Genomic DNA, 143,632 nt, shown 5'->3' on the forward strand with positions numbered 1-143,632 from the left:
ACACATACCTGTAGCCCCAAGGCCCTCAGCCCAGATCTCTAGAAACTGCCCCTCCTCTTTTCTGGGTTCTCATGCCCATCTCAAAGACCCAGACACATTGCCCCAGGTGTGCCATTAACTTCCAAATCCTGCACCCACCCTATTCCTCTCAGCCAGAGCTCAAGTAGAAGGCGGATCTCAGGAAATGGGGAGGGACGTCTGGTCTAAAATAGCCGGGGGGTTTCCTCCAAGCCTCTTTTTATCTTCAATAGCTTGTGCACAGCTTCTGCTTGAACTCATTCATTCGTTCTTTCTTTCGTTCAACAAATGTTTGAGAGCCTGCTCTGTGCCCCATTCTTAGTTCAGACCTTGAGGAGCTCACAGTCTAGTGAAAAAGAGAGGAAGGAGAACAGAGAGGTAACAAATGTTTGCAATACTTTGAGGAATGTCCACAATTAAACTAACTCCATGTTGGATTTCATAAAGGGAAGAGGTAAAGATGCTGAACATGAAAATGTATTTATTTAATCCGGAGGCCCTGGGACCTTTCCATCACCATTTTCATTGCCCAGGTCAGCTGATTTCACCAATATTGTCCTCTCTTCTGTGCCAGGCCTTGTGCCAACACTGAGGGCAGAGATGTGAAAGACTTGATCATTTTCTATGAACTTGCTTGCCATCTGGTGGGGATCACACACACACACACACACACATGCTAAGACACAAGAATCAAATCCATAGGCCCAGTATAAACATCACTTCCTCCAGAGAGCCCTCCAGAGTTACTCACTCCCTCCACTGCTGGATGTTGCCTCTGTTCCAGCACTGACCACACTCGGTTTCTCCATCTGCCTCCCCTACCAGACTGGGAGCTCCAGTAGGGCCTCTTCCCACTAATGGTGTGAGTATATCTCAGAGCAGGTGCTAAGAGGGGTTATGAAAGGAAACAGGCTGGTCCTAGAGGCTATCTAGTATGCAACAGGAGGCCCTGGTTCTCCAAGAGTAGTCTTTAGGCCTCTGGTTTCAGAATCACCTAGGAACTTGTTAACTTGAGGCCTACCCTCCAGCTCTTGCCCATTTAGAATCTCTAAATGCCTGGGAATTGACATATTCACAAGCAATCCCTTACCCCTATTCCAGGTGATTTTTATGCACGTTCACTCTTGAGAACAAACTGATATACCTATATAACCAAAATGTGTGGTGCAGCCTCAAATTATAGCAACTTGAGGATACTTCTCGGCTTCAGGTCCTCATATGCAAGATGGGCACATTGCCCTGGCCTCTTCCAGAGTTGCCATGAGGATGAAAAGCATAAGGGATCTGAAAGTGTTTTATAAACTATAAGATGGTTTAGGAAAGCAGTAGAAGTTTGTGAAATTACTCATTGCAAATCCTGCACTATGTCAGCACTAGAAAGGACCATAGAAAGTATATAGCCTCTTGCTGTACAGATGGGAAAATTGAGGCCCATAAGGAAGCTGTGAAGCCAGCCAGTGTCAGAATCTGGCCTACACTGGATTCTCAGCCCTGGGGTCAGCTTGTCTCCTTCTTCCTCAGATAGAGAAGCTACCATTAGAATGGTAGGTCTCATTCAAAAAACCAAGCCAGATCCTGACAGAGGGTGAGAGAAGCCAGCAACACACCCATTCCAGATGGAGTTTCTTTTCTTTACATCTCCCCGAAGGGTCTCCATAACAGTAATATTTGCTTGGTAAAGCCCTCCCATTCCAATTGTCATTCAATGAACACTTATTAAGCACCTGGCATGTGCCAAGCACTGAATCGGTTGCTAGAGAAGGAAAACATAGTTATTATTGACCTATTTTATGATGAGAAAACTGAGGCCCAAAGGGTATGAGCTTACCAACCAAGTGGAAAGGCTATTATTCAGGCTCGGTGAGGCCAAAGCCAAGGATTTTCCAAAGCCCTGCCCTCCCTAAAGTATTCAAGTATACAGCTTCACAGGTAGAAGCAGGTGCCCTCGGTCCCACAAACCCTGCTTGGCCTGCTCAGCAGAAAGGAGTGAAAACCAGAACTCCCAATATGAAATCAAGGAAGAGATAAAGGCTTTCTGTGTCTATTAATACCCACTTGAAAGCAGCAAAGGCCCAACAGATGGGGCCTCTTGGCCCCAAGCCTGTCCAATCCCAATAAGGCTGTTCTCAATGTCAACAGTTCTCCTCAGTCTGGTAGACTTCCAAAATCCACACTTACTGGGCAGCCACTTCAATTGATGATCTCCTTTCAACCCAGTAATCCCATAAGTGAAACTTGCTTATGGACATGGTTAGAGGAAGGAGGCTCAGAGAGGGACACTCAAAGTTCAAGATCACACAGCAGAAATGAAATGGGAACTTAGCCTGCCCCACTGCCAAATCCAGGGCCTGCTCTTCACACCCTCTGAAAAGATCCCAAGAGCTAGGCTCAGAGCTGTCAAAAGTATAATGTACAGTTCCCAAAAGGTATTATGGTAGATAGTGGCTTAATTAATAGGTGCTTACCCCCAGCACCACCTCCACCAACTTCTTACTTGAGTCCAAAGAAGTAGACGCTCCTGAGCCCATGATCTTTGGGTTGGAGATATCTTTCCCTTGATTTTCCAAGAGGCAGGACGGTGTAAAAGTGATAGCATGTGCTTCTAAATCAGGTGGATGTAAGCAGGAACCTTCGTCTGTGTAACCTGGACAAGTCAATTCACTTCCTCTGAACCTCACTTATTCCAGATATTTGTTGAACACCTACTATGTGTGAGATATTGTGCTGGGTGCCTGGGAAACAGCTGGAAGCAAAACAAACCTATCTGCAATATCTGGAGCTCATAGTCCAGTGGGAGAGTCAGAATTATTTCTACAGACCTGCACAATATGTTCATTAAGTATGACAACACAAATAATTCAAAGTTATTTATTCCACATATACCACCTCCCCAAAACATACATTCTTAGCTTAAAAAAAAAAAAATCTGAATCTGAACATCCCATCATTATGAATGCATAATTGACAGAAATTCTGCAGAGACTTAATTTTATTAAGGGGCACAGAGACATCCATTGTTGAGTTCTGGCAGAGGGAGGTGGGGAGTTTTATGTCTGCGACATCACATTTGTCTCAAATGATCCCTCCTTGCTACACTGAATTGTTTGACTGACGGTTTACTGTCCTTGGAGATGTTCTGCCACTGTGCCAGTTCTGGCTGTCTGAACAGACCTCTTACCCATCCAAGGGGCCACCTATCGTAGGAGCAAGGCCTGGCAGTCAGGCAGACCCCAACTGTGTGGCTTGGCTAGACGACCTTGAGTAAGTGATTGACTCCCTTGAAGAGCTTTGCTTGCCCCACCCATTGAACAAGGGAGCAAAGGCTCCTTTATAGGATAGGTGTCAGGGTTAAAAGAGAAAACAAGAGAAGCAGAGTTTGCAAACTGACCAACGGGTGTGATTTAATTTGCCCACAGTATTTTTTTCTGAATTATGAATTAATGAAAATTTTTAAAATTTGGAAATGCTATATAAAAATTCAAGTATCTGACTGTCTTTTAAAATGGTAATATCCAGGAATACTAGCCAGGCCACCATGGTGCTGAGCAATTGCTGTCTCCCATTTTGCCAGAGCCTTGACCCTCTAGGCCACTATATATAGTTCCTCCCTGGCTTGCCTCATTCAGTGGCCTTGCCATTCCAGGTATGAGTTTACAATCCCTGATGACTGTGCCTGGCACACAGTAAGCACTCAATAAATGTTAACTACTATTAGTGATATTATTACTGCCAGGGAACCAACCAGCACTAGCACAGCTCCTCTGCTTCGCAAGTAACTGAAAATGTAGATATGGAAGACATGGGGCTGAGTGCCAGACAATGGCTGCCTAGCTGTGCGGCATTGGCCAAGTGGATGGATGTGTTCAGTGGAGTATGAGCTAGAGGGTCCAAGGTCCAATGCAAGCAGATAGGTTTGGTTGATAAGTGAGCCTCTCTTTCCCCAACCCGTTATGCCTTGAGTTCATGCTCTGGGGACCTCCTCTCCTTATTATCATCCCAACCTCTGAAGAGGGATTCTACTTTTCCAAGGAGAGGAGGTAAACCAGACATAGCAGATATGCCTGCCCTGACCAGGGCCACAGAGTTGGTAGGGGGCCCTTAGAGCAGACAGGCTCTGCTTTTTCATATATAAAATGGAGATGATAATAATGATAATAAAGGTTTACTTAGGAGTGTTGTTGAGACATTAAATGAGATATTAAAGTGCTTAGGACAGTACTTGGCACATAGAGAGAGATCAATAAATGTCAACTGTTATCAAGAATGAAAGGCATATCACCGAAGTAGCTTGCCTACATCTCTCGATTTTTCCAAAGGAGACAAGAAAACTGTTCTTGTTAGGCTGAATAGGAGAGTTTTCCTGAAACAGTCCCTGCTCTGCCTCTCAAACTCTATTAGGCACAAGGTAAAAATTACATTTGTAGGGCAATCAATGTATAGATGAGACAATTTCATATTCCATTCATTATAAGGCTTTTTTTTTCATATTTTAACATCTCTGAAATTGAGATGCATCATACAATCAATGACATGTCCATTTTATTTATTATTATTATTATTATTATTATTATTATTATTATTGTCAATAGTTCTTTTCTTTCTTAGGGGCTCAAAATAATATAAAATAAATAATCTTTGATGGCATTTTACAAGTAATGAGACATGATGTACAGAAAGTGCCAGGTATGGTGCCGGCTATGTCATAAGCTTTCAGATTATTCTCATGATCTTCAGCATCACCAGTACATTCGAGGTTGGCCTTGGAACGAGCAGCTTTTCTTTTTTTCATTTTCTTGCTGACACCTGCTGACCTGCATTTGGTCCCTGGGTTGATAGGCACATAGCTAATGCAGTCACGGAGGGGAGAAGGGAGGGCTCCTGAAGGGAAGAGAAAGGTTTTTTATACTATATTAAGATATTCAGAGAGGAGGAGGCAGAGATCTTTTTTTTCAAACAACAAAAAAATCCCTGCTGGAGCCAGAGTCATATATATGCCAAACAGGCCAGGAAACCCAGCAGGCCTCCTGGAGCTGGCAATGAACCAAAACAGGGGCATTGTGTCCAGGCCACTGGCTGGCTGAGGGGGCATTGTTAGGGCCTGGCCCTGTCTGGGAAGAGGGGGGTGGAGGGGCCAGGGGGAGTGTGTTCCCATGACTCCCTGGGGAGTGACAACAATTGGGGGCCAGCTGGGAAGCCCGCATGCCAGGGGCCTGGTGGCGGTGGCAGGCCCTGGAGGGGCTATGGAGGGCTAGGGGGCTGAGGAAGGGGTGTGGGGGTAAGGTCAGGGCTTGTTTCTCAGCTGGGGGGTAAGGCCTAAGGAGGGGGAACATTGGGGTCATTTGCTATGCTACACCCCTCTCACTCATGCCCACAGCCCTGGGCTGCTGAGTCTTTCCAAATTACACCCTAGCTCTGCCCACTTCTCTCGACCTCATGACCCCACCCTGGTCCAGGCTTCCATGGTCTCTAACCTGGACCACCGAGTGCCTCTGTCATTGGATCCTTGCTGCCAGCCTGGCCCCCTACACTCTTCTCCACACACAGCTGGAAGGATCTTTCCTAACTGTAGATCACATCACATAACTCCCCTGCTTACGCCTGCCACGGGCTGCCCAGCAGACTCAGAAGAAAATCCAAACCCCTTACTCTAGCTCACAAAGCCTGCCTGATGGGCCCAGCAGGACTCTCAGACTCATCTCCAACACTCCAAAGAGCTCCAACCTGCATTCCATCCCAACCACTCAGAACTCCTGCCAGGCCCTGGAGTGCTTTCAGCTCCTTCCCTCCTGTGAGCCTGTGCACTTTGCAGATCTTATACTGTGAACAGTTCTAGGTACTTTCGCTATAGCATCTTTGCTGTGGATATCTTTGCTGCAAGCATTGCTACTGCAAACATTTTCACTGCATAATTAATTGGCCATAGGTAATTTTGCCATAAAAAAAAATAAAATAAAATCGTGACAAATAAGAGGAACATTTAAAAAGACAATGAAACATGAAAAAACCATTAAAAAGACTATTTAAAATATGTGTAGATTCATGGCAATGTTACCAGACTCAAGGGGTTCACTGCTTGGGGTATTCCATTCAAGAACTAGACGTGGCAATCGTTAGGCAGTTTTATTTACTTGCAGCAAGTAAAGGAAACAGGGGATTCACCTCCAAAGCTCTGTCTCTCCTAGCCATTGCTTATAAACACTGTTTGGCTGATTCCTTCTTTGCAGTTGAGTTCCTGGCTAGTTCATCCTGTTTACAGCTGCATCTACAAAATACTGTGCTACATTTTAACTTTATCCAGAACAGCATTTAGTAAGAACTGCCCGGACCTTGAGACAATTCCCATGAGAGTGTTTACTCCTCATTCTTGAGGGAATGGGGACGAGGGTCATACCTCTGTAACTGCTCCCTGATGAACACAGACAGAATACATCTTTTGAGGTGGAAGAATGAAATTCTCTGGCTGCCTGAGTAATGAAAGTCTTGGGGGTTTCCTAGGTTCTGGAATTCCTGAGAACAGGGGTGCATTAAGACGTCACTGCTCTAACAGAGACATGCACCATAAGAGGTGAGGCAGAAGCAGGGGGAAAATCAAGGAGATTGAGACCCTGCCACTCCTAAACTCACTGGCGAGGATCAAATGAGCAAGATAGACTAGGGTGACAGCCTCCTTCAGGACAAAGAGTTCTAAGCCTCTTAGAATTAATGCCAGAAAGGGATAGAAAGGCAGAAGGTGCTATTTTTTTCCTATATGATCAAGGAAAGCAAGCCATGATTTTTATTCAGGTATCATTTATTGAGCTGCTAGGTCTATCCAGGACTTTGAAGGACAGGTAGGATCTGGTCAGGAAGTGACTATGCAGAAAGGGCGAGCTTAGTGGATGAAGCACAGCAATCCCAGAGGGGAAAGGGATACTAGATATGACAGTTCTACACAATATTCAGTCAGTGTCCCATGGTTTCTCAAGCACAGTGATGCCTACCAGGTGGCCAAGTGAAAAGCTGTACCTCAGCCTGGGGAGGGAGAACAGTTAGGGAAGAAGTCCTGGCACTGCCCTCTGCATCTACTTTCTCGGGACAGTGCATCATAGAAAAGGTCCCCCATGATGATAGAAGGCACTCCTGGGAAATGCAAACTCGTGTGTGTGTGTGCGTGCGCGTGCATGTGTGTGCATGTGTGTGTGTGTGTGTGTGTGTGTGCAGACACACACAGGAGGAGGGTAAGGCCAAGCATGTGAGGCCATGCCGTTAAGGCCCACACAGCCCAAGGCCCTCTATGATCAGACATCCTATTCAACATCATCCGCTAGCCAGTCAGCTGCACAGCTGCACAGCTGCAGCTCTCACACTAAAGCCCTTCTGAAAATCAGGATACAGGGAGAAACCATCACGCACTTGCTACCTCTTTGTCCCCCAACCCCACTGCCCGGTAGGGGCTGAGACGAGGCTAGAGATGAGCAGGTCACCTGAGGTCTATATAACCCAGTTTCTGTCTTTCACAGACTGTGGCCCCTCGACCGTGTCCCCAGTTTGGAAACATTAGGAGGTCGAACTGAAAGTGAAGCTCCCATTCTGTGCTCAAGAAGGTGCAGGAAACAGCTGCAGGCGCAGGTTGTTCAAATCAGAATGAAACGGAAGGGGAAAGTAGGAGAGTCAGCGATGTCACAAGAGGCTGCACCATACCGCCTCCCCTCCTTGGCTGCAGAAGTCCACACTTGTGGAGTCACCTTCTACTGTAGTTTACAGGTCCTGGCTCCTCTCCTCCTTTCATTGCTCTGGCTTCTAGACTCCTAGAGAAGACGGGCCGAGAAGGCCTCCCCATGTCCCAAACAGATGGGACTGTAAGAGGCAGAGGACAAGCCCAGAATGCAGGGTTTAACAGCTTGGCTCACATGCCACAATTCAGACCCAATCTGCTTAAGATTCTGGGTGCCGTGGCTTCCCCTCATCTGTTTCATTCCCAGCTTATACCTTAGCAGTGCCGTATTGTTCCTAAACGTCCACTGGCTGCCTCTGGCTAGACAAAACACTGGCTGCTTCACTTTGCTGCCTCCACAGCAGGGCAAGTGCCCAAGTTAGCCCATTCCACTGCCAGTCAGCAGACTCCCAAAGCCATAGAGGCCTGTGCCCAGGCTGAATGAGGGCCACTCCGCAAGGACGGAACACAGCTTGGAAGCACCTCATCCTGCCTGTGGATGTAGAGCAAGTTCTCTCACTTCAACACACCTCACACCCAGCCACCCTATAGCTTTAGAGAAGAGACAGGGAGCTAATAGGCTGTTGCTCAAAAAAAAGCTGAGGTCTCATGTGTTTCCGTGACCTGACTGGGCTCTGACATGAAGGAATGCATGACTGTGCACCTGCCCAGAGTCAGTGATCTCAAAACCATACTTGAATACATATACTTTCGTATGAATGGACAGGAAACCAGTAAATTACTTTTTAAGACCACTCCAAAATCTTAATAAAATTTTGCATCCGACTAAAAGCAATTCATTTCCGTGTCATTTCCACCTTTCTCCCACACCATGTGGTTAGGAAGCCCAACCTTTCAACTCGTTACTCAAAATATATACGTGTGGTTGATTCTACCTGCTTCATTTTGCAAGTCCAAAAAAGCTGACTCAAACTACATTTTAAATCAGAGCAGACTTTTTTTCCCCCTCTCTCTCTGGCACCAATCCAATCAGGTAATATTAGTTTATTTAGTTTTCAATACTCCTAGAATGTTTGGCTTCTGTTATCACACCTTTGGTAAAATTTCTGAAATCATACCTGCTAATAGAACATGTCTTCCTATCAATGAGATTCTTTGATGAGATATAGCACGTAATTCCTCCCCCTTATCCTTCAGAGGAAGGGAAGCAATGGAAGTCTTATTCAAATAGCCTACAAAACACGCTTCATTTTTTTGGCTCATAGGTAAAACCGGTAATTCTACCCATATAACTCCAAGCATATATCTTTACACCATTAGCCATAGACTGGCCCCTGATTGCCATGCCAAACCTTTGCTGCTCAGTCTTGCCTGCTTTCTAGGTTAAGAGATAGATACTCTCCTACCCCAGATCACTTCCACTGGAAACCGTGAGCTCACTTGCTTGTCCTCCTTAGTGAAGGTGGTGCAGCCTGTCTGATGGGAACCTCGATGTTGCTCAGGGAACTGCAAGGCCTGGGTGCCATCGCCATTTCCCATCATGAGGTCCACCCTGGATGCAGGTGCTCCAGAAGCTGCCCTCCTTGGATAGAAGCAGGGCAGGAGAGTTGTGGGGGAGAGCTTGTGTGTGTAAAGCAACAAATGTGAATTTAAATGATCTCATGGGAAATGCCGAAACCTGAGGAAGCAAAGAAGCTGCACTTAAAAAACAATGCCTCCTGAATCTATGATAGACTCCCAGCCTTTAGCAAGGCTGCCCTGGACTGGACGGTTTCCTACCATTGACTCATTTGTTATGTTTCTTAATTTATATAAGCGCTTAATTTATTTAAGTCAAATAAACAGAACCCTTTTTATCCAATTCTGGAGAATGCACACCAAGGGGCTACAACTGGGGATCAAATCTGATTTTTCCTATAACCAACACACTTACATATAAGACGAGTAATGACACACAAAGAACAAATCAAATTCCTGTAGGACAGAAACTAAAGGGTGGTGGACACTATGATCCCATAACTTTTAGCCCACTGAAAACACTACCAGTGACCCAGGGTTCCCTGACAATCAGGCAACCAGACCAGAGATTGTCATCTGAGGATGCCTTGGATTGCCCCACAGGCGATCCTCAATCATCCAGAGTTAGACCTAAGTCAGGCCCTAAATCTGGAGTCCCAGAGGCAGCTCCTGTCCAACCAACCTGAAATCAAGCACACACCAGAAATGAAACTATCCTTCTGACAACTCTATACCCTAAACAAGAATGGAAACACTAATTAAAGTGACCACTGGGCTACTCTACACACCTCCCTCCAGAGGCACTGCAAAAAACAGGTTCAGGTGTCCACCCCACTCCACTGTTGAGGCAGACCAGGAAACCATTCTGGTGGTCAGCACCACGGGAGAGTTTTCTATAGAACAGATCCTCTGTCCAGTGCAGATGCAGGCAACTAAGCCCCAGGGGAGCTGCCACTGCTGACTGCTTCGCCGAGCATCCACACAAAGCTAAGAGGAAGTCCTTTTAGGAGAGTCCCATCTGAGTCGCCAGATTTGTTACTGAACTCAAGGGGTTCCCTCCTTCAGAAAATGGTTGGTTGTCATTAGGTAGTTTTATTTACTTGTAGCAAGTAGACACTTCGCAAAGCTGTCTCCCTGAAGGGAGGCTTAGCCATTGCTTATACACTCTGTTTGGCTAATTACATGTTGATTTCTTCTTTGCAGTTGGCGGGTTGGGTTCCTGTCAAGCTCATCCTGTTTACAGCCCATCTGCAAAATACCGTGCCACATTTTAACGTTCAGCAAGAATAGCATTTAGTAAGAATCACCCAGACCTTAACACCCTTGCCCTATCTAACAGCAATACTGCACAAATAACTGATTTTAATTTATGGATTGTACCTAAGTACTTGTCTTTATTCTACGGTAAATGTGAGTTCAACTCCGTACCCTTAAAGAGGGCCCTTGGCCTCTCTTTCTTCCTCCAATATAGTATGTTTCAAAATAAGAAACCATCTCTCGGGGCAAATCATCATCATCTGGAAGAAATGCTCACTATATTAAGTCCACCACCACCACATCTACTTGTCACTGAATTATGAGAGCTAGCTAAGATTTATATATACAGTATTCCCCTCGAATCTGCGGTTTCACTTCCCGTGGTTTCAGGTACTCATGGTCAACTGTGATCCAAAATCATTAAACGGAAAAGTTTAGAAATAAACAATTCGTAAGTTAAATTTCATGCCATTCTGAGTAGTGGATGAAATCTCATGTTGCCCTACTCTGTCCTGAGATGTAAATCATCCCTTTGTCCAGCGTCTTCATGTTGTACATGCTCCTCGCCCATTAGTCACTTAGTAGTTATCTCAGTAATCAGATCCTCTGTCATGGTATCGCAGTGTTTGTGTTCAAGTAACCTTTATTTTACTTAATAATGGCCCTAAAGTACAAGAGTATTGATGTTGGCAATTTGGAAACGCCAAAGAGAAGCCATAAAGTGCTATCTTTAAGTGAAAAGGTGAAAGTTCTAGACTTAATAAAGGAAGAAAAAAAGTTGTATGCTGAGGCTGCCAAGATCTACAGTAAGGATAAGTCTTCTATCTGTGAAATTGTGAGGAAGGAAAAATAAATTTGTGCTAGTTTAGCTGTTGCACCTCAAACTGCAAAAGTTATGGCCACAATGTGTGATAAGTGCTTGGTAAAGATGGAAAAGGCGTTAAATTTGTGGGTGGAAGACATGAACAGAAGAAAACATGTTTTAACTGATGACAATGTGTTGTGCCAGAAAGTACTGAGTTTATACAAGGAGTTCAGCAAGGGATCCCCTAAAACAAGTGACGCCAAGCCATTTACTGCAAGTAAGGGATGGTTACGCAGATTCAGGAACAGACTTAGACTGAAAAATATAAAAATTGCCAGAGACAGAAAACCACATTCAGATAACTTTTATCGCAGCGTATTGTTATAATTGTTCTATTTTATTATTAGTTATTATTAATTTCTATGTCTAATTTATAAATTAAACTTTATCATAGGTATGTATGTATAGGAAAAAATAGTAAATACAGGGTTCGGTACTACCCATGGTTTCAGGCATGCGCTGGGGGTCTTAGCACATCTCCCACAATAAGAGGGGACTACTGTAATATAAAAATGGGAATAACTGTGAGAAATTTGTCAATAGAGAAATAAAACCAAACTGACAACTAGCTTAAATACATTAAGTCTGAAACCAATGAAGAAATGAAACCGACCAAACAAAAAACCAAATTGTCAACCAATTCTTTTCTTTTACAAGGCAAAAATTCGCTGTATGGCCAATTAGTTGTGCAGTGAAAATGTTTGCGGCACAGATGCTTACGGCAAAGATGCTTACGGGGATAATACTCGACACACCGGGAACACACTTCACACGGCTCTCTCACCATTCGGATCTCAGAGCAAACATCACCTCCTCAGAGAAGCCTTCTCTGGAAAACAGACCCTCTTGTTTTCTCTTCCAAATCTATTACACTGTTCTGTACTATTGCTTTCATAGCGCCTACCACTCTATGAAACTAACTAATTTATGTATTCATTTGTCAGTCTTCCCTCTCTAGACTGTAAGCCCCAATTAGGCAGGTACTACTTCTTTCACTGCTGAATACCTAGCCTTGAATATTACCTGTTATTTAGTATTTAGTAAGGACTCTGCCAACATTAGCCATTATTTTCATTATTCCTATGCTCAGGGCTTGGTAAACAATGACAGCTGTCATGAAATCAGGCTGAGAAGGTCACTCTCAAGCAGGAGTTCTGAATCTGCGATCTATGAACCCAAGTGCCATGAACTTAGACAGAAAATTAAATTTATATTTTCACTAGCTTCTGACTAAAATGTAACATTTCCCTCAATTCTAAATGTAAGCAACAAACCAGAAGCCTGTTAGCAGAAGCTAAGACTTTATCACCAGTAGAAATCACAGCTTTTTTCATTTCCTGTCATAGTTGCTGTAGGTATTTTGAGATAGTATTCATAAATCGTGGTAGTTCTGGACCTACCACTAGAGCTTGTTAATGTGTTAAAAAAGAACAAATATTACTAAATTACAAATTTTAAAAATATTTTAATAATTATTTCAATGTTCAATATAATTATCTTTTTAAATCCTATGTATTTTATTTTATGGATTTTAAAAACAGCATTCTGAGAAGGGTCAATAGCAAGTCATGAACCCCTTGGCATCTTGGGGATGGCTATGGACTTTTTTTGGAATGTTGTTTTTAAAATCCATAAAATAAAATACATGTTAGAAAAGAGTGTCTTAAAAGAGCTGATATGATCTGACCTTGACCATTTTCTCAGCTGATGTCTAGCCCACGTGGAAAGGCTGACGGGAGAAGCCTGGAAGAGCAGTGAAAACAAGGTTTCTAACAGAGACGCCACAACCTGCATATCCTGTCTTAAATATGAAATCATGACATCTACAGCAGCTTTGAGCACAGAGGCCTGGTACAGAAGACGGGGAGCCCACTGTTAGGAAGCTCTCTCTAAAAACAATACTCACAAGAGCACCCAGCTTTCCCTCTGTCCTCTACCTGGGCCCACGTGGCCTCCAGCTCACAAGAGTGAGTCCTGCAGGAGATCCTCTAGTTAAAAAGACTTCCTACCCAAAATGCTCTTCAAGGCTGAAATAAGACACATTCTCTCCCTATGTATCTGGTACTAGACAAAGGAAGGAAAACAATGATGTTTCTTTTTATAAATACTCTCTAATTCGTCAAAGAAAGCAACCTATCTGAAGTGACAGAATGTGGATACATGGGTTCACCCCAGGAGGTGGAGCATAGTACAATGTTCTGGTTTAGGACAGCGTCAGGTTTAAAGCCTGATTCTTATAAACCCAAAATGCACTCATGAGAGTAGGAGAAGTGAACAATACAGAAAGAAACACCACCTCCAGCATCCTTTCTGGAGCCTTTGAAAGGCGGGAACAGCGAACTTCATAGGAGGCAGTTTCTTGGCATCCTCAGCCTGTGAATCATCACACTCACATGGTTCACTGAACAATCTCTGGAGCGAAGCTGCAGAAGGGCCCCAAATTAACTTTGGTTTTGTCCTTCCCCTTTCGCTTGGGAGTTCCATGGGCCTGAATGTTGGGCATCATATATGGTAAGGCTCAGGATATCTAGGGGGTTCATTTTCATGCTGATCACAGTAAGAATCTGCCAAAGATATCTAGGGGGAACCAGCTCAAAGAAAGGACTCATTTGCATGTCAGATGATGGATCAAAGAGAAACCAAACATGTAGAGGACAGGGAGGAAATGCCAAAGAGTTGTTGAGTTGACAGTGCAATGTAAAAGCTCCTTCTAAAACAAAGATAGAATCTGAGCATAAAATCCCTCAGGAAGGCTGTACTGGAAAAATGCTAATAGTGAGTGTTCCCGGCAAGGGAGGAAGGTTAGGGGTGGAGCCTGGATGTAGGAGGGAACCTGACTTTTTCGTTACACACTTTTTATACTATTTAAGTTTTGTACGATGTATATGTATTATTGATTTTAAAAATATTATTTACAGTCTTGCATGTCAGAAGACTTCATAAGAATGTAGCAGGTGCTTAATAAACAAACACATGTTAAACCACTGTGCTGTTTCAGGAACTAGCATTTATGGATGCCTACTGTGTGCCAAGGACCCTTTGGCAATGCCTGTTTTACTGCTCTTAGGAAATGGAGGCTCAGCTAGTAGGGAGCCAAGTGGGCACTCCTCCCAGGTCTGCTGGAAGCCAGCACTCTGCTCCTCGACAAGGACCACACCGCCTTCCTCCCTGGAGTGAGCAGTTGGAGGCACCAGATGCTCTGGCAGGATCCAGAAAGATGCCATCTGTGAGGGAAACCTATTCTTAGAGAGCAGAGACAGTCAGTGGTAGAGCTGGCCACCCCCCAGCGGCTGCGGGGGGACATGGGGAGGGCAGGCAGCCAAGGCTTTACCTTCAGTTGGGGAGTAGGACAGGCTAAAAGCAGGGTGTATTCAGTTCTCAGGACCACATTTCCTTCTATACTTGGAAGCTATTAGAGATAACAGCAAACATTTATTGTTTACTTTATGTGTGTCATATCGTTTAATCCTCCAGGCCACCTGAAGAGGTGTATGCTATTAGAATGCCTACTTTACAGATGACGAAACATAGGCACAGAATGGTTAAGTCACTTGCCCAAGAAAACAAAGGGGCCAAGGCTGAGCCCATACACTTGCTCCAAAGCCTACATTCCCAACCACCATGTTACACTGTCTCTCCACCGGCAACGCCAGGGGCCAATTTTAGTTTGGGTTCCCTCAGTAGCAGAGCCCAAGACAAGAATTTGAGTGAAAGTGGTTATTACAGGAAGTGGGCACAAGAAGCACTGGTAAGGGCATGAAGGGAGACAGGAAAGGGGATGTCATCGAGCATGTGACCACTGTGGGCAACCGGAGCTCAGTCCTACTGGGCACCCTGGGAGCCAGAGTGGAGCACACGCTTAGAATTATTCCACCTAGTCATAAAGGCAGGTTCGGGAACCAAAAAGATTCATGATAATGGATAACTAGATTGAAAACATATATAAGTAATTATGTATCTTTGAAATTATTTAATGTGGGGGATATTTTTATGTGATAAAACTTTCATATGATAAGTACACTTAAATAAAAAAAAATCTTAAGAAAAAAAAAAGGCTATTCATCAGTCATTGGCTGAGAGCTGTTCCTGGGATATGTTAATCTTCCAGCACTGCAGGTGTGCTGCAGGGTGGCAAAGCAGGTGCCAGTGGCAAGTGAGAGCCCCTCAGGCAGAAATACACACAGAGGTGGCTGTTGGAAAAGTTGGCTGGTGTATACTGAGGTGGTAAGCTAGATGGGATATGGGCAGGGCACCCCCAGCATCTGCTATAGAACAGATGTTGTACAGCATCTTGCTGATGGCCACCCTCTCCCCTCCCTATAATTCTGGGGTCTCATACAGCCTCCACAGAGTGAACCAAGGGACCTTCAAGATCACCTTCTCTAAGCTTGCAGTACAAAAGTGTGGCTGAGAACACAGCTGTTAGAATCAGACCTAATGCCATCTTCATTACCTAACAGCTCTGTTTAACTCATTTGTCACATAGTTATGGGTGGCCCCATATCATCCCCAACTACTTCATTACTCAAGGTATGGCTCAGACCGGCAGCAACATCACTTGGGAGCCTGTGAGAAATGCGGAATGTTTAAGCCACGGCCCAAACTCACTGAATCAGAATCTGCATTTTAATAAGATCTCCAGTGACTCGTGCACATTTCTACTAGTAACTTCTAAAATATAAAAAGAGACTGAAGTATTTCTATTAGATCAAGAGTCTTCAACTGGTGGGCCACGGACCAAATCTTCCTGGAGGTCTGTTTGATTTGTCCAGCTTGGTGGTTTTAAAAAATCAGACCGGCACACAAGTCTCCAGTTCACCATGTACCCATCACTCCCTACTCCATAGAACCCAGAATGTTATGCCACTTGCCAGGCCACTATAGGCATTTGAGTTTGTACTCCTCTCTGGAACAGACCCTATAACTAGTTAACATTTGCATAGCTTAGCTTAGGTTTCTAAATTTAAAGTAAGGCACTGAAAAACAGATAGATCTGGTTTCAAACCCTGATAGGGCTATCATACTAGCTGTATTACCTTGAGCAAGTTACTTCCTGTCTCTGATTCTCAGTTTCCACATCTGTAAAATGAGGATCAAAATAGGTCAATGAGGTCACTGTATGGATTATGAGCAAAGTACCAAGGAGGAAGTCGGAGCTCACTAAATGGAAGTGATTAGTAGCAGCAGCAGTAGTTGTAGTTACGCAAGTCCAATATGGACACCAGGTATTAGTACGATTATCCTCATTTTATAAGAAACTGAGGCTCTGAGAGGTCAAGAATCTTCCTCAAGTAACTTCCTCAAAGTTACACAGTGGAGCAATGGGTACTCAAATCCAGGTACTCTAGGTCTATATTTGCACTGTCCACTAGAATTTTCTGTGATGACAGAAGTGTTCTACATCTGCATAGTCCAATACAGTAGCCACTAGGCATTACTTGAGCACCTGAAATGTGGCTGGTTCATACTGAGATGTGCTATAAGTGTAAAATGCACACCTGGTTTTGACAATTTAGTACAAGAAAAAAGAATGTAAAATATCTAATTTTGATATTAATTACATGTTGAAATGATAATATTTTAGAAATTTGGGCTAAAATAATTAAGGTTAATCTCATCTGGTTCTTTCCACTTTTTTTTTTACAATGTGGCTACTAGAAAAATTTCAATTATGTATATGATTCTCATTGTGTTTCTACTGGACAGTGGAACTCTAGAGCATCTCCAATAGAACACCTGAGACAAGGAACTTAATATTTTATAAAAATGTATTTGCAAACTCACTGCCCACCAGCAAGAAACCCCGTTACATAAGAAAGGTTGAAGAACATACCTATCAGAAAGAGATTTCAATGACCCTTGAGGCCCAGAGAGTGGGGTGACTTTCCCTGGTTTCACGGAAGTTAGCAGCACAGCTGGAACCATGCCCAAGGCTCCTTAGTCTGATTTAGATACTTGTTCCATCATTTAAGAGTACCTAATGAAATTTGAAAAATCCCCCATAAGCACCTCAGGGCCACGTTACTTCGAGGGGCGGCTCTTGTTGTAGATGAGGAAATCTGAGATGTCATGCCACACATTGCTGTCCTCGTACAGGTAGGTCATAGAGGACTGCAGCGAGGGCTGCAGCGTGGGCCGGTGGTACTCGAAGAGCCACAGCACCAGCCCCCACACCATCGCAGAGATCAATGGGTATGGGTCCCACTTGGGTTCAGGAATGTAGCCCTTCTCCACACCAAGGCGGCACAAGGCAAACAGGATACGTGACAACAGGTACATGCAGATCTGCAGAGAGGAAGTAACAGGAGATTATGGGTGGGCACAGCCACTGAGAACCTTCTTCCCACTCCATGCACGGGAGCACCTGCTTGCATGGATAGGTGTTTTTCAAAATTGGTGTGCAAGATAATTCGAAGTGGTATATAGCAGGCATTTTAATATCACTATTTTACTATCTTGAATTTATTGTTTTTCATTTAAAAATATTTTTAAGTGAGTACATTTTAAATTAGTACCATTTAAAAATATTTTTAAATGGTTCAAAACGAAAAGGTAACTTGACACCAGAAAATACATCCATAAAAGAAAAACACTGATAAATTGGATCTCATCAAAATTAAAAATTTTTTCAGTTATGAAAGTCCATGTGAAGAGGGTGGCAAAGAAAGCTACAGACTGGGAGAAAATATTTACAAATATATATCTGACAAAGACAAGTATCCGAAATATATTGTTAAAAATCTCAAAACTCAACGGTCAAAAAAAAAAATCCAATTAGAAAATAGGTAAAAGACATGAGCAGATATTTGACTGAAGCGGTTCTACAAATGAAAAGTAAGCACATGAAAAGATGTTCATCGTTAGCCATCAAGGAAATGCAAATTAAAACCACAATGAGATGTTACTACATACCTATCAAAATGGGTAAAACTAAAAAAAGTTAAAAATCAAATACTGGCTAGGATGTGGATAAACTGGATCATTTGTATATTCCTGGTGGGAATGTATAAAAATGTAGTTATGTTCTCACTGGTGGGAAACTCCTAATACGTCCACTACATAAACACAAATTTTGAAGGTCTATACAAGACACAGTTAAAGTGACTGACCGTCCCTGGATATTGGCTTGACAACTGTCAGGGGACAGGAACTTTCTTTTCAATTTATTTTCTACTTTTATCATGATGTATCCTAAGCACCTGGAAGTGTGCCAGACAAACAGAGGTGCTTAGCCTGCATTTTTTTAAATGTGAAAATAAAACTATTTTTATAATTTAAAAATATTTCATAAATTTGAAGGAGGCAAACTGTGGGGCTAACTTTTCATGTTGAATAAGGACTTTAAAACATCAACAACTAGCATTTAATTTCATGTAAAAAACCAAAAAACAGAATTTTAACCCAGGAAAAGGACAAGTTATGGAATAAGAGACAATTCTTTGAGTATAATAAATTTTGTTTTATAAGAATCATACTCCTGGGTCATTTTTATTTTTTCTCATTTCATTGTAGAGTGGTTTTAAAAAAAAGAAATCTTTGCCCCAGAGAGTGGCATATGCATTGATTTTGGGAACCATGAAAGTCCAACAAGCTGCTTAGTTTACGGATGAAGAAACTGAGGGGGAATTGATCTTCCCAAGGTCACAAAGGAACTGGTGAAACACAGACTCTCAGACTTAGAAGGGAAACAAGAGCTCATCTTCTTCAACTTCCACCCCCAACTAATACCTGAACCACATTCCACCCCTCCTCAGCCAGTCTCCAACCCCCATCCCTGAAGAGGATCTTTACCTGGTTGTTGATGTTATTGTTCTTTGTAAATACCAACAAGGATCCGATGAAGGCAGCCAAGAATGAATGCACCTGGTAGGTCTTGCCCTGCACATGGGACTGCAGGGTGCAAAGCCCCTTGTAGATGAACACGAAGCAGGCCAGGTTGGAAGAGTGGGTGTACGTAGCCTGCAGGATGGCCCGAAGCTTATCCTGGAGGCTGCACAAACACAGGAGTCACCATAAGTGCAGGCTCAGCCATTCCAAGAGCATTCGCCCATTAGGCATGCAAATCTGACCCAAGCAAAAAGCTCACATTCTCATTTAACTCCAGGGCTCTAGCCTCCATGTCCTGGGATTCAGGTTTTAACTCCCTCTCCAGGCCACTTCCTCAGAGAAGTCTTCCTTGACTACCCTACATAAAAGAATGTCCATCACATCTGTCCCCTTACCCCACTTTTCTTTTCCTTCATAGCTCTTACCACCATCTAACATTTATAAACTTGTTTCTTATCTCCCCCCTACCCCTGTCCTATACCAGTGGAAGCTAACAGAGAATAGTGTCTACACTTGGCTTTTCATCCTCAGGGCCCAGAATAGGACCTGACACATAGTAGGTGCTCAGTAAAAATTTTGGGGGGTGAACATGTAAAGAAATGAGTGAGGGAGTGAGTGCCTACTATATGTTGAACCTGGGAATACACTCCTGGGAAAAACAGATCTGTTTCCTGTCCTCATGAGGCTTATGATCTAATGGGAAAGGGAAATATAAATAATCATAAAACAAGGGTCCAACTTTGACCCTGACAAGAGATATTCTTGGGATCTGAAGGATAAGAAGTCAATGAGGTCAAGAGGGCAGAAGAATCAGCACATGCAAAGGTCTTGAGAAAGGACCGAGAGTGGGAATAAAGGAACAGAGAGAAACCATCAAGGCCTGAACGGAGAATGTGTGGGCGAAGGATGTAGGGGATATAGGCGGGGAGGTGGGACCGTGCTAAGTTTTGTCTTTATCCTGAGAGAAGTGAACATTTAAGTTGGGGAGGGAGTTAATTTATCCTTTAAAATTAAATCACTTGGAGGCAGTAACGAGAACACAGGGAGAAGGGCAGAGTGTACTCTGGGAGATCAATTCAGGAATAGTAAACCCAAGTGCCCTCAACGCTAGATGAGGACCTTGAAGTGAGTCCACTGGGATCTGTGGTGGAAATCTGCCAGGTGAAAGGGCATAGCCAGGAGTCAGCTGGTTCTTGCACCATAGGAACATGGGCCCAGCATTGCCAGTTCTAAGAAAATTAGATTTCCCAGTTTTTAAGTGTTGGCACTAATCTCGCCTTCGAATTATTTCTAGACTCTGACCACTTCTCACCTCCACTGCCACCACCAAGATCTGAGCCACCAGTGTTGCTCATCTGGATTATTGCCACAACCTCCTATTTTATATCTACTTTAGCCCTTGGCCCTCCACCTACATCTGTTCTTAATCCGGCAGAAAACTCTTCAGACTCACGCTATTAAAAGATAAGTCAAGGACATGGTTCCATAGTGTAGCGGTTCACATGTCTGCTCTACATGCAGAAGGTCCTAGATTCGTGCCCCAGTGGAGCCATGGTCCATGGTCTACGGCCATGCTACCCTGAACAAGCCCAATCTTGTCTGAGCTCGGAAGCTAAGCAGCATTGGGCCTGGTTAGTACTTGGATAGGAGATCACCTAGGAAGACCAGGTGCTATAGGGACAAATAATTTTTAAAAAATATGTGTGTGTATATACACGCACACACACACACACGTATATAAAAGATATATAAACATATATGTATGTTTATATATGTTTATACATATATATAAAAGATAAGTTATATAGTGGCATATCCCTGCACAAAACCTTATAATTTCCTGTTTCACTTAAAGGAAAAGCCAAACTCTTCTCTATGACCTGAAGTTGGACAGGATGGGCCAAGGTTACCCCTGTGACCTTCCTCTTTGTTCTCTTCCCTCCAATCCCTCCGCTCCACACTCCACTCTCCTGAGACTTACCAGGCATGATCCCACCTCAGGGCCTTTGCACTGGCTATTCCTTTTCCCTGACACACTCCCCTGAGCCAACTCATTCATCTCCTTAAAGTCTTTATTCAACTGTCCCTTTCTCACTGAGGCCTTCCCTAATTAATTTTGCAGGCTGCCCCTCCTCCAGTACTCCTGATCCCCTTTCCTTGCTCTAGTTTTTCTTTCCCACAGCCTGTATCACCTTCTAACATACCATATATTTATTATCTTTATTTTCTGCCACCTCCTGCTAGAATGCAAGCTCTATGAGGGCAGTGATCATTGTCTGCATCTCCACCACCTGAAACAGTATCTGGTTCATAGTAGATGCTCAATAAATATTTACTGAATGAATGAATGAGCCCAATTTAAAAAAAAAAAAAAAACTGGTTCAGAGGACAAAAACCAAATCTAACAAAAATAAGTTTAAAGAGTAAAAATGCAAAAAGAGAAAATCTTATAAACTGGATTTGGACAGAAGGCTGTCTATGTGTAATTCTTATAAGCTCCAGATGAGGCTACCTACATTAAAAACTAGACCACAAGGTGGTCTCTGAGAAGTGTTTTTAGGGAAAATTTATGAGAGATCAGAGGAAGGCCAAAAAGTCTAAGGAAGAAAGGGGTATCATGGACAATTTTCTGAGAAAGTGACCCTCCGAGAACTGGTATGGGTTGCCGGGAAGGAAATGAAGGTGGGGTAGAAGAGTAAAGGGCATTCCTGGCAGGGGGTACTGCATAGGCAAATGTATGGAGATGGAACTGCATGTGGCATGTGCATGGAATGGCAGTAAGTCCTGTGTGCCAAGGGCACCCCAGGGTGGACATGGGAGAATAGGGTGGGGATGCAGCTGAGGCCAGACTGCAAAAGGCCTTGAAAGACACACCTAGAAGTTGGGCAGTGCGAGCTAGGGGAGTTTTCCAACAGGGATAACAGAATCAAAGTTGTACTTTAGGAGATGGTGGTGGGAACAGACTAGCCCCAGCCAGGAAGCTGATGTGATAGTCCGGGCACTGAGGGCTGACCACATTCTCTCCCGGTATGAGGGGTATGCAGAAGGGATGGGTACCTGCCACTGTGGAAGAGAAAGGTCATGACCAGTGCATGCGGGGCCCGGATTTTGGCTCCATACCTGTAGAAACAAGAGAAAAAAATTACGACAGTATCACTGCATCAGTTTCTTTCCGGGCTGTCTCTTTGACTCCTTGTCCCCTTTCCCTCTCCTTAATCCTAACATCATTTTGGGAGGAGAAATAATGCTGGCTTTCAAGTTAACTGTAGATTCAAAGTGGGTCGTAGAAAGGAAACAGTATTTGGTGCTAAAGTCCTGTCACACTTTGCTGCATAAACTTGGATAAATCACTTAACCTCTCTAAGCTGCCCTTCTCCCTTTAGTAAAATGTATTTTCTATTTCAGAGTTCCTTCTGGCAGTTAATGGAGCACATGTGAGAGTTCCTAGTTCAACCAATGTTAGTGTCTCTTTCTTTCTTCTTTATTGGACTCCCCTTTCCCCGACCAAATTCTTCGGCTGCCAGGCCCTGATCTAACCAGGTTATAAGGTCTAAAAGTCCCTGAAAGCCTCCTTGAGATAATGGTCACAAGCCATATATTACTGTCATATGAGTACCTGTAGATTTGTTTGAATTAGCAAATAACTGGAAACAAAGTAGTGTCGATCCACAGTGGGTATTAGGTAAATAAATAATGATCCTACCATGCAGTGGAATACTACACAGTGGTAAAAAAATGAGGCAGCTTTATGTGCACTGCAGAATTTCTTAGAGCAAGCTGTATAAAGTAAAAAATTGTGTAAAATGAGGAAATTCTTCTATAAATCTAAAACTTTTTCCAAATAAAACTTATTTAAAAGTTATGGGAGGAACACATATGTATTTGTCTATGCAAATACACATATTTTTGGAGGGAGACATGAGACTGGACACAGGGGTTACTACCAGGAAGGGGGACTAGATGATGGAAGGATAGGGTAGGCAGGACTTTGTAGCATCTAACTTTCTATGCCTTTTGTGAATATGTTACATAATTTTAAAAAAAAATTAAAGAAATAAAAATGTTAACAAGTTAAAGCCGGTTTTATTGTTGTGGTGGCTATGCTGAATCACTTATCTTCTCCCCTGGCCTTGTAGTGGGCAGGACCCCCATCCTGACCCCAGCAACAGTTTTCTGTCTCACGTCCTCCAAAGTCATCTCTTTTTCTCTTCAAAAAAAGAAGGCCTCGGCCTCCTCTAGATAACCAGGGCTAAAAGGGACCTTCCTTATGCCCTAGACACAAGCGGAACAGTGCCCCCAACTCCCTACACCTGACAAGCCCCTTCTCAAAGTCCTCAAATTTAGGTGGGAGCCAGTTACTACGATTCACAGGATTACTCTGTGCCCTGAAAAAAGAGATGCCCTGGATTTAAAAGGACATAAAGGACATAATGACAGGTGCAATGTGGTGTCCTGGAGGATCCTGGTCTAGACAAACTAGCTGTAGAGGGCATTTGGGGGGCAACTGGGACAATTTGACTATTGACTGGACAGTAGTCAACATTATAGGATTAATATTAACTTATTAAATGTAATCGTGATGATTTAGCTATATCAGAAAATGTTATTTTTAGAGATGCACGTTGATATATTTAGGAGTGGAACAACAAAATGAGTTAAATTTTACAAAGTTTGTATGTTTCAGTCATCCAAGTCTGCCTCCCTAAATGGATGGCCTTTCTTCAAAATCAGTATAATCTTTTCCACCTCCAGGCCTTTGTTCAAACCATTCCCTCTACCTGGGATGCCTTTCTCCCCCTGGCAAAATCTAAGTCAGCTTTCGAAATATCACCACCTTCTCTGTACAGCACTCCCGATCTACTGGTACTGCCCTGGCAGTTTAATGACCAGTCTTCTTCTTGGATGCCAGATCCTCATAGATAGGCATGGTGTCTAAACACTAACCAGTAATGGAATCACTGTTCTGAGCACCCATATATGGGTGAGTTTGTTTCCACTTTACAGAGGAGGAAACTGAGGCCAGAAGAGACGAAAGGCACCCAGCTTTGATTCAAACTGAGGCAGTCCACATCTTTACCACCCAGTGCTGCCACTAGGATGTCTACTCCAGGAGGACACAGATCTTTGTTTGCTTTGTTCTCTGCTGCATCCCCAATTCTGGCACAGTGGGCTCTGAATAAATATTAGCTGTTATGCATGAGGTTTAAAGGAAGCCGAGTTCCCCTCCAGGCACCACCAGGAGAAATAACCCCAAGACCTCTTCTCCTGCAAGTCTGATGGCCAGGGTGGAATCAGTTTTCCCAGCAAATACTGTATTTGCAACTTTTAAAAACATTTCATCTTCACTCCTGAGGCCCCTGTGATGCATGGCGACTTACGGCTGGAGGGATACAGCTACGGAGTGAGAAACGGGATGCGAACCTGGGGGCCTGCTAGAGTCTTGAGCCCAGCTTCCCATTATAGGGCCACTGAAGCAAGAGAGTCCCAAGGGCACACAGTGGGATAGGGAAAGGGAGAGGGGGAAACTGGGCCCAAAGGAGAAGATACAGAGACTGGCATGGGAGATGTTCAGGGCAAGACTGCCAGGTTGCAAAGCACGAAGGACCCAGAGAAAGCATAGTGGGGGAGCCCTGGCTCAGAAGGCGCTCGCGACACAAAATCCAGCGCCCACTGCGCAGAGATGGACACCGAGACCTAGAGATACACTAAGGCTTCTCAAGGGCACACAGCGCAGCTGCGCCTGGCCGAGAACCCGCGCCACCGACCCCAGCCAGGAGCATCTCTCAGCCCCAGCCGGACCCAATGGCCCCCAACTCACACTGCCCCGTTCCGGAAGCCTTTAAGCAGTGCCAACGCAGCGTGGTAGCGGCGCTTGCGCAGCAGTGCGTTGACAGCCAGAAGTAGAGCCCGCATCTGCGGAGGGGCAGCCATAGCGCCAGTGGCGAGCGGAGCCGGAAGCACCGAACCGGACCTCAACTGACAGCTTTGGGTTCCGTCTGTACAACTCCCACGGCGACGCAGAACCGAGCTGCGGCACTATATCTTTATAACCATAGGCTGAGTCTGTTGTCACTCATACGGGGAGAGCCAATCACAGGGCACACTCTTGTCACAAATACTATGCACGCACTCCCCGGAATAGAGATCTGATTGGAAGAGAAGAGCTTGTAACCAATCACAGTGGGCTCCGCCAGACTCGATTTACGGAAAGTTACATACTCGGATTTGTCCAATTAGAAAGCATGTTTCCTTCAGGTTTGGAACAAGAGTTGTCACCTGCGAATTTCCAAGGTTTCCTGAAAGAGGAGCCACCCTCTCTACAATTGGATGGTGACACGGGGAGGAGCTAGGCCTCATCTTTAGGCGTGATAGTTCTGATTGGGTAACAGTGATCATAGCGATCTTTTCAGAGCATAAACACATGGCACCATCAGTGTTTTCTATTTATTCTTAAAATCCAAACTTCTTCCCATAGCTCACAAGACAAGACTCTGAATGATCTGGCCCTGCTTCCCTGTCTAAACTCATGTCCATCACTTTGCCCCCTCATTCATTCTTCTCCAACCAAACTGGCCTCCTTGCTGTTCCTTGAGCATGCCCAGAACACTCGTGCCTCAGTGCCTTTGCACTTGCTGTTTCCCCTGCCTGGTATGTATCGCTCCCCATTCTTTCCGCGGCTGGCTCCTTCTCAACTTTCAGGTTTCAGTTCAAATGCCACCTCCTCAGAAAGACCTTCCTAGATATTCCATCTAAAGTAGCACTTACTACTCTCTATCTCATTATCCTTTATTTATTCATTGAACTTCTCACTCTTTGAAATTATTATTTTGCTACATGTCCGTTGTCTATGGCCCCTATCAGACTGTAAATTCCATGAGGACAGAAACCTAGTCTGTCTTGTTTTCTGCTGTAATCCCAGCACGTAGCACATGGTGGGTGCCCAACATATGCTTGTTGAAGCAATATACTTTGGTTGTATCTCCCAGAGCACTGATGAGTGGCATTTATGTATGATGTCACTGTGCGGAGTTGTCATTGGTAACAGCTACATGTTGAGTGGTGGCTGTAACTTGTGAGAGTCTCCCCTAGTAATTGGACATTGATCTCTGATATTATTGCCTGGATTAGGGTCAGGGGATGATGTCAGAGGTCAGTGAAGAAGAAATTATGCTGGCCCTATTTTATTGCTAAAACTGTACTTTCTTTCTCTTTTTTCCAGTAATGGTGAACTGGTTTATTCAGGTAACCTTCCTCTGAAAATAGTGGCAATGTTAAAAGAAAAAGAAAAATGTTTGCTGAAAAACACTGAAATGCTTAAAAGCCTGGGGAATTCCCAGGCCAATTATTGGGTGAAAGCTGATAACCAGTTAACAGGAAGATTGGAATATTGGAGGACCAAAGCTACTCATGACATGAGAGCATTTGTCAATATTGAAACTGTGGGTTTCAGTTCATCAACCACATAGGGCAAAAGCAAAAAAAGTGAAAGTCCAGGGCCTGCCCAAGGTTGGCAGTCTTATAGAAGAAACTTCACATTAAGCCCAAACTTCAAAGAGTTTTACCCTCAAGTTTCCTGTGATATAAACCAACTATACACCCCACACCATCAGCCCCGAGTTCAGAAAAGATTGTCTTGGTGCTTAGCAGAACAGTTGAAGGAAAAGGAAAGGGAATTTTTTTAAGCCCTTCTTTGGGGAGTTGTAACCATTGATAGGTCCTTTTGCACCCTAGGGAGGTCCTTTTGCACCCTGGTAGCCCAAGGAATCTCAAGCCATGAACTGGGAATCTGGTTTGAGGTGATGATTGACTGGCAGTGCCCCCAAACCTTTCGCAAAAGCAAATGCAAAGCCTCTATGAAGACAAGCAGATCTATCTCTGGCTTTAGATAACCACCACGAATAATTTTTTAAGGTGATTACCAGCACATAGTCAGAAAAACAGGGACCCAAGACTTCATGAAAAAGAAACATGCAGCAGATGAGAGGAACAGATCAACACAGACTTCAGATATTGTACTTCACAGACACAGGTTTTCAAACATTGTGCACACAAGATTTAAAGCTAGAAAATAGCTACAGAAATAGAAACTATATAAAAACTATTAAAACTATTTTAAAAACATGGAAAATTTGAACAGGAACCAAACAGAATTTCTAGAAATATCACCTGACACTCCCATAAAGAATTAGTCACCACGCCCTGCATTGCTCAGCATCAGGAGGGGATGTTTGGAAACTGTTTGAATCGACAAATTCTTCCTGAGGTGCTATCATTTGCTAAGCCCTTTCTCATGGAAATGAGTAAATTTCTGCCCTCAAGGACCCCGGAACAGAGCTGCCACAAGACTGCACTTAGTGCTTGATGACCCTTTTTAATGTACATAACTCTGAGTTCCTCAGGGCAGGGCCTGTTTACTTACCTTACCCAGTAAAAACAAATTTATTTATTTAACAATACCCAGAGTACTTGCTATATTCCAGAAATTGTTTCGTTTAGTGCTTTATTGACTATTTCATTCTAATAGCAACTCTATGAGGTAGGTACTATAATCATGCCAACTTAATGATGGAAAACTTGTTCAAGATGATATAGTTAATAAGTCATTGAGGCAGGATTGGAATCTGGACCCACTGGCTCCAGAGTCTTTGATCTTAACTACTGTATTTGCTAGGGCTTCCATAACAAACTAACATGGACTGGGTGGTGTAAACAACAGAAAATTATTTTCTCACAATTCTGGCAACTAGAAATCCAAGATCAGGGTGTCTGCAGGTTTGATTTCTTTTGGGGCCTCTCTCCTTCACTTTCAGATGGCTAGCTTCTCACCATGTCCTCACATGGTCGCCCCTCAGTCTGTGTGTATCTAAATCTCTTATAAGGACATCAGTCATATTGGATTAGAGCCCACCTACATGACCTCGTTTAATCTTAATTACCTCTTTAAAGGCCCTATCTCCAAATACAGTCACATTCTGAGGTACTAGAGTATCAGTATATAGGATGCCAACAGACGAATTCTGGGTGACACAGTTCAGCCCATAACGACCATCATGCTTTGCTGCCTCCTACCAATACCAACAAATTTTACAAGATGTCAGAGGCCAGCATTTCTTTATGTGTCCTTCTTTCTTACCCTTGCAGCTGGGAGCCTTGTTTAAGCTGCTCATGATTTCTCCTTTCCCCGCAGGGAAGTTAACTTTTCTAGGATGGCTGGAGCACTCATTGTAAAGGGGGACACTGAAAGTTTCCCAAATGTTACTTCCTCCCTGCTTGGCTCCATGCCTGGAATTACTACATTACTTACTCCGGGAATCTCTTAGCTGTGATTGGATTTGGTTCAATGTCAACCAGCTGCCCCTGAGGTAACATGACATAGGACTGGTAGATTTGGGTGGAGGAAGAGAAGGAGGTAAGAAGTAAAAGTTCGGAGTGTGGGCAGCCTGACTGGGGAACCTGCTAGAGAACCTCCCTGAAACCTTATTTGATTGTTCCATCAGTCAGGTAGTCAGTCAACAAACATTTCCCAGGTTATCTTTGTGCCAGGATCTGAGTTACAACCAGAATGGATGAAGTATCTCCCATGCTCAGAGGGCTTCTTATTGAGGGAGTAGAGAAAAGGTGAACTTCCAAGGGCTGAAGATTATTACATGACAGTGTTAGTAAGTGCCAAGTACTGTGAGAAACTAGAATAGTAAGGGAAGGAGCAGGATCTCATCCAGGGGAATTACGGAAAGCATCCTGGAGGAGGCAAGAAGGCAAGCTTCTATTGTTCCAATGAGGGTGGAAGATTGGCATCATGATAAAAGAGAGCAGTATGAACCCAAGCTTGAAAAGAAGATAAAAAATCAACTTTGTGTTTATGTACCTGGATATACAGAAGTACATGGAAAGGTGCCAAGATCTATGTTGGTAGACTCTTTTACGCCCGGCGCCTTCCATCATCTTTAGAACTAAACCCGAACCTTCACTGTGGCCCCTTCCATCTCTCCATCCTCATCCCCCTGTACCTCACTTATTACCCTATTACCCCTTTTACAGTCTTCGGACTCCTTTCATTTTGGCCTTAGGGCCTTTGTACTTGCCCAAGATAATATAAGCTCTGCCTTTCTGTTTCCTTTTCTCCATCTGACTTCTCATTTCTCAGGTCTACCTCCTCAGAGAAGCCATCCCTAACCACCCTTTCTAAAGAGGCTTCCCCTCCTGCCAGAAAAAAAAAAATTAAAGTCTCTCTTTTTTTCCTGTTTATAAAGAAATCTCACCTGCTGAACTATGACTCCACGAAGGCAAAGACTTTTATCTTTTTGTTCATGGCTGTGTCTCCAGTATCTAGAATAGTGTCTAGCACACAGTAGGTACCCAATAAATATTTTTAAATTAAATGAATATGAATGTACTAATTTATTGCATGAATAATTTTTTAAAAAGAACAGTTATATTAAGAAACTCTTGCAGGGAAGTTGATGAAACTCTGAGGCCCCTGGATCAACAGGGATGTTAAAGGAAAGACAGGAAGCAGGGACCCCTGGCTTTACTCTTACCAGAGAGGCAATGGCAAGGGGGGTTTAGGGCCTGAGGTGGGGCCTGCGTCTCCAAGATTCCCAGGAAAGAGGGTGGGGCATGGAGTCCTGCAAGGGGGCACAGGAAGGGGAAAGAGTTAGCAATTTGGGGCACAGGGGTAAAGTTCAGGGCAGGATGGAGAATTTACTGGTAGAAATAAGCCTTGAGGGGTGTGTAGGCAGAAGTTCTGTGAGGCATCTTATCAGGAACAGTGGCTGGTAGTGTTCCAGAAGGATACAGGAGCTTTGAAAGAACATTTTTTACTTTTAGGAGTTATATATTTATTTTGTAAATATAATAAAAATTGTGATTTTTATGATTATTGCTTTGGATGAGGCTAAAATATAATGAGAACATTTAAAGTCAAATCCATGGTAGTACAGTTGTAGGAGGATTTGGCCATGCTCATGGGAAAACTGATTGATAGCAGGCATCTTCCTGGTTCGCTCTCTACACGCTCCCACACCCCAACTCTTCCTTGTTACCCAATTGTACTACTTTGAAACCACTATCACACCTTGTAATTAAATAATTTTTAAGATTTAATGTTTGTTTGTTCTCCCTAACCCTAACTCCATGGGAAAGGATCACTGCATTCCTGGAGCTATTATAGGACTCGATGTATAGTAAGCACTCACAAGTGGGTGAAGGAGCACAGATAAAGATGAGAGACTGGTGTGTGTGACAGAGGTCTGAATGAGGAGTGAAAGGATCCCTGGAAGATCTGAATGAGCTTTCTATGAGGCTAGACTGGGGCTTACAAGAGGCATGTATTGGGAGCTTATGTGACTGAAATGGGGTCCGCCAAGAGGCAGGGATGCAGGTCTTTGTGAAGAGAAAATGGAGGTCCCTAAAAGGTGGAAATGAGGGAGTAAGTAACAGCCACTGGTGAATCTCCAAAATGATGGGGGGCGAGATAGGGCTCATTGTGGGAGGGAGGAATAGGCCTATTAAAAGAGATGGGATCTGTTGCACAGTTGGGGCAGGGGACCTGTGTTAGAGGTCCTTGTGACAGAGTTGAGTGGTCTGGGTTAAGTATAAGTGTGGTTGCAAAGGTGGGGGATACTGCGTGCAGTAGGAATAAGATACATGGTGCAGAGTTGGGGGTCTCACGTGCAGTGGAGACGTGTGTGTGTGAGAGAGAGAGAGACAGACAGACACACAGTTGGGGTGACAGGTCCCAGTGAGAGAAGGGCAGAGACACAGACAACACACACACACACACACACACACACAATTGGGGTGACAGGTCCAGGATGGGAGTCCCAATAACGTAGTTGAGAGGTCCCCTGTGTGCGGTGGCGATGGGTTGGTGTGCAAAGTTGGGGGTTGGAGTGAGGTGGGGTTAGGGGTCCACATGCGCTGGTGACAGGATTATGGAAGCGGAACTCGGAGAGCCCCGGGCTGCTGAGGGTCCCATGGGCCATTGTTGGCCATTGCCGAGTTTCCAGGACTAGGGGCTCGGCGGCGGCTCACGGGCGCCCCCTGGTGGCCACGACCCAGCCGCCGCCGCCGCCGCCACCCCCGCCGCCGCCGCGGCTCCCACAATGCTCGCGTAGCGTCGCTTCGGCTCCCGTGGAGGCGGTGGCTCCAAGATGGCGCAGACAATCTTCGAGGCCCTGGAGGGTGAGCGGCGGCGCGGCCGAGGGAAGCGGCTGTTCCGCGTTGCTCCCCCTCCCGCCGCGCCCTCGCAGCGCCGGGCCCAGGGCGCGTGGCGGCTGCGGGGCGGAGGGCGCCGGGGCTGGAACAGCCGCAGGGCGGGAGGGGCGCGAGCGGGAACAGCTGCGGGAGCCCAGGCCGGACCGTGGGGTGGGGGCAACGAGACCGAACAGCCTCGGAGAGAAAGCTTGGTGGCGGGGCGGGCCTGTTGACCGGAACAGCCGCGGGAACTGATGCCCGGGGAGCAGGGGGGGAGGGCAACGGGACAGGAACAGCGGGGGAGAGAAGGCCCCGGGAGGAAGCACCGGGACCAGAACAGCCGGGGAAGATTGGCCCAGCGGGAAGGGGGCGTCTCGGACCCGACAACTCCAGCCTCAGGCGGGCGCGGGAGTGTTTTCTTGGAGGGAACAGCGGCGTGGGTGGGGCCGCCTAAGCTTGGAAAAACGCGGCGAAGGAGGCCACAGTGAGAAAGCGAGGCCCGGGAAGAGCTGCAAATTGAGGGCGTGGGAACGGCTGCGGGGAGGGAGCGGCTTGGAGCCTCCAAACCGGGCTTCATGATCACGAGGAACTTGTATTGAGCACGACTGTGTGCCTCGCGCTGTGACATAGTCTCAAATTCAGACCAGGAAAGATAGTCGCTACCTCCATGCAGGGCTAGGATTTGGCGCTGACATACCACGCCAGCAAACATTGGGCGCCTACTTTGTGCGGGTGCAGAGTTTTATAAAAGACTAAGAAAGGATGGGTGCCAAAGGTGTGCTTGGCTGGGACTTACTTGATGCTCCCAGACCCAGACCAGCAAACGCTGGGCACCGATGAACTGATTGTCCTTTGCTCTGCAAGATCCTAAAATGAGAGTGGGCCTCAAGCGTAGGGAATTGTAGGCTGTGGAGACAGCAAACACTGAGGGCGTGCTGGGAGTCGTGGAGGAAGCCTCAGCGACTTCAGGGCCATGACTGATGTTGGAAGGATACAGACCGACGAGTGTTCTTGGAGGGGTGCGATAAGCTGAGCGTACACGTAATTAGAATGCAGACTGAAAGTAGGCAGGACTAATGCTTGTACATGAGGTTTTGAGTGTTGCAACTCCCCAGGAGATCTCAGCCATATCCCTTCACTTCTTGGAGAATCAGAGTTATTACCGCGAAATGCCGGTAACTCTCCCATTTGGAGAGATTTAGCTTCAGGTATACTCATTGAGCTGGACACGGTGCCTGTCCCACAGTCTGGTGGGAAACAAATTATAGAACAAGCAATTATAGAATTACAGAAAAGGTAAACTACAGTCAAAGAAGATAACCTCAGCTGGCATTCAGTTCTATGGTGGTGATGAATGTGGAGGGCCAGGGTCAGTGGTGGTTCTCTCTGGGAGGCCAATGGGGTGAGGCCTACTTTCTCTTTAGGTTCCATGGACTTCCTCAGTGTTTGAATTTTTACTGCAAGAATGTGTTCATGTATTGAGCGATGAAGAAATTAAAGGCAAGATCAGTTCTTAGGACAATGCTTTGTGTTTTGGGCTGGGGGAAGGGCGGCAGAACTGGGGATCAAGGGGGGTCATCCAGGCAGTGGGAACTACATTTACAAAAATCCTGGGGCGGGTCTTTTAGGATTCACAGAAATTCATGGGAGGGAACAGCTAGAGACGAGGCTTCTGAAATTTATCTTGGATTCAGGCTGGAGCTAAGAAAGGGTTTTCAGCAAGGGAGGAACACAATTTGATGTATGTATTGTAAAGTTCACCCTGGCTGCCCTGAAAACAGACTGGAGGGGGCCAGAGTGGCAGCAGGAAGGTGAGTGAGATGGCTTCAGTTGTCCTGCTGAGACTTGATGGCCTGGGCCAGGGGGAGAGCGGTGGGGGTGGAGAAGAAACAGATCTCAGTGATATTTGTAAGGTGGAACAGACTAGACTTGCTGAAGGACTAGAAATGGCGAGAGGGAGGGAAGATAGTTTGAAGGTAGAATTAAGGCGTGCCCCAGGAGCTCTAGCTGGGTGGTGCCTTGTTCTCATGAGGATTACTGGAAGAGGAACAAACTTAAGGGTCTGGGTGACACATTTAGTTTGAATTCAGTTTAGATAAGCAGCATTTTATAAAAGGCTTTTTAAGAGTAGTTTTAGGTTCACAACTAAGTCGAGAGGAAGGTACAGAGATTTCCTATATATGTGCCCTGACTCCACAAATGCATAGCCTCCACCATTATCAACCTAAATCACCAGAATGTGCATTCGTTACCAAGGATGGACCAACACTGATACATCATAATCACCCAACGTCCATAGTTTACCTCAGAGTTCTCTCTTGATGTTGTGCATTCTGTCTGACCAATGTATGTATGTATTATAATGTCGCAGAGTATTTTCTGCCTAAAAAATCCTTTGTACTCTACCTTTTCATTCCTCCCCTGCAACTCCTGGCAACCACTGATCTTTTTATTGTCTCCATAGATTTCTTTTTTCTCTTGTTTTCTTTTTTTTCTTCCATAGTGTTAACAGGCAGTATTTTTTTAATTAAAATATTAATTTTGAAGTAATTTTTTTCTAAGGATTCCCATGCAGCTGTAAGAAATAATACAGAGATCCCATGTACCCTTTACCTAGTTTCCCCAATGTAATATCTTGCAGAACTATCCTATCATATCACAGTCAACACACAGAACAGTTCCAAAGATATTGCCTTTCTATAGCCACACCTACCACCTTCCCCCGCCCCTCATCCCTCATGCCTGACTACTACTAATCTGTCTTCCATTTCTAAAATGTCATTTTAAGAATTTCACGTAAATAGAATCATACAGTATATAACCTTCGTGATTGGCTTTTTTTACTCATAATTCCCTGGAGGTTCATATACTGTTGTGTATATCAATAGTTTCTTTAGTTACAGTCTGGGAAAACCAGACTGAGGCTGCCCAGGGATAGTATAAGAGGGCAAGGAGAGAGAGTCCAGGCAGAAGGAATCCTTCAAAAAAGAAACTTTCAGGAAATGGACAAGAGAAGAAGAACAAAGGAGGCTGGGAAGGAATGAGCAGAAAAGAGGGAGAAGACCCAGGAGGTGTGGCATCCTGGAGCCAGAGAAGGGAGTGTTTCAGGAAGGAATGTCCGATGCTGCTGAATGGTCTTCAGTGATTTTGGTGGAATGGTGGGCTTAAGCCCCAACCAAGTGGGCAAAGGAGGATTGGAAGGTGGGTAGAGGAAATGGAGGGTGTAGACAGTGCTCACTGGATGTTTAGTGTTGAAGGGAGGAGAGATGGGAACATGGATTGGAGGGAGGGCATTCTGGAGAGACCTGAGCATGTGTTGCTGTTTTGGGAAGGAAAGGTTGCAGGCACAGTGTGGAGAGAGGGACCAGTTGGTGGCAAGTGGTTTCTGAGGGAGCAGGAGGGGATGGAGGAAATGGCTGGCTTCAGGAGGGACACAGCCTGCATTGTGACAGGGGGAAGTATGAATTCACTTTGGCCGCATGAGCTGATGGTACTAATTTACATTGCAGTTAGAAGCTAGGGCAGGCATCCAGGTAAGAGCTGAGAAATTAGAAGCCAAGTGTTGGCTGAGGGGTCAGAGAGAAGGAGGTATCCTTTGGGTTATTTGGGAGGAAGGCAGTGTGCCTTGGTGTCCACTTAAATGTGAGGAGTCTTGTCCTCCAGCTAGTGACATGGCTGCACAAGTGTACTACTGTGAACCTCAACAGTGACAACTGATTGGAAAACATGGAAGTAGTTAGCTTTTCAAGAGTCTGCTGGCCACAAATCAGGTCATACTGTTCATTGAGGAATAGAAAAGACAAGCATGCGTTGGAAAACAAGGGCAGCAAACAGATTTGTGGGGTGTAGATGGGGACGATTTAGTAACATGATTTCCAGAGGAGCTGTATCACTTAAGATTAGATTCAGCCATGAGTAAGAGAGCAACGCAACTTGTCAGTGGTTTAAATAGGCTAGAAATTCATTTCTCTCACTTGGAAGTCAGGAGGAAGATCATCCAGAGCTATGAGGGTGGCTGTGTTCTACAAAGTTCTCAGAGGCCCAGAATCTTTCCAGTTTTTTGCCCTGCAATCCCTAGGATATGGGCCTTGTCTTCATGATCTGGTATGGGGGCCGGAGTTCCCACCATCATATTCTTCTAGGAAGCAGGATGGAGGATGGGACAAAGAAGGGTATCACTTACCAGGCAACTTTTAAGAAAATGTTCCTGAAGCTGCCATATAACACTTTTCCTTACATTCCATTGGCCAGAACTTAGACATTCCTTGGCTGCAGGAGTGGCTGGGAAGTGTAATTTTTATTCTGGAGTCATGTTTTCAGCCAAAGTCTTGGGTTCTATTGCAGTGGAAAGAGAACATGTATATCAGGGTGCGCAGCCAGCAGTCTTTGCCTCAGGGGCCTTGCAGTGGGTCTGGCTTGTAAGGGTGAAGTCAGGGCAGGATGCTGGGCCCACCTTCCAAAGAGGCTGCATTTCTGTCTTCAGGAATGGATAATCAGACCGTCCTGGCCGTCCAGTCATTGTTGGATGGCCAAGGAGCAGTCCCTGATCCAACAGGCCAGAGTGTCAACGCACCCCCTGCCATCCAGCCACTAGGTGAGTATCTGCTCAGGTTCACCAGTGGAAAGTGTGAGTGGCTCCCCATGATAAACAAGTGGTGTTCATGAAGGGAATGTGGGAGTGAACTGCCCACTGTGATCCCCAGGATGTCCTCTGATGTCTGAACCTTCTTCTCTTCCTCCCATCCTGAATCTTCAGGCTCATGCCTTTCTCTGCTAAGCTCTCAGGACACCCTCAATCAATTAGTGAATGTGGGAATCATGACACAGGGAATGACTAGGAGTCTCGATGCTTGGCAATGCTTGTACCTTTGATTGGAAGTCATTTCTCAGGCTCCCCTCTATGGAAAAAACTGTGGCCACTACTTTAGGAAGGCTTCCTGGAGGAGATGACATCTGAACTGATTCTTGTAGAATGAGTTGTTCTTAGCATGAGTCTCTCTAATTTACAGGCCACACTCCTGAGACACAGGGCAAGGAACTTCTTTAAGAATTCTGTGTGAATCTACGGCCATGCAACCCTGAACGTACCCGATCTTGTCAGATCTTGGAAACTAAGCAGGGTCGGGCCTGGTTAGTACTTAAATGGGAGACCACCTAGGAATACCAGGTGCTGTAGGCGGAAAAAAAATAAAATAAAATCTTGGGAAAAAAAAGTATTCTGCATGAGTCTGAGTATTCATTTATTCATTCTACAAACATATTTAAGTATTTGGGAACCGTGCTGGGGACAGAGAAATACACATCTGGATTTGAATCCTTCTTTCTGTAATTCCTGGCTCTGTGGCTTTTGGCAAGTGAGTTAACTAACTCTGTGCCTGAGTTTTCACATCTGTAAAATGGAGATAATAGTTCTATGTCATAGGAATCTGTGACGATATCTGGAATACGCTTTTAGCTGTTGTAAATAAGAAATGCAAGTTTCTTTTGATTTGTTCAAGATTAAAGTTTATTTCTCTGTTACTGATGGGCTTTTGAAGTGGGTATGGTGAGACTCAGACTCTTTCATTCTTGTGGCCCTCAACACGTGGTCTAGGATGGCTGCTCCAGCCTCCCACTTTCATTTTCCCATTCCAGCTAACATAAAGGGAAGAAGGAAGTGGAAGTCATACCCTTTCCTTTTAAGAGGAAGTTGCATAGACAGTATATTTCTTCTCTTGTCCTATTGGTCAGAATTTAGTCACATGACATGTCTAGCTGTAAAAATGGCAGGGAAATATAGCCTTTAACTAGACAGCCATGTTTCTCACTAAAATTTATATTACTGTCTAAGAAGGGAGAGTGAGTATTGGGTGATGATTAGACATTTCTGCCACAGCATGTCAAGTGTTGAGCACATTGTATGGCCTGTTGTAGACCCTCAATAATGGGTTGTGTTAACTGTAGCTAATCATTCATTTAGTTTTTCATTCAACAAACATCCACTGGGGACCTCCTATGTGCCCAGGAGATATTGCAGTTATGGTGAATATAAATAAGACATATTTTCTTCCCTTAGGGGACTTACAGTCTGGTAGTGATGGGAAAAGTGTGTTAGAAGAGGTAAGCCTAGAGGAAGGAACTGTGGCCACTACTTTAGGAAGGCTTCCTGGAGGAGATGACATCTGAACTGATTCTTGTAGAATGAGTTGTTCTTAGTTATCATGACTTAGTTATCATGACTACAGGGAAATGGGCTGTAAAGGCACAGAAGAGTGTGATTATGTGGCCCATTTAGTGACTGATGAATAAATTCAGGATAAAGATTCTGAAGTTCTCAACTCTGAAACGAATCACTTTGCTATTTCCTGATTCTAATTTTTTGATACCTTTATGCACATGACTGGATATACTCCTGCAAGTGCCTATATGGTTCTGGAAATTCCTAAGAAGCAAGAAGGCCAAAATTGACACATGCATGTGGAATCACAGAATACCGTTAAAGTTGTTGTTGCTTTTTTTTTTTGTTATTCTCCTACCTGTGCTATTCTGCCATGTGACCCCTAGATGATGAGGATGTCTTTCTCTGCGGGAAGTGTAAGAAGCAGTTCAACTCACTGCCAGCGTTTATGACCCACAAGCGGGAACAGTGTCAGGGGAATGCCCCACCCCTGGCCACAGTCTCACTAGCCACCAACAGCATCTACACACCTTCAGCAGCACCCACAGCAGTCCAGCAGGCCCCACCTCCTGCAAATCGACAGGTATTTTAATTGTTTTTTTATTCATTCAGTAAGTCTTTTTTTGAGCACCCACTGTGTGTCAGGCACTGGGGTACAGTGGTGGGCAAACAGACCAAGTCACTGTCCTCACAGAGTTGGGTTAGATAGCACCCAAATAAGTGTAGAGAGATACTTTTTACAGGACGTTAAATGCAGAGAGAGAGAGGATGCCAGGACAGAAGTGGGAGGTTTTTCCATTTTGTATACAGTGCTTGGGAGAGACTCTGTGAAGAGGTGACATTTGAGCAGAGACCTAAGGAGGTAAGAGAATGAGTCATGTAACCAGTTTGGGGAAGAGTATTCTACGCCGGAGGTGTCTGGAGAATCTTGCAGAGTCCTCAGTCAGGAACATAGTTTTGGAGCAAAGGCCCTGGGTTGGGCTCTTAGATTAAAGAATCCTCCTAAAGGAAGCTGGGCATGTCTCAGGATGCCAGATCAAGGAGTTAAATTTCCCTCCAATTTCTTCTTTTCTCCTTATTCCTTTAAAACATTATCTTCCTCCATTCTACAGACATAATTCCTGCTATTAAAATTAAAGCCTTCATCCCAGACCCACAGGACGTGTAGATTAAAACTTTTCAAGTTGTCTTAGACATCTTCTAACACAGAACATCGTCATTTTTCTCACTCCTTGATTATAACTTTTCTTAAAAGAAAATATTCCACCACCACCACCCCCCTCTTTTTTTTTCAGTAGGAGGAAAGAAGGAAATTCCTCCAGTTCTGGGCAAGAAAATAACTTTAGCACCCGAATGGTCAGTTATCATCAAACATGAATCCCCCTGCCTAAATGACTTGGATGGACATGGATACAATTTCCCATTTTTCATCTCAGCTAGACACATATGACATTGTAAAAATGTACATGAGCCAGAATCTATACTGCCTTTTCTGGCCATAATGTGGGGTGTTTCCCTAACTTGCCTGGGCTGTCCTTGCTTGGTTGAAGGCAAGGACATCCTGTTTGAACAGGGACTCTGGGTTCAGGGGCCCAGTTGCTGCTGTTCTCAGAGGTCCTACAGAGACAGGTTGTTGCAGAAATGTTGCAAAATCAGACCAGTGAGAAACCAAGCACCACTTGGAGAGTTGGAGAGCTCAGGTTTATTACACCGGCAGTCTCAGAGGAGCTAGCGCTCTGAAGATCTGGGCCCTGAGTTCAATTGCAACTTTGCTTATATAGAGCTTATTTGGCATGGCTGATTGGTTAATTTGTCCTCAAATGGTTACAAAGCACGGAAGTTGCTAGGGGGTACAGGCAGTTACATTTGTTGCTTAGAACAAGCAAAAGGGAGGATGAGTCTTTAGTTAATTTTGAGTACAGCCTATGCAGCAAGCATATCTACAGAAGCAAAACAAAGCTGATTAGCCTTTTGAGTGAAAATTCCTCTTCAGGGTGACCTAGGAAGATACCAAGGGTCTGCCACTAAAGTAAAGCAACATTAAACAAAACACCCTTTATAATCTACTAAAAGGAGCAGTCAGTGTAGTTTGACACTCTCTTGTAAGATCTGCCTTTCATCCTATTAACCTGAGAGTGTAATATTATTTTTATTAATCATTTGTATGTTTGCAAGTAATACATGTTTCACTTCTTTTTAAAAGTTAGAATGTTACAAATCAAGGCCCCTCTGGCACTATTCCTCCTCTGCATCCAGGTAACTGCTGATGGGTATTCTTTTCAAGTTTTTAAGATATTTTCTCATACTTATTTAAGTATCCACAGGAATTATATGTTAGTATTATTTTAGGTTTTTAAGAATAAGAGCATATAATGTACATGTTATTATATAATTTGATTTTTATGTAGTACCTTTTACCTGCTGTGTAGTGTTCTATCCATGACTATGTTGTCTTTTTTAATCTTCCCCTGTTGATGAGCCTCAAATTTATTTTCAGTTTTCACTGTGAGAAGCAATGCTTTGCAGAGTATTCTTGTTCCTGGACTTCCTGTGGACATGTGTGAATATTTCTCTAGGATAGATGCCAGAAAGTATTATTGCTAGGTCATAACATATGTGCCTTACAGGGAGGTGTGACTTATTCTTCTTATTTGTTAGATGAGGAGATGGATGGTCAGAGAGGTGGAGTGACTTTCCCAGGGTCACAGCGGCAGGGAGCAGCAGAGGTAGAAATGGAATTCAGGTCTGTGGGACTCCAGAACCCAGATCTTTTGCATCATGCCTTCTGCTTCCTTCCAGAGCCTCACACATGTTCTCTCTCTCCTCTCTCCCTTCCTCCCTCTCTTCCCTCCCTCTCTCATTCTCTTTCTTCCCCACCCCCACTCTTCTTCCCTCCCCACCCCCCTCTCTCTGCCTAGATCTCCACATACATCACAGTGCCCCCGTCCCCGCTGATCCAGACCCTGGTACAGGGGAACATCTTGGTGAGCGATGACGTGCTCATGTCTGCCATGTCGGCCTTCACGTCCCTGGACCAAGCCATCCCCCAAGGCCCCCCACCCGTACAGGTAAGAGGGGGGCTGGCTTCTCTTAGGGTCTTTATTCCAGGCCTGCATATTGACTCCTGCAGATTCAGAATCTTGTAGAAAAAAGGGGGCTGGGCCCCACCTCTCCCCACACTGAGGAGGACAATTAGCCTTCCCTGCTCAGCCCTGCTGTGGGTGGGGAAGCTGCCACTGCAGTGGGGACCCACAACATAACTTTGGGGTTTTATAGCCATAGTCCGGTTATTTTGACTCCTGTTTCTATTTTTAACAAAAATGTTCCGTATCCACTAGGAAAATATTAGAAAATACACAAAAGGAAAGTAAAAAAAAAAGTTAATTGTTTATAATCTGGAAAGTAAAGAGGCATGGTATCCAACTGCAATGTACAGTTCTTGGTTGGATCCTGGATTGGGGGATAAAAGCTGTAAAGGCATTATTGGGACACTGGGAAAAATCAAACTAGGGAGGAATTTGAATATTTTATATAATAGTATTATATCAATAATCAGTTCTTGAGTGTGATCATCGAATTGTGGTTATATAGGAGAATACCCTTCTTAAGAGATACATCTGAGTACAAGTATTGAGGAGTAAAGTGTTATGATGTCTCTAATTCTCAAGAGGCTTGATGAAATACAATTCTCATGTGGCTTTGCCATACATACTGCAGATGTGGCAAAATGGTAACAACTGAGAATTAGATGAAATATAAAGAAGGTTTGATGTGTTCTTTCTGCAGCCTTTCTGTAGGTTTGACATTTTTCAGAATGAAAGCTGGGAAATCAATCAGTCACCCATACTCCACTTAAAGAATACACTATCAAAATTTTGGTATCTGGCTTTCCTGACCTTTGAATACAAATAGAGAAATAAATAGCTTTTTTTAGTATAAATATATTTGTAATATACGCATCTATATAAACTGGTCATGTTACATGCTATGCACTGTTCTGGAACTTGTTTTTCTTGCTTTGCTTTTTATTTAACGTCATTCTCTATGCCTAGAGCTCTATATCAGTATTTCCCAAAATATTCCTCAGAACAGTGGCTCCTTGAGATTTTCCATTTAGTGACACTCTAGGAAGATTCCCAGGATTCAGGATGATTGTACTCATGGTTGTGGTTTATTATAGCAAAAGGACACACGGCAGGATCACCAAGGGAAAAAGACACATCCACTTGAGTCTGGACGAATCCAGGCACAGGCTTCTACAGTTCTCCTTGGGGAAGTGGGATGAGGCTGCACAAAACACACTTTTCCTCCATCAGTGAAGAGCAGCAAAACATGTGCAGTGTTTCTGCCCAGGGAAGCACATCCAAGACTCCTAAGGCCACGGCCTTTATTGGAGATGGGTCACATAGTCTCCCAACCATTATGACCAAAATTCCAGACTCCAAGATGGGAAGATGTTCACCATCCTTATCAACATAGGGAACCTTCTACAAGGCAGGTTCTCAGATGCCAGTCAAGAGCCAGTCCTACAAGCAAGCCCTTCCAAAGATAGCAACATTAGTCCTGCTGTATGAAATCATTTCTGCACAAGCTGGGCCATTTTTAACAACTTTCATAGAGAAAAAGGATAGCAGCACCTGGCTGATGGTTCCTGTGAATTCTCCCATGACTTTGTCTCCATGCTCCCTGTCAGTCCTGTCCTCTGAGCAGCCTTGTGAGTGGCAGTTCCTTCCACATGGCTAGCTAAGGCAAATGTCCTTCCTCACTGATAAATAAGACAGCTGGTGTCAAGAGGTATGACACTTTAATTTTCTCTTCTGATTTCAGAGTAGCCTGAACATGCATTCTGCACCCAGCTACCTCACCCAGCCTCCACCACCTCCTCCACCCCCTCCTCCACTGCCCCTCAGCCCTCAGCCCCTCCCACCCCGCCTCAGAGCCTGGGCCCCCCTGGACGTCCCAACCCTGGTGCGAATAGTGTGGTGGAGGTGTACAGTGCCACGGCACCCCTGGCTGGAAGTGGAACGGTGGAGATCCAGGCGCTGGGAATGCAGCCCTACCCACCCCTGGAGGTGAGCAGAGGATAGTGGTTGGGGTGGAGGGAGCACTGGTCTCTGGTACCAAAAAGGTTGGGGACTGCTGGTATGGTAGCAAAAAGTGTTTATTGTTCTCACGTCTATGGTGGTCAGTTTGACAACTCCACTTATCTTGGCTGCGCTCTTCCACGTGTCTGGACGTTGGCTGCTCTAGAGTGGCCTGGGGTAGGATAAGTGGGATGACCTAGCTCTGCTCACTGCATCTTTCATCCGGTTAGCCAGGCATGTTCTCACTGCAGTGGTAGAGGTACAGTAATGCAAGAAGAAATGCTCAGGGCTTCTTGAGGTTTAGTTATGACACAGTGTCACTTCTGTTGATTGAAGCAGGTCACAAGGCCAACTTAGATTTAAGGAGTAGGGAAATAGACACCATCTCTTGATGGGAAAAACTGCAAAGTCATACCACAAAAAGCATGGGTACAGGGAGAGGTAAAGATTTGAGACCATTATGCAATCAGTACACCATGTATACCATACTAACTCCATGCTGAAGAGCTCTGAGTATAAACAGTATACTCTCAAGGTGCTAAGAGTTTAAAATCTTACCAGACACCAATGTTAGGAGCCTGGTTATGACAGCAAGAGCTTGCCTGCACTTGAGGGCACATTATCCCGCAGGAACCCTAGAATCGGTCATACAGACATTCCATGTCAGGTAGCATTTATTTGTAGGGAGAACCAGACCAGTGGGAAAATCCCACTACCAGTTACGTGATGTTATGAGAGCCTGCAAGGGGATTTGCCCTAGCCTGGGAGAAGAAAGCAAGCTTGCCTAAGGGCTTTGTTGAATTCAAAAAGAAAAATTAAGTCAGTGAGATGCTGAGAGTATGATGGTGACCTGTTAGGCAGAGGGGCCAGCACAGGGGGAGCTGCTGCTGTTTATTTTCCATGTAGATGAGGGTATACTTTGAGGTTGGAGCCTGAGTCTTTCATTTTGCATCCTTAGCCCCTAGCAGAATACCTGGCCTATAGTACACTTGTAGGAGGTATCTGAAATAGAGCCCTATGACCTCAGTTTTCTGTCCTCTAAAATTGGAATTCCCCTTGCAGAGCTATTGAGGATAATCAAAGCTAACCCAGTGGCAGTCACATAGTTGCTCAGTAATGACTGGAATGATGGGTGAATTCATTCGTGTGACAACTGAATATTGAGTACTGTATTGGTGAGGAAAATAGAAACCACTCTAGGTATTTCTGGCAGAGGGATTTAATGCAGAAATTTAGGTTCTTACAAAGCTGACGGAAGGACTAGAGGAACAAAAGTCAGGGTTGGCAGGTGCCACTGATTTCAGAGTCACTGTTGTCACTTGTCCCAGAGAGCCAAGACACTGCTGCTGCACCCAGAGGTGAGGAAACTGTAGGATTCTGTTGCCTATATTTCAGCTGCCCTGCCATCCTCAGGGCTGGTGGTCAGGAGGAGAATGTATTGTTCAATCAGCCACTGCAAAACTCACGACTGTAAACCCACCTGCTCCCACCATGGCTGCTAGAGAATGGTTTCTACCTCCCTTCTGCCTTCTGCATCTCATGCAGATGCTTCTCGCAGGCAGACCTAATCTGTGTTCAGAACCATGCTGGCAAGGGAGTCTGGGAATGTGGCTCTAAGTTTCCCACCCTGCATTTCAGGGGAGAGCATGGAAGGATGTGGGAATGATGCCAAGGGCCAACAGACAAGATCTGGCAGAACCACCTACTGATGCCATATCAGATGCCCAATACACGTGTAAATGAATTCATTCATTCAACAAATATTTATTGAGTTTCCACTCTGTGCCAAGTGTTGCTCTAGCCCTAGAGACAGACCAGTAAACAAAAGCAGAACAAAAATCTCTGCCTTCATGGAACTAGATAATAGACAAGATTAGTAAGTAAAATATATAACTTATGACATAATGATAAGTCTAAGGAGAAAAAGCAGAGAAGTATAGGAAGTGAAATTTTGGATAGGCTTTCCCAGAAAGACCAATGAATGATATATAAGTGAATGAATAAATGAAATTTTCACAATGCCCCAGTGTCGTGATACAAGCTTAGTGTTAACTTTCAGTGGCTCAGAATTCATTTGGTAATTTCTTGTGGCTTTAGTGTCAATTCTCAGTTGAGGGATGCCTGCTGGTGTGGTGTCAGGCAGGATCAATTAAGAAGTGGAGTTTCTGGCGAGGGCACAGACCCTTCTGATTTCCTGGTTCTCCTGTGGAAGCAAGCTACTAATGACAATAATAATGGCAATAATAACAGTTAATGTTTATTGAGTACTTACTGTATACTAAGCACTGTTCTAAGCTCTTTACTTGTCAGCTCCAGTAATCCTCATAACAACCTAATGAGAGAGGTACTATGATTAGCCCCATTTTACAGATGTTGAAACAGAAGTTAAAAGACTTGCCCAAATCTTTTAGGTGATAAGCGTCAGAGTCAGGATTTGAACCCAGGCAGCCTGGCTTCAAAGCTGCTTCTAGCCTGTTGGCTTCATGAAGTTCTAAGGGGTCTTGGAAATGACTGGAGTGACTGAGCTAGATGGAGGAGTTAGGATGGCACTATAGATGGGGAGTGGCGAGGTCACCAGGGCTGCAGTGAGCATACCCCTGGCTGAGGTAGCTCTTCCTTTCCCTTCCCTGAGCTCTATCCCTGACTCTCCTGTCCTTTCAGGTGCCAAACCAGTGTGTGGAAGCTCCAGTATACCCCACCCCGCCGGTGTACAGCCCTGGCAAACAGGGATTCAAACCCAAAGGACCAAACCCTGCTGACCCCATGACCAGTGCTACTGGGGGCACAGTGGCTACCTTTGACTCCCCACCAACGCTGAAGACCCGACGGGCCAAAGGTGCCAGTGGACTCCCGGAAGGTCGGCCCACAGCCTGTCATGAGCATCTTTCCTGAGCATTGGCCTATCCGCAGGCTGCTTAGTTCTAGTCTTTCCTTTTATGATGGTTAAGGTTAAGTTTGGTTGATGTAGTAGAAGATCTAAAATAAGAGTGACTTCAAAATAATACAATTTTGTTTTTCTCCTGTGCAAAATAAGGCCAGAGGCAGGCGATCTGGTGATCATGTGTATCAGGCACCCACATTTCTTCTGTCTTTCTGTTCTACTGTCCCCGGTTCATGGCTTCTCTTATCAGGATGCCTCCTTGTGTAATATGGCTGCTGGAGCTCCAGTCATCAATTTTATATTCCAGGTAGTAAGAAAGATAAAAGGGGTGTCTCCCAGCTTCAAGCAGTTTTGCGTGATGCTTTCCCTTACATCTCATTGGTCAAAACTTAGTCACATGACCATATATAGCAGCAAAGGAAGCTAGGAAATGTCTCTTTTAGCCAGGAACATTGATGTTCCCCTTATATAGGGCACTCATGAGAAAAGAAGGGGAGAATTTGGTATTAGCAGATAAGCAGCAATGTCTGCCACTGCTTTGGAGATGTTAAGTGTGGGTTTGGGGACAGTGTGAGGAAGTGGTTATGAGTGGGGAAATCAAATGCAGAGAGCCCCAGGGGCTTTTCAGTAAACTACTTCCACGCTGCCTTTCTTCCACAAATATGTGTTGAGCAACTGTGTGCCAGGCTTGGTGTCAGGCACTGGGAATCCAACATCTTGGTCCAGGATTTCCCTACCCTCAGTTATCACAGTTTAATGGGAGAGACAGACAAGGAATAAGTAAATATTTATGGGTTACTCTTGGAAGGAGATTAACAGGGTACTGTGATTGGGAATACTGAGGAGAGGCTGGAAAATGCTACCTATGAGAAGGAAACAGCCCCGTGGATATCTGAGGAGCAAACATATCAGACAAGGGAGAACAGCAGGTGCAAAGGTCCTGAGGTGGGACTTTTGCAGTCTTTCAAAGTTAACAAGGAGTCCACCATAGCTAGATGAAGAGAATGATGAGGTTGGCAGGCAACGGGGATGCAGAGCCCTGTAGATCACAGCAGAGAGGTTGGATTTTATCCTAGGTCAGAAGAGAACCTTTGAGGGTTTTGTCCTGGTCTCCCAGCCATAGTATGTCCTGGGCTTTCTTCCCCCAAGCACTGTGAGGGGGCTCACTTGCACCTCTTCTCCTGCCTGTCCATGGGTGTAGACCTCTTGCGGTCTGGGATTGCTGGCCTCAGGTCCAGGGAGTTGAGTGGGTGGAGGCTGCCCTTGGCCCCACAGTTATGCTGCCAGCTTCACCATTTTCCTCCTCTTACTTTGTCTTTCAGCTGCAGGGAAGCCAAAGGCTCAGAAACTCAAGTGCTCATACTGTGATAAGTCATTCACCAAAAACTTCGACCTGCAGCAGCACATCCGAAGGTACCCAGGCATGATTGGGCAAGTGGCTCCTGGGTAGCCCTGGCTGGGGGCCATCCACAGTGGAAGCTAGGCTCCCTTCTCAGTCCCTCAGCCCGGTGATAACCAAGGTCCCATCCATCCTGTCATGGTTTTCAGACCATCAGTCCATGTCAGGATTGTTGTCCTCTTTTTCTTTCAGAAGCAGTGGGAAGTATCTGTGAAAGCTGTGGGGCCTGCCTGCTGTGATGGGGAAGGTCTGAGTTGGGCGAGGTGGGAGGAGAAATGTACCTGAACTGATAGGGGCTTTTCAGAAATGGCTGACCTCAAGGGCTGCCATGCTCTGCAAATATGACTCTGAGCTCTCTGCTCTTAGGACTGACCATGATACCTTTTGTCCCAAGAACATGCAGGGAGCCCCTCTGGACCTCAGGATTTCCTTCTGCGAAGTGGAGGGGTAGACTTGTTCAGTGATTCTCAAAGAATGGGGTACATTGGTACATGAGATGATTTTAGGTGGTTTGTGGATGTGATGTTGAGACGTTCTGAAAGATACAGTGAGAAAATTATTCTCTTTTCAAGTTCTTTCAGTCCTCGGAGAGTCAAAGGAGAGAGCCTCAATTTGGTGTTAATTTATCTTAATACCTTACACATTCTCACATGCTTGGTTATTTTTTATAGTTGAGGGGAAGGAGAGAGAGCGAGAACAAGAGAGAACAAGAGAGAACAGGAACCTAAGATTCCAACCTTGGCAGGAAGTGGCAAGGGTTCTCACCTTGGCACTATTGACATTTTAGATGACATCGTTCTTTTCTGTGGGGGTTTGACCTATGCCTGGTAGAATATTTAGCAGCATTCCTCATTCCACTAACCATCAAATGTCAATAGCACCCCCTCCTCCCTCAGCTATGACAACCAAAAATACCTCCAAACATTGCCAGATGTCCCATGGAGGGCAAAATCAATCTCAGTTGAGAACCACTGATCTACACTGGTGTTGTCCATAAGACTTTCTTCAGAGATTGGCACTGTCCAATCGGATAGCCACTAAACATATATGGCTATTGAGTATTCGATTGAGAAACTAAATTTTTAATTTTGTTTTAATGAATTTAAATTTAAATAGTCAATGTGGCTTGTGTCTATTGAGCAGTGCAAGTTTAGATCTTAATAATATGGTTTTATAAATTACTGAGTTTTTTGCTTACTTTTCGTAATTTGTATTTACATTGAATGGTTTTTTCACATGCAATAACACTGGGAATCTTTATTTTAAAATATTTTTAGTTTTATTTATTTTTTATTTATTTTTATTTATTATTATTATTTATGCCTACAGTACCTGGTGTTCCTAGGTGGTCTCCCATCCAAGTACTAACCAGGCCCAACCCTGCTTAGCTTCCGAGATCAGACATCGGGCTTGTTCAGGGCGGCATGGCCATAGACCATGGACCGTGGCTCCACTGGGGCGTGAACTCAAGACCTTCTGCATGTAAAGCAGACGTGCTAACTGCTACACTATGGAACCACGTCCCCAAATATTTTTAGTTTTAAAACAGGAAATTAATTTGGAGGAAAATACTAAATAAGGGTACAAATCTGTGTTGTGACAGCTGGGATATTTTCTTCTTCGAATTACAGAAAGCCCTATTTAAATGGCCTTAGACAGGAAATGTTTCATCTCACATTATGAGATGGCCACAGACAAGGTCAGCTCTGGGGCTGGTTGATTCAACAGCTTAGTAATGTCACCAAGAGCACGGGGTCTTTCTAGCTACACTCAGTGCCTGCTTCAGCAAGAGGGTTTGTTCTCATGGTGTCAGAATGGTGGCTGACAGCATCTGGATGCTCTGTCTGGATCTTTCTGGTGACTGTGAGCTCCTGGGCTGAGGCCACATCTTCATTCCTACACAAGGGAGCTGACACGCCTTGTTTCCCACAGCCACACTGGTGAGAAGCCCTTCCAGTGCATTGCGTGTGGCCGTGCCTTTGCTCAGAAGTCTAATGTCAAAAAGCACATGCAGACCCACAAGGTGTGGCCTCCAGGGCGCAGTGGTGGCACCGTCTCTCGCAACTCTGTGACTGTACAGGTCATGGCCCTGAACCCCAGCAGGCAGGAGGACGAGGAAAGCACAGGTGGGTGGAAGTGGGGAACACCACTTTTCCCACACCTTTCCTCTGCAGCTTCACGGGTTTTGTTGTTAACTGTGAACTTAGGCAACGTCCTTGACCTCTTTGAGTTTCAGTCTACTTTATCTATAAACTGGGGTGTAGGATGAAAGCAGGGATGACAGATGTACCATATGTATGGCATTACTGTAATACTGTACCCATGGCAGGCATCACTAATCAATCACCTATCTTTTTTTTTTTTTTTTTTTTTAAGCTGAGCCTGGATTCTGCCTCAGAATCTATTTTCAATATATCACCCTTGGCAGTCACTCTCAGTTGGTCAGAAATTGAAATCTATTTGATATCTGTGGGCAGATGGTCTCCAGAGTCCTTTTTTGTTTCTAGGATTGTTATCTGAGCTATCCCTTGTCCTTGAGCTAATGACCCTGTCCCTGATCTTGGTTTAATTCCTCTCTTGCACTGGGATTGAGGACTTCAAGCCCTAAAGCAGTGCTGTCCAACAAAAATATAATATGAGCAACATATGCAATTTAAAATTTCTAGTAGCTGCATAAAAAAAATTAAAAAGCGAAATTAATGTTAATCATGTTTTGTTAACCCAATATATTATCACTAAACATATAATATAAAAAATTGTTAATGAGCTCTTTTACATTCTTTTTTTTATGCTAAATTTCTGAAATCCAGGATGTATTTACATTTATAGCACATCAGATTTTGACCAGCCACATTTCAAGTTCTCAGTTGCTGCATGTGGCTTGTGGCCTTTGTATTGGACAGTGTAAGGCCTAAACCTTCCTGTGTAGCCCCATGAGTGAGCAATGTCTGTCCTGTACCAGCTAAGGAAGGGGGGGTTTTTCTGTGCAAAAAACGTATGTTGTAACTAGCCCTTACTATATTCTGTCATTACTGTATTTAGTCATTCTGTGTGTACCTTGCGAGTTCTTGTGAATTCCTTGAAGAATAAACTATTTCTTACATTTCTTTGATGTAGTGCCTAGCGTCAAAGGTTTAACTATTTAGCAAACACTTGTGGAGGCCTATGACATTGCCAGGCCCCTGTCCTCAGGGAGTGTGAGGGAAGGGCAACTAAACAAATGATTATAATTAGAACAAGGAGCTGGGGAGGCAAGGAGCTAGGAGTAGTGTTCAGGATTTTTAACAACCATGGAGAAATCTAGAGTGTCTGAGGGGAAGGCCAGGGAGGGGAAACTTGAGGCAGTAGCTACTTATCAATCGTAATGTATTTCAGTATTTTTAGCACCTGGAATGGTGATACCAGTGCATACCAGCTGACTCTGAGTATAGTGCCTTGAATACAGTGTCTAACACCAAGCACGTGATAGGTGGTAGGGTAAATGCCTCAGAGCACTCAGGAGATACTCTGTGAATCCTTCCTGAATGGTGTGGCTCTCTGTCCTGACTCTTCTTCTCCCTTTATCAATGATTTCCCCCTTCCCCACCTGACTTTCTCACTAGGGTTGGGCCAGACGCTGTCGAGTGCCCCGCAGCCCCCGGCCTTGCCCACAACAGGCGAGAATGAGGGGGGCAAGCTGGAAACCAAGCAGGTGGTCCTCATCGATAGCTCTTACCTGTGCCAGTTCTGCCCTAGCAAGTTCAGCACTTACTTCCAGCTCAAGTCCCACATGACCCAGCATAAGAACGAACAGGTAGGTGTCTGGTGGGCAGTGCGGGGGGCCACATCTACCCTAGTCATGAGTCTTGGCTGGTGCTGGGGTCCTGAACATGACCTAGAAAGTGACAGGAATGGGCCTCAGTTGCTCTGAGCTACCATCTAACCACTCATGATAGGCCAAGCTTCCTCCTGTATTCTGTCTGAGTGGGGCCACCTTACTGGGCCATTATGACACTAGCCTGAGAGAGGAAGCCCACCTCTTAAGGGTCATATAATGAAGGAATCAGTTGCAGGAAAAATTATTAATATCCTGAGAAGATATAATGTCTAAAAACATACCTACCAAGAGGATATAGGACTGCAGTCTTTTTTTTTTAAATTGAGATATAATTCACATACCATAAAATTCACCCTTTTTAAAATGTCCACTTCAGTGATTTTTAGTATATTCATAAGCTCATGAGCCATTACCACTGTCCAGAACATTTTCAGCCCTGCAACAAGAAACCTTATACCTATTAGCAGCCACTCTATCTTCCCCCAGCCCTTGGTAACCCCTAATCTATTTCTGTCTATGGATTTACCTATACTGGACATTTAATGTAAATGAAATCATATAATATATGGCCTTTTGAGATAATATTTTTAAGGTTCATCCATGTTGCAACATGTATCAGTATTTTACACTTTTTATGACAGGATAATATTCCATTATATGAACATAGAATGTCTTGTTCCTCTTTTCATCAGTTAAAAAACATTTGGCTTATTTCTGTTTTTGGTTATTGTGAATAATGCTGTTGTGGACATTCACGTACAAGTTTTTGTATGAATGTATGTTTTCAGTTCTCCTGTGTATAAACCTAGAAGTGGAATTGCTGCATTATATGGTAACTATTTCAATCTTTATTTTTACGATACCCTTTATTGTTATTTTTTTTCCTCCTTATAAAAATATCATGTGCCCAATATAGAATTAGAAAATTCAGGAAATTCTGAAGAATATATAAGTTAACATCTACTATTTATTATATGCTGGGCACTCTGTTAAATGCTTTACATCCAATATTTTATTTAATCTTTGTAACAACCTTAGAAATAGTTATTTTCGGTATATCCAGATAAAGAGACTGAAGCTCAGAGGAGTGACTCAGTAACCCATCCAGAGTCACACCACCAGTAAGTGACTGAGTCAGGCTTCAGAGCCAGGTTCATTTTTCCCCAAACCCCAGGTCATTAATCACCTTGCAATACGTTCTCCCAAGAATACAGCACAAAATCCAGTATTAGTGGAGTTTCTGTGCTATTTATTTATTTATTTATTTGATTTTTAATTTTTTAATTTTTTAATTTTTTTAACGCCTCCAGCATCTGGTATTTCTAGGTGGTCTCTCATCCAAGTACTAACCAGGCCCGACCCTGCTTAGAGATTGGGCACGTTCAGGGTGGCATGGCCATAGACTTTTTAAAAAAATTTTAATTAGGATGTGTATACACATAAAATTTTGCATTGTGCTTTTTTGGAGATAGCTTTTTAAAAACTTTTTATTTTGAAATAAATGTAGATTCATAGGAAGTTGCAAAGACAGTACAGAGAGGTTTTTTTATACCCTTTAATCAGTTTCCCTCAGTGATTACATTTTATATATAACTACAGCGTAAACCTAGGAAACTGACATTGGTGTCAAGTGTATGTGTAGTTCTACGTCATTTTACCACCTGTGTAGATTGTGTGGCCACCACTGCAATCACAGCGCAGAACTACTCTGTCACCACAGAGATTTTCCTTGTGCTGCCCCTTATTAGACATACCCATCCTTTTTCTCCCAATATGCTTAGTCTCTGGAAACCACCGATTGGTTCTCCATCTTTATAAGTTATCATTTTGAGAATGTTGTATAAATGGAGTCATCCAATATGTGCCCTTTTGAGACTGGCTTTTTTCACTCAGCATAAATTCTCTTGAGATTTGTGCTATTTTTTAACCTAATTTTATATTCTGAGTATTTTCTCCGGTCACTATTTTTTTAATGACTACGTTTTTAAAAATCCCCTATTGTTGAACATTGAGGTTATTTCCTAAGTTTTGCTTTTATAAACAAAACCATAGTGAGCATCATCATAATCAAATCTTTATCCACGTCTGATTTTTTCCTTATGATAGATTCCCTGCAGGGGGGTTAATAGAGTTAAGTTAGGATATCCTTGAACAAATTACAGAAAACTTTGATTCAAACTGGCTTAAACAATTAGGAAATTTGTCAACTTACATAACAAGAGAACGCAAGATAAGGAAGCTCCAGGCCTGAAATAGCCAGTTGACTCAACTTAGCATCAAGGACCCTGTGTCTTTTTAGCTTATCGCCACCATGTGGCCTTTTCTTTTACTGATGGCTCACCTGTGGTCCTGAGATGTTGTCACTCTTTCTGAGCAGCAGTCCTGACATACTATTATCCATGAACAAAAAGGTTATCTTTTCTGTGTCTTTTTTCAGGAGCAAGGAAACCTTTCCCGGAAGATCACTTATTGGTCAGAGCCAGTGCATGTGCTCTGTCATTTAGGAATATATTATTCTGCTGCAAATAATAGGAAATTGGCTTACATCACAAGAAGTCATAAGTAGGCAGTGTTGGGCTTGTATAACAGGTCAGATATGTCATCATGGACTCAGGCTTTTTCTGGCCTTCTGTTCTGACATCCTTAGCATGTGGCTCTCAGTCTCAACATTGCAAGATGGCTGCTATATCTCCAGCCATCACATCTGTATTCAGTTAGGACAAATGCAAAAAACAGAGGGAATTTCTCCTAGGAAGCTTTTGCCTTTTTGTTCTGGAGTTGATGCCTTCCCTAAAGACTACTGCCTACATATCACTGGCAAGAAAGGAGTCACATGGCTGACAAGGGAGCTAGGGAGATTGTATCAAATGTTTTAACTGGAAATGTTGCCACCCTAAGCAAGTCATGATTCACTTTGCTAGGAAAAAAGGAACGTGTGGAATTGTGTAGGCAACCAGGAGTGTGTACCACTTGTCGAAGTACAATTTTCAAAATGTTAAAAACATAATTATCATATAAATGAAATAGTGAACATGAGTCAGCATTTTATATAACTCATTAATGAGGGAACTGGAAGGATGACAGAGTCAGTTCAAAAGAGATTATGAGATACTGCTATTTATACCTATAATTATATCAGTGAAAAAAAGGAATAAGATTGCTAAATTAGATACAAATCTGGGTAATGTCCTACAGAGCAACAAAACCCATGACCTTTGGGGTTATCTTTTCTACCTGACAAAAATCATTTACATTGAGTCAGTTTTCTGCAATTTAATATTTAACTTTATAATCTGGATTCTTATCAATAGTAAATAGTCAAAACAATTCACATTCCCACAGAGTGGATGATCCTGGGCAGGCTTGTTAGACAGTAGTTCTCAAAGTGAGGTCCCTGGACCAACATTACCTGGGTACTTGTTCGGGTGCACATGTTCAGGCCACCCAGACCTGCTGTATCAGATGCTCTGGGGCTGGCACCCAGCCATCTGTTACATCATGTATGCTCAAGCTGGAGAGCTGCCACTATGGTATGACAATGGAAGGACACAATGTCATATTTTTACTGTATTTCTAGATTTTGAGTAGTTTTTCTAAACATACCCAGGACACACAGATTCTGAATGAAGAGTAATGGGGCCATTATGACTGGCTGAGAGGAGAGGACCCTCCAATAAAAATAAAACCAGGCCTCCAGCAGCAGGGGAGCACAGGAATAGCAATAGGGTCATCCACCAACAGGATTTGAGGCATATGCCACAGGGCAGCGGGCAGCAGTGGAGGCAGCTCTCCTGCTTTCCCTCACCTGCCCCATGACTTTCCTCAAGGTATACAAGTGTGTGGTGAAAAGCTGCGCGCAGACATTCCCGAAGCTCGACACATTTCTGGAGCACATCAAGAGCCACCAGGAGGAGCTGAGCTACCGCTGCCACCTCTGTGGCAAGGACTTTCCCTCACTGTATGACCTGGGTGTGCACCAGTACTCCCACAGCCTCCTGCCACAGCACAGCCCCAAGAAGGACAGCGCTGTCTACAAGTATGTGCCCTTCTACTGCCTTCTCCTACAGGGAGCCCAGGGGTCTGCAGGCTTGGTGGTTCTCATGGCTCAGAACCAGTGAGACACCTCAGAGGGGAAATTGAATCTCAGGCTGGGGTCCAGCCTACCATAGTGGGTTCTGGGCCTTGGCACTGGTGGGCATAAAGATGATAGGCCTCCTTATATTATTCTTCCACTTGGCAGATTTTTATTCTAAAAAAAATCCTTATAAAGGGAAATGAGTCTTTTCTCATTTATAGTGGGAAAAAGCTTTGATTTTTTTCTAACCTAAAAATATGAAAATATTTTATTTGATAATGTACAAAATTTAGATTATGGAATGGTACATGGATTCTTAGAATGAAAAAAAATGAACAAGCACGTATTTGAAAGCAAAAATCATAAAAATAAGATTCTTTTTTTAAAACTATAAAATTTAGATTAAAGTTGAAGCTATATACTGATTCTTAGCATGAACAAGGAATGCATCAAGTGTAGATTTGATTTGGGGTAATTTTTTTTGACAGTTCCTTATGTCACCTTAGTCTTCTGTTAGAGTCCTAAAGAAGGTCCTTTTGGCAAAAATGATGGAGGGCTCCCTTAGTTTTGCCACATGCTTTTAGTCCTTAGATCTTCAACGCATTCTCTTTGGAGCTATTGTTCCTACGATCAGCCTTGTTGAGTTTCTCTTCCTCAATTATTTCCCAGTCTCTTCTTCAGATTCTCCTTTGTCCATGGTATTATCTGCAGATATCCAACATCACTTTTGTGACTTTGTGAAATCCCACATTTTGGCCCTGTAGTTGTTTTGCTGTTCATTTGCCCTATGTCATCTGGGAATAGCTGCCTCACAAAGCCTAGCACATAGTGCAGGGGATAAACATTAGTGAAAAATAAGGAGAAGTGTTTATCTGAGGACTCTTTCCAGTTTACTGATGAATATTTTCATGTTAAAATGGCTTTTGCTTCTCTGTACAAATTTGTATGTGCAGGAACTTGGCTGATGACCTCTGTTAAGGAGGTCGCACTCTAATTCCTGGGTGAAGCTTCTGGAGTTTAGAGATAAGTCAATATAGACCTTTAGTTTAGAATACATGGGCTGCTTAGGGAGACAAGTGTGTAAATGCTCTTACCATATACTGTGCTAAAATGCATATATATATATGCATATATATATTGTATAGTACTACTACAGTAGGGCAGGGAAGGTGTCCCAGGAGCAATGAAATCCGAACCAGATTTTAAAGGATGAGTAGGAGTTTGCCAGATATAGGGTAGAGTGCATTCCTAATAAGAGGACCATCAAGTGTAGGGTATAAAAAAAATAACAAGTGGTTTAGAATGACTATTGTGTAGAGTAGCAGTGGATGGGAATATTTAGATGGGGCCTAGGAGAGAAAGTGGGGTCAGAGCACGAGGGCTTGTAGAAATCACAACAGCTTTGAGAAGTCGGCAGGGGGACTGGGACTCTTGAAATGAGGTATAGGGCAACTGGCCCTGGGGAAGATTGAGAAATGGGGCCAGAGAGGCAGGAAAGCTAGGCAAGGCTTTGACCAGGCAAGGGGTGGAGATTCTGGGTAAAGATGAATAATATCCATTTGTTCTCAGGGGGCATTTTGTTTTGCTTTTGCCCTTACAATCTGTGGCTTACCTGTGAGTTCTTGTGACTGTGTGGCTCTCTGAAGTGAGATGCCAAATTGAAGGAAAAGAGCACCTATGTGCCAAGTTCTGACTTAGGGACATTGATCCCTGCAATCCTAGGAGGTCGGTTATATTAGTTCAGGCTGCTATAACAAAATACCATAGACAAGAAGGAGAGGGCACTGATCTCATCATCATGAGTACTCTACCCTCATGATGTCATCTAACCCTAATCACCTCCAAATACCATTACATTGAGGGTCAGGGCTCCAAATATGAATTTTGGAGGGACATAGTTCATTCTATAGGAGTGGTAGTCTCTCCATTTTGAAGATGAGACTCACCTAAGAGAAGTGACCTGCCTAACAAAGTAACAATGTCAACACAGAGCTGAGATTCAAACTGTAGTCCAGGACCTTGGAAGCTTCAGAGCTCTTGTCTTGGAGTTTGCAGGCTGAGGGTTGAGCCCAATGCTGATGGTCTCATGCCTGCAGTCAGTTACTTCTCTTGCCATGTTTTCTTGCCAAAGTTAGAGTGCCAATGACCCTAAAGCTATTGGAACTCCTGGCTCAAAAGTAAGGTACAGAGAGGTAGGTCACTATCTGGATGGCCTGAGGGTAGAATGGTGTTGTGAATAACAATAACAGCTCTGGAATCACGTACCTGTGCTCAAATAGCAGCTGGACACAAACCCAATGGATGACCTTGGCAAAGTATTCAACCACTCTGAGCCTCAGTCTTCTCAGCTATGAAGTGAGAGTACGATAGTGCCTACGCTATTGGATTATTTATTAAGATAAAGTTAGACGAGTATGAGTCACTTAGACATGATGCCTGGAACATCATGGTGCTCAATAAATACCATTGCTGCAATTTTTATTATTCATATAATTTAGACATAAGTTTGAAATAGAGATAGCCAAAATAACAATGGCTTAAACAAGATGAGAGTTTATTTCTCTCTCACGATAACATTTGAGCAGGTGTTATGGTTTCATCCCATTTTCAGGGGTCCCGGCCTCATTGGTCTGGCTTCTCTGTTCCTTTTGGGCTACATATTCTTGGCCTGCCTATGGGGCCTGCCCAAACACTTCTGCCACTGTATATATGCTATATATATAGTTTTTCCTTTTAAAAAATAAGATTTATTATTTTTTTCCTAATTACAAAATTCATGTTTAATACCAAGAAAAGGATCTTTTGAAAACCCACACAGGAGTGGCTCCATAGTTTAGTAGTTAGCACATCTGCTTTACATGCAGAAGGTCTTGGGTTCGCGCCCCAAGTGGAGCCACGGACCATACCCCGGGTGTGCCAGACCCTGGGTTCACGCTGTAAGTGCGTGAGAGGAGATGCCCCACCTTCAGAGATCCAGTTCTTAAGGGGAAATGGCAACATCCATAGGGGTGGAAGTGTGTTGGGGGAATTAAAGAGGGGAAAATAAACACACAAAAAAACAAAACCGTGACACCCAAGATAACCCTCATTAACTTCTTGGTACAGGCCCTTTGGTATATATCTGTAATTAGCATGTTTATAGATAAGATATAAATATCACAGGCTATATTTGAGTCAGATCACCCCAAACACAATCATCGAATTTGGTGAAAATTTATCATACCATCAGCCTGTTGGGCAATTTCTCCCATACTGAGACTTAATAGGATCTCTTTGTACACTTGGTGTTATCACTTAAAACTTTTTCACATAAAACTATAATATGGATATCTTTGCCTTACAGCACAAATAGGCCTGCCTCCTCCTTTTAAACAGCTACTTAGTATTCATTGTAATTTATTTAACCCATCCTTATTGTGGGATAGTCGGGTTATTTCCATTTCGTCATTATTACAAATAATGCTGCAGGGAAGAACTTTAGACATTCATCTTTGCTTATTTGTAAATAAGTTCCTGGTAGCTATTTTGCAGGTCAAAGAGCAAAAGGGAGTTTAAAAAAGATTAATAACGTACTTCAAAAAACATATGCCTACAATGCAATATTTAAAAACTGCAAAAACGCATAGAGTGAAAAGGAATTCCCCGTCCACCCTGACCTACTTCCCCATCGCAGTCGCTTTCAGGAAGTATTCTTTTAAAACTTATTTTGACGAAATTTCAGACTTTCAGAGAAGTTATTAAGAATAGTACAAAGGATGGTTCAATCAAGATGGCAGAATAGAATTATTCAAAAAAATTCAAGATAAAATTCAACATACTTCTAGGACATATTTTTTCCTTTAATTATTTAGGATGCTCTTTTCTGAATCCCTTCCAGGTTTTTCAGTGTCTTTCTTAAAATATAAACTGTAAAAACTAGAAAAGTCATTCTCAAAATGCTCAAGAGATGTTAAACATATCTTAACTCAAGCTAATATGTCATCATCTTACAATGTGGAATTTTTATTTACGGATTATTTTTGTCATAAGGAACAAGTTTCACCTGGTTTGACTATAGCTGTCAATATTTTACTTATAATCTGTACAGTTTAATTATACATCTCATAATTGTAATTCTAAGATAAGTATTATTAACCACAAGGAATCTTTTCTGAAGGATATAAATTTAATAATTTGTATAAACTTTAATAAAACATTCAATTACAAAAAGAATAGAACAGTACAAAGAATTCTCACAGATATCTTTCACCCATATTTCTCAAATGTTAACTTTTTACCACATTTGCTTTATCCTATTCTGAGCCATTTAAGAATAATTTTAAAGAATGATGCTTCTTTATTTGTTCTCTTTTGTGTATATTTTCTAAAAACAAGAATAACCTCTTACATAAGCAGGGAGAGAAGACAGCAGCTTGGACTAGGATAGAGGCAGTGGCAAGAAGAGGAGACTGATTTGAGAATGAATTAAACATAGGATTTTGCCTCCTTTCGCCCTGGGGGCTGGTCCCTGGGCCTGCTGGGAGAGTCCAGCCCCCATACACTGTTCTCTTATCACTTCTGCTTCTTCCCATTTAGATGTGTCAAATGTGTCAACAAATACTCTACCCCCGAGGCCCTGGAGCACCACTTACAGACTGCCACTCACAACTTCCCCTGCCCACACTGTCAAAAGGTGGGTACTCCTGCAACAATAAGAGGCGAGAGGTGGTGGAATGAAGACCTCACTGTCTCTTCCCCTCCTGGCTCTGTATGTGCAGACAAAGCTTGGGATTGTTTTCACAGACGACACCGTCTTTGAAGAGTAAGAGCTTTGCCTGGCCTCTCTTACCCATCGGACACCACAGGTGGCCATCCTGTGCCACTACTGGGCCAGGCCAGGCTGGGCTAACATGGGGTGAGGCCTCTCCTAGGCCCAGGCCCAGCATTGCAACAGCAGCCTCCAGCTTCCAGCTCGTTATTGTTGGTTCTTCTTTTCAGAAAATCTGGAACCCCTCATTAAAGCCTGTCCCTTAATATGATCAAATATCTAGACTATGTTCCAATTTCCAATTGTCCCCAAAACAACCTAATTTTTGTAAAGTTTGTTTTTTAGATCAGGTCTATATATTATGATTGGTTGATATGACCAAAGTGACAAAAGTTTCATTTAATCTATAGGTTTCCCCCACTATTGTTCCTTTTTTTCTTTCTTTCAATTTATTTGTTGAAGAAACTGGGCCATCAGTCCTGTGGAGTTACCTAAAGTTTGCATTTTGCTGATTGCATACCCCTGGTGTGTTTAACTTGTGTCTTTGTTCTACTCATTTTCTTACACCCTTACATGGCAGATTTTCGAAGATAGCTCTGGTATCACTTCGGCCTCATTGTAGATGTTTCTAATTATATAGTCTAATTTTGAGCTTTGAAACTTGTGGTCCATGTAAAAGGTATCATGAATTGAGCAAGAGCCATGTGCCACTTGCTGTTCTAAGCGTTTTACCTCAGTTGACTCATTTAACCCTAAGAAGTAGGCATATTGTTACTATCCCATTTTAAAAATGAGGAAACTAAGACACAGAACAGTCACCCAGCTAGGAAATGGTGGAGCTAATAAGTAGTAGGGCAGTTGGGTCTGTCCCTTGATCACTTCTCTATACTAAATGAATGAAAAAATGAATGAATGCCCATCCTATAATGGGAAGAAGGCAATTTGGCTTCTGTGTTTTTGACTTTTTATTATGTTTTCATTCATTTCTTTAGTTACTTGTTCATTTTTTCCTTTCATTCTTTTACTTGTTAGTCATTCGACCCAGGCCCTGTGCTGAGGAATGAAAGCTGTCCTCTTGGAGATCCCCTGTAAGCAAAGGGCTGTAACTTAGAGTGTTCAGTGCTGACTTTAAAAGTGTGGGTGGATATTCAAGGGCAGAATTTGTTTTGCCTGGTGTGGCATTGTGGAGTTAGGGAGGGCTTCACAGAAGCAATAATACCTGAGTTGGGTATTGAAGGATGAGTAAGAGTTTGTCGGGCTAAAAGAGAAAGGCCCTCTGGGTAGGAAAAACAGCCTAGGCAGAAGCTCAAAGCAGACATGGGTGAGTAGTGGGAGCCATGATGTTCTAAGGGCTGTGCCTGACATTATGGGCCTTGAATCCTGGTGAACAGAAAAGAAGGTGTTTCCATAAGGAAGGGCTGAAAATGAGGGATCCTTTGAGATCAAAAGGCAGTGAGGGCTGGTGAGTCAGACTTGAAGCTGACTCCTTTCTTCTACCAGGTGTTCCCTTGCGAACGTTACCTGCGGCGTCACCTGCCCACACATGGCAGCGGGGGCAGGTTCAGGTGCCAGGTGTGCAAGAAATTCTTCCGGCGGGAGCACTACCTCAAACTGCATGCTCACATCCACTCAGGTGGGTACCCTGCTTCCTGTCAGCTCCTGCCTTCCTCACCTCCCCATCCTCAACCCCCTCTTTGTTCTTCTCATCCCTCTCTTGCTTTCCTCCCCACCTCTCCCTCCCCTTTCCCTCTCCATCTCCTTCTTGGCCCCTTACCCACCTGCTCTCTCAAGTGAACAAGGGGTTCCCACCAACGCTAAAGCAGAGATGAGCCCCTAGAGGCTGGTGGGAGTTCTCTTGGCTAAGAGTCAGCCCCTTCAGACTATTCTGAGTCCCTGGGGGTGCGGGTGCTGTTCTCACCTCAAAATTACCACCCAAACAAAACCCCTTCTCCTTGGTTCCCCAGTTGAGACATGTTTTTGTTTTCATCTTTAAAATGTTTTTATTAAAACATTCTGGTTTTCTTTTTCATTGAAAAGGATTAAAAGATTGAGAATACCTGAAGAGAAAATCTTTGACAATATAAAAGGATACATAATGAAAATAAACCCATCTCACCTCAAATGGACTATCCAAATGTTTCTCAATTTTTTTTAACCATGATCTCTGGTAAAAAATACATTTTATATTGCAACTCAGGAAACACTTGTATACACATAGACTATATTGAAACAGAAGTTTAACAAAGCAATATTTGCTATCCTATTCTGTTCAATTTTAGTTGTTAAAATAACCACTAACAGGTTGTGACTTGCGGTTTGCAGTTTGAAAAATACTCCTACTCCCCTCCCCAAAAGCAACAGCTGTAAGTCTGCATAATCCTGGTTTTATTTTACATCTATACACAATACTTGCTTACTTTTATACAAATGAACACATACTATAAATTCTACTATGTACCCTTTTTTTCAATATACCTTGAAGGTGTTCCTTAAATGCACCTTCTTTTTCTCAGCTGCACAGTATTCCTCTGCATTAACAATCTTTTATTTAGCCAGTTTCCTATGGATGGACACTTAAATTATTTTTCAGCTGTTAATTTGCACACACAATGCTGTGTGGGTCCCTTGGCAAGCTTTTGGTAGTATATCGGTAGTGTATATTCCTAGCAGTGGAAGTGCTGAGTTAAAACATTTATGCAGTACTGAGTTTCAGTTTGGGATGCTGAAAAAATTCTTGAGATGGATGGTGGTGGTGGTTGCACAACCATGTGAATATACTTAATGCCACTGAACTATACACTTAAAGATAGTTAAAATGGTAAACTTCGTTATGTATATTTTACTAAAAAAAAAAGTATATGCATTAGTAATTTTGATAAATATTACAATCTGTCTTTTCAAATGGTTATTGTTATTCAGAAATAATACATGCTTATTGTAAAAATGAAAGCAGTATAGAAGTACATAAAGTCAAATGTTAAATTCCTCCTTCAAATCCTAATTGCTACTGAGAGTTTGGTGTGTTCCCTCCCCAACCGTTCTCCCTGTATATTCTGTGTATATACAAAAACATACGGCTTGAGCTTTTTTTGGAGTGTGGGAATTGTATTTTTTTCTAACAAAAATGGGACTGTATTAAGCTATTCTACAGCTTTCTTTTTCCCTTAGCAGTATGTTCAGGAGATCTTTCCAGATCAAGAAACACAAACTAACCTTAATCTTTTTAATGACCGCAGAGCATTCTATTGTAAGGACCACAATTTCCTTAATCACTGGGTAGGGGTTGTTGGTATTTTTCAAAGGTACTTTATTTACTCAAGAGGGAGAATAGAGAGGAAATAATAGCAGGAAATCAAAATAGCCCAGTGATATTCCTTTTCCGAAGGGCAGGTTGTGACCTCTGGCCTCTGTCAGGCGAGAGCTGACCTCTCAATGGTTCTGCCACTGGATAATCTGGGGCAACTCAGGTGGACTCTGGATCGTACAGCTGGGCTAGAATCTTAGCTCCTTCAACCATTAGTCGTAGATCATGAACCTCAGTTTTCTCATCTATAAAACGGAATAATGATAGTACTTACCTCATGGTTTGTTGTAAGGATCCAACTCAGTAAGGTGTAATTCCCCCCTCTCCTGTGGTGGACTCCATTTCAGTGAATGCCGTGATCACCCACCCTTGTCACTTGGCCCACCATAGTTTCATCCTTGACCTTTTGCTTCCTCTCATACCCCACAACACATGCATTGGCAAGGGCTGCCAGTCCTGCTTTCTAAATATAGCCCATACTTGACTCCTTCCCATTTCCGTACCAGCCTCCTTCTTGCCTCTACCCTCACCCTCCCTTAGCCTATTCTCTACACGCAACCAGAGGGAGCCTGTGACACTTTTCAGTCAGACCCTGACCCTCCTCTGCTCAGCCCCTCTGGTAGCTTCTTATCTGGCTCAGAATAAAAGCCAAACTCCTTCCTCAGCCTTCCAGGCCCTCTTTTTGGCCAGGCAGCCTCGCTGCTCTCATCTTCTGTCTCATTCTCCATCCCCCCACTCCATTCCAGCCACACTGGCCTCCGCATTGTCCCTTAGACACACCACGTGCCCTCACCTATCCTTCTGTCGGGGACCCTCACTCCTAGATTTCCACATGGCTTGCTCCCTCAGGTGTCACCTCATACGTTGCCCATCAGAGAGGCCTTTCCTGACCATCTTATCGAAAATGGCCCCTTCTTCTTGGCAAAACAAAGCCATGAGGAATGGGAGAGGCTTTCTCCCAGGCCACCTCCCTAGAAGAGCTGCTTCCCTTTAGTGGGGGACCTCAGCGCCCCGTGTTCATACTCCCTCTCATGGGATCCTCATCCCTGTCTCCTGCAGGTGAGAAGCCCTACAAATGCTCAGTGTGTGAGTCCGCATTCAATCGCAAGGACAAACTGAAGAGACACATGTTGATCCATGAGCCATTCAAGAAATACAAATGTCCCTTCTCGTGAGTAGAGACTGGCATGGAGGGGGTGCAGGTTTACCCAGTGGCAGGATAGAAAGATGTCAGGTCTGAGGTCTGAAGGCCCTCTCGACTTTTATCCTGTCCTGGGCCCTGCCTGCTGGCTTCACTCTCCATCCTACTTCTTTGCTGAGCCATTAGGGTGGACAAGGGGGTCGTCATGCCCAGGACTAGCAGAGGGGCCAGCAGGAGGGTCCTGAACTTGGTGAGCACCCCCTGATCAGCGGCTGGCTTTGGGTTTTAGGACGCACACAGGCTGCAGTAAGGAGTTCAACCGGCCGGATAAGCTGAAGGCTCATATTCTCTCCCACTCTGGTAAGTGGTTTGTGGACCTGTCAGGAGAGTCTGGTTCAGCTTAAGCCTCCTGGGGCAGGCTCTCCAGACACATCCCATGAGGCGTATTGTCCCTGTCTGGTACATTCCAGCCAACAGATTTTTGCTCATGTGAGCCATGAGCCAGGCCTGTATTAGGGTCCACGGGGTACAGAGAGGTGAGTCAGACACAGCCCGCCACTGAGGGGCAAGCCAACCTGAGAGGCGATGACTATAAATCAGAGAGGTGCTTGGTATAATAGAGGTATGGGTCAGGTGCAGCAGGAGATCAGATAAGGGGGTCCAAGATAAGGCCAGGAAGGTTCCTGGGTCCCCTCAGCAGAGCAGGGCAGCTGGGATGTGGAGCAGCGGTCTCCACACCATTCTTCAGTTCCTGGGGGCTCCATGGAGCTTCCCCAAAGCAGCTTGGCTGGCTTTCCACAAACCATTTGGTCTAGAACAAGGTTTCTGTACCTCAGCACTATTGATCTTTTGGGCCAGATAATTCATTGTCTTTGGGGCTGCCATGTGTACTGTAGGATATTGAGTAGCATCCCTGACCTCTACCCACTAGATGTCAGTGGCATCTTCCTAACATTTATGACAACCAGAAATGTCTCCAGGGGATAAGCCAAAAGTCCCTTGGGGAGTAAAATTGCCCTTGGTTAAGAACCACTGGTTTACAGAAAGGATTTAGTGGCTAAAGGAAGTTTGAAAACTGGGAAAGTAGATCAAGGACTTGGAGACAAGGACTAGGTTTGAGTCTTGGCACTGCTACTTTCTTGCTGGGTGGCCTCAGGCAAGTCACTGCCCCTCTCTGAGCCAGGGAGGCTGAGGGAGGCTGTGGCCCAGGCTGAGTATGGGCTGGAGTTGACTTCATGTATATGTGGAGGCACCAGCGATTCATTTATTGAGTGACTACTGAGGGCCTACCACGTGTCAGGCACTGGGAGTGCCAACAGGGAATCAGACTGGCAGAACCCCACCCTGCCTTCCTGAAGAAGCTTACCATTTAGTGGAAACTGAAAATGAACAGCGAACAAGTAAGTATGCAGTGGCAAAGTATGCTGAGTGCAAAGACAGAAATAAACAGGGTGATGGGGCAGAGAATGAAGGGGGACAGGTATCAGAGAGGGCCTCCCAGAGTAGGTGACATGAAACCGTGCTCTGAAAAGAGCTAGGAAATGGCTTCCAGGGTGAAGGAGTAGCGGGTGCAAAGCCTTGAGGCAGGGAAGAAATCAGGTTGGTGTGGGTGGGGAGATGTTTGAGACAAGGAAAGGCAGCAGGGAGGCCTGGAGCTCAGAGAACAATGCAGGGGGAGGGAGGAGATGGGGCTGAGAGGTGAAGGGGGTGGTCAGACTACAAGGGGCTTTGTGGAAAACTTGGGGAATTGTTGGAGAATTTGAAGCAGGGAATATCATGTTCCTTTGTGTGTCTTCCAAGACATCACTAGCTTCCCTATAGGGAATGGTCTGAGGAGGCAGAGGTGAGGCAGGCAGACCACAGAGGAAAGAGATTATGGTGACCTGGCAAAGTTAGCCAAGGTTTAGGGGCTGAGCATATTGTTCCAGGCAGAGGGAAGCAGCACGTACAAAGACCCAGAGGTAGGAGCCAGCTTGCACATTTGAGGAGAATGAGTGTGGCTGGCTCAGAGTGGCTGGGAGGAGGTGGGAGATAAGACTGGAAGTAGCAGGGCCCCGAACACGTGGATGCTTGTAGGCAAGCCAAGAGACTGGGTTTTTATCTCAAGGGCAGGGGCACTGTTGCAGGGTAAAGGGTCTGGGTGTCTCTCACTGACTTCCTGTCCCCACCAGGCATGAAGCTCCACAAGTGTGCCCTGTGCAGCAAGTCCTTCAGCCGCCGCGCTCACCTCGCTGAGCACCAGCGCGCCCACACCGGCAACTACAAGTTCCGCTGTGCTGGCTGCGCCAAGGGCTTTTCCCGCCACAAATACCTCAAGGATCACCGCTGTCGCCTCGGCCCCCAAAAGGACAAGGACCTGCAAGCCCGGCGGCCCCCTCGAAGGAGGGCAGCCCCCCGCAGTGGCAGCAGTGGTGGTCGCAAAGTGGTGACCACCCTGCCTGACCCGCTGGGGCTGGAGGAACTTAAGGATGCAGGGGCTGGGCCAGTGCCCGAGGCTGCCCCAGGCAAGCCACCCTTCTCGGAGCCAGATGCCGTGCTGTCTATCGTAGTGGGTGGCACGGTGGGTGGTGAACCTGAGCTGGTAGTGCCTGGGCATGCCGAGGGTCTGGGCTCCAACCTGACGCTGGCAGAGCTTCAAGCAGGGGCTGATGGTCCATGTGCCATGCTTGCTGTGCCCGTCTACATCCAGGCCTCGGAGTGACAGACCCATGGTGTTTGCTCTCACGGCCCAGCTTGATGGTCACATTTGGGTCCAGGGCCTCAGGTGGCAGACTAGAGATTCTTCCCAATGGAAGCGAGCTGTCAGCAGAAATCCTTTTGCAATGTCATTTATAAACCCTGACCCATGAACACCCCACTGTGTCCCCTATCCTTCTGGAAAGCCCTGTAGCATTCTGGGACCTGAGGCAGGGCTGCCTATGGCTTCCAGGCAGGGGTAATGGCAAGAGAGATGACTAAACCTGAGCAGCCTAGGGTCTGGCCAGTCTAGGCTGATGGTTGGGCTGCCTAAGAGAGAAGACAGGTCCTGCCCATCCCTTCTGGGCTGCCTTAGGGGTGGCCTACAGTCAAGCCACTGTTTGGGCAGCCTGACATGGTCAGAGCCCTTATCTGCTGGACCTTTTCACATAAGGTTCTTCATAACATCCCCAGACAACTCTGTGATGTAGGCATTTAGGAGACATTTGAGTGTCCTGGTTAGAGTGCAGCTATGAGCCAGATCTGGCTTTAAATCCAAATACTGCCACTCGCTCGCTGTGTGACCGTGGTAAGTCACTTCCCTGAGCCCTGTGTTCCTTATCTGTACAATGAGGCTTATGACAGTGCTACCTCATAGGGCTGTCATGGGGATCCAGTATGATGAAATATGCAAAAGGTTCAGCATAGTGCCCTGCACTTAGAAAGTGCTCAGTAAATGTTTTTATCAAACTAGTGTCCACATGGCTAAGGCCCTAACTTTGGCAGTTTCTTAGTTTCTAGATGGCAGCATTCCCCCTCCAAAGTGTGTGGGGGCCAAGGAGTTCATGGCCCCTCACACAAGGCAGGGTTGCTCCATTAACCTTGGAGAAATTTGTTGCCCTCAGAATGGTTATTTCAGAATAGAGATCCTGGAAACACCTAGCGGAAGGGGTTTATACTCACTTTTGAAAATGCAGGACCTAGACCTTGCCCCAAACCTCTTGGAATCAGAAATTCTGACCAGTGCTTGCTTCGGCAGCACATGTACTAAAATCGGAACGATACACAGAAGATTAGCCTGGCCCTTGCACAAGGATGGCACGCAAATTCGTGAAACGTTCCATATTTTTAATTAAAACATTATAGTTGAACATTATAATATTATTCAACTATAAATTATTAAAAGACTGATTTATCAGACTGGAAAAAAAAAAAAAATTCTGACCAGAGCCAGAAGTGCATCTCAAGCAGGCCTCCGGATGGCCATAGATGCCCTCATGTCCAGCATTCCTTTCCCTGTCCAGAGCTATTCCAGGGGGAAGCAAACCAGGCTCATCTGGAGGCAGGGAGAGAGTAAAGGGGCCTTGACTGATGTTTCTTCATTTATCTTTACAACCATACTACTGGGCCATGAGCCTGTTACAGGAGAGGGAACTGAGGCTCAAGAGGGGACGAAGCAGGATATAGCAGAACTATTGGACTCAGTTTGATAACTGAGTTTCCTTGAAGGCTGGCACATCCCTCAGACATTTGTGCTGGGACCCAAGGCTGGAACTCCGACATCCCCACATCCTCAGGAGAGCTAGGATGTAGTGAGGGGCACAAATGAGGCAATAGTGCACAGACGAGGGGGTCCGGGCTGTAAGTGTACCCAATCCTCAAAAAGGCCAAGAGAGGAACTGGTGAGGACAGAAAGTCTCTTCAGAGGAAGTGACATTTGAGCTGGCCCTTGACACATGTTTTGATGGATGAGTAGTTAGGGGAAATTATGTTAAGGAGAGCAAGGCATGAACAAAGGCTGTGAGGTACGACAATGCAAGGCCTATTGTATTCCAGGGCTGGTGAATGGTCCAGGGTGACCAGAGATGTGAGGGGGTCATGATAATCACTAACATGTTTAAGCTTCCACTTGGACATATTATGGACACTGTACTAAGCTTTTTATGTCACATTAATTACCTCAGCCCATCAGGTGAGAATTGTTACTTTCCTTATTTTACAGATGCGGAAACAGAGGCACAGAGAGGCAAAATGCTCATACAGCTAGTAAGTCACAGAGCTGGGATTCAGGCTGGGGTGGTCTGCCTCCATGTGCTGTTAATCACTTTGCTCTATTGAAATATAGGTTGATGTCAAATCAGAGAGATCCTTGGATGTTGGGTTAAGGAATTTGGACTTTATTCTCTACATAATGAGTCATAGGAGGCATTAAACATTTAAAAAAGCTGTGACATTAAAGGAAATGTTAAAAAAAACCCACAACTTTCATCTTAATAGAACTAAGTTATATTTCTGCCTCTTGTCAATGTACACGTGCATGCACATTTACCAGTAATCATGAGGACTAACATTTACTAGGCACTTATGCCTTGTCTGGCATGTCCTAAGCACTTTGAAGTAGGTGCTACTTTGAATCCTATTTTACAGCTGAGATGAGTCAACAGGCACAGTGAGGTTAAGCAGCTCCAAGTCATGCAGCAGTAGGCCACAGAACAAGGGACATATCAAGATAAGGTCTAATATTTAATAGATGTACTGTTTGACTACAGGGGAGGAAGCTGGGACAATAGTGGGGCTCCCATAGCTAAATCCTTCCCAGCTTGGCAGATGAGGTGACTGGGGCTCAGAGAGGGGAAGGCCCTTGATCAAGGGTCACTCAGAGTTCATGACAGAACTGCTCCAGGTCCCCAGGGCTCCTTATAGAGCACTGAGATGCTGGACAGGATATAGTGTAAAGAGGCTGTCCTGGGCATCCCGCAGATTTGGGCATCAGGAAGAGCTGGGTTTGAATCCTGGCTCTAACCCTTCCCAGCTGTCTGTGGCAAATCACTTCACCTCTCTGAACCTCAGTGTCCTTATATGTCAAATGGGGAGAATATTAGTACCTACCTGATGAGATGTCACAATTCAGAGAGAGAATTCAGGTAAAACAGATCACAAATTGGCAGCCTATGGGCTGAACCCAGACCACAAACAGACTTTGTTTAGTTTTCACAATGTTTGAAAAAAATGAGCCAACATTTAAAAATAATGAAATTAAAAACCTATTACAACAGTGGAAAATGAGATGTATTCTCTCTGTATCAGGAGCAAGACAAGGATGCCTACTTTCATGACTCCAACATTATGTTGGAGGCCTTGCCATGGCAATGAGGCAAGAAAAAGAAATAAATGATAGAAGGATCAGAAAGGGTGAAAAAATAGCAAAGATGCTGAAATAATAGCAAGAAACAATATATAAAATTTGCTATTTTTCCAATACCCAGAAGCATTTATAAATTTAAATTAAAATCAGGAGATTTCACCTAAAAATCTGGATTTCTGACTTTTAAAATTAAATTAGGATACCTGGCACAGTTGGGTGGCAGTCAGATGGAGCTGGCACCAGCCCCTTTCGATGGGCACATGCATTCCATATAGCCATAGTTCTCATGTTGTCCCCCTGACATTGCAACTGAATGTCAGTTGCTACCTACTGTACTTCTTTTGATTTATCATAGAGTAGAAAAATATTTCTAATTATCCACGTGTCTCAAAAGTGGGAAAACAAGATGACCAGAGAGGATCATATGATTTTTCATGTACCTGGTCCACTTTACTCATCCATGTCTGGACGCTGTGGGTATATGGCTTGAGGAACCCTGTAAATTCTGCTTCCTTTTCTCCCTTCCCCTTCCAGTCTTCTGTCTGCCTCTAAGCTAGCTGGCCTCAGTTCCTCACTGATAATTGTGGGGAGTTGAGTTGTAACTAACTTTACTGTCTAGTAAGCTCCAAGCCTTGTGCTCTGTGACTTACGTACATGTCAGTGAGTCCGCAAGACTCCCCTTAGAAGCAAGCTCTCTCATCATGCTCGGTGTACAAATGTGGAAACGAAGTCTCGGAGAGGTGTAGCAACCTGCCCAAGGACTAACAGCCAGAACATGTGGAGCAGGGCTTCAAACCCAGGACTCCAATTTCCTGCCTCGTCTTAGGATCTCTAAAGTTCTCACCAGCTCTGATGAGCTGGGGTCTTAACTTGGAACCACTTTTTCGAAGCTCCACCATTGTTCATCTCCTTAGACATTACTATCCTACCTAGGCTGCCAACTTCTCTTGCATGGATGATTGCTTCAGCCTTCTCTTTGGTCTTCCTGCTTTTTCTCTTCCCCCACCATGATCCATTCTCTAGATAGCAGCCCAGGGAATCTTTCTAGAGCCTGAATCATATTATGCCACTTTCCTGTTTAAAACCCTCTGGTGGCTTTTGATCTCTCCCAGAATGAAATGTAAAGTTTTCCCTGTAGATTTCAAGGTTCTACATGATGCAGCCCTTGTCTCCTAACACACCTTCCTTCTCTCACTCCATGCCAGCCACCTGCCCTCTTGCTCCTCTTCCATCATATAAGCTAGTTCCTGCCTTAGGGCCTTTGCACTTGCTGTTTCCTCTGTTTAATGGAGGGTTTTTTTGTTTGTTTTGTTTTGGTTTTGCCTCTTAGATTTTCGTATGGCTGGCTCGCTCTCACTATTCACTTTTGTCCAAAAGCCATTCTCTCTGAGAGGCCTTCCCTGGCCAATCTTTCTAAAATAGTTCCCACCTAACCCCATCACACTCTAGTTCCTTACCCTGCTTCATTTTTATTCATCACTTTTGACATTAGATTACACACTTCTTTATTGTTTGTTCCCCTCATTAGAAACAAAAGGTCCACAAGGTCAAGAACGTTTGTCTGTTTTGTTCACTGTTATTTTTACAGTGCCTAGAACTGCCCAGGAACCGCTCAATCAATATTTGTTGAATGAATGAACAGCAACAGCACTTTGAGAGAACAAAGCCCACTCTACCCTTCCCCTCCTCCCATTCCATGGAGGTCAAAGGTGAGTTTCCCCCAGTGAGAATCTGCCATGTAGTCTGAGAAGTGGCTGACCCAAAGTCCTAGAAGTTAATATCTGATATAAAAGACATTTTCCATTTTTAAGAGGGAGCTGAGAATATTTGGGACAAATGACAAAGGTGGTGGCTTGGAAGTTTCAGTTGATAGAGCAGGTATCCCGGTGGCCCAGAAGAACCAGTTGGACCAGTTTTGTCTCTCTTGGGGAGGAAAGAGCGAAGGTGACAACTACAGGTGCTCCCAACCCCCAATGCTGCCAGCAAGTAACCCCCATGGATTCTCATGGGCCTGAAGGGTAATAGTCAGGTTAGCAGATTCTACTGCAAGTGTTGTGGGCGACCTCCTTCTCACCAAGGGTGACTGATGTGTGGTCAGGCACAGAATGTGGCAGAGGTCCAATTTCAAGGCTTTGGGCCCTTTGTAAAATCAGAATAAACTGAAGCCCAAAAAAGGAAAGAGTATTGTCCAAAGTCTCATCATGGCAAGGATTAGTCCAGACCGAGTTTTCCTGCCCCCACCCCCCATCTCTGCTACCTCAGTCCATTCATTTATTCATTTGGCAAATATTTATTGAGCACCTACTACAAGCTAGGTATAGTTCCTGCATTGAGGATACATCAGGAACCAAACAGTGATCTGTGGAGATCCCCTGTGGAAGAAGCAGAAGATAAATAACAAAGTAACTAAGCAAATTATATGATATGTTAGAAGGTGATGAGTATTGTAGAAAGAAGAAAAAATAGAAGAGAATAGAGGTTTGGGAGTGTGGGTTAGGAGGCAGATTGTAGAATTATATGGGGTGACCTAGAAAGTCTCACTGAGAAGGACACATTTAGCCCTCTAGGGCACAGCACCTTTTGTGTGGCCTCCACATGCTCAGATGAATGGGTATGGAGTATGGAGTAGACCCTGTAACCCACCATTAGCTCGAGTGCACAGTTTCCCCCCACTCGCCCCTCTCAGGTTCTACCAGGTTTGTCCTACCCCTATCGCTAACTACACTATTCCTCAGGAAGGTCATACCTTCTCCCAGACCCATTACACTTCATTTTTATGGGTTTGTTTGTATCTGTCCACCCATTCATTTGGACATAGGCAGTATAGTGTATGGCTAAGCTGGTCATCTTTACAGTAAGAATTCCGGCTCTGCCTTTACAAGCTGTGTGACCTTGGGCAAGCTGTTCAACTTTTCTGTTTCCCTAGTACCTACTGTATAAAATGAGGACAATAATAATGCCCACTTATTGCAGTTGTTTTGCATACCAAATGAGGTAATGCATTTAATGCTTAGCTCAATGTCTTGCTTAGCATAAAATGCTCAATAAAGATTTTTCTATTGTTCATTGGGGGTCTTAAATGCCAGCCACACCACTTAATAATGAGGGTGACCTTGGGTAAGTCATTCAACCTCTCTAAGCTTCTTTTTCCTCAACTGTAATCTGTATCTACTACATAGGGCAATAGTTGGATGATTAAGTGATACAGTCTATGTAAGCCATCTGACTCGGGCTCAACAGGTGTTAGTGATTATTCCTGTTTTTATTTTTGTTTATTTATTTTGTAAATATTTGTTAGATGCGTATTCCTTACCAGGCTCTTTACCTATGTTCTCAGTGAATCTTCAGAATGGCCTGGCGAGGAAGGTAGTGTCTCATACTTTGCTACCTGCACCGTGCTACATTGTTGTATAACAGAGCCTCGGTTCTAATCTAGGTTTGTGTGGTTGGCACCAAAACATGTTTTCTTTTCATTACTTCAACATACTTTTTTTTGAGATAAAATTCATGTAACATAAAATTCACCATTTTAACTAATGCGTACAATTCAGTACTTTTTAACTGGGTTGTCTTTTTGTTTTTGAGTTGTAAGAGTTATTTTTTAAAAACATATTTGAATATTAACCCCTTATCAGATATAGGATTTGCCATTATTTCTCTCATTTCATGGATTGTCTTTCTTGATAGCATACTTGGGTGCACAAAAATCTTTAATTTCAATGAAATCCAGTGTATCTTTTTTTTTATTCTTTTGTTATTTGTGCTTTTGGTGTCATAGTTAAGAAACTGTTGCCTAACTGAAGGTCACAGAGATTTACACTTATGTTTCTCTCTAAGAGTTTTATATCTTACAGTTAGATCTTTGATCCATTTGAGTATTTGATGTGAGGTAGGGGTACAAATTCATTCTTTTGTATTTGAATATCTAATTATCCTGGCACCATTTGTTGAAAAGAATAATCTTTCTCCATTGAATGGTGTTGGCCCTCTTGCTGAAAATCAGTTGATCATAGATGAATGGGTTTCTTTCTTGACTCTCAATTCTATTCTTTATTGATCTATATGTCTGTCCTTATGCCAGTACCACACTGTTTTGATTACTGTAGCTATATAGTAGGTTTTAAAATTGGGAAATATGAGTCCTCCAGCTTTGTTTTGGCTATTTAGAGCCCCTTGCAATTCTATATGAATTTTAGAATCAGCTTGGTCATTTTCTGCAAAAAAGGTAGCTCGGATTTTGATAGGTGTTGTAGATCAATTTAGAGAGTGTCGCCACCTTAATAATAAGTCTAATCCATGAACGTAGGATGTTTTTCCATTTATTTAAGTCTTCTTTAACTTCTTTCAACAAAATATTTTACTTTTCTGTTTACAAGAATTGCTAGTCCTTTGTTAAATTTGTTCATAAATATTTTATTCTTTTCGGTGTTATTGTGAATAGAATGGTTTTCTTAATATTTTTAGTTTGTCCTTTGCTAATGTATAGAAATGCAACAGACTTTTGTGCATTGGTCTTGTATCTTGTAACTTTGCTGAGCGCGTTTTTAGCTCTAATAGTTTTTGTGGATTCTTTTGGGTTTTCTATATAGAAGATCATGTCATCTGCAAATAGAAATAGGTTTACTTCTACTTTTGAAATCTAGATGCCTTTTATTTTTCTTGTCTAATTGTCCAGGTTAGAATCTCCAGTACAATGTTGAATAGAAGTAGTGGGAGTAGACATCTAGTCTTGTTTCTGTTCTTAGAGGGAAAACTGTCATTCTTTCACCATTAAGTATGATATCAGCTGTGGGTTTTTAATAGGTGCTCTTTATCAGATTGAGCAGTGCTCTTCTATTCCTAGTTTGTTGAGTGTTTTTACCAGGAAAGAGTTTTGGATGTATTCTACTTGGTTTTTACAAGTAGAAATCAGCAAAATCCTCTGTATGTGGCATGGTGTAATTATGTGAGATCAAGTTTTATAATAATTTTTATTCATAATTTAAAACTCATTATTTATAATAGGTTTTAATAATTCAGCTTTTCTTGACATTTTTAAAAAGAAGATTACAGATATATAGCTGAGTATCTTTAATCATGTGACCTTGGGCAAATCCTACTTCTGTGGTCCTCAGTTTCCTCACCTGTAAAATGGAGATGGTATAGTAATGTTTATTTCAAGGGGCTTTGGTGGATGAAGACAAGATGGGATTTTGTATGCAAATGTACTTTGCAAACAAAAACTGTATGCTTCTGTTGCTGCTCTTACCAGAGAAATTTTTTTAAATTGTGATATAACATGTATTTAATAAAGCACACAAGGTATGTAAAGGGAAGTGACCTTAAGAATAAAGGTAGATAAATTTGTATACACCCATGTGAACACCACTAGATTTTGATATAGAACCTGTCCAGCACTCCGTAGAAGTCATTCTGCCTGGGCTATGCCACCCTCAGAGGTAACCACTATTCTGACTACTATCACCATAGATTTGTTTTGCTTGGTTTTAAATTTTGTATAAATGGAATCATACAGGTTTTTGTGTCTGATTTCTTCCATTCAGCATAATATCTGTGATTCATTCAAGTTGTTGCATGAAATGATAGGTCATTCTTTTCCTGTGGTTTTTAATGAGCTCATACCAGTCACAGTTTGAAGAGGCTGTGCATTTGCCCAAGAGACTAGGAAAATGAAGGCCAGGGAAACCCAGGGTTTTCCAGTATGGAGCTGACGCACCCAGTGAACCTCTACCAAAGCAGGTGAATCCTCAGCCAGTATGATAGCTACATTGTCCAAATGTCACGACTTCTAATCTAGCACTCTAGACAGACATCACAAATCGATCTCAGCACATTTTAACAAGGAGTCCTGATGTAGCCTCAAAATTATTCTCAACCCAGCAATCCGAGTAACCCACACCAATTGATTGGGGTTAGTGCTCAAGATTGAATCTGAGTGTTCTGTCATATCCCCAGAATGCTTTTCTGGGCTCCTAAAGTTATGACATGAGGGACTCTGCTAACATCAAAGTTTACCCCATAGCAATAGAAGATAGGTAGTGAGGCCTACAGTGTCTGCTTGTTCATATAGTCTTTCGGTCATGGCTCAAGCCCAGCAAGTGTTTTGCTACCTGTATGCCTGATTGCAGCATGACTTAGAAAAGAGGGGAGGGGCTGTTTTATCCATAAGGTGACTTGATTGAAGTCTCTTTGTTTTAATTTTTTATTTTGATAAAAACATTTCAATGTTTCAATTACAAAACAAACACAAGTGTGCCTTATATTTTCACAATTTATGCAGCTGTAAATTCTCGATACTTCTAGGATGTCTCTCACATTTGAAAAATTTCTTCCAACCTGGAAAGTTGGGTGAAATAAACTCTCCCATTCTCTGAGAATGGTCACCTGTATATTTACAGGATTGTGGCACATTACAACAAGAACAACAATCTGAGGCATGTTTTTATTCACATGTAGATCAAAGCCTGGGAAAGAGACAACACTCATGTGTGAAATAATAGAGAAAAAAGTCAGTTAAGCTGTCATTTATTTGAAACTCTGTTCCCAAGCAACTTCACATACTTGAAAGGTCCAAGAAGGAATGAAAAAGGTCTTTGAGAAGTCACTTGTTTTTTCCCCTTTTTGATCCCCCCAGCCGGGCCCCACCACTTCTACCCCTGACCTTCGGATGTTGTCATCTCCCCTTAAGAACTGGATCTCTGAAGGCAGGGCGTCTCCTCCCAAGCATTCGCAGCCCCCCAGGGCCTGGCACCCCTGGTACATTCAGGGGGCCTGGCACATGGTCTGTGGACCCACCTGGGGTGTGAACCCAGGACCTTCTGCGTGTAAAGCAGACGTGCTAACCACTACACTATGGAGCTACCCCTCACTTTTTTCTTTATTGGTGATTGGAAGCAGGAAGTTAAGAATAGTGGGCTTGGGGAAGGTTTGGCTACTAGATGCAGCCAATGTGCTAATGAGTGGAGAAATTATTCTTAGTAGTAAAAGAGAAGGGAAAATAATGAAATATGGCTCCACAACCAGCTGAGCCTGTGTAATACAGAAGGAAAAAAAATCCTCAATATTTCTGCTACTTTTGAAAGTTCTGGGTTTCCTCCTGGTTTATTGTGCATAACGATGATTCAGAATACATAGGAATGAATATACGTTTTTGAGCACCTACTGTGCTAAGCCTATGCTAAGTAAGCACTTTACATTCCTTATTTTACATAAGCTTGAAGGTGGTCCTGTTATTATCTCCAGTTTACAGATTTGGAAAGAAAGGCACACAGAATAGGGTAAGTAACTTGCCCAAGTAGGTATTCAAGGTGGGTTCTGAACCTTTGCAGTCATAACTTCAGTCCCAAGGCTATTAGCCTTTACTAGGTTTCGAAGAACCTGTTAGGTGAATAAAATGTAGAAAGGTTCTCCAAGTAGAGGGAACGGCGTATGTAGAGACGGGGCTAGTTAGTTAACCCAGGCACTTAATTTTTGTCTTATTGATTATTCACCTACTAAATAGGAACGGTATTATCAGTCATAGGCTTATGAAAATTAAATGTGAATGCATATAACGCACTTTGCACGATGCCTGGATCAGCGAATGTGCATAATATTACTGTTTTTTTAAAATATTGCTATTTCTTTTTTGTCCTTCTTGCTCGATAGGGCAGAGTCTCAAGGAGACTACATTTCCCAGCATGCCAACTCGCCCTTTGACCTTATGTAGACCAAAAATACGCGCCACGGAGCGCCTCAAGCCGGAAGACTATAGCTTCCCGGCATGCCGTGTGCCTCCCTCCATTAGATTTGAGGCACAGCCAGCGCGTTGCCCACCGGGAATTGCAGTCAGCGGCGCGTTGCCCTGACGCCGGCCCGGCCGGGCGTGGGGGCCTGTGGGAGGTGGACCGGCCTGGCCCAGCTGCGGGGCGGAGGCGGCAGAGGGGCCTGCGGCTGCAGGGAGCGGCTGGGCCGGGAGCGGGCGCCGGAGCCGAGCCGAGCCGGAGCGGGCGGCGCAGGCCGGCGCGGCGAGCAGCAACCATGTCGATGTTCGGGAAGCTGTTTGGGGCGGGAGGGGGTAAGGCTGGCAAGGGCGGCCCGACCCCCCAGGAGGCCATCCAGCGGCTGCGGGACACTGAAGAAATGCTAAGTAAGAAGCAAGAATTTCTGGAAAAGAAGATCGAGCAGGAGCTGACAGCCGCCAAGAAGCACGGCACCAAGAACAAGCGCGGTGAGTAAACCCGGCCCCCTAAGACTCCCCTCAGCTTCCCGGGCCCGGATTCCACCTTCGTCGGACGCACCCCAGGGCCTACTTGGATCCCGTAAATCTCCCACGTCAGACTCCCTGCCGTGACTTTCCGGGTTCTGGACTCTCCCTGTCTGACTCCCTTCAGCGTCTCCTCGAACCTTGGGCTCCTCCACCATCAGACTCTCATTCCAAACCCTCTCTTCTCAGGCTCTCCCCACTCTTATCAGGCCCCTCCAGACCCTGTTTTCACATTTTCCTCCGCCCTCCCTCTATTCCTTTCTTTTCCGTCTTTTCCTCCTCTCCTCCCTTTGGCGTGCCCTCACCCACCTTCCCAGATACTGCCACCTCCTCCTTCTTGGCTCATTTCTGCCCCCATCCTAACACTTTTACCTTCCTGGTCCCACTCCTACCTTCTGTGTACCCCTCTGTGGAGTCCATGAGCTGTCTCTGGCCTCTCTCCACCCCTACCCCGCCCCACAATTCTTGAGAAAGCTTGAGAGCAAAGGGGACTGGGAGAGAGGAGATCCTCCTTTCCAGCTCTGTTCACTTGCTGAATGAACTTGAGCAAGTTACTTTTCCTCTTGAGGTCTCATTTCCCTCCATCCATCAGCCAGAGATTGGCCTCCATGACGCCTGAAGTGCCTTCCAGCTCTGTGATTCACTTCTTGTTGCTTCATAGCCAGGTGTTATCTGGAGTTTCAACAAGTCCAAGCCTTCATTCCTGTGACTTACAGCTTCCTCATTCCTCTATAACAAAAATAAGGATTTCATTTCTCCATTTGCCCGGACTTCTCTCCAGTCCCCAGGGCAGGAATATTGAACCTTATGGCACTCTACTTCTTTTGGTTGTGTGTGGCTTTCCGTGTTAGTGCTTTATATTCTTAAGTGAGATAAATGTGGAAATGCTTTAATAACTAAAGCAATTTAGACATATTTAATTTTTCTAGCTATTAGCAATATGAGAGTGAACCACAGTAACAGCCCTCCCCTTGAAAGGGATTTAGAAGCTGTACAAACAAGTACTGGACTCAGAAGTCTGGTAGTCACTAGTCATGTGACCTTGAGCTAGTTAATTTACCTCTCTGAAAGGAAGATCATGAATCTACAGTGCCCAGCACATAGCAGGGGCTAAATGGATATTTTCTTAGTTCTAACAGAAGAACAAAATAGCTCATCCTGAGGATTCTTCACTGTTGATAGTCAACAAATCCTCCAGAAAGTCTTTTTGTGTGCTTACTGCATGCACTGTATTCACAGGGTGAACAAAACACAGCTTCCACCACCCTAATGAGGGAGAAGACAGAGCCAGGAAAATGAAGAAAATATTGTCTAGTCATGATGAGCTAAAAAAAAAAATCTAATGGGGAGTGATGGGGTGGGAAGGGGTGCCACTTTAGATAGAATAGTCAGGAAAGCCCTTTTTAAAAAAGTAATGTTTGAACTGAGCCTTAAAAAGGAACCAGCTCTGTAAAAATCAGGGGAGAGGTCTTTCAGGTCGGAAGAACAGCATAGGAACAGGCCCAGAGGTTGTCCTATTTTAAGAAACAGAAGACCTTTGTTTCTGGCACGTATTGATTCAAGGGGAGAGTGGTATGACATAAGGGAGTGGGGAGTGGACCTTGAACTTCCTGGTAAAGAATTTGGATTTTATTCCAAGTGGATGGAAAGCTATTGGAGAATGTTATGCAGGAATGTGTCCTAACATCGATACAGTTTTTAAAAGCACCATCTGGCTGCTCTTTGGAAAGTAGACCAATGGGGCGGTGGGTGAGGGTTGGAGCTGGGAGACCAGTGAAGAGGCAGTTACAGTCATCTGTTTGTGACCTGGACTCCAGTTGTAGCTCTGGAGATAGAGAGCAGAATTAGATTTTGCTGTCTCTAGCTTTTTTCTTTGATGACTCTCTCTGAGTCAGGATCCTCTGTTCATGGTAATTAGAATCATTGTTTTTACCAGTCTGCATTTGGGGATGTTTTTCCCATTGTAGGGTGTTGAAGGAGGGCATCAGTTTACCTCATCTTCTATCTGAGGGCAATTCTCCTGTGATCTGGAGCTAGTTTAGTTTCTGCAATTTTAGAAGTTACCGAATTGGCTTTCAAGAGGCTTGGAGAGAGACTGCTAGCAGACTGTGGAGGACCAACCTCAGATAGTTGTAATAACTTTGCCGAAAGCAGTCTATCTTCTTGAGTTTGCCTGAGAGGACAGAAGCTACAGCCCTTCTTTTTAATGTCCTCTGAAGGAAAAGGTCTTATCTGCTTATTGGGATAGTGCTGTGAGGTGTTAACACCACCACCAACATACCACTCATTTAGTCACTTATTGACTTGATACTGTGCTGAGACCTAGAGAATCAGAGATTAAAATGCACTGTGCCTGCCCTCCAGGAACTCAGGATTGGAGGTGTGTAGTTTTGTTTTGTTGAGTGTGTGAGTGGGTGGGGCGGGGAGGGGTGAGGGTGGAGTGGAGGAGAGAAGGGAGCTGGGGAGGGAGGGAAAGAGAGGGACTGGGAGGGGTAGGGACAGGGAAGAGGGAGGAAGGGAAGGAAACATACTAGTCAGTGCTGAAACATGAGTGTGTACTTGGGGCTGAGGCTAAAGAGAAGGAGGTTCCTCTGGAGGTGAAAGGGCATAGAAGGCTTTGCGGAGGAGGGAGATGTGAGATGGGTCAGCAAGGAGTTTGGGAAGCTGTGAGAGTGTGGCAGAACAGCAGATAGATAACACAGGGGTGGCCTGTACGTTTAGACCTTGACCTGGAGTTGGTGAGGAGCCATTGGCTGTCTATGCAGAGGAGACAGATAAGCTTGGATTTATAAAAGAACCCTCAGCAGCAGCATAAGGAAGAAGTGTAGACTGACCAGGAAGGGACTGGAGGCAGGGACCCAGTAAGGAATAAGGATAGAATTTCATAGATATAAGTTTGAGCTATAGCTTTGTCACTAGCTCTGTGTGTGCCTTACGCAGGTTACTCTGCATCTCAGATTCCTCCTCTGTAAATAAGGGTACTAATATTTACTTTATTAGATTAAATTAGTTATACATGCAAAGCTTTTAGTACAATGCTGGCCATATGGTAAGTTATCAATAAATACTTGCTATTAACATTATTACAAGGAGACTTGTAATTATTCAGGTAAGAGCAAAGGGCCTAGAGTAGAAGGATGGAAAACTAGATGAGAAGTAATACATGTCAGAGACTTCTCTGAAGGAGGATCGGAAGAGGCTTGGTGATTGATTGAAACTGAGCAGGATGAAGGAATTGAGGACAATTCCCAAGTTTACAGTAGGTGGAGGATGATGCCTTTAACCAAGTTGGGGAATAGAGGAGGAACAATAATACTTCATAATGGTATAGTTCTTTGAAGTTTGTAAAACTCCTCTTTTTATATGAGTCTTATAGCATCCACTGAGACTGAGCTCCATGAGGCAAGTTGTGATGATCGTGTTCATCACTGTGTTCCCGACACCTAGCACAGTGCCTGGCATGTGGTTAATGCTCAGTAATTATTTATTAAAGGAATGAAAACAATTTAGCGAGTATCTTCTGTTATTCCCATCATACAAGAAGGAAAATGAGGCTGGAAAGAGGATGTAATTTGACTCAGAGACCAGTTCTTCTGGTGGTTGTGGCATCTTGTGTTCTATTTACTACCATGATGGCAGAAAGTGTCTTCATAACCTTTGTCATCGCTCAGGTCATTAAACGCCTACCTGTGCAAGGTGTGGTGCTGAGTGGGTGAAAAAAGAGTGAGACAGGACCAAGCCCTGCCCTATGGAGCATATAGCCAAATATGGATGCTATCTTTGTGGCATACACATTGGAAAGATGATATATTATCCATTGAAACAAATCTCTGAAGCTTAGGTGTAGATTATTTACAGTGTGCAGGTATATTCCAGGCAGTGGTTTCAGTTAGTGGCCTAGAGTAAAATTTGGATCACACATTTTTTCCAAATTTCTTTTCCTTTCCTTTAGTCTTGCATTCATTCTTAAGCATGTAGCAGGCTCTTAAGTTGTTCTAGGCCATGTACTCAGTGCTGGGAGCTTAGTTCTAAGAACATAGACATACCAGACACAATCCTTGCCATCCAAGGGAATTAAATATCATCACTTTCCTTTTTTATAAAGTGGAAATAATAATAATCTCATGACTATAGCGAGGAATAGCTAAGATAATATATGAAAGAGTGTGGCACGTTGTGGATATTGAGTATACTCTTCCTTTTCTGATGAAGTTATTGTAGATCAGACGTCTTTGGTTTGATTGTCAAAAAGAAAAAGTTGAGAACTGGATAGAAACTAGGATTGCAGTCTAGGTGAAATGACAAAAATCACCCAAACTTAGGTCTTTTTTGGTCCTTTTCTAAACAATTGGTTTTCTTCCTAAGAAAGATAATCAGATATCAGATATTCTTTTCTTCTGAAGGCATTATAGTTATGAAATATCTACTTTAGGTGGTTCAGATTTCCTTTTTTTTCCCGTTCTAATAAAGATGAAGACAATCTGTAGAAAGAATCATATTTTAGTCTAAGAAGAGAATTGTTTGAGATTGGGAAATGGAGACTGGGTATCTCAAACACCCTACACTGGTACATTTCTTTTGGATTTATGGATGCAAATCAGTTCATTTACAGGTTAATTTAGGTTCAGCTGAAAATGTCTGATGGGTGCAGAGAGGCCAGGCGCTCACAGGAGATATGTCTTCATTAAGTCCTGCTCATTGCTGGAGCCAGGGTAGCTCTTATGTTTAATAAAGTTGCTCTAACACATTAGCATATGAGGAAACATCTTAAGTTAAATTTATAGTGATCGTGGCCTTTTGATTCTCTGGAATAAAGGTATCAGGTTGAAAATCATAGCATGTTAATGGTGTATGTGCCAGCAGGATCTCCTCTCCCAGAGGCCCTGGGATGGAAAACCTGAATTCCACCCAGGGAACTGAGCAGTGAGAATTTCCCTTGGTGACACTGAAGTTTCTTCTTTGAAGAAATGGTTGGCTAGAATGGGTTGGTTTACTTCTTAAGACAGATGGAGTGTCAGAGGGGCCATATGTGTTGGCTATCCAAACATGCTGGCACCTTTGATTCAAATGACAAAATTTGAATTCGCCCCATTTGGCAGGGAGATTAAATATTTTTAAGTGCCTGCCGGTAGGTTTATAATGTGATTCGAAATTCAAGATAGAGTTTGTTTGGAGGTTTAGCTAAATGTGAGGACTTTTGAGCCAAGCTGTTTTGCTCAGGGAAAGTCTGAGTTGTCCTGAGTTGGGTTTTAGTGTGAGTGTACATTTCTGAGGCAGAAAGCCAGGAGTTGGTTTGTTTACGTGGTCACAGCCCTGAGATGGAGCCAGGGCTGACTAGGAAGAAGGGCAGAGCTCTTGAGGCCTTGAGGCATTCCTTTGGAAAGGAATTATTTTGTGCTCTGCCACTGTCTTTTAAAAAGTAAGAGAGAGAATATTCAAAACAACTTTAGATTGGTCATTCTGAGTATGAATGGTTATACTTAGAAAGGAAATTTAAGTATAGCAGTAGGAAACAACAACAGACCTAGCTGGATATAGTACTAGCCTGTTTTTAAGGTATTTGTCTCAAATCAACAGATGTTTATTGAGTTCCTTCTAGGAGGAAGGCAACATGGTGGTGTAGGCAAAAGGTTTCTCAGTTTGAATGCCTGCTTCACCACTCACCAGCAGTACCTTGGCAGTTACTTATCCACTCTGAGTTTCAATTTTCCTATCTCTAAAAAAGGAATAACAACACTTCTTAGGTTTCTTGTGAAGCTACGGAATAAGTTGATATATGTAAAGTGCCCAGCAGAGCGCATGGTACATAGGGGGTATGTAAACGTTTCCTTGGTTTCCCAGGTATAATCTTAGGTACAGTAAGGAAAATAAAGGTGGTTAAGATACTACTTTCTGCCTATAAATGCTCACAGTTCAGAAGAGACACACTTATACAAGTAACTGATAAAAAGCAACTGTGGTAAGTGTACAAATGATGTGTTAGAGGAAAATGCAGCAGGAAGACATTAATTCATCTTTGAGAGTTGGCAGGTTCATCTCACCCAGCCACTTAGCCAATACCCAAATTCCCTTTGCATTATTCCTGCCAAGCAGTTAGCCTCTGATTGAACCTCTCTGCTAATGGGATTTGTATTGGGTGCTCTATCCTCCCACTCTACAGCATAGTCTGTCTTTGGACAGCTCTGGCTATAAAATCATTCTTATTTGGAACTGAGATCTGTCTTCTTGTAGTGCTTACCTTTAGTACAGATTGGGGTGGTAGCTCCAAAGGAAGCAGCTTGGGGTGGTGGAGAGATTGTGGGATCTAGAGTTAGAAAGGTGGCAAATCCCAGCTCTGATACTAGACAGTTGTGAACTGTGTTTCTTTCATTGGAAAAACAGGTTGCTTATTCTGTTTCTTGGGGCCTCGGAGAACAGGTCGAAAGCGCCTTGGACAAGACATATCAAGGAAGATGGGGTATATGTCTCAAGCCTGCATTTCTCTAGGACAGATCTTCTCAGTTCCATTGACTGTTGTTCTGTTGCCTGGTCTTTCTGTTCTTGTTACTTTCCTCTGAATGTTCTCCTGCTCACCAGTGTTGCTCTTAAGGTGTGGAGTGGGCAGAGCTGAATACTCTGAATATTCCAGCTAAGGTCTGAGCAGTGCAGCCCACAACATGCAGGACTAGACATTTGTTTAGGAATTAATTTGGTTCTGCGTACTGTATGGCTCTGATAATTCCCATATCACCGAGACAGGTTTGTTTTTTTTTTTGTTTGTTTTTGAAATGCAATTATACTTTGCTACGGCCTTTCATTAGTAAAGGAATGACTATCTAGCAACCCCTTGTTTGTTTGGTTCTTCTTCAGGAGTTTTAGCTGAAGGATTGAAGTATTTAAGTGCTTAACGAGAGCATCTGGCTGGCTTGATTCTCCTGTAGCTGATATTTCTAGCTCTACCTCCTCCTTCCTTACAAGCTGATTGTAAGGCTTATTTGAGGGATGCAGGAAAGCCATACATCTCTGTGGTTGTGGCTGTTTAGCTCAAAAGGTTAGACGTATAGTATGATGAAAAGGTGCTGGATTTGGGATCAGAAGACCTGAGTTCACCTTCCACCTCTGCCACTTACTAGTTTTGTGGTCTGGGGCAAGTCTCCTCATATTTCTGAGCATCAGCTGCTTCCGCTGCAAAACCAGGATACAATATTTACTATACAACTTTGCTACTCAAAATCTGGTCTGTGGGAACATTTGGGAAATTGGTAGAAATGCAGACTGTCAGACCCCATCCAGATCTTCTGAAGCAGAACCTACTTTTTATGAGGTTCCCAGGTTATTTATATGCACATCAAAGTTTGAGAGACACCTCTCTATAATTATTGTGGGGATTAAATGAGCATATTGGGCATTTTTCTTCTGTCCAGGTCAGTATTCATTCCTGGAGACTCAGAGGTGCTGTCTCCCTGGTCAATTTGCATACCCCTTTTGCTGCTCAAAGATTGAACTCTTATCCAGCTCACCATATTCCCAGGTACCTTCAGTTACCTCCAAATCCGATGAGGCCTCGGAACACAGATGGTTCGGTAGGAGTCTGCTTTCCCATTCTTGAAAAAGAATTTGAAGCACATGTCCTGCTGATAGGGTAACAGCCTTCTTCATTAAAGAAGCCACTCATTTGGATAACTGACAGCATTCAGTCAGGATTTCAGTCATGAGGACCCACTGGTTGTTGGGCACTGACAACCCCCTGTGAAAAGCTAGAGGCAGTTTCCATCCTTAGGGAGCACCACTGCCTGGTATGGGGGGCCACTTGGTAAGGAAAGAATTTCCACCTAGTGAGGCTTGTGTAGAGTGCCATAAGGACCCCAGGTGAAGAGGAATGAACTCCACCTGGGGAAGTTAGGAAATTATTTTTTTAAGTCATGTAATTTTCCACCAGAAATGATTTTTCAGTGAGTTCTGATTTCTTGGTTCAGTGGCTTTGTGGTAGTTTCCTGTTCTGTTTATATGACATTGATACTGATCTGATCCACCAGTTTTCTGCATCAGGAGGGAAAGGTGTTTACTGAGTGCCTGTTCTGTGTTAGGAACCATATGAGATGCCACGTGGATTCCCAGGCAGTGAAAAAGACACAGCCTGGCCCAATGGATCCTACAGTTGAACAGATCTGTGGCTGTCTCAGAGATAAAAGTTATCACAACTAAGTAGCTCATGTGTTTTTTCACTGGAGTCTTATAACCATCTTAAGTAAAGTGTTCCTTTCAGGAGCTTATGGATAAAGTAAAACTAGAAAATGCAAGCAGCTTCTGAGCTAGGAGAGTAGGAGTTAGGTGGGATGATGAAGCAGGACGGTTCACCATCAAATCTGCCCTGTTCAATTCTATAAGATAACATTTTTCTGGAGTTTGGGAGGTGATAGTGAATTTTCGAACTGGCATTTCTAAAGGGGTTAAAACCCACCAAAGAGCATTATTTTTTCTTTTCATCCTATAAAAGAGAGAGAGAGAGAGAGGTAAAGAGAGAGAAAGAGAGAGAAAGAAAGAGAGAAAGAGAAGAAAGAAAAAGAAAGAAAGAGAGAAAAAAAGAAAAAGCAGGCATCAAACAGTAGGTTGCTCAGGGTGCTTGGCCTGGAGCTTAGCACAGCCCACTGAGGAAATTTCCTCCCATCGAACACTCAGGGCAATTGAGTTTGCTCAGGTTGGGAGGCTCTGTGGGTCTCAAAGCAGGAGTTCAGGCATTTATCCAATCAGAGTTTCCTGCTCTAGTGTGAAGCCCTGCTTTATGATCTTGCTCTTAGAAGGCCCATACTCTTGTTGAGGGGATAAACCTAGAACAGGAGTAATTAAAGTCCAAATTGGCTATAAGTGCCACCTACAGGAACCCCCTAAATGGAGCTTGGTGGAGATTTGAAGAAGAGAGCAGTTGCCACAGTTTAGAGTTGGGGGTGACAGTGTGGTCTTTTGTATTAGTCCTGAAAGGAGTAGGCAGCTATGGGGTGGGGTGGGGGTTGGGCATAAACCCTCATGTTTGGTATTTGACCTCACCTCAGATCTAGTTACAACTGGAAGTTGCAGAATGTTTGCTTTCATCTAGCTGTGTTGCATAAGAGTAGTGTGTTTGAGAAAAAGGAAACTAGGTGCTTTGAAATGGATTTGGCTACTGTGCACTGTTTAGGGACTCTGATGTTGAGATCCCAAATCTTTTTGGTCTTAGTGCTGCACAGATAGACATTTGCATTTAATTTCAGATGGTCCATTTTAAAAGAAGGTAGTTAGATACTTGCTTCATTCATGAGTCCATTTGATAAGTATATATTAACTTGAGTTGTGTGCTGGTTACTGTTCTGGTTTACTGGGTAAATGCAGATGAAGACAGGTCATTATGGCCTCTAAGATGCTCACAGTCTGCTAAAGGGACAGACAAGTCAACAGATACAATCAAGATACAATATGATCTGTTCTAGAAGCATAATCAGAATTCAGAGTTTAGGATATACAGTGGAGTGTGTGTGTGTTTCTTGAATCTATGTTTTATTAGTTATTTTGGTGAGTACTAGAATGTTAGAGCAGAAGGGAACTCAATGTATGAGTGCTTGAAACTTTGAATTAATAAGAGTTTCTGAGAGAGAAAAACCAGGAACATGGAAATACATGCAGTACTTTTAAAAAGCACTTATTTTGAATCAAAAGTTCCTTTGGGGTGACATAAGAACGGATAAATGTTTAATGGAGGTTAGCTATGAAATAATTAGCTTTAGAATACTAAGTTTAAGGTATAGCTTATTCTGATAATTATTACAAAATTTGCTTTACAATTGTCTTCCCACAAATGGAAGTAGATGCTAATATATCTGAGGAGTGGATTATTTACTATTTGCATAAGGAGGAACTGTAAGTTCCTTGTTTTTAATTGTATACGACCTGATAGTTGTAAAAGCTAAAGTAAGACTTGTACATGGGTGTACTGGCTGCTGTTCTCTGCAGAGGTTTGAAGAAGAGTTCCTACTTAGATGACGCCACCTGAAAGACTTCGGGTGAGGAGTTTGATCAACTCTGAGTCCCCGGAATTCATTAGACTTAGAAACATTGACTGACAGCGGTGTCAGTCAATGTTTAAATCTCAGATGATTGATAGTTTCTTAAGTCTCCATCAGGTAGATCATTTGCTTTCACTTCTTTGAGCATTTTCTCCCTTTAAAATCTTATACAAGGGTAGGATGTAGTTGCAGATTGCTTAGCAAGTCTGGAGTAGATTTGGGTGTTGAATTGTAATGGGCTCTGATAGCCTTCTGTGGCCATGTCCAAGTAGAGAACTCGTATCAGCCTGGCATTCAACTTTTGCTCTTAGCAGACAGGGCTGCAGGGGTGGTAACTGCAGACAAGCCTTCTCATGCTTAAATTTTAGTGGTAATTTTGGAGTTGGACAGATAGCAGTGTAGGAGCACCATTCCTTAAGTTATTTTCATCATTCTAAATAAGTTAGTTATATTTCAAAGTAAAAAAATTTTTTTTCAGGAGAAAAATCTTCAGAAAATAAAAATATTCCTCCATCTTTGGGAAATGCCATGCACTTTGCAAATTATCACATTTGATCTTTTCAACAACCCCATGCATTAGATGGTATTACCCCCACCCCCTATCCCAAACCCCTTTCAGAGATGAGAAAGCTAAGGTTCAAATTATGTGAGTCACACGGCTGACCCAGGAGCCTTGGGCATCCTGAGGTGGGCCACATCACAGTGGGTTCTGGTATCTTTGGTGTTCTCATAGGGCCAGGACTTTATAGCTATTAGTGCTTGTAACTTAACAGTGTACAAAATCCTGTCACTGGAAATCAATTTTTATAATATTCCCTCCACAGTGCGAGTACCTGTTATTCTGCAGGGGAATACTTCACATTTGTACAGGGTTTTTTGGCTTTCAAAGCACTTTCACATATGCGATCTTATTTTGAAACTCAGAGGAACTTTATAAGGTGGGTAGAGCAGAGTATGATTTTTAACTCCATTTGGCAGAGGAGGAAACTAAGGCTCAAAGCAATTAAGTGGTTTTCCTAGGGACTGTGTCAAGGCTAGAACCCCTCATTAGGCTCCAAGTCTAGTGCTTTCCTGCACTGTCCTGCCTCCCTCTTAATAATGTTCAATCTTAGATTCCCTTGCCAGCTTCAGCAAGGCTATGTGTCAATAATGAGTGTCAGTCAGGATAAACTTGGGGGTCCATAGAATGACTGGATCATCTTATACACAGTGGGACTAGTGCCAGAGAGAAGATGAAGATTGTTCATGTCTGGAATGGCGTGAGAACCTTTATTCGTTGTATTCATTTATTCACAGTCCGCTACAACATTAGCTTTGTGTATTTCTCAGTCTCCTTTCCATTTCTTTCACCACAATAAGCTAGTTTTCTCAGTGGACTCTAGAGCAGTGTTTGTCAGCCTTAGCACTATTGACATTTTGGGCTGGATAATTCTTTGTTGTAGGGGGCTGTCCTGTGCATTGCAGGATGTTTAGCATCATCCTGGGCCTCTGCTCACTAGATGTCCATAGCATCCCTCTCCAGTTGTAACAACCAGAAATGTCTCCAAATGTTGTTAATTGTCCCTTGGGAGACAAGAGCTAGGGTTGAGAACTACTTCTAGGGCTGGTGAAGACCTGCAGGTGCAAAGCTAGAGCTTAGAGGCTGGCCTGAGAGCGAAAGGTCTTAAAGAGCAGAGTACTTTTAATCATATGCTTTTGTTGTTCTGAGTTGTCTAGAGACAGCTCAGGGCTTCCTGGCTTTACTTTCTGGGAGTCTGGCTAGGACTGGCACCCAGATCTGAATCCCTCCCACTCAGGACTCTTTCATCAACCCAGAGGTCCTCAGTCTTTTCAGGCTGAAAGAGCCTTTTCTGATTGCAAAAATATATATCAGAGATGGCTATGTGATAATAATTGTACTTTTAATACCTATTGATTGAGAAGATAAATAATTCCTTTCAGTCAGTATTTATTGAGTACCCACTATTTGTGTCTCTGTCCTAGGACTGTGTCTGACATGAATGATCGTAGGTGTTCAAGTGGTAGTTCTTATTATCCTTGTGTGATATATGTATTCATCATGTAGTGCACAGGCAGTGCTGGGTGGCCACATTCACAGAGCAGTGGAGTGATAACTATGAACCCAGTGGGCTCATAGCCCATAGGTTGGGAGCCAATTGATGCATTATACCATGCGATTTGAGAGAACAGCAGGCCTAAAATTCTAGGCTTTTCTTGAAACCATGAACTAACTAGCTCCACACTTGAGATGGGAATCTCCACACTCTGGAAATAAAAAGCCAACAGGCTACCCAGAGTCCTCAGTGCAGCTCTCTCAATAGCTATACACTAGGGCATCTGTGATAAAAGAGGAGGCATTTAGCTGGAAACAAGCTTTAAGTTCCTAGCATTAGTTGGTAAATGGTGCATGGGTCTAAGGGGAGTTTAAAATAATGGTCTTGAACTTGGGAATCTGTGTTTCTGGAGCCTCTCATCTTGAAGCACTCAGCTTCTCTGACAAGAACTATTACTCTTATTTCAGAGGTAAGAGGCAGAGAGGCCAGGCCACACAAATGGTCCCTGAGAAAGAGGCAAATACTCTCAGATTTAGGAGCTGGGACTGTGGTTGGCACCCCAGGATGGTCAGATGATGGTGAGAAAAGAAAAAAAGGTTGTTAGATTAAGTTCTACCCAATCCGGCCAACATTTTGAACGCCCACTGTGAAAGACTCCCTGAGAAGGGACTGTATCAGAACTAGATAAGCAGAATCTGGGACAGAGGGAAGGGGGAGGGCCATTCTAGGCAGAGGGATTGTGCAAGCCAAGGTACTGAGATTAGCATATGCTGTTTGGGGGTGGGGAGGGGGAATTATGGGGATTTGGGGATGAGGAACAGTGGTGGCTCAGGTAGAGTGAGAGTTGGAAAGGTAGGCTGCGGCTTCTCAGGAGGCCCTGGATGCCAAGCTGAGGAACCTGTGTTAGGTTGAATTTAGTGAGGCACATACTGAACAGACACTTTCTCTAGAGAGCAGTTTGCTAGGCACCAGCAGCCATCTTCCTGCAGCACCCTGGAAAGTTTCTCATTAGTAGGCTTTCTACCCATTACTGCCTGAGGGTATGAGGTGGGTAGAGGGGACCTGTTCCCTTATCAGGGAGCATACATGGGTCACCGCCTTTTCTCTCATTACTTCTTCCTGGTTTCTCTTCTGCTTTATCTGAAGCCTGAAGCCTAGCACATCCTGGGCAGCTGGGTTGGGACAGAATAGTAACTTTTCTCCATTTGAGAATATCCCAGGTTACATGCCAGACTTAACCAGGCAAATCTTTCCTATTTAAATTAGCTTGACCCAGCCTCATTTATTAATCAGGTTCTTGGCTGCCTCATGTTTTAGGGTTTCACTCCCAGCTGCCTGGCTGGCTCACTCAATTAGGTGTGATCTTTGAGATTATTTAATCTTCCCTTCCTGTTTATCTTTGATCAGACAGATGGAGGGGGGAGGGAGGGGAAGAGGGAGAGAAGGAGGGAGAGAAAGAGGGAGAAAGGGAGGCGGGGAGAGGGAGCGGCGCTATAGTTAACTTGGCAGATGACAAGGATCTCTGTTTCTCAGGATATACTTTTGAGTTCATCCCAGAGTCTATTGACTATAGTCACAAATATCTGAAAATGATCCCCCCACAACTCTTTCCTGAGCTCCCAGCTTCCTGTTAGCTTTCCTGTTCTCCAGGTGCTTTCTCCATCACTCAGATGGTCAAGCTAAGAGGATGGTCAAGCTAAGCCCTAGGACTTATAGACACTGCACCCTGGTTCTAGTTCTGACTCCTGTCAAATGGTATCTTTAGGCCAGCGTCTTCCTATTTCCAGGCCTTTGTTTTCTCAATAATAAAATAAGAAGGATGGATTAAATAAATGCTAACATTTCTTTCTGTTCTAACATTCTCTGAGTCAACAAGTACCACTGTCTAGTAAACCTCTAGAGAACCAGGTGTTGCTCCAAGCAGTTTTGTTGCATAAAAAGATAGAGCAGCTCAGCATTCATTTTGTCTGGTAATAGCTTGGGTACATTCCTGCTCATTGTAAAAGCTGAGGGCAGCCACAGACTGTTTTGTAGAAGGTGCTGGACAGTTTTCCATTTTGATTACCTGGCTCAGAGGCCAAAGCTGAATAATGATTTTTAGCTGCTCTCCTGAGCCTCCATCTAGGCAAGCAACAACGATACTGAAGGGCATCTGTCCTGGTGTCTCAGCCTCATTTGGGTCAGTAGCCTGCCTGTGACCTGACTGCCAGACTTGTGGCAAATCAGTGCCACAGAAGCTGGGGCTGAGCAGACTTAAGCTCTGCTGGACAAAAGCCCAGTGGTGACCAGTTAAACAGACTGGGTGTGCTTCCTTGTGGCAGGACTTGACTTCCTCACTGGTCCACCGTTGGGCCACAGGATGCAAGCAGTTTATCTCCTGTGTGAGGGTAACGGAGAAAGGAACCAGCTGCTAAGGGCTGGTCTGACTTGAGTCATTTTAATTAAATCTGCTCTTTAGTATGGCGATTGAAGATGATGCTGGGAGTCTTGGGGGCTGTAGCTGGTTTCCCTGGAAAGGCCTCATTGCTTAATGTAAACCCTGGTGCTACCATAAGTAGCTAAACCTCTTAGGAATATAGAAGACATTTACATACCTGGTTCTAAATTCAGGCCTTTAAAACCTCAAGTCCCTACTAGTGCCCATTAAAACAGTTCTCTCCCATTCATTAACTTTCACAGTACATTTCTGTCTTCTAAGCAGCTCTGAAAGTCATACTTTATGGGCTCATCTTGCCTGTGCAGAGGGAAGTCCAAGGCCCAGAGAGGTTAGGTGACCTGTTAAAAATGACACAGCTCATGAAGGCAAACCTAGGAGTAGGACCCATGGCTTCTGCCTCCTCATTCCAGTGAGTTCTGCCTCATTGTTTCTCAACAGACACTGTGGTGGCATATCCCCAGCCCTGCCAGAATGGTTTTGAAAATAAAATTAAAGTTGCCATGCTGCCAGCTGACAGGAGAGATGGAGAAAACAGTTGCTATTTTAAGAGGTTGTTTTCTTTTGAGTTAAAACTGGCTGTTGGTGGTTTGGTGGGCTGGTACAGTCTGGGTGGAGGATCATAAGCCCCAGGGTTTTGTTGCTACATTCCTGACTTGTGTAACTAGGCTGTCTTTGCCTGAGTCCCAGGGCCTCCTGTGCAAGGGATCAGAAGAGTTCCTACTTTTAACCCTTTTTATAGGAGTTAGGAGGATTAAGAAGTCTATAAAGAGACCTAGGAAAGAGTTGGTATATAAATAGCAATTTTTGGTGCTTCTTGATTTTTTTATTGAGGTGTTACTTATAGTAATGCAGACAAGTTTTAAATGTACAGCTCAGTGAATTTTTACAAATTTTTATACCCATGTTACCATGACCCAGATGAAGATTCAAAATATTTCCAGTACTCTGGCTGTCTTGATGATTTTTACAGTAGCTCAGAACTTAAGAAGAGAGCAGTCTTGTTTACTCTGGCCCCTTTAAGAATCTTAGAGGCCATTATATTATCCTTCTGTTACTCATTCACTGTTTCCCACACACCTAGCAGTGCAGGGCTCTGTGCTAGGTGTTGTTGGGAATGTAGAAACTGGTCATTGTTGGCCCCGTGCTCACAACCCATCCGGGTTTATGACTAGGATCCAAAGCAGAAAGTGAGAAGGGCTGAGAGAGGTAGCTTAGAGGAGGAAGGCTGTCTCTTGCAGTAGAGGAGAGGGTATGTATGTTTATCTAGACACAAAATTTTTCCAAGTCTTTTCACTGTCTATAAATATAGGAAAGGGGCCATGTTATGGATTTTCAGTCCCTCCTCGGCCAGTTTTTTCATTCTCAGACTATGTTGGGTACTTGGAGAGGTGCAAGCCCAGCTAAAAATCCGCATCTGTATTATTTACTCAGTCTTGCCTTCTATTTTGGGAAGCAGGAGAAAACACAGGCAGTATGGAAGAAAGCAAAAACAAGAGGTACTTCTCTCCCCTTTGGCTTCCAAGTCTCTCAGGAGCTGACTTCCCTTCTGTCTCAGGTTTTAAAGCTCATAAGACCCATAAGACCACAAGTGCTATGAGTTAATTTTGGCCAGAATTTCTCTGCCTGCTTTGATCCAGTAGTTTAAAACATAGAATTTTCTATATCTTATATGAAAACAGACCGAAGAAGGACTTCCCCAACCTTTTTTCATGTGTGAGGAACAAGTTTGTGTTTTGTTTTAATTGCTAATTAAGGCATATGGCTCTGTGGTTGGTAGGAGGAAAATGGCCATGTCTAAAGTAGATGCAAAGTGATCCCCTTCTTTAAAGATAATCTCCCAAGGTAATGAAGACCAGTGCCTGAGACAGAGTCAGCATGAAGAGATAACATGCTAGGACATTTGAACATTACAGAGCTTTATCTTGGTACATGTGTGGATAGTAGATAAGAAAGAAAGAAGGGTGGATGCCTTAGCCTAACTGACCTTGTTCAAGTTCTGATGAGTTACTGCTGTGTCTTGGAAACATAAGAGACTTCGATCATCTGGGTCCATTCTCCACCCCTCTTTTACAGGTAAGAAAACTAAGACTTTGATTTGACCAGAGACCTGAAACCAGAACCAGATGTCATATCTAGTGGGGTACAGAGATGGTCTGAAGGGAGTGCTCAGCAGGAAGTTTGGGTGGGAGAGGGTGGTGGTCAGGTGGAAGGTGGAGGGTAAATGGAATGGCAGGAGCGTTGGATGGTTCTCCACAGCATTTGGAGCCAAGAAGACCAAAGTACCAAAGGAGGAGGGGAGGGGAGAGTTGGGGGGAGCAGAGAAGACTGTGAGGCTGTCAGTCATCTGTGGGGAGGGCTCTGGGAGCCCCACAGTAAGGGACTACTTAGGCCAGAATTAAAGATTTTAATTGGCTGGAGACTTTTCAGCGTTTATCCTCCTTATCTTTTTGTTTTTTAATGGACTACATGGGGAACCCCTGAAGCCTTGGTAGAAAACCTGCTTTTGGACATTCCTTTCTTTATGTTCTTTTCTAAACAATCAGATTATAATCTAGCACTGTTGTGTATTGTTCAAGGGAACAGAAATTATTACACCCTCCTTCCCTCTTCCCCCGTGTTGGTTTATGGTTATTCTGTGCAGTTTGAAGTTAGTCCAACAGTTTTATTATTCTTACAAATATGGTTATAAACTGCAGTATTCAGAAGGGAGGACTAGATAGCAAACTCATGAACCAATCTATTTGTTTTTGTCTGTGTGATAAAATATATATAACATAAAATTTACTATTTTAATGATTTTTAAGTGTACAGTTTTGTGACATTAAGTACATTCACATTGTTTCGCCCAATCTGTTTTCATTCTTCGGATTTTTTTCTACCAATTAAGTCATTGAGCAGAAGGGTGCTTAAATTTGATGTTTGCCATTGAGATTAGCTGTTTGGTCTCTCTGAGTCTGTGTCCTCATCTGTAAAATGGGAGTAGTAATAATAATAAGAGCTCTGGAGTCAGAAAAACTGTGTTTGAATTTAGGCATCATCACTTACTAACTGCAATCTTGGGGAAGTTAACTTTTAAGCCTCAGTTTTCACTCTTGCCATATTGAAGGGGAAGAGAATGAAGATTTATTGAGTATCTATCAGGTATTGTGCTATACCAGTGCCTTTCATTTGCTGCCTTGTAATATCATATGGTCCAGTGAGATTACAGATGTTATTATCCTTATTTCATGCTCATGGACAGTGAGCCTTGGAGAGGTTAAGTGACTTACTCAAGGTCACCCAACTAATAAGTCTTGGAAAGAGCCATTTAGTAGTAATTATTATGGGATTTTTTTTTTTTTTAACATAGAATCTCATTCATTTAATGTTTGCTGATCCTTTCCTAGGTGATAGACATTGTAGTTCTGGCCAGTATTATTTTACTGTCTTAATACCATTTTATAAATGAGGAAGTTAAAGCCTAGTAGTCACCCAAGATCGCCAGATCGTAAAGGATAAAGCCAGAATATGGACCCAGGTCTGCCTGACTTCCACCTCATGATAACTGAGGATTATCTGACTGTGACCCAGTTGTTTCAAGCAGTTGTTGATAAAAATGAATTTCATTCCAGCATTAGAATTTGGCCAGTCCCAGGAAATTAATTGCAATGAGATTTGACCTGAATCAGAAAATAATAAAAGGTTTGCGGGGGAGAGAGATAAGGAAGGGGTCTTCCCAGCTATTATTATTAGCATGTCTTCTCAAAAGCTTTGCAAAGAACAGAAATAGAGAACTGCCATCACTTTCTTCATTATATTCCCAGAGGTTAAGGCCAGGAACAGATTCTTTATTCTTGCATTGACCCTGGGAGGTAGACCAGTGAGTGGGATCTTGTGATTTCACAGAGGACTGGCAGGGATAAAAATCTCATTAGAGCTCTCTCCCAAAGTTATAAGGATCTCAGGCTGGTGTTAGGGTTTTTAGTTCATGTGAAGAAGCAATGAGGGCTGGTCCTTGGGTGGTTTAAATCCTTCTGGCTTGGTAGAAAATGCTTGGTTGTTTAAAGAACTTCTAAAACATTTTCCCAAAGCCCAGGAGTCCTTGAAAACCATTAGCTGAGGCAGTGATTGACCAGACTGTAGGCATTGCTCCTCATTCATTCAAATGTGGGCTTGAGCACCTCGTCAAAATCAGGGACTGTCCTCTGGAGGTTCACTACTCTAGGGGGGGTGTCAGTAACAGTATAGCATTAGGACATTACAGCTTTTAGCAAGAGTGGTACAGAAGCATGCAGGAGAAGGGTCCTAGCCCAGCCTGGAGGAGTAGGGTGATTGAGAAGCTGCTGCCTGGACAGCCCTGCAAGACCAGTGGGATCTAGACAGGTGAAGAATGAGAAGGGCATTTGAGGAGAACTGGAAGGCTGAGGAGGCTACAGAGAATGAAAGCCAGTGCAGGGTTTTTAAACGGGTGTGGAATGTTAAGGTCTGTGTTTAGAAGAACCACTGGTGACAAGCAGAGAAGGAACCAGAGAAGGCACCCCCACTCAAAGCCGCATACTCTCTTTCCTCCTCCTCCCTTCTCCAGCCCACACAGTCCAACCCACAACCTTGTGAGCAAGCATCCAGCACAATCCCCTTACAGCCAAGAATACATACACAGCTGACCACACAGGGCCCTACCCTGGACGCAGTTCTCTTGTTCTTGGGTGCTGGTTGCTCGAGCTGCTGGAGGGGCCTGCCTTTTCTGTATGCTGAAGAGCTGGGGGCTGTGGCTTAGGCTGATGAACTGTGGGAAGGGAGGCTTTTCCAGCCCCTAAGAAAGGAGAGGCTGATGTTGCTTTCCATGTTCCAGCCTTAATCCAGGTCCGTCAGAATTGGGAGGGGCAGCAAAGGCTATGGGAAAGGAGGTAGGAATTGTTAACCACCTGGCTCCTCAGCCAGGGAGCGTAACTGTAGAAATAAGAGGCAAGTTCTCCTAAAGATGAGAAAGAGTGTGTGTGTGTGTGTGTGTGTGTGTGTGTGTGTAAATAGGACTTTAGCCAAACTCCACCTTATCCCTCTTACCTAGGTAGATTGGCCAGAGTGCATGTAGGAGAAGAAATGGCCCTGTCCTCTCTCTTTTTTTGTTTAAACATTACAAAAAGATGTTATTTGTCACCATTAAAAATCTGAATTTTAAACAGATTTTGGGACTGGGAGCTCATACCCATCAGTGCATTCGATTTTAGCATCTGTCTCATCCCAGTAGGTTTTCTAGAACTGCTACCTTCACTATGAGTTCTATGAGTGTTCCCAGGTCAAAATTGGGCTGCTTCGGCACTTTGACTTTTCTAAGACTTTTGGAGCAGATAAATAGATTGGCAAGCCTTTTCTCTGCTTTTTCCAATGCTATCTGAAATCAATTTATTGACCATTTCTTTCCAGTCATTTGTCTGCACCTCTCAGGTCATGATTTCCATCATCATCTTCTGCATTTGGTGGACCTGTTGCTGCTGAGCATATGAGGTCTTCCAAATCTGATTGTTGTGTTTTTTAGTAAAACCAACACAGAATATACAAAGCAAATAACCATCAGTAGTCCTGAGATCAACATGAGCTTCAGTCATGGTCTGTCATTTTATGATCATGGAGCACATTTTGTCGTGGGTAGGATCTGTGCCATGGAAATTAGGCAGTTTTTGCCCTGAACGTTCTCAGTAATTAGCTTGAATTTTCTAAATGCAACTTCATCATTCTAAAGAACAGCTAGGCTCACTTCAAAAACATGACCCTTGAGAACATCAGATGTGATTTTGGTTCCTTAAGTTCTTGTGACTTGGGTTTTTCTAATTTTTTTTTATATTGAATATAGTTTCACATCATACCAATCTTTCTTAGAAAATGGGTCAACCACTTTCTTCTTGGCTCCCTTTTTCCCCCCTTTCATAAGGTGCTTGTTCTTGCCGACTGCCATGGTGCTGCTCAGCCAAAAGTCAGCCCTGTCCTCTCAAGATGCCTTTTTGCCCTGAGAGCTCCCAAACCTTTGTTGTATATATCTCCCTACCAAGTGACAGGGTCTGTGGCTGAGGAATAAAGGGGAAAGAGAGATTCTTATGATTCGTGGGAGGCAGGGTGACCTTATGTTTTCCAAGTCAATATACTTATGAGAGTCAAAGGAGTGCCATTAATAATTACTTTGGTATAGCACCTATCAACTGGGACTGTCCTAGGAAAACCGGGATGTTTTCCTAGGTCACCTGAGTATGGTCACCCTACTCAGAATTTGGAGTAAGCAACCAGGCACCAAAGTTGCTGAAGGCAGAGAGTAGCTAGAAGAAAACATCAATTTTGTTGTGCAGAGGCAATTGAAGTGGGAAAGGCATGAAGGAAGTTGGGGCAGCAAGATTGGGAGATGGAATTTGTTAGGAAGTAGACCTACGGAACTTGGCAGACTAATCAAGAATTCCTGAGATACCCTCATCAGGAAGCCCTGGCTTTGGGAATATCTGCCTGCTTTTTCTCTAGCGCCCTCATTTTTAACTCTTTGGGGGATCATCCCTTTTGTAAATCCGGTAAGTACTGTTTCCTCAGAAAACTACATGTTATAGGACATGTGAAATTTTGTGTGTTGTATTAGGGCTCCACAGACCCCAAGTTGAAGATACCTGCTCTGACTTCTCTCCTCTGCTATTTTTCTGTTTTACCTCAGTCCTTGAATTGGCCAGTCTGTTTTCAGTTGCTGGCGATTAGTTGCCTGTGACGAATGCCAGCTCCTACAGGCTTACGTTGATTGCAGAAGGGGGACTTACTGACTCACATGACTGTGGGAAAGGACAGGGTGGAGCTGATCTCTCTGCATGCTTACTCATTCTCTCTGACTTCCTGGTGAGTCTGGGCCATGATTACAGGCTGCTTTGACTTACAACTTTGGATCCTGGGGTGGGAGGTAAAGTCTCTACTTCCTTCTACTCCATTTCTCTCCTGGCATTGTTAGAAAAATCCCACAGAAGGAGTCTGATTGGCTGCTTGGGTCATGTACTTATGACTAAACCAATTACCATAATCAAAGAGGAGGCTGTTGTGTAGCCTAGCTTGGATCACAAGCCTGCTCCATCCTATGGCCAGGGAGGCAGGCTTGGAGTCTGAACAGGTTGTTCCTCAGGAAAATAATTTCTCCTGTACTTTTTTCTTCCTCCCTGGTAGAGTTCACTGCTCCTGTTCATCCATTCTTTTCCAGCTCCAGCAGGGCTTGTGGGGTAGGCCTGGAGACCTGGGTTCTGGTCCTAGGCTCACCCCTCTACCAGGCTTTCATTCAACAGTTTACCGAGCACCTACTCTGTGCCTGTACCTCCCTGGGCCTTAGTTTTCTCCTCTGTACAAACAAGGTCAGATTTATTTTCCAAGAATGTGTTTGTGTAACCAGTCATCCCTCTGAGCAACTACTATGTACCAAGGATACTGAGATAGGGAGAAATAGTTCCTCCAGGAGCTCACATTCTAGTTAAATTAACAGGCAGTGTGAAAATAGAGATACGCATTAGGGTTCCAGGACTCTGAGAGTCTGTGCCCCCATTTTGGGGGAAAGCAAGGCAAGACCACTTTTTTTTCTTGACACCAGTTTCCTATGGCTCCTCTTGTCCTTCTTCCCTTGCTGCCATTTGGGTAGGGGAGGGTGATTTGTCTCTACAACCCCCTTATGTCTCTGATTCTAAAAGGAGAAAAGGGTTTGGTTTTCTTTTTTGCTTTGGAAAAACGCTGGAAAGTATTTTTCTGCTGGCATTTTCCCCCTTCCCACTTCCCCACAAACGACCCTAGCTCCCAGACCTCTATTCTCATCTCAGTTGCCAGGGTGCTCTCATGCTTGCACGAGCAGAGGGGGCTCTTGTTGGCATGGATTCAGTTGGAAGTAGAGTAAGAACAGCCAGTCAGAAAAGAAACATTTCATCCTAGCCTGGGAACGGAAGCCAAGGGCAGGCTGTGCGCCCCTCTGTCTCAGCCAAGAACCTGGTCACCCTGAGTAAGCCCAGCTAAGAGCATCCATTCTGAGACCTGGCAGGTTGGGGGGCTGGGGAGAGGAGAACAGTTAATGCCTTTACTCTACTGGTGAACCAGACCATAGCTCCACTGACAGGCATAGGTGTTTTTAGCAAATACTTGATGTTTTAAGTAAATGTTTGTTTGTTTTGATTACATATAGTGTAAATGGTACATAATTTACAAAATGCCTTCCCTGCCCCAGCCCCTCAGTGCACCTTCCAGAGGTAACCAATTTCAAGGCCCAGAGATAGTCTCTGTAAATTACAAACATATACCTGTATATTCTCCTGACACACACATGCCTAAATGGAAGTAATTAGGTTACCTTTGGATCCTGTGTTCTTTACAGTATTATAAGAAATTCTTTAGATTTGACCTACTCAGACATCCCTGAACTTCTTCTTTTTCATCTTATGGATTTAGAGGATGTTGATTTAAATTTCAGGTACTATTTGAATTTTGAAGTCCACAGCCCCACAGAAAGACCTGATGAGAATGGTTTCTCCCTTCCCGACCCAGTTTCTCTTCCCTAAGTCACTGGTCTTTGAGAAATGGCATGTCAGCCACCCATTTGCCTTGGCCAGGAACCTGGAAGTTGTTCCTGACTCTCAATTTCCTTACCCTGCACATTCAAACAGGATTAGAAGCCCATGGAGTCATCTCTCCTGGTCTCTCTCAAGTTCATCCTCTCCTGGTCTGACCCTCTACTGTGGTCTTAGTTCAGGCCCTTAAAATCCAAACCCTCTGGGTTATTACAGTGGTTGCCAGTCCTTTCTCCCCATAGCAGCCAGAGAGATCTTTCTGAAATGCAAATCTGATCACGTCCATTGTCCTGCTTAGAATCCTTTAATGTCTTTCCTCTCTAACCCTGGGATAAAGTCCAGCAACTCCTTATAAGACATAAAAGCCTGTTCTTGATTTTCTTTCTAGGGCTTTTTTAAGTCTTTCCTTATTTCATCCCCCATTCTCTCATGCCTCTGTGTTCCTCCTGCCTGGGATATGTCCCTCTTGGCTATATCTTATCACCCTTTAAAATATATGATAGCTCCAAAGATTAGGTTCCCTTCCTCTGGGCTCCCACAGTGCCCTGTGCTTACCTACGTCATATCACATTGTCCATTTCTCTTTTGGTTAGTGAGTTCCTTCAGCCTTGAGACTGTATCATTTTTACCCATGGTTCCATAGCAAAGTGTCATGAACAAGGTCTAATTCTTGATTTTCATGTTGATCCTCACTCCGTTTCTTCTGCTTGCTTTGGATTTCGTTTGCTCTTTGTCTAATTTTTTAAAAAAATTTATTTATTTTAATTAGTTTCAAGTATACAGTACATTGGTTAGACATCTATATAATTCGTAAAAATGATCCCAATTGCTCCCTCCCTCCCCTGACCCTCCACCTAGCCAACATATTATTGCTAACTGCATTCCCTATGCCATGCTACTCCATCCCCGTGAATATCCATCAGCTACTAATTTGTAATTCTTTAACCCTTCACTCCATTCTCCCATGCCCCCAAGACCTCCTCCCCTCTGCCCATCACCAAATTGTCCACTATATTTGTGAGTCTGTTTTTGATTAGTTCGTTCTTTTTATTCCTTAGATTCCACATATAAGTAAAATCATATAGTGTTTATCTTTCTCTATCTGATTTAAATACCTTCTAGGTCCATCAAAGCAATATCTTTTTCCATCCCCTTCCTTTTAGTCTATGTGTGTCTTTTAATCTGAAGTGAGTCTTTTGTATTTTTTCTTCTTAAAGAAGTCCCTCCAACATTTCCTGTAATACTGGCTTGGTGGCGATAAATTCCTTTAGCTTATTTTTGTCTGGGAAGCTCTTTATCTGTCCTTCAGCTCTAAATGATATCTTTGCTGGATAAAGTATCTTTGGTTGTAGATCCTGGGTCTTCATCCTGTTGAATATTTTGTGCCAGGCCCTTCTGTCCTGCATAGTTTCTTTTGAGAAATCAGCTGCCAGTCTTATGGGTGTTCCCTTATAAGTAATTATTTGTTTTTCTCTTGCTGCTTTTAGTATTCTTTCTTTGTATTTAACCTTTGACATTTTAATTATGATGTGTCTTGGTGTGGGCCTCTTGGATCCCTGACTTTTGGAATTCTCTGAGCTTCCTTCACCAGGTTAGGGAAGTTTCCATCATTATTTCTTCAAATAGCTGTTCAGCATCTTGATTTTCTTCAGTTACGCCGATCAAACGGATATTTGGACCCTTAATAGTGTCTCATATGCTCCTTAAATTATTTTTATAGTCTTGGCTTCTTATCTCTTGTCATTCTGATTGAATGTCCTTGGCTTTCCCATCCTCTAGCTAGGTCATTTGATCCTTTTCTTTATTCACTTCGTTTATTCCATTTAATATATTTCTCATCTCAGATAATGTTTTCTTCATTTCAGACTAGTTCCCTTTTGTAATTTTCATTTCCATTTTTATGTTTGTTATCTCTTTGTTGACGTTCTCACTGAATTTATATACATTTCCCAAAAGTTCATTGAGCATCTTTATAACCAGTGTTTGAACTCTACATCTTTTAGATTACTTGACTCCATTATATCTGGATCTGTGTTCCATTCTCTTATATGGTTTCTGCTTCTTTGTCTTCCCATTTTGGCTGTCTTTCCGTGTCTGTTTCTATGTATTAAGCAAAGCTCCCAAGTCTCCCGGTCTTATTGAAGTGTGGATTTGTGAACTAGATGTCTGTCCAGTGGCAAAGTCCTGAGACGGGTTCAACTGCAGGCCAAATTTAGCCCAAGCCTCTATCCCTCTGGGGCCACCTGTTAAGATTCAGCAGGTAATCCACAGATGTTGTGCTTATCATTGCCTCAAAAGGCTACACCAGAAACAGGCCAGCTGGCTCCAGTGTGAGTCTAGGCGCTGCTCAGCAAGGAGCACCCAACTCGCTAAGGATATACCTGGATGTGGCTTGAGTGAGGCCGCGAGTTAGGGGAGGCGAATTTCAGGGAATCCTCTGGGTGGAGTGACCTCTGTTATCCAGTTCGATGACTTCATGGCTATGGCGGCCTCTGTGTCTGGCACGCTGGTAGCGGGGAGGGCTCAACAGTGAACAATGGATACTGCTGGCACTTCTGTACAGAGCAAGTCTCATTTTGGCCCTCATTCCGACAATGTCTCCCTGTAAGTCCCTGGTGCTCCCTACACGCAGCTGAATTGGCACTGGTGCTCAGAGTGAGCAGGTCTGTCACTGCGAAAATCTGCTCATGGACTTGCCCTTTTAAGAGGCTTCTGCCTCTGCGGCAGCCTCCATCTCACTCAGCCGCTCGAGACTGGGCAGGCCTGTGTCCTCACCCTTTCCTGCCTTCTGCCGATGTAGGGTGATTTCTTGTATTTTTCCCTATTTGTATGGCTTGTTCATCTAGATCCCAGGTGATTTTTCCTTGCTGCTGCTCCTTGTTTCCATCACAACTTTGATTTGGTCACCAGAGGGATGAATCTACGCATTTTTTTCGGTCTCCTGTCTGATTTCTTAAGGTAGAAGCTGAGGTTGTTGATTCGAGGTCTTTTTTCTTTTCTGATATAGGGATTTAATGCTATAAATTTCTCCCTCTACATACTGTTTTGGTGGCATTCTATAAATCTCGATATGTTGTGTTTTCATTTTCATTCAGTTCAAAATACTTCATAATTTCTCATTTTATTTCTTTTTTGACCCATGGATTATTTAGCAATATGTTATTTAGTTTTCAGATATTTGGGGATTTTTCAGAAATCTTCTGTTTATGATTTCTAATTTAATTTCATTGTGATCAGAGAGAACGTTGTATGACTTGAATTCTTTTGCATTTATTGAGACTTGTATTATGGCCCAGAATATGGTCTATTATGGTAAATGTTCCGTATACCCAAGGACAGAATGAGTATTCTGCTGGGAGCAGTAAAGTGTTCTACAAATGTCAATTAGGTCAATTTTACTGATTGTGCTGTTCTATATCCTTACTTATTTTATGTCTACTCATTCTATCAGTTATTGAAAATGGGTATTGAAATTGACTGTACTGCCATTCGTGACAACATGGATGGATCTTGAGATTATCATGCTAAGCGAAATAAATGAGACAAAGTTGAGAGCCATATCATTTACTTAGATTTGGGATATAAAACTGAAAGCAACAAATGAACAAGACAAACAAAAACTCATAGACACAGACAACAGTTTAGTAGTTACCAGAGGGAAAGCGGGAAGGAGGGAGGTAGATGAACATAGAGAGGGTCAAATACATGGTAACAGAAGGAAGTTTAACTTTGGGTGGTGAACACCCAATATAGTATACATATGATATGTTATTGAATTACATACATGAAACTTATATAAGATTATTAACCAGTGTCACCCCAATAAATTTAAAAAAAATGTGACCGTACTTGTGGATTTGTCTATTTCTCATTGCAGTTCTAGGCATTTTAGTTTCAGATATTTTAAAACTGTTATTAGATGTATAAATGTTTATAATATGTCCTCCTGAGAAATTGACCTCTGTATCATTATGAAATGACCTTTTTTATTCCTGGTAATATTCTTTGCTCTGAAATCTACTTTTGTCTGGTAAGTTAATTAATATAGCCACTCCAGCTGTCTCGATTCGTGTAACCATGGTATATCTTTTTCCATCCTTTTACTTTTAACCTGTTTATATTTGAAATGTGTCTCTTGTACGCAGTGTATAGTTGGATCTTTAAAAAAAGAAAAATCCAATTGAACAATCTCTGCCTTTTAATTAGGGTGTTTAGAAAGTTACATTTAATATAATTATTGATATGGTTAGATTAAATGTCATCTCACTCTTTTTTTCTGTTTGTGTCATCTGTTCTTTGTTCACACTATTTTCTCTTTTTTTGCCTTCTTTTGGATTGAGTATGATTTCATTTATCTCGTTTATTGGCTTATTAGCTGTAACTGTTTAGTGTTTGCTTTAGAGTTTATAATGTACATCTTTAGCTTATTGTAGTCTACTTTCAAGTGATTTTGTTACCACCTTACAAATAGTATATGAGCCTTACAATATAGTACACTGCCATTTCTCTTGTGGTTTATGTGCTCTTGTCATGTGTTTTACATGTTCTAAACCCCACACTACATATATATTTTTGTTGTTAAAAAAGAGATTTAAATAATTAAAAAGCTTTATATGTTTACCCCTGTATTTCTCCCTTCTGGTGCTTCTCATATGTCTCTATAGAGCTATATTTTCATCTGGTATCATTTTCCTTCTGCCTAAAGGACTTCCTTTAAAATATTTTGTAGTCTGGGTTTGCTGGTAATGAACTCTTTCAGCTTTTCTTTGTCTGACAAAATCTTTATTTTGCCTTCATTTTTAAAAGATTTCACTGGGTTTAGAATTCTAGGTTGACAGTTGTTTTTTTTCCTTTCAGTACTTTTAAAATAGTGTTACATTGTCTTGCTAGTATTGTTTCCTCTGAGAAATCTGTCATTCTTCTCTTTGTTGCTTTATATGTAATGTGTACTTTTTTCTTTGGCTACTTTTAAGATTTTCGTTTCATCACTGGCTTTGAGCAATTTTATTATGATATAGTTTTCCTCATGTTTCTACGTTCGGTTTATTGAGCTTCTTGGATCTGTGGGTTTATACTTTTTTGTCAGATTGAAAAAGTATCAGCCATTATTTCTTGAAATATTTTTTTTTATCTATTTCTTTCTTCTGAGAACTCCAGTTACACTTACATAGTTATCTCACAACTCATTGATGCTTTGTTCATTTTTTAAATTCTTTTTTTCTCTCTTTTATTTTGGGTAGTTTCTATTGCTATGTCTTCAAGTTTACAAATTGTTTCTTCTGCAATGTCTAATCTGCTACTAATCCCATCCTGTAATTTTACTTCCCAGAAGCTCAATTTGGGTCTTTTAAAAAATATGTCTTTGTGTGCCTCCTTGAATTTTTAGTCCTTGCTAACTCTCCATCTGTATTAGTTCTGGGTTATTTGGAGTTCATTGATTTTTCTCTGCATTTTGGATAGTATTACCTGCTTCATTGCATGGTAACTTTTGATTCGATGTCAAATGTAAATTTTACCCTGTTGCTTACTGGATATTTCTGTATTTCCATAAATAAGCTTTGTTTGGGCATAATTTCTTTGATAACAATTTGTCCTTTTGGGTCTTGTTTTTAGGTGGGCCCCGAGCAATATTTATCTAGTAGGGGTAGTTATTCCCTGCTATTGAGACAAGACCTTTCTGAATACTCTACCCAAAGCCCCATGAGTTATGAGGTTTTCCAGTATGACTGAGAAGTAGGCACTATAACTAACTGACCCCATGTGATCACCTGGTACTATTCTCTCTAATCCTGGTGAGTAGGTCTTTCTCTGACCTCAGCAATTTCTTCATACACATATGCTGATCAGTATTCTGTATACTTGAGGGGCAACTCTGTGTAGACCTCCAGAGTTTGTCTCCCTAATCCCCTACTGCAGCTCTCTCCTCTATGTACTCTGTCCTATAAACTGTAGCTGTTTTGGTCTCCCCAGCTCCTTAATTCAGGGAGTCTGCCAGAGGCACTGCTAATCTCATTGGACAGGAAAAACTTGATTATGTGAAATACTCAAAATATTGTGGAGGGTCGGTCTAAAAAAGCCTTTGGTATTTGTTTCAGTCAGTTACTGAACAATCTCAGAACTATATAGGTTCACATATTGTTAAAGCTGGAAGAAGACCTTAGAAGGAGCATCTCATTTACCCTTCTCATCTTTGTCCCTGTTAAACAGATGAGCGGCTGCTTTCTTTCTAGAATTTCCCCCTTGCAGTGAGTACTGTACTTCCTGTGTGTTAGCTGATGAAGTCAGCTGTGTTTCAGACTCTGTTTTTCTGGTTATACACAAGTACTTATTTTACCATCTCTAAATGGAGTGCATTAGCTCCAGGCCACAGAAAGGAAATTAGGGAAACAGGGAGATACCTAACAGAGAAGGAGACTACTCTGAAAAATGCTGTCTGCACCTCTAGCTTGAATTCCCCAGCCGTGTGGGAATAAATACAACAGTGTGAGGGACAGTGTTCCTTCTACAGGAGGAGGCCCTCTTTTCCACAGGTGAGCCTGGAACACAGCAATGATGGACATAAAAACAGCCCCTGTCTGGGCTTAAAGTTGCACTTTGGTTTTAGAGAACTTTTTGTAGGTCCTAAAGATCAGCGGTCTCCAACCTTTTTGGCACCAGGGACCGGTGTTCCTTTGAGAATCTAATGCCTGATGATCTGAGGTGGAGCTGAGGCGGTGATGCTAGCGCTGGGCAGCAGCTGCAAAATATAGAGGAAACTTCCTCGCTCTTTCAACCTCCGCTCACTTCCTGCTGTGCAGCCCAGTTCCTAACAGGCCACAGACGTACCAGCCTGCAGCCTGTCGTTGGGGACCCCTGCTGTAGATCTCATCTCAGAGAAAGGAGAGTCCAGCTATGCCCCTGTCTTCTGAAACCACAAGCAGGAACAGCTACCAATTTGGGGAAAGTACTCTGGAACCAGGCTAACTAGCACCTCTTTTTCATTCTTTTTTCCTCTTTGTTTTAACTGGAAACTTAGGAGAGCATTTCAGATAGCTTTCCAGTTTTTTCATGTGTCAGCATGAGCTTTTAAGTGAGGTTTGCAAAGGGCAGGGTTTGGAAATTGGATGGAAGATCATTAGGCAGACTATTTTCCTTATGTCAGGGGAACTGCTGGTTTATTTATGGTAACGTTATTTGGAGATGACAAGAGTTGAAGTGGTGAAAAGAGTCCTGGGTTCTAGTCCTTGTCTTTAACCTTTAACTCGCCGTAGGATCCTTGTAAGCTGTGTCACCTTTTCTGGGCATTATTTTTTCTGTTATCTAATGTGACTGGTTGGACTTCCAAGAGTCCTGCAAGCCCCCTTTGCTTTTGGTGCCAAGATTGGAGCTCTTATTTGGTCAAGGTTTGGTGGGCTATCTGATGCCATGTGTAGTGCAGGGATGGTTACTAATAACTGCATTGTTGAGTCTTTGATATTGGTGGGTAACTTTGTTGTTTTAACTTTGGATCTTTTTTTGCCCACATACACAGGGCAGATGACAGGTGACTTGAACAAAGTGACTAGTGGCTTGAAAGCCAGGTATGGTTCTCTTGGCTGAGGGTACCCTGAACATCTGAGGTTTATTCATGGGCATAATGAGCAAAGAGCATCTGAATGATTGTTCCCTCAGCTTCACTCAGCTCCCTGTCTGCCAACAGCCCTGTCTTGACCAGGCTGCTGAGGGTTCTTCAGTATTCTCACTTTGTGTTGCATTTGTGTGTAAGTGTCCTCTAGAGTATGTTTGTATTGTGTTCATGCTAAGAGTGGGAAAGAAGCAGCACTCTCCTTCTCTCAGCTTTTGAAACTTCTGCTAGATGAATTCAGATGTGGAATCTTGGGTCCTTCCTTGAAAGAACTGTAGACACCATCATTCATTTAGTGAGAGGGTATTACTGGACTTTCCTTTCCCGCAATGCGTGAATCTCTTTGTATGAGTAATGAGTGTACAGTTAAGACTTCTTAGCATCTGTTGAGATGCCCTAGGCTAATGGCCCCTACAGTGAATACCGCCAGATTGGGGCAGGCAAACTTACCCTTCTCAGCAACTCTTCAAAGAGACGTGAAGTGTGCCTTTGCGTAAGAGATAGAAATGTCCTATCTAATTATATTGAACTGATGTGTTCTCTGAAAATGGTTTCTGTACAGTCACTAACAGATGCCTTGCAGAAGGAGTTTCCGGTCCTGGCTGAACATCTTTTCCCACTGGTTTCTTTGCTTCTTGAGGTATCTCTTCTGTATTTTTCCTCCAAATAGCTGTTTAGAGTGTCTAATGAAGCAACTGTCTAGAGACCAATGTTTATTTCAACATGGTTGGAGTTGTTTTTGCTTCAGCTTTCAGAGCCAATAAAGCTGGTTATTAGATTCTGTAATTGCTGCTGTAATTACTCTCTTGGAACTAGCAAAGGCATAATTAAATATGGAGATTCCAAGGACTATTTTTTTCCATCTAAAAGCAACCTCTTAAATTTCTATCGGCCTGGGTTAGATTTCAGTTGTTAAAGCCATTGTGCTTATGATTGACAGTGAGATTCTTTGGCAGAAAAGGGATTTCTTTGTACAACCCTTCGCTGAATATTTGGTTTAGATAAACTCCTTGTAAACCCAGTACTTGTTTTTATCCCCAATTTTATTGAGATATATTTGACATATTATATTATATTAGTTTTAGGTGCTTAACAAATGACTTGAGATGTTTATATATATATATCTCAAAAATATGGATTACCACATTAAGTTTAGTTAACATCTATCATCTCACATAGTTATGAATTGTTTTTTCTTATGATGAGAATCTAGTACTTGTTTTTTTAATCAACCATCAGGAATTTGGAGAAGTATAAGGAAGACATTAAGAGCCAGCATATATTTATGTAAAACATTGAACTTGGCTCTTAACTTTGGCTACATACAGAAGCAGTCTTGTGGTAAGAAATAAGGTTGGGATTGGAGGCTGTTTTACTTTCAGTGTAACTCTGCGGGAAGAGTGGTATTTTACTCATTTTGTTTGCTCTAAGCTAAACTCCACCGTGGTGCCGCAGGTTTGTGAGACAGAGAGTGGTTAAAGTGCTGCAGACATGTTTACACGTATTCTTGCAGCCCAAGTGCGGACCCTATGTCAAATTTAAAGGTTACTTTACTCATGAACCATGTATGGAGGGGGAAAATAATCGTGCACCCTTTCTCTTTAAGAGTTCTTAGTTGGGAAATACACACAGGAGTTAGATTGGGGTAAACAAATAAACTGTCCCTGCTGGACACCATCCTGGAGTGTTCACTGCATGGAGGAGAGAAGACCATGAACCCTGCTAGCAGGAAAGGTAGCCCTGGAGGCTGGGCTGTTGCCCAGGACCTTTTTCTAATCTCAAAGAGGCATACTTTATGGCGAGGATAAAGGGAAGGTAAAGGGAAGGGCAGAAGCTTGCAGAAGTTCCTATTTTATGAGCCAGGAAGAATTCAGGGAAAGAAACCTGCCAAATGATTGTTTTAGCTTGTGTTTCAACGAGACATTATTATTTCTCCTAAATCAGAGATGCATAGGAGATAAAGTACAGGTGCACCCCAAATGAGGAATACTGTACAGAACATATGAAAAATGTAAAAAAACAGATGAATTTGAAGATTCAACTTAGTATATACTAAGCACTTACTTTGTACTAGTCATTGTGCTGAATGTTGGTCTGTAAAGGTGAATAATATAAACATTATTTCATTCATGGGAAGACTGTCGCTTACCTCCCTAGTATGTTGAGATATTTGCTTCCAGGTCATTTATTGCTTGGGGGATTTTAGAAGAAGAGTAGAGATCAGAGAAATGTAAGATCGGCATACAAGGAGTCACTGCCAGTTGGCAATGTGTTAGAGAGAAAGTTAAAGCATTTCTCAATCTGTGGTAATGAAGGAAGAATACATTTGGTTCCTGCTGCACTCAGGACACTGAAAAGCAAGGCCAATGTGTCATATTAATTATTCTCGAGAACTGTCCTAGAGTCATTTGCCATCATTCTGAGCCTGTGTGGGAAGAGCAGAAGCCTGGGGATTTACACAGACCGGTGGTTGAGCCCTCCTCTGCCCTCTTAACACGGTGACTTGGATGAGCTGCTTCACCTTTCTGATCTCCAGTCTCCTTGTTTGTATGGATCTGGGATCTCTACCCCATGACTGGGTTGCAGGAAGATTAAATGAGGAGGTAGATGGGACTGCCACAGCCCCTTGCTTGCTTTCCACGTAGAAAGCTCTCAGACTACCTTCTTGAATTTTGATTGGTGGACAAGTTGTTATAGGTTGGGCTACGCCATGGGTGGTGGGGATGGCTGGAGAGGACCTGGTAAAAGGGCAAGTATGGGACATTGGCCTGAGAAGCCTTGAGAATCACTTGCTGATTGAGATGTATTTGGGTTGGTTTCTGTGGAAAAGCAACTCGGCACCAAGGAAGTCACGAGGAAGGAGTCCCAGGCCTGGAGCATTTATGTACCAGGACTCTCCCAGAATATCTTCCCTCTTATATAATGGTCAGTGGCAAAGGGATTCACATCTGGCACTAGGGCTCCCAGAACCTGGCTTGTAGCAAGAATCTCAGTCCCTTTCTTTCTGCAGGACCTCGGGGGCCACATTAAACCACATGGAGGCTTTGTCCTGTGGGTCAAGGGAGCTGTTGAGGGTTTTAAAGCAAGAAATGACATAGTTGGATTTGCAGTCCCTTCTCTATGTTCCCACAGTCCTCTTAACACTCCCTCCAGGGCAGGATCTTACCTTTTTCATTAAGTGAGAGGCATAAAAATTAGAATGGCAGGGTGTGGATTTTAGAGTTCCACACCTGGCTTAGTCCCCTTTCTGCTGCTTAACCACCTGGTGACCTGAGCTACGTGACCTCTGTGAAGTTTGTTTTCTCATCTACTAAAAAGGGCAGTCATTTCTACCTTGAAGGGTTGCTGTCAGGAGGTACTTATTTTGCATGCATGACTTAGTACTAGCAGAAGGTAAAGGTATTGAGTAAGGGGTCTTGGGGACCCCAGGGTGTGATTTCAAGTTGGATTTCTCGAAGTCATATGCCATTCTGGCCATTCACACCAGAATCAAGGCAGATAACAGATTGAGCGACTTTTCAGCTTTTAATGAGTCACGTTTGATCTTCAGGGTTTTTTTCTTTTCTTTTCTTTTTAAATTTCTGTTTAGCTTGCCTTAGTTTTTGGCTGGAGGAATTTTCCTGGTGATTTTATCTGCTGCTTTTGGAGGAACTATGGACTGCTTACATGCAGGCTAAGCCTGTTTGCCCTTGGCAAATGGTCCTCGGAATGTAATCCTAGGCTAATAGGGAGTATGACTGAAAGGAGCATGGAACCTATTTATGTGACGTGTGGAGAAACCACAGCCCTGTGGGGGAGGTAATTGATTGTCGCCCACAGCCTGCAGGAGATGACTCTGGGCTGGAGCCTGGGGATATGGGGAACATGTGTGCTTGGGTGCATATGTGTGACCATATGTATGTAAGGCTAGTGCTCTCCAGATCAAGATAGGGGCTGGACAGCTTCCCTGACTAAGTCTTCTACTTGAGTCTGTGCTGAGCCTCCTTCCTGGCTTTGAGAACTAAGATGTGTGCTAAAGATCGTTTTTAGTGTAAAGAGAGTAATTGAAACAGTAAGGGGCGGGAAGCCTGGGTTTTGAGTAGGGAGATGAGATTTTGGCCCCTGCTCCATCATGAATTCACCTTGGTCAAATTGTTTGTCCTGACTGGATCTTAAAACAAGATGATCTCTTAACACACCTTAACATGCCAGAAGACGAGATAGATGATGTTTTGTTGTGTTTTCCATGATAGAGATTGCTATAGTAACCATCTTTAGGCATGGGGCTTTCTGCTTTGTTGATTACATTTCCAGAAGGAAATTACTGGGTCAGAGGGCAGGAACATCATTATGACTGTTGCTGTTTGTTGCCATATATTTTTTAGAAACATAACAATTTACATTTGTCAGCAATGTGTGAGATAGCATTTTAATCCCAACTGATCCATTAGTAGATATAGTCATTATTATTTTTGTAATTTAGTTGGCATAAAATGATACCTTAAAATTGCTTTATCATAATTAGAGCTGATGTTTTTTTGGGATCCACTGCTTATTGTTATGCTAGATGCTTACACATATTATCTCATTTATTCCTCACAATGAACTTATCATGGAAGCTAAGTAGCTCACCTAAGTCTGTGAGCTGGGTTTTGACTCAGAGCACATTCTTACTCTGGATGCCTCTCCATGCTTTGATCTGTGTGTATATGGTTACCAGATAATGTGCACTTTTGCTTAACTGCTTGGTTGCATTTTGAAGTATGTGAATTCTGTGTAGTTTTCTCAGAAAATTGAATGTGCCCTTTGTATAGAGGAGATTGTTAATCCTTTGTTATAGTGGAAGCAACAACTGAGGGTCATCTCTCACAATTAAGGAGAAGACCCTAGATATCCTAGAAGTGAACTCCAGGTTATTACTCTGTGTATGGACTCTGTGAAATCCTGTTTTCTCCCTATGCAGCGGCCCTTCAGGCACTGAAGCGCAAGAAGAGGTATGAAAAGCAGCTGGCGCAGATCGATGGTACACTGTCGACCATTGAGTTCCAGCGAGAGGCCTTGGAGAACGCCAACACCAACACCGAGGTGCTCAAGAACATGGGCTATGCCGCCAAGGCCATGAAAGCTGCTCACGACAACATGTACGTAGCTACCTGCTGGTGGAAGGGGGCACCCGCGCTGCAGGGCAGTGCCGGCCCTGGAATGCCTGGAGCCCAAGCCTTGGGCAGACCTCTTGACTTATTCATTCAAGCACCTGAGTTTGTTTTAATTTGCGTTCTTTTTGGAACTCTTTCTAAAATGGGTCATGTACCTTGCCTTCAGAGACAGGTCTCATGGAATGAAACAGTATTTTCTGAGTAATTCAGGGTTATTGTGATGAGCTTAGTTTCAAGCTGGAAAGGTCCCTAGAAGGTCCTCTCACCCAGGCCTCTGATTATCAAGGTGGGGAAGCCATGTCACAGAGGGGAAGTGACTTGCCCTGGTTTTTTATGAGCTTGGATATTTATGAACTAATGTCCATGACTTTTTCTTGATGCTGTCAGGGGCCCTGAAACATGGTTCATCAAGGGCTTTGGATCTGTCTATTCTTTTGTATGCTTTTGGTGGAAGTTTCTGCCTCTGTCCTTGCTCTCCTGTGGCTGTCATATTGCCAGTGTTCTTGACTTCAGCAGCCTCTTCTTTATGTGGCTACTCCTCATATACAGTGGCCTAACAAACTAGATAACCAAGCTTGTTACAGTTGTAATCAAAGGCCAGGGTAACACTAGGCTCCAAATGCAGGTCTCTCCCATGAACAGAATTCTACTTTTTTTTTTTTTTGGTGCTTAGACTTGGCAGCATATATTTGACGGTGCTTGGAGCCCCTTTTTCCTTCCTTTTGGGTACTCAACCCTACTTAAAACAGGGATTGGCAAAATGCAGCCTATAGGCCTGCCACCTATTTTTATAAATAAAGTTTTACTGAAATATAGTTATGCCCATTAATTTACCTACTGTCTCTGGCTGTTTTTGTGCTACACAGCAGGGTTGAATATTTACGAAAGCGATCATGTGGCCCACGAATTCCAAAATATTTACTCTTTGGCCCTTTACAGGAAAAGTTTCTTTATCCTTGCTCTAGAAACATGGGGGTGTAGGAAAAGTATCCTTCAAATAGTGGATGTTCATTGGACTTAGTTTCCTTAGTGCGATTCATGTCTGTTTCATTTCTATGTTCTTCAGGATGCTTAGCACAAAGTACATCTCAGTAAATACTGTGCACACTTTGAAGTATTTGTGTACATATTATATCGATTAATGGTATGTTTATACGATTGAGATTGACAGTGTATAGAAAATAATTCTGCATGTTTACTTTTCCTTTGAGATCTAGTAGAGGAGCCATAAGTTGGTTTGAGTAGATGGGAAGGGCCTGTCAAGTGGCATGGCTTTGTTTTATGATTTGTGATTTTATCTCCCCCTGTAGAGTTGCCTTGCCTTTGAGCTTGAAGAACAGCTATTTGCCCAGGAGTGAAAGTCCTGTGGTCTCATGAGAGACTATGATTATGGCACCTAACTTTGCTCAACCTTATTTCCTTAGGGTGTTGGACTAGGTGATGTCTAAGGACACCTCCATCTTCTTGATTCTGTGATTCTCTATTTTAAAGGGAGAGGAAGAAGACAATAAAGATTAATTCTTCACAGGGAGTGATTTGTAGGGAATGGAGCTGGGAAGAAGGTTGTGTGGAACAGAGTTTTTGTTCCTGCCTCACATACTCTCTTTACATAGACTGATCATCGATATGACATCTCTCCATTTCATTTAAAGGGACATCGATAAAGTTGATGAGTTAATGCAGGACATTGCTGACCAGCAAGAACTTGCAGAGGAGATTTCAACAGCTATTTCAAAACCTGTAGGGTTTGGTGAAGAATTTGATGAGGTGAGTAGTTTCATGCAGATCACATAAGCTTCATGAATGACACCAGCTGCCCTTCAATGTGCTATTGAAGGTTCTCTGGCAGGAAGCATGTGCTATGGAAATCACCACCAGTTCTTATCCCTCCAGAGACTTGGATGTACAGAGCATTAACCTTCCCTAGTTCTTGAATTTGAGGGATGATTTTACTGTTTGGGGTAGAAGCTTAGGTAGAGTAAAGGAACCTTTGTTGGGCCCCCTTAGTAGGCTTTAGGTCAATAATTGATTTCAACAAGTAGGTAGTTACCCTTCACTGCTCCCGTGAAAGGCTCTGGGCAAATAGCTGGGGCAGCTAAGGTGACCATGCCCTGGAGAAGTTTACAGGATTTGTACTCAGACAACTCTTAGGTGAGGTAAAGGTGAAGCCAAAGAAGGAACATTTACGTCTGACTCCTCAGGCAGGGATTTGTCTGGAATTTGGCCACCTACTGGTTTCTGCTATAGCAGGTAGGACTCTGAGTCACTTGGGTTTTTAAAATGTTGAATGTACTTCATTCTGTCTTAGATTTGAGTCCACTGAAGGTCCAGGCCCTCTCCACTGAACCTGATTCTTTATGCTGATTTCCATAGTGTAGCTGATAAAACAGCCTGTGGCTCTTAGCCTCAGTTGTCAAAACCAAGGTTTTCATGTTTTCGAACTAGAGTTTGATGGACTGACTAGTCAAGTTAATTTCAATTCAGCAAATATTCTTATATTCACTCAATACGCCCAGTTCTGAGATAAAAAACAAGAATGAAAAGATACAATCCCTTCTCTCAAGCTGCGCACAGCCTAGTGGAGGATGTAGCCAAAGACGTCAGTAATTGCTTGATTGTGTGTTATGTTCACCAGTAGAAAAGTTTGTTTAGGGTGTTTGAGTCACAAAGAGTGTGGACTTGGAGTTCATCTCTCCTTGACCCTCTCAGAAGGGGTGTATGCCCCCTCAGCCATCAGGCAAGAGGTACTACTCCAAGGGCTGGGATTCCCAGGGGTGTCTCTCACATTCTTGTGTTTCTTTTTACCAGGATGAGCTCATGGCAGAATTAGAAGAACTAGAACAGGAAGAACTAGACAAGAATTTACTGGAAATCAGTGGACCTGAAACAGTTCCTCTACCAAATGTTCCCTCTATAGCCCTACCATCAAAACCCGGTGAGTACTTCTTTTCAGAGTCATGACACACCCATGATGCTATGTGGTGGGTAATCTGGTGTGGTCGGTCAGCCTCAGTTTTGGTCCTGAGTTGCCTAGGGTTGAGAACCAGGTGGGATCTGTCGTAATGGCCCCAGAGACAATGTTACCTGCCTATTCCTAGTTTCTCTGTAGAACAGGGTTTCTTAACCGCTGCACTACTGACAAAGCCAGGTCATTCTTTGGGTTGGGGCCAGGAGCGGGGCCTGTCCTGTGCACTGTGGATGGTTAGCAGCACTCCTGGCCTCCATGTACTAGATGCCAGTAGCACCCTTCTTTCTAAGTTGTGACAACCAAAAATGTTTCTAGATGTTGCCATTCGTCCCTTTGGCATTATGGGGGGAATCACCCCCAGTTGAGAACCAGTATCCCAGAATGATTTTCCCTTTGTCACCAAATAAGAGAACATTCTAGGCACTGGGAAAAGGTGTAAGAATTTAATTCCAGGACAGCTCTTGCTTCCTGTCTAAATCTGCTGTGCACACCTGAAAAAGCCCTGGGCCTCAGAGGCAATCACTGTGGGATGGAAACAGCTTGGCTTTTTTAGAGACCTCGTTCTTTAAAATCTTCATTTCTTTCTGCCCGTTCCTTCTCCTTCCTTCCCCCATTATTTCACTCTTGGGTGGAAGTATTCCTCATAAAACTAGAAAAAGATAGTCTACGACCATGCCACCCTAAACACGCCCGATCCCATCTGATCCTGGAAGCTAACCAAGGTTGAGCCTGGTTAGTATTTAGATGGGAAATCACCTAGGAAGACCAGGTCCTGTAGGCGTAAAAAAATAAAATAAAATAAAACATCACATTAAAAAAAAAAACTAGAAAAGGGAAGCAGTTTGCTTTGGCATGGAGAGAGCTCAGGGAGTGGAGTGTGACCAGGTGTAGTCACCTCACTCTCCCGTATTTCAAGGGGGAAGCGGCTCCTCAAGTTGAGTCAGCTGCTTGAGGTGGGGTATGGGCAAAGGGAGTCTAAGTGCTGTCTAGCTAGCCACCTGCAGGTTTGGAGAGGTGGGTCACCTCTTCAGGGTAGAGGTGGGGTTGGCAAGGATTAGCTCTCTTTTGGGGTTCTTTGTACTCTTTCCCACCCTTGGATGCTCTGGGACTGAGGCCTTCCCTGAATCCTGACTCTCAGTGTAGGATCCTTTTTTCGTCTGGCACCGTTGTGAGTGGAGGGGAGGTGCTGGGGAAAGTGCCTGGTTATCTGCAGTTTAATGCTAAAGCTTTTAGGCACAGAGAGAAGCAGTCTTCTGATAGCTTGGAGAAGAGGTAGCTGCAAGAACAAGGCTGTTTTGCAGATACCATGCAGCACAGCTTGGGCACCCAGCCACAGTGTGTTAAGAGGACTATAACCAGTCCTCCTAAATTGTGTTTTTTTTCTTTTGTCACACAGCCAAGAAGAAGGAAGAGGAAGATGAGGACATGAAGGAATTGGAGTCCTGGGCTGGAACCATTTAACTGGTCCAGCACACACTGGGCCCAGACAGACTCTGGTGGCCTGCACAGTGGGCAGGCGTGTGTGTGTGCAGGGCAGGCAGGTCATGGTGCAGGCAGGTTCCATCGCTCTCAAATCTCCCTCCAAAGCAGTAGAGCCGCATCACTGCTCACTCTGCATAGCATGGTCTGCACCCAGCAGGGCGGGAGGGGGGAGGGAGGGGTTGGGTAAGGGTGGGGTGGGAGGTGCCTGCTGTTTATAATGTTGAATTTCTGTAAAATAAACTGTATTTGCAAATCCAACATTGAGCTTCTGGACTACGCTAACTCCACTGCTGAACCTCAATGGAAAGGGTCGACTGTTTGCAGTTGAAATGATCTTAAATGTAGTCTCTGTCCTTTTAAGTCAGTTGACTTGTCGCATATTTCTTTGTAAGACTTGTATGGTACTGGCAGAAAAGTCGTTTTTTAAAAGCCATAGGCTTTCCCTTATCCTTAGCTGTAATAATGCATCTGATTTTGATTTCCTCGAGAGCTGTATTTCTGTCCACTACCTGTGTACTGGCCCCTGTGTTTCCTACTCTAGCCCACACTCCTCACTCCCACTCCCCTGGTCTTTTGGAGTTTGTGATACTGATTTGAAATGGATGGTGTTCTCTTGAGAGCAAGTGAGATTGTTAGAGTTAAATTCCAGCTATACATTTTTCTAACATAGCTCTAAGGTCCTTGTTGCTGTTTGTGATAACTGATAGATAACTCATTGGAAACATGTGCATACATTTATATTCAGATGAAATTATGGTTTGCACTGTCTATTAAATATCTCGATTAATTTTCATACTTTGCCATTGTGTTTAATCAGTCTGTCATTTGCTTCGGGAGTTGACCCTTTCCAGGCCAGCATGATCCAGGGGAGTCTATGGAAATATATGGAAGATTTGAGCATGATGCATGTCAACAATTTGAACTAGAGCAGAGTATGTCTTACTAGAAATATGTTTAGGCTCTGAAAGCCATGGATCTGTGGCCATCATCTTGCATGGGGACCCTCTGGGAACAGTTCAGGAGTGAATTGGTTCTCTGTAGACCCAAGGTCTTCCCTAGTTCTTTATCAGTGTCCACGGGCAATATCAGCAGGACAACAGAGCATATACCTGTTGGAAAACATGGTGTTCCCACTGACTAGGCCCATCGGATACATCAGTACATTGAAAAAAAAAATGGCCTTTCCCATGAGGAGGAAGTATAGGACAGTGACTGAGAATCTAAGACATAAGTGGTATTCTCAGGTCTGCTGTGCCTTGCCATGTGACTTTGGTCTCTTCCACTCTCTACTTTTCTTTAGTCTTATACCCCTTTGAGAATCCAATGAATGCTATGGACCCTCTCCTTCATAAAAATGGATCGATCTATGCATGTTTATTCTTAATTATGCACACAAATTCTCAGAATCGAGAGGATCCCTCCCCAGTGCCTATCCTCAAACCTCTTAAGATTAAATCTCAGTTCACAACTAAACATTACCAGCGCTCACTGGGTGCTCCAGGGGCAAGTCGGCCCCTCCTTAGATCTCATTTTCCCATCCGTGAAACAAGGGGGGCAGGTCCTGTCTGTGAAGCTGCTCATGCCCTGTTCCTCGCCCCTCATTGCTCCTCTTCCCAGGGCTGCCACACTAAGAATTGGGACTTGACCACGGTGACTTGAAATTTCATGACTTGTGTAGAGGTTGGCTCTGGCTATTCTCAGTTTTCTTTCCACCTCAAGAAGAATCTAGTGGTAATGCTTGCTGCCAGCTTCCACCTTCTTGGCCTACAGCTGGTGGTCCCTGGGCATTATTTGGTGTGGGTGGTCCATAGTGGACATTAAGCTCTTTTCATCAGTTACCTCAGGGGCTTCTCACCCCAGGTCTAGATGACGGGAACTCACAGACCCAGGCATCCAGCTCTGGCAGGCCCAAAACCAGGTCTAAGACAGTGTCTGGGGCTCCTCTGAGAAAAACTTGCCTATTCCTACTAGATGGTGGGCTTTGTGTCAAGCCTGTTGGATGCAGTGTTCAGTAATGCCAAGTCCCTTTCCTGCTCTCAGGAGGTTCTCGGACTGGAGAGAGAAGTTACCACGTCAGGATTCCTTGGTACAAGCTACATAAGATTCAGTTGATTTGTATAAGCAGTAAAGACATCTACTTACAAATTCAAGACTTATTTGACAAGTATTTATTGAGCACCTACTGTATGCCAGGCATCATTCAAGGCACTGGGAATGCATGCAACAGACTTGAGTCCTTGTCCTCAAGGTGTTTGCATTCTAATAATCTCAGGACAAGAAGTCTTGGGTTGGCAGAGGGCTGGATGGGGGCCATGGTGTTCTGTGGGTGTCTGGACTTGTAGCAGCGGCTCGACCATGTCCTTTAGAACCAGGTTCTTTGCATCCTCCTTTACTTTCCTCCACACATTAGCTTCCCCTTATTGGGCCTGTCACCTCTTGGTCATGAGATGGCCCTTCATCACATCCTCGGGGTCTAGAAACAGGAGGATCAGCACTAGCCAGATTTTCTTTTCACTTCTGCCTATGTTAACAGGAGGCAAACCTTTCCCAGAAGACTACACAAACTGTCTCATGGGCCATAACTGTCACATGGATACTTCTTGCTGCAAAGGAGTCTGGGAAAGTGGAGGCCAGATAAATGGGTCCAATCAAGATTCTCTCCTAGGGCTGGTGGTGGGACCTCCCTTCCCAGAGCCCATTATTGCCTACTTGATACCAGGACTAAATTGGGTTTCTATGTGGAAGAAGGGGATGGTTGCTGAGGAGATGGTACCAAATTAACACCATGGAGGCAGAAACCAAAAACCAGACAGATGTGAAATTAGTGCTACTAATTTCTTCTAAAAAGCAGATCTGATGATGTGTTCCTTTCAGACCCCTCACTCTGCCTCCATCCTCTCTTCTGTGGTTGGAAGACTAAAGGTACATTGGAATTACCCAGGGAGCTTGGTAAAACTCTAGTCTCCTGGGCCCCATCCCCAGAGCTGGGTGGGAATCCAGAAATTTGCTTTTTAGCAAACTCCTCGGGTAATCCAGGTGGGCTGGGGTTACACTATGGAACACTCAGGTGTACAGGATCAAAACCTCAGAATGGCTATATATGGTCCCTCCGTAACCTGGCTCCCATTTTCACCTCCTCCCATGTCTCCCACTCTACCCCCACCCCACTGCACCTCCAACAATTATGCAGACTTCCCCACCTCTTGGAACATGTACTCTTGGCTTCCTAGCACTTAACCAGCTAAGCCCAGACCCCTTGGCCTTTCTCTCCCAGACACAGTCTGCCTTGTCCTGCAGAGAGTTGCCGCTCCCTCCTCCGCTCCCCACCTCCCCACACTTGTCATGACTTCCCACTCCCTTACCAGACAGTGAGGGCATTGCATTTCCTGGCTTCTAGATCTACTTGGCACAGATCAAGTACTCAAGGAAGTTTGTGAATGCGTGTGTGTGGTCAGAGGGAAGTGTTGACTGACTGTGCCAGGAGGAGGTGGAATTTTTGTTTAGGTTTGAAGACGGAGTGGGCTTTTTATTTATGCCTATGAAGGATGGGGCATTCTAGACCAAGGGAACCTTGTGAGGGGAGACAAAGCAGGGAGGTAGGTGAGGGGCTGCCTCAGGAGGATTTGATTGGAGGAAGGGCTTGCTTGGGAAGAAGTGGGAGGTAAAACTGGAGAGGCAGGTTGGGGACTAGACTAGGATCTTGAGCTCCCGACTAAGGAGTTTACAGGGTCATTAAAAGTAGGGAAGGAAGGGGGAAAAGAAGGGGAGTGAGAGGAGAAAAGGAAAGAATCAATTGCTCAGGCAATAATTTGGTTCTGGGGAGGGTACAGATGAAGCTTTTTAGGCTGCCTCCCATTTTAGTAAAGTGAGGGTAGCATTTTTAGAAGCAGCAGAATTCTGGAATATAATCCTTCTTGTTCAAGTGGAGACTGGATAGTGGGTGGATATGTGGACAGACCACTGCGGCAGCAGGCCAAGATGTAATGCTAAGAGCACGGGGCTATGGGGTCTGGTACACAAGGTTCAGATCCTCCCTCGGCAGCCCAGGGACTGTGAGCCTGGGGAGGTAACCTCATCCCTCAGCCTCAGTTTTCTCATCTATAAAATGCAGGTAATAACACCTGCGGCTGCCATAGCAAATTACCACACTAGGTGCCTTAAAATAATAGAAATTATTTTCTCGCAATTCAAGAGATCAGAAGTCCAAAACTGAGGTGGCAACAGGGCCATACTCTCTCCAGAGATCCAAAGTCCTTCCTTGCCTCTTCTAGCTCCTGGTAGCTCCTGATATTCCTTGATTTATAAGCTGCATCACTCCAATCTCTGCCTGTCTCCACATGGCCTTCTTCCCTATGTCCCTGTGTGTCCTTTTCTGTCTCTTATATGGACACTTTTTATTGTTAGGGCCCACCCTAATTCAATATGATCTCATCTTGATCCTCACCTTAATTACATCTGCAAGGACCCTATTTCCAAATAAGGTCACATTGTGAGGTTCCAGGTGGATGTGAATTTTGGTGGACGCAATTTAACCCACGATGCTGCCTCATATCGCTGTGAGGTCACGGTTTGTAAAGCTCCCAGCAGGGTTTAGAAAGCTCTGAGGTAGAGGTGGGAAGCACAGCTGTTATGGCCCCATTTGCTAGATGTGAAAACCAAAGCTATAAAATGCAGGTAATAACACACTTTGGGTACCCCTGCTAATAAGTGACAAAAGCGGCAGATGGATTTCCAGTACTATGAAGGCCATTTATTCAACAACTGTATTTTGGGCAACTTTATGCCAGCTCTCACAAAGCTCATGGTTTGGTGGGATAATTAGGCCATTCTCATCCTCTCCTTTGTCATCATTGCCACTACACACTGGATAATCAATGTAGTACAACCCACTGAGAAGAGGGCACCTGACCAAGAAAGGCTTATGGAAGGAAGCACTGTCTCAGCTCAGATTGAGAGGTGCTAAAGACTCAGCAAGGGAAAAGATGTGAAGGAGAAAGGAGGATTATTTTCAGTAGCATGTACAAAGGCTGGGAGGCCACCCTGGGCATCTTTTTGGGCCTGAGCTGGACAGTGCCAGTAGACCTGTGGCAAATATTTATGAAATAAATTATAGATGGGGAAACTGAGGCACAAGGTGCTTTAAATCCTATAGCAAGTCCTGGCAGAGCTCAGACTTAAACTCAACTCCCCTGTCTCCCCATCTAGGTCTCTGCCTATCTGCACTGGGTACCCACCCAACAGTTGTTGAACAAATGGCCTTCATAGTACTGGAAATCCATCTGCTGCTTTTGTCACTTATTAGCAGGGGTACCCAAAATGTGTTATCACCTGCATTTTATAACTTTGGTTTTCACATCTAGCAAGGAAGCAGCTTCCTTCTTTCCTGTTAAGCTGTGTCCTGGCTTTACTTAGGAGAGTCAGGTGGAGCTGAGATAGAAACACAGACCTTTGGAAACTGCAGCCCAGATTCTGCTCCAGTTCCAGGCTAGATTTCCATGAGATTCTGGCTAAACCGGGCCTAAATTCCCACAGGGCACCTTGGGCTTAAAGCAGAGGGAAAGGTTCTCCTTCAAAGCAGAAATGTGTTCTTCCACTCGCAGTGATGTTACTTGCCTGGACTTTTTGGTTTTCAACGTGAACAACAGTCCCAAAAGAATAGCAAACGTTAAGGGAGCATTTCCTAAAACTGGGCACTTAATCTGCTTCATCTCATTTAATCCACACAAAAACTGAGGGTAGGACCACTCATTGCCCTATTTCACAGCTGATAAATCCCAGACTCAGAGGGATAAAATAACTCGCCCAAGGTCGCAGAGCTTGGTGAGCAGTGGAACCACAACAATCCAGCCTCTGAAGCTCTTCTCAGCCACAGTGCGAGGAGGGGCAGGTTCACAGAAACTCTTCCCTGGCCCCCTTAGAAGGTGCCAACTGTGAATGTGACCAGATACTGGGGGCCAAAGAAGAGGCCAACTCTCTTGCAACTCTTTCACTGAGAGTAAAAAGGCCATAGGCAACAGGATCTAGAATCATCCGGGGTGACCTGGAATGGAGTGGTGAAGTCAGAACCAGACAGTGGGTTAGGCTTCTAGTTTCTTCCACAAGGGGCTTTGAAGGTGGGACCCATTATGCTCCCCACCCTGAGGCCCCACCTCTTTTCCCTCAGACCATCTCACTATACTATTTCTGTTTCCTTCTCTCTCCTCGGCTTCACAGCTATGTTGGGGACACTGGTTTCCTCACAGAAAGCATGGACAAAGACACCTTGGTACATAATGATGACAGTTCTGGTTATCCATTGCTTCATAATAAACCACCCTGAAACTTAGTTGTGAAAAGCAACTATTTCATTATGCTCATAGATTTTATGGTCCAACATTTTGAAAGGGCCCAGTGGGGACAACTCTCTCTGTTCTGTGATAACTGGGGCCTCACCTGCAAAGATATGAAGGCTGGTGATGATTTCAACAGCCGGATTCATCTGGAGCCCTCTTCAGTTGTGTGGTATATGGGGCTGTTGATGCTGGTAGCTGGCTGAGACTGCTGGTGGGCTGTCAGCAGGAGCACGTGGCCTGTCCATGTGGCCTGGGTTTCCTCACAGTGTGGGGGCCTCAATGTACTCCTAGATTAGGGCTCTAAAAGTGATTGCCCAGGCAAAAAATATGTATATATGGGTATGTGTGTGTGTGTGTGGCATATATATGGTATAATATATATATATATTATATCACTGTACATAATACATATGCAACCCCTCTGGGTTAAGAAAGAAATGTAATCAAATTCCGGTATATTCTTCCTGTATTCCAAAGGAATGAAAGAATTTATCACTAAAATCTGTCTCCTCCCCTCCCCACAACCTGGTCCAGGGCACCCCTGAATCTCATTGGAAAAAAAAGCTTCAGCAGTTACCTGATGTCTCTGTCACCCACCTTGTCCAATCCCCATGAACCCTTTCTTCATAGTAGCCAAAGCCAGAGTGATCTTTCTAAAGAGCTGTCACTTCTCATCTAAAAGCTCCTGTGGCTTCTACTGCCTTTTGGATAGTGTCACAACTTCCACATTAGATGCGTGATCTGGCAGGCGCCTTCCTGTTTCCAGCCTCCGTGAGGCCTGTTCCTTCAGTGTTTCTCATGCCGGGGCTGGTAGAACATGTGCATCAGAATCTCCCAGAAACTGATTCAACATGCAGATTGCCGTATGGATCAGGATTTCTTGGGAGGTGGGGCCCCAGAACTTGCATTTTAAACATGCTTCCAGGTGATTCTCTTTCTCATTAAAGTCTGAGAATCCCATCTGGCCTTTGAGATAGTCTCTTCTAGTGCAATACCCTCACTCTCAATTCTGCAGATAAGGAAGCTGAGGCCTAGAAAGAAAAACTTTCCCATGGCCTGTGTTCATGTTAGGAAACTGATGGATTAACTCGTCATCTCCAAGGGGCATTCTCCAAACTTCTTAATCAGGGTGTGAATTATACCGAACGCTTTCTGGGTCTCACCGCAGCGAGTGTTAGTGGGATACTGTGGTCCAGTGCAGGAGTCTCACTCAGGCCTCTAACCAGAGTGGAGGTCCTCTCTGTCCCCTCCATCCCGATTTGAGGGGCCGATGCTGCGGCGCGCCTGGGGGTCTGCAGGTGGCGCCATTTCCCAGGGAGTGAGACCCCGCTCCCCGCCGCAGCCGCCAGGAGAGGATGGGCTCTTCCTGGCTGGTCTGCGCCCCTGAAGAGAAGAACGAGAGGAGGCGGGGTCTCACTGGAATGAGATGGGGAGAGTGTCTGCTTAGAATCGCCCACCTCCTACCATCCCCACCTGCCCTTCTTGCTGGGATCCTCTGATGAGAGTCTGCAGGGGGTCCCCTGACAGGGCGCGGTAGGGGTGGCAGGAAACGGATGTGTGGTGGTCCCAGCTGCTTTCAGAGACTCGGGTGGTGGGGCAGGGGGCGAGAGGATAAGGTGTAGGAAAGGGCCAAGCCAGCCAGGAGGTGAGCCATTATAACAACCACGATTGCAATAATAATAGTCTTTATTTACGGAGCACCCACTCTGCAAGGAGCCATGGTGGGTTAGAAGTGCTGCTGATCTGGGGGTTCCCTGGTCTTTTGGGAGGTCTCTGACCCCACCCCAGGAGCCCTGCAAAGGAGGGCAGCCTCGCCTTTGGGCTTTGCCTCTACTTGGGAGGGTGGAGGCAGGTCCCAGGCTGGGAACTTAAGTTCTTGACCTGAAGCTGGGCCCTCAAGGGCACAGAGCCTGAACTGCTGCCCCTCTGCTCTCTTGCTGAACTGTCACCCTCACACTCCGGGCAGATTTTCTTTGCCAGCTCCAAAAACCGATTTGCTCTGCCCCTATCTCCTGTGAAGCTTATGGGCCCACTGTGTAGAGCCTCAGTCTTACTGCCCCGGCATTCTCACGGGTCTCTGAAATCACCCAGAATCCTACTCTACACCCTGCAGGATGACCCAGCAGGCCTGGGGATGGGTGCACAGAAACTATTATTTTTAGCACACTGCCAAGGTGGGCCTTGGACACACTCTGGGAGATGCTGATAAAGAAATGCCTTTGAAAAAAGAAGACCCCGTCTTGTAATATTTGCTGATTTCCATGATGTGAATACTTCCACCATAGACAATTTCAAGTTACCACCATAATAACAAAATTCCTCAAAACTGAACAACTGTCTCTCCGAGCTGGTATAAGTGCCAACTCCTGCACACCAGTGGGAAAAGGTCTGTTTCTGACTTTGAATGTTTAAGAGAGATGCCTTTTCTGCTCTGGTCAGGACCCTCTATGTGATTTGCTGGGTCCAGTGCAAAGTGAAAATATGGGGCCCCTTGTTTAAAAAGTATTAAGAATCTCAAGGCAGTGACTGTAACAGAATATTAAACCAAGTGTGGGGCCCTTCTGAGTGAGGGCCCTGTGTAGCTAGCTGCACAGGTCACACACCCATGAAGCTTGCCCCAGCTCTGGTCCAGACCACCAGCATCACTTGCTTGTCATGATCTCATCACTGGCCTCCTTGCTGTCTTCCTGACCCTCTATAAATCATTCTCCACCCAGCTGCCAAGGTACCTTTTAATATCGAAATCAGATGTTGTCACTCTCTGCTGCCTTTTATCTTTAAGAGTGAGGGCAATGCCCTTCTGCCTGGCCTGCTTCTCCCACCCGTAGCTTCCCAGTTGTATATTCTCATAGCTCCCTATGCGTCCCTGCCTAGCTTTCATTACTATAGAGACTTTGCATTCACTTGTTCAATGTTCATCTCTTCTTCCACACCATAAGTTCCATGAGGGCAGTGACCATTGTATTCCTGTGCTCAGCACGGCTATGTGCCTGCACTTAGTAGGTGCTCAACACTTGCTAGTTGAATAAATGAATTAATTGATGAAGAGGCAAGTTGGACCAGGACAGGGGTTTTCAAACTTTTGGGGGAACAGAATCATTTAATCAAACGAGATCTTACAGGGAAGACCATTACATGATAAAAGTGTAGCTGCTTGGCCTGCAGTGGGGGTGGGGGACAAAAGCTCTGCCCTTGGACCCCACGTTGTTGGTGTCTCTGCAAAACAAGGTTCAAGGGACCTGGTTTGATGACAATAATATTGCCACTTTCCTTTTCTTCCTACATTTAACCTAAGCCAACTCCCTTAGCTAAGGTTAATGATCTGGTTTCTATTCATATTAGCCAGTCTCTGAACTCTTAGGTGTCACATTGGTTTTAAATCCAGATGATGTTTCCATGAAGAAGGAAGAAGAGGTCACCGAGGGTGCCTATTCTGAGCACCTATTACATACCACCAGGAATGGGTGTCAGTGGGTAATCAGATCACTCTTGGCCACCTCTCAGCTCTCACAACAGTGGCTGGGCTGTCACCAGGAGAGGATCTGGTGTCCTTTGGGGAAGAATTCTAATGGCGAGCACAGGGACAGGGCCACAGTCTGCCTCAGCTTACTCTGCTGTAGTCCTGATTTCGCTTTGGTCATAAAGTGACATTCCATGGACAGAGGAATGTGCTCCCTCTCACTGGCTTTAAGCTCATTTTAACACTAGCCAGCATTTATTAAGCACTTACTGATTACTCAGTGTGTTGCTAAGGGCTTTCTGGGTTTTTAGTTCCATTACTCCTCACAATAACCCTTAGGTGTGGCTATAAATATGTTCCCCACTTTACAAATGAGGAAATGGAGGGTCAAAGAAGGGGAGTGACTTGGCCAGGATCATACAGTGGAAGATTCAAACTGTCTACCCACTCTAACCTGGGCACATTGTGGCCTGTGAGCCCTACACCAGCTCTTTATGGGTGAGAGAGGAAAGAGTGAAACCGAGGCCTCACGCTGCTTCTGGTGGTCTGACTGCATCTCTTGACCCTGGGAAGCAGCCCAACTCTTACCTGGGAGGCAGCATGGCCAAGTGTCATTTGAAGCAGACAAGAGTTGAATTCAAATCCCAGTTCTGTAAATAACCAGCTCACTATGTAGTGTGGCCCAGGGTATGGCTTCGTCTATGATGTCAACAATAGTTTGCTGGCACTAAGAGTTTGCCGCCACCAATCTAACTGTGGTACCATAAAAGGAGAAACTTTAGTCAAGTAAAGTTTGAAAACAGGAAATGTAGCCATGGAAACTAAAAGTAGTCTCCTCCAAAACACAAAGGAGGCCACTTTTTGTAGGGAGAGTCCCCGCCCTGGTCCTACATTGGTCTGTTTTTATGAAAATGAGGAATCAAAATTTATAGTCTGGTCCAAATAATACTGGGAATCACAAGTTCTGATTGGTCATTATAGGGTTGCTCTGATTGGTCAGTTAAGATGCAAATGAGATTATAACTATGCAGTTCTGATTAGACAAAGCAAGTCTCAGCCATTAGTTGAAAGATAATACCAGCAGTTCCCTTATAAGGGTGGGCTCAGCCTGCCGGTGGGGAGCACAGGAGGCTCACAATTCAGTCTGCGGCTTTTTCCTGAAATGTAGTGTGTGTGTGTGTGTGTGTGTGTGTGTGTGTGTGTGTGTGTGTGTGTGTGTGTGTGTGTGAGAGAGGGAACGAGTCCTCCGTTAGCAATGACTACGGATTCTGATTCTGAATTTGGACCCAGTTAACTACAGGGGGTCTTTCTTGGTAGATATATTCTTCCTAGGGGTCAACACTGGTCTCACCCTCCCACCTGAGCAGGGGAGAATATATGTGCCCCTCCTTGGGTGGGACATGTGGCCATGCTGGGTGGTACGTCCTGAGCGCCTAGTAGTTAGCAGCTATGAGGGAGCATCATGACTTACCCATCCTGGGTCCATCTTAGAGTAGAGGAAAAGGGAACTCCTGAGGGGGACTCTTTCCTATCCTTTCCCATGGTTTCCCACAGTGGGATCCTGAGGGAAAAACTCACCTCAGGGCTGTTCTGTGCTGCACATCCTGCCCAGTCTGCTTCTGATGAGGAAGCTGCTGGGTGTGATGCATGAGGAGGGTCAGCGTCCTGGGTTCCGGTCCCTTCTTTGTCACTAGGTGGCTCTGTGAACATACATGTACTTGTGTGCCCCTTTCTGGGCTTCAGTTTCCCCATCTCTACTGTGGCCTCCTTCAGAACCTGTGAGGTGTCAGAGTAAAGAGTGAATGTGAGTCTAAGTCCCAGCTCTGTGCAGTCACTCCCCACATAAAAGAATGAGGTACTAGGTTCCTGAGGCTGCTGCAACAAGTTACCTACCACACACATTGAGTGACTTCAAACAATAGAAATTTATTCTCTCACAGTTCGGGCCAGAAGTCCAAAATCAAGGTGTTAGCAGGACCTCTGGGGAGAGAATCCTTCCTTGCCTTCTTTGCCAGTAAGACTTAGCCGCCCTTGGTTTGTAGCCTCCAATCTCTGCTCTGCCTTCATCTCATCTTCTCCTCTCATCTTAAAATCCTTAATTTAATTGTATTCTCAAAGTACCTTTTTCCAAATAAGGTCCTTTTTCCAAATAAGGTCACATTTACAGGTCCCAGGGATTTGGATGTGGACATATCTTTTGTAGGGGCCACCCTTTAGCCCACTGTGAGGGTCACAGTCATCACACCTCGCGAGCGTGCTGCTAGGGAGATGAAAGTGAGGGGCAGAGGCTTTCTCTAAGGACCTTAGCCGGTGCTGCATGCAGCAGGCTCAATTAATGTGAGCCCAAAGAAAGAAACTGAGGCACAGGGAGGAAAAAGCTACGGAGTAGCCTGCTCTGGTGCTACTGAGACTCTCCTCCTTTAGGTCTTGTCTCTGTGATTGGGTCAAACTGGTCCTCCCTGGCACCGGCAACTCTGGGTCCTGTCTCTGGGCTGAACCCCAGGTGGACAGGCATCTCAGCATCCCATTCTGGCAGAGCAATACCCAGAAACATATTTTACCCGTAAACGGGCCAATTAAGAAGGCAAATGTTTTCAAACAGGAAGATTTATTGGCATAGAATGTGCCATCCCTCCAAGCGGGAGGAGTGGGTGTGTGTGCGGAGCCATCTGGAGGGGAGTTGTTTATCATATTTATTTAGTTACGAGTTACTGGTTTGGAACTTGCAGGGCTTCATTAGGTGAGAGCATGGATCCCTGGGAGGGTGCATAGATTCGGGCGGCTCTGCGAACATGCATGTACTTGTGTGCCTTTGTCTGTGCAGACACATATATCTTTGTGCCTAAGTGCATGTGACCACGTGCCTGCATATGTGAGTTAACATGTGCATTCACATGTGCACACCCCTCCACATTCTTCTCTTCATGCGTGCACACATGTGTCTGTGCAGAGGCATGTACACACACAAGCATAGGTGGACATGCACGTATTCTTGTATGTGCACACATATGTGTATGTGCACTCTTTGTATGTGGATGCATGTGCAGCTTTGTGTGCACTTGCATGTCACAATCTATACCTGTTTGACTCAACTTCCTCTCAGCATTAGATGTTGCTGATCACTCTTTTCTTAAAAGTCTCTTCCCTGGAAACTTCCTGTGTCACCATCCTTGTTTGATCTCTCTCTCATGTGTCCCTCTTCTCTTTCTAGATTTCTCTAGCCATTGCCATCAGGTCCTGAGCCTGGGCTAGCTTTCAACATAGACTCGTTTTGCATATTAAAGGCAAAGGAATTGTCTTGGCATCTGCTCTGACTCTTAGAGACACCCTTCATTTGATAAGAGGTGTGGAACGTAGAAATCATTGCAAGTGCAATGACAACTGACAACAGAACTACTTAGCCTTAGATTCTGAGAAACAGCAGGGATGGGTGGAGACTATGGTGAATGGACAAGCATATGCCCTATCTAAAGGGGCATCAACTTTTTAGCTCCTTCTTAGCGATGGCTGCTGTCAGGGGTTTCTAGCTCATGTTGCCAGATCTTCTGATTCACCAAGAGAAGCCAGAGATTTGTATTTTTAAGTGAGCGTGCTTGATTTTTAAATGTTGGCTTAAAGATTTTTAAAAACGCTGTGCAGGCCTAACTAAACTTGTGTGTGGGACAGATGAAGGCCCAGGGCTGCTCATTTGCAGCCTCCCACCCACACTCTCCTGGGTGAGCCCCTTTGCTCTGTGGCTTTAGGCATTGTTACCGAGGTGACAACCGACAGCTATCCCTCTACATTGGGCCCAGACCCACTCCTGAGCCAGACCTTCTCAACCAGGGCTCACGTGAGCACCATGAGCCCAGCATGTCCACAGTGCAATGCAGCATCTTTGCCCTGACCTGTGCCTCCTATGAGGCCTCAAGTCAGAGGCAGCCCCACCATCAGTGTTGGAGACTGGAATCTGGGTATCATCCTTGGGCCCCCTCCTCTCCTCAGCCTCCATGGGCATTTGTTCAGTTACCCAGTCCTGCTGGCTTTGTCTCCATGACACATCTTTCCAGGTGCCATCATCTCTCACCCAGATGACTGTGACAGCCCACTTCGGCATCTCCCAGCTTCTGGCTCGTGCTTCCTCGTCCCTTCCCCACCCAGCAAGGTCCACAGGGTTCTGTATGACTTGACCCCTGTCCACTCCCCCAACCTTGTCCTTCTCCTCTTCTTGCTGGTACTTTAAGCTTCAGAAATATCAAACTGCTTTGATTCCATTTATTGCTTCTTGCCTTTGCATATGCTGTTCCCTCTTCGTGTAATTCTTTTTCATGGACCTCCTTTCCCCCTAGCTAACTCTTCATCCTTTTAGACAGGAAGAATCCTCTGTAAATGAGAATAAGTTTCACCTCATAGAGCTGTTCTCAGGAGTCCATGGGCTCATGCCTAGCATAGTGCCTGGCACACAGGAGGTGCTTAATTGACATGAGTGCCTCCCCCTGTCTGCCTCCCTGGGCTGCCGCTTCCTGAGCACGAGGACTGCAGGAGCCTGTGGAGACATGAGGGACTGGATGGTTTGGCCTCTCAATAGGTGAGCTTCCAGCCTTTTCCAGGCTTGGGCCTCATATGACATCAGCCATGGAACTTCGCCTGTACGTGTTTTTTTCGATTCAGCCTTCTTCCATTAACTAGGCATTTTATATTTTCATTGGACATACATTAGTCACGGAGACTTCTGATTTTTACAGCTCATGTTTTAGAGTGTGGCGTTGTGGGCTGTAAAAATATAATCGGCTCTCATAAGAGATGGTTTCTCTGGTGCTAAAGGAGGGGCTGGCGTGGTGGCTGCGTGATTGGAACTCCTAAGTGTCTAATGCGACTGTTGCAAGTCCCCAGAGCCACAATTCAATCAACCGCTCCAAACGGGAAATTCAACAGTGAGTGTTAAAAAGATGGGGATGATGAAAATGAGAAAAGAGACAACATTTCAAGAGGGAATTGAATTTTAGAGTTATTTGATGGAAGCTTTAGTACTGAACAAAAACAGCCCCCCAGAAGTATATCTTCTCCAGCTCAGCTGAAGGGGAAAATAGTTTGCTTTCTGGAATTCTGGAAGATCCTTTCAAAGTTTCCTCCTTCTTTTTACCCCTCTCCCTCCTTCCTTCCACAAATGTTTCCTGAGCACCTACTATGCACCAGGAACTGCATTAGGCACTGGGGATATAACAGTGAACAAGGCAGATGTCTTTGCCCTTGTGGAGTTTATAACTCTCCCCTACTGTTAAGCACTGGGGCCGTTTTCCAGTTTTTCACAATTGCAGATAATGGGGCAGTGAATATTTTCACACACATACCAGCAGGAGGTATGGAACAGTTTCTGTTGCCCCAGCAATAGCAACTGAGGCCAAAGCTGTATGCAAAGGCATCGGGTACTCTATATTCTAAAGAATGTAGTCAAAACTGGGGCCAGCCATACCCTCCAGGGCTTATAAATGATAATCCAGCAAATTCTGTTATCCCAACTGCCCCCTCACCCCGCTCCCCAGCTCCTAACCCCTTGTTCTGTCTCTATAAGCAGAAAAGCAATGAGAGACAGAGAGGGGAATTATTGGATGTAAGTTGTTGGCCCGGGAGGTAGGTGTGGGAGAGGGGAGGACATCTCCAAAGGGAGCACTGGCTGAAATGGGGTCCAGAAGAAAGGCAGATGGGCATCTTAGGCCATGTTGGGAGGGCCTCCTTAGGCAGTTGCCCGGCCTCTCCACCCTGCACAAAACATAGGTGGGCAAGGAGGGGCTGCACAGAGGACCCCAGAGGTGAACCCCAGAGGAGGAGGCTGGCTGGAGCTGTCTGCTGGGACAGGAACTCAAAGGGCAGCACGAGGTCTGGGGTGGGCTGCCAGGGGTGGGAGTTCAGGGGTAGAAGGGGCAGAGCCACAGAGGTTGTCCCATGTCAGGAACCCCAAAGACTGCCGACCAGCTCTCACCCAGGGCATAGGGCATGGCTGGGGAGCATCTTCACACACACTCTTTCCTTCTCCTCACTCTCTGCCCCTGGAAGCTGTCTTCGTCTGTCCTCTCTCGTTCACCCCCAGGCTGGGTTAGGGGCTTCCTGACACCTCAGCACCAGCTCCTCTAGCCTGTCCCTGCCTGGGACATGTCCGTCTCTGACTGACAGCAAGGCTTTTGTCATCTCATTCACTGCTATATCGCAGCACCTGGGGCAGGGCTGGTAAATGTCAGGTGTCATTGTGTGTCTGTAGGAGGAACCTTTGTTGGAGGAATATTGAGTTAAAAGGAGCTGCTGGCTCAGAGTCCCTGGGGCTGAACTGTCCTCTGCCTATGTCTTTATTATCCCTTCTCTCCTCTTTATTCCCAACCCCAGCCTGACTTTCGCTTTACAACCAACTAAATAAATCTTCATCCTCATAGAGAGCTTTCCTCTGGGCAGTCCTCTGAGGAAATTGGAAATGCTCCCAGCTTACGTTTACAGCAAAGAAGCCACTGGCGGGCGACTTCTTGAGGCTGGGTTAGACCACTGTGAGGCTGGGTTAGACCACTGTGGGGCTGGGTTAGACCACTGTGGGGAAGTGCGTCCCCAGCCTTTGCAGATGCTGCGCTTGCTCTCTGCCTGTTGTACTGTCCTTTCCTTATCTGCAAGCTGAATACCTCCTCCTCTTCTAGGCCTGACTCAAAGCTTGCCTCCTTCAGTAAGCCTTCCTTGGTCCCTGTGGCTGTGTTAGGGTCTCTTCTGGAATCCAGTCCTGTAAGGGTTTTTCATGCCAGCATCATCAAAACAGGATTTTAATCGTCTGTGTTTATGTTTGTCTTTTTCACTAGTATGGGCACTCTCTGAGGGTGGAGGCACAGTCTGACACAGTGCCGTGTGCCCTGCACACAATAGATGTTCATTCCATGTTTTTGAGCAGAGTTGCTGATTAGTTGAACCAATCAGCTAGAAGGAATGACAGAGGTAACCTACTAAAGATGTAGTAGGTGTGAATATTACGGATGGGCACACAAGGTAAAGAAATGGAGAGAGGGATGGGTGTGCCAGGGAAAAAGCAGAAAAGGCCTGGTGGTAGGAAATAGCTGGGACATGTAGGGCTCCTGTGTAGTTTGGTGGTCACGGAGCCTAAAGCTCCAGGCTTGGACTGGTGAACGATGAGACTGTAGACACCCATAGGGGCCGGGTCCTGGGGGTGTCGATGCCATATGTGGAGTGTAGACATTGTCCTGAAGCCCTTGGAGCTGGGAAGGGTAGGAGCAGTGGAAAGAACAAGATTGGATGCTGTGTTTAGAAAGCGCCCTCCAGCTGTGCAATGACCAGGGAGTGGTGACAAGGGCCTAAACTGGATGCAGGTAGCAGACCCGGAGAGCAGGAGACAGAGCTGAGTGATGTTCCAAAGGTAAGATCATTTGTGTTGGATGTTGGATTAGGAAGGAGGACAGGATGGCACCCAGGACCCTGGCTCACTCAGCTGAGACTGAGGAGTGAGGATGGGGAGAAGCTCTCGTCCATGTTGGGTTCCCTGACTGGGAGGGGAGACACTGGGGAGATGTCCAGGAGGCCACCGCATCTGTAGACTGGAGGAAAGTCTGGGCTTGAGAAGGAGTGAGGACGTGGCCAGCAAGGGGGGAAACTGAGGCCGTGAAGTGAACAGGAACCCCAGGAGGAGTGTGGTTTACTCCAGGCTTACTGCTTCTCTGACAAATTGTCAGTATTATTGAAAATATAAATATTTATTTTTAAAATAAATATATTTAAACTTAAAATTTGGATTCAGAAACAATTCAAAAAAAGAACAAGAACAGACATGATATAGTAATCAATTGTGTGCTTCTTTTTTCCAAATATACTTAAATTATTTTTAAAATTTATTTATTTTAATTAGTTTCAAGTATACAGTACATTGGTTAGACATCTATATAGTTCATAAAACGATCCCCCCAATTGCTCCCTCCTTCCCCTGGCCCTCCACCTACCCAACATATTAATGCCAACTGCATTCCCTATGCCATGCTCCCTATCCCTATGACCATCCATCAGCTACTAATTTGTACTTCTTTAACCCTTCACCCCATTCTCCCAGTCCCCCAAACCCCCTCCCCTCTGTCTGTCACCAAATCGTCCACTATATTTGTGAGTCTGTTTTTGATTAGTTTGTTCTTTTTTATTCCTTAGATTCTGCATGCATATAAGTGAAATCATATAGTGTTTATATTTTTCTGTTTGACTTAAATACCTTCTAGGTCCATCAAAGCAATATCTTTTTCCATCATCTTCATTTTAGTCTGTGTGTGTCTTTTAATCTGAAGTGAGTCTCTTGTAGCATGTAGGGGTCTTGTTTTCCCATTCATCTACTCTACCTTTTGGTTGGAGCACTTAATTCTTTTCCATTTGAGGTCCTTATTGATAGGAATGTAGTTGTTACCATTCCTTATTCCTGTTTTTGATACATGTTTTTTCTTCTTAAAGAAGCCCCTCCAACATTTCCTGTAATACTGGCTTGGTGGTGATAAATTCTTTTAGCTTATTTTTGTCTGGGAAGCTCTTTATCTGCCCTTCAACTCTAAATGATAGCTTTGCTGGATAAAGTATTCTTGGTTGTAGATCCTGGGTCTTCATTACATTGAATATTTGTGCCAAGCCCTTCTATCCTGCAAGTTTCTTTTGAGAAATCAGCTACCAGTCTTATGAGTGTTCCCTTGTAGGTAACTATCTGCTATTCTCTTTCTGATTTTAATATTCTTTCTTTGTATTTAAACTTTGGCATTTTAATCATGATGTGTCTTGGTGTAGGCCTCTTTGGATCCCTGGTTTTGGGAATTCTCTGAGCTTCCTGGGGTTTTATGTCCATTTCCTTCACAAGGTTAGGGAAGTTTCCCATCATTATTTCTTCAAGGAGCTGTTCAACATCTTGTTTTCCTTCAGGTACACCAATCAGACAGATATTTTGACCCTTACTAGTGTCCCATATGCTCCTTAAATTATTTTTATAGTCTTGGCATCTTTTTTCTTGCCATTCTGATTGAATGTCTTTGGCTTTCCTATTCTCTAGCTAGGTCATTTGATCCTTTTCTTTATTCACTTTGTTTATTCCATTTAATATACTTCTCATCTCAGATAATGTTTTCTTCATTTCAGACTGGTTCCCTTTTATAATTTCTATTTCCATTTTTATGTTTTTTATCTCTTTGTTGAAGTTCTCACTGAATTTATCTACACTTCCCAAAAGTTCATTGAACATCTTTATAACCAGTGTTTTGAACTCTGCATCTGTTAGATTACTTGACTCCATTATATCTGGATCTGTGTTCTGTTCTCTCATATGGTTTCTGCTTCTTTGTCTTCCCATTTTGGCTGCCTTTCTGTGTTTGTTTTTATGTACTGAGCAAAGCTCCTAAATCTCCCTGTCTTATTAGCGTGAATTTGTGAAGTAGGTGTCCAGTGGCACAGTCCTGAGAGGGGTTCAGCTGCAGGCCAAATTTAGCCCAAGCCTCTACCCCTCCATGGCTACCTATTAAGATTCAGCAAGCAATCCACAGACGCTGTGCTTATAGTTGCCTCAAAAGGCCACACCAGAAACCAAGGCCAGCTGGCTCCAGTGTGAGGCACTGCTCAGCATGGAGCACCTGACTCTCCGAGGATACACCTGGATGTGGCTTAGGTGGGGTCGCAAGTTGGGAGAGGCGGGGTTTCAAGGAATCCTCTGGGCGGAGCGACCTCTCTTACCCAGTTTGATGATATCTCGGCTATCGCGGTGCTGTGTTGGTGCACTGGGTGGGGGTAGGGCTCAACAGGGAACAATGGATGCCGCTGGCACTTCTGTATAGGGAGAGTCTCGCCTGGGCCCCTCGCTCTGACAATGTCTCTCTATGAGTTCCTGGTGCCCCCTGCTCGCAGCTGAATTGGCACTGGTGCTCAGAACAAGCAGGTCCATCACTGTGAAAATCTGCTCGCAGATGCGGCCCCTTTAAGAGGTGTCTGCTGCTGCTGCTGGCACAGCCTCCGTCCCACTCAAGACCAGGCAGCCCCGTGTCCTCGCCTGGTCCTACCTTCTGCCATTGCAGGATGATTTCTCGGATTTCTCCCTAGTTGTATGGCTTGTTCATCTAGATCCCAGGTAACTTTTCCTTGCTGCTTACTCCTTGTTTTTGTCACAAGTTTGATTTGGTTGCCAGAGGGATGAACAGAGCCTCTATCATCTACGCCATTTTTTTCCCTCCTATTTAAATTATATTTAAAAGACCATTCCTGTGATCCCATTGCCATCTCCATCTCACTCCCTAGAGAGTAACTAGTATTTGCTCCAAAAGGGATTTTCAGTTGTTGCTGCTGAGTGAGTAATATAAACCTTCCCTTCCCCACCCCGCACAGAGGTTTAGGAAGTATTCATTGCTCACTGGTATGTTTTATAGAGTGAGCTCTTTTGTGGAAAGAAGAGAAACTTGGGCCTGCATCACTGGAAGTTCACCTGGGAGGTCCACAGAGCCAGAGGAGATGGGACAAGCTGACATCTAGATTCATAATCACCCTGAGAGAGGTGTATTCTTGTTCCCATTTTAAGAAAATGGAAACTGAGGCTCAGAGGGTGACTTGCCTAAGGCCGTCAGCTGATAAGTGACTGAGCTAGGATTTGAAGCCAGCTATACCTGGCTCTAAGGCCTAGGTTCTTACCCATATTTATAGGTGGAAACAAAGTCCAAGTTTATTTTATATCAGGATCTAGAGGGATCCCAGAGCTCTTGAGTCCATTTTACGAAGAGATCGAGGCCTTGAGAGGAACCACCCAGCAAGTCCATTGTTGGATAGTGGGGAGTAGAACCCAGGCCTACTACTTCTGAGTCTGTTGTTCTCACCATCAGCAATCACTCAGGGGGAAGGGAGGGTTGAGTGATGTAGAGGAAGTGGCTAGAAGGCAAGAGAAATCTCAGCTTGATGGGAACAGGGTTTGAATGTGTGTGCAACTGGGTTTCAGAACCTTCCCACTGAGGCTGCACCCAATTCCCACTCCCCACCCCCATCTACTCCTCCAGACCCTCATAACCCACTTGGTCTCTTATGAGCCTACAGCTCCAGCTCAGAGCAGGTGGACAAATCAATGTCTTTGGTGCAAGCAAGGGAGTGGGTTCTTCAATGAAGAATCCTGGCCTTCATTTTGTCCCCTACATTTTATGCCAGCAAGTAAAATTTCCCATTAATTCATCAGAATAAAATGTAGTGGCTATTAATTTTTGACGCCTGGGAAGTAGCCAGCTGAATACTTTCTTATGTCTGAAACTATTTTCTACCATTAGAAAAGAAAAAGTTTTCTTTCTTTCTTTGATTTTATTTTTCAGTTAGGCCAGAGGATTTCAGCAGCTCTGCTGTTGGAGCTATGGCCAGCAGCTGGGAGTCCAGAAAGTAGCAGAGAAAGGACACAAACATTCTCACTCTTCAAATGCCATTCCTACAGCCAGGTTTCATCTCTCAGGAAACAGGGAGGGCTGAGGTCTGACCCAAATCATAGGAAACCCAAATCTTCATTGCTTTTCTAGAAAAGCCTTTTGTGAGAGGTAACATGGAGCTGCGAGAAGTTTCTGTTCTCTATTTCTTAATTTTTCTTATTTAAAGTCCTTTGGTTTAAGTTTTCTGCTAATTTCATCTGTTTGTTCAGAAGTTATAAATATTTTTGTTGTTTCAGGTGCCTTTTGCAACTTAACAAACCATCCCACCTGAGTGGCTTAACACAACAATTTATTATTAATTCTTCTGCTTCATGTGACTGGGGCAATGAGACAACTAAAGGGTCTAAAAAAGCTGCACTAACATGACTGGCAATTTGTGCTGGCTATTAGCTGGAAACTTAGGGATGTTGGTTGGGGGCCTTGGTTCTTCTCTGCTGAGCCTTTCCACATTGCTGCTTGAACTTCCTCACAGCATGGCAGCTGGAAGAAGGAATGTTCTAATAGCTAGCTGTAGGTATATTTTAAGGCCCAGCCTTGAAAGTTACTTCTGCATTCTTTTGGACAAAATGGATCATCAGGTGCATCCAGATGCAAAAGAAGGGAAAATAGACTCCATCTTGCACTGAGAGGAATGACAATGAATTTGTGGCCATCTTTAATTTTTAATCAATTTAAACATGTTATTTTAGAGGCTGCACTTGAATTTTCTACCTGTTTATAAATTTCTAACAAATTCTAAAGTTGATTTTAAAAAATCTCAGAATGCATTGCCTTCCTTCTGAACATCCTCTTCCCAGATCCTTTGTTATTACTGTTTAGTATTTTAGTTACATCTTATTTATAAAACCTGACTTTTCTAGTATTATTTTTTATAATAAAAGCATATTTAGATTTGCCATAATGTTTTAGCAAAGCTTTGTTGACCGCTGTATCTTACATTCCATTTCTCCCTCGTGAGTTCATATTCCTTTTGTTGAAGTGTACTGATTAATTTTACTTTCAGTGAGTGTCTTAGAGTAGTAAACTCTCTTAATCTTGCATGTCTGGAAGCATCTTTACTTTTGTGTCACTCTCTAATGACAGTTTAAGGAGGTATAAAAATTCTAAGTTAACGATAATTTTTTCACTGTGTGTGGAAATATTATTCCATTCTTTTCTGGCTCCTATTGTTGCTAATTAGAATTCTACTTATTTAATTGTCTAATTGTTGATTCTTTGAAGGGAATCTGCTCTTCCCCCCGCCTTCACATCGTTAAAGATTTTCTTTTATTCTTAATGTTGTCCACTGCAATAAAGTGTGGGTTTGTTTATTTATCCCACTTTGAACTCTATAAGAACACAGACATTTCTTCAGTTCTGCAAAATTCTTAATATATTATATTTTCATATATTTCTTTCCTCATTTTTTTTATTATTTCTTATTGGAATTTCTATTAGATGGATAATGGATTGTCTCATTTCATCCTTCGTCTTAACTTATTTTTTGTATTTCTCATCTCTTTATCTCTCTGTGTGTTATATCTGGACAATGGCCTCAGATCTTCTAGCTAACAGCTATGTCCAGACTACTATAAAACCTACCTGCTGAGTTTATTTTAACTTTAATTTATCTTGGATGACTTTTTACCTTCTATGGCCCAAGACAGGAAACTCAATTCTAGGCTGCAGTCCAGGGTTATTGGCAGTTTTTATCCAGTCTCCCTTCAAGGAACAAACAGCTCATTTCCCATGGTTCCAGCTCCTAGCCTCTCATAAGGTCTTCCATCCTCACAGAGTCATTAAAACCCCAACTCTTTCCAATTGAAAGTCCAGGTATGGCCATCCCAGGCTGGTGTGGTGGCTCCATGAAGCTGCCAAGGACTTGGACACCTTTGATTTTCTTTCTCCATCATCCTTGGGGAATGGCATTTACCCTCTCATTGCATTTTCAGGCATTCCGTCTTTGAAATCTCCCCACAGCTTTTGTCTTATATCATTGTCCAGAACCAGGTCATATGGTGACCCCAAGCTGCAAGGGAAACTGGAGGAATGAGTTTTTTGGTGGTCCCTTTTATTCCCATCATGAAACAATTGTGGTTCTCTTCATAAGGTAGTAGAACAAGTGGGTATGGAGCTGTTAACTTGTAACATTTGCTACACAGAATGTTATTCTCATGTAGGTGAGGAAATTGTGGCTCAGAGAAGTATGGTGATTTAGAGTCCAGATTTAACTGCACCGAGTCCTTGTTCTTTCTCACCCTCTTCTGACTCAGGGATCCTAGCCTGGATCTTAGCTGTAGGGTTTTCCCTTGTCACAGTGCAATGGCCTTGCATGATGAATGACTGGGTGGCCTTAGGGTTTTGTTTGTTCCCAACGCCCTCAGGAGCAGCAGGACCTGGGGATCTGGGAGCAGGGAAGCTGAACAGGACCCCATCTGTCCTGTTGCCTCGATACCCTGGCTTTTGCTTAGACAGGTATTTGTCAGCCATGACAAGAGGGCAGCCCCAGTCACTTCATCTCTCAGCCGTTAGGGGGTTGCACCTAGGAAGAATAATGATTGGTCACTGGAGATGGAGTAGGGGTTTACCAGGGGCCAGCATGGCTGGGAGAGGCTCAGGGTTTGACATCCACATATCTTCTGAGGGAGAAAGAGTTGGCTGACACTACCCGCAGCCCCACAGTGGAGGCCTCCTTAGCTCTGCCTTCTGGTTTTCCTACCACTGTTCCCCCCTCAACCCACCCCTTTCTGATTGTCCTTCCACCCATCTAACTCTGCCCTACCTGCCCTGGATCAGTGGCTATGAACTTTTGTGGCTATGAACTTTTATGAACTGCCTCCTCCATGCTGCTCCCCTAGCCCCTTGTAAATCACCCGCTGTATTGGCCACTGACAAGTCTGGTCATGTCACACACACTTCCTTCCCCCTTTTAGATCCTTCCATGGCTTTCTACTGCATAATAAACAGCAAACTCATCCCTATCAATCTTAGCTCGTTCTTCATCCTCTGTGCTCTTGCTATGCTTGCTATTCAATTTTTTTAGAATGAGTTATTGCGATATTGTGATTTATAGTAAGAAATATACATATTTGGTCTTCATCCCATATCCAATACAGAGCTTCTAAAACTCTTGGAATTTCCTAAGTTGTAAGAGCTCTAAAGGTGTCTTCTGTCATTCATAAAAAGCCCCTTTCAACCACACCTGAATTTATTATGTTAATGAGTCGACTTTTTGGAAAGCCTGACAGGACTGGGCTGATCACCAGAAAGACTAAGTGATTAGAAGGTTGAAACTTTCAGCTTCATCCCCCACCCACCTCTAGGAATTGGGGGTGGGGCTGGAAATGAAGCTCTATGAAAACTCTTGAACAAAGCAATTTGATAGACTGGGTTAGTGAACACATCCACATGCTGGAGCGTGGCACTCCCCAGTTTCATGGGGAGAGAAGTTCCTGTGCTCAGGACCCTTCCAGACCTTGCTCTGTGTACTTCCTGATCTGGCTCTTCATCTGTATCCTTTATAATATCCTTCATAATATACTGATAAATGTAAGCAAATGTTTCTCTGAGCTGCTCTAGCAAATTAATCAAACTTGAGGAAGGAGTCGTGGGAACCTCTGATTTATAGTTGTTTGTTCAGAGGAACAGCCTGGATTTGAGATTGGTGTCTGAAGTGGGGCCAGTTTGGGGGGGCTGAGCCCTTTACCTGTGGGATCTGATGCTATCTCCAAGTAGATAGTATTAGAGTGGATTTAAACCGTAGGACACCCAGTCAGTGTCCCCTGACATTTGAAGAATTGCTTGATGTCGCTGGAAAAAGACACCCCAGAGTTATACAATTACAGGTTTCAAAAATCAAATTCTAAAGACAGTGAAAAAAGTCTCACTTCCACATCTCTCTTGGCTACTCAATTCTCATCATCCACCACATTTCTTAGTTTCTTATATCTCCTTCCAGAGTTTCTTTATGTAAATGTGAGCAAAACCAGGTACATAGTCTTATTTGTCTCTCCGCCCTCCACCTTTTTACACAAATGGTAGCTTTGGCAATGCATCCTCGAGTCACAAATCCAGTGGTCCTGTGGGAAGCTGGAAACACCTGACTGCACTGAAGACACCTGATGACCTCGAGCAGAGCTAGCACTTTGGGCTCCCAGGGACACAATCATACTGGATTAGGAGCCCACTCTACTCCACTATG

The 143,632-nt window shown here is 43.9% G+C and overlaps 3 protein-coding genes, 1 non-coding gene and 3 pseudogenes across 5 annotated transcripts; 4 read left to right on the forward strand and 3 right to left on the reverse strand.

Moving 5' to 3' along the window:
- Positions 1–4,435: 4,435 nt before the first annotated feature.
- PXMP4 (peroxisomal membrane protein 4) lies at positions 4,436–25,163 on the reverse strand. 2 transcript variants are annotated; one of them, XM_039864102.1, is made up of 5 exons: positions 24,958–25,163; positions 22,197–22,259; positions 19,104–19,302; positions 17,322–17,597; positions 4,436–4,896 (listed from the first exon to the last, which is right to left on the reverse strand). In XM_039864102.1, exons 1-4 carry the CDS (start codon positions 25,068–25,070, stop codon positions 17,334–17,336), a joined length of 639 nt encoding a protein of 212 aa, XP_039720036.1. In that variant the 5' UTR covers positions 25,071–25,163; the 3' UTR covers positions 4,436–4,896; positions 17,322–17,333. The 2 variants fall into 2 exon arrangements, with proteins under 2 accessions (XP_039720036.1, XP_039720035.1); XM_039864101.1 differs by lacking the exon at positions 4,436–4,896 and having other exon boundaries at positions 15,921–17,597.
- A 6,048-nt stretch (positions 25,164–31,211) lies between these two features.
- ZNF341 (zinc finger protein 341) lies at positions 31,212–75,276 on the forward strand. The gene is given in 16 exon segments (XM_039864103.1): positions 31,212–31,322; positions 35,818–35,928; positions 37,878–38,074; positions 40,410–40,559; positions 42,319–42,391; positions 42,394–42,563; positions 45,237–45,432; positions 46,779–46,869; positions 48,788–48,981; positions 50,458–50,648; positions 54,500–54,708; positions 59,323–59,419; positions 60,995–61,127; positions 63,858–63,969; positions 64,229–64,299; positions 66,111–75,276. Coding segments are annotated over 16 exon segments (2,556 nt in total). The 5' UTR covers positions 31,212–31,291; the 3' UTR covers positions 66,641–75,276.
- LOC120604026 (uncharacterized) lies at positions 36,395–36,513 on the forward strand (annotated as a pseudogene).
- On the reverse strand, positions 48,176–48,291 carry LOC120604090 (uncharacterized; annotated as a pseudogene).
- Positions 67,639–67,745, forward strand: LOC120604247 (U6 spliceosomal RNA). The gene has a single exon (XR_005653280.1). It is a non-coding gene; the product is annotated as a U6 spliceosomal RNA (small nuclear RNA).
- A 2,299-nt stretch (positions 75,277–77,575) lies between the features above and the next one.
- On the forward strand, positions 77,576–119,032 carry CHMP4B (charged multivesicular body protein 4B). Its single transcript, XM_039864104.1, has 5 exons — positions 77,576–77,969; positions 113,595–113,772; positions 115,440–115,554; positions 116,596–116,722; positions 118,152–119,032. The coding sequence occupies exons 1-5, from the start codon at positions 77,780–77,782 to the stop codon at positions 118,214–118,216; spliced, it is 675 nt and encodes a 224-aa protein (XP_039720038.1). The 5' UTR covers positions 77,576–77,779; the 3' UTR covers positions 118,217–119,032.
- On the reverse strand, positions 97,496–98,680 carry LOC120603560 (40S ribosomal protein S3a-like; annotated as a pseudogene).
- Positions 119,033–143,632: the final 24,600 nt, after the last annotated feature.

The sequence above is a fragment of the Pteropus medius genome, unplaced genomic scaffold, assembly GCF_902729225.1.
Source record: "Pteropus medius unplaced genomic scaffold, Ma_sr-lr_union100, whole genome shotgun sequence".
Classification (NCBI taxonomy): domain Eukaryota; kingdom Metazoa; phylum Chordata; class Mammalia; order Chiroptera; family Pteropodidae; genus Pteropus; species Pteropus medius.

What these genes read in the sequence shown, in the direction of transcription:
- PXMP4 (XM_039864102.1), bottom strand. Translation starts at nt 25,070, where the DNA reads ATGGCTGCCCCTCCGCAGATGCGGGCTCTACTTCTGGCTGTCAACGCA. An exon ending in GGCTTCCGGAACGGGGCAGT is followed by an intron (nt 22,260 to 24,957) that starts GTGAGTTGGGGG and finishes TTGTTTCTACAG; the next exon opens with GTATGGAGCCAAAATCCGGG. An exon ending in TTTCTCTTCCACAGTGGCAG is followed by an intron (nt 19,303 to 22,196) that starts GTACCCATCCCT and finishes GTGTTTGTGCAG; the next exon opens with CCTCCAGGATAAGCTTCGGG.
- CHMP4B (XM_039864104.1), top strand. Translation starts at nt 77,780, where the DNA reads ATGTCGATGTTCGGGAAGCTGTTTGGGGCGGGAGGGGGTAAGGCTGGC. An exon ending in CGGCACCAAGAACAAGCGCG is followed by an intron (nt 77,970 to 113,594) that starts GTGAGTAAACCC and finishes CTCCCTATGCAG; the next exon opens with CGGCCCTTCAGGCACTGAAG. An exon ending in AAAGCTGCTCACGACAACAT is followed by an intron (nt 113,773 to 115,439) that starts GTACGTAGCTAC and finishes TTTCATTTAAAG; the next exon opens with GGACATCGATAAAGTTGATG.